Below are 144,179 nucleotides of genomic sequence, written 5' to 3'. Positions count from 1 at the left end.
TGTTTCAATCCAGGGGGTCAGTGTTGACATTGTGGAGGACTATAAATACCTTGGAGTACACATTGACAATAAACTGGACTGGGCTAAAAACACCACAGCACTTTACAGGAAGGGCCAGAGTCGTCTCTATTTTTTGAGGCGACTGAGGTCCTTCAACATCTGCCAGAAAATGCTGAGGATTTTCTATGAGTCTGTTGTGGCCAGTGCGATCCTGTATGCTGTTGCATGCTGGGGGAGCAGGCTGAGGGTCGCAGATGCCAACAGACTTAATAAACTAATCCGTAAGGCCAGCAATGTTGTGGGGATGGAGCTGGACTCCCTCAAGGTGGTGTCGGAGAGGCGGATGCTGTCCAAGATAAAGACAATGTTGGATAACACCTCCCACCCACTCCATGACATGCTGGTCAGCCACAGGAGCACGTTCAGTGAGAGACTGAGATTACCGAAAAGCACCACTGAACGACACAGGAAATCATTCCTGCCTGTGGCCATCTCCCTGTACAACGCATCCACTTAACACACTGTTTGCTGCTACAGCTACACATGTTTCTTTTCCAACTATTTATTTATGAGTGACTTATGTATGTATGTATGTATATATATGTATATATTGTACTATTCTTAGTTAGTGTATTGTCTGTCTTGTCTTAATGTTGGTTTAAAATGGAGCACTGTAACAAAAAATAATTTCCCCCAGGGATCAATAAAGTATTCTGATTCTGATTCTGATTTAATGCTGTTACACTGTAATCCTTTATTATAAGTATGGACACAGAATCAAGTGAACAACATTTTGAAATAAGTTTAATTGGAATTTTGTACTACGCAAAAAAACAACAACAACAACAACATATTAAACAAACAAACAAACAAACAAACACAGCCAGTGCCTTCATTTGTCCATCACATGTCAAACATAGCACTGACCCTTAGTCCCTGCTCATCAGCACATGCTTTCAAAAAGAGCTCCATGTCCTCTGCAAACTGAAAAACAAAGAGGAACAAGTCCCTTGCTCCAGTGTCTTCTTCCTCTGACATGTCTCTTAAGACCCTCTGCTGGTCCCCTTGATTTAAGGACACATATTTGGGCATTGTTACGTGTCCACGGAAAAGTGCCTTATTTTGGACAACCCACTGCACAGCAGGACGCAGATCTTCAACAACTGCTGGCTCCTGTGTCAGGCAAACGGGGATAAAAACATAGTTATTTCTCTGTTGCAGAACAGTTTTTTAACAGTTATTCAAATGTCACTAACCATGTAATTACACTACTGGTTAAAGTGAATACTGACCTGACCGACTTCCTGGAACTTGCGCTTTTTCAGTCTGAAAATGGGCACGTGTTGTCCTTCAAGCACAGCTTTGGCTTCCTCTCTCCAGTGTGCAAATAGCTTGCCAGAGCTTAACAGAAAATGTTGATATTGTTAAGGTGTGTAAACTTTGACACAACATAGAACAGAAGTCAAAATATAAATACCTCCTGAGATCAAAGTTCTCCATCAACAGCAAGCACCACCATTTACGCAAGTAGGGCATGTCTGACTGTAAAATATTAATATGAAACATATTTAACAACTTTCAAAAGATTCAAGACTCCATTGCTGTGAAAGTAAATAGAATACTTACTATAGTATAGTCAAATGAAGCATCCAGTGCCACGTACAGAGCAGACTATTTGGAAGAAAAAATAAAAATGTCATTTTTTTTACAAGCTTAAATTAGCTTCTGAATCTCAAGAAGAGAAGAGAAAAATTACCATCAGCATGAAGATCCCACAGTCAACTCCATAGTCTTGGCTTGGAAAACCCTGTATTACATTGAAAATAAAGGCTCGTTAATAAAATCCCTTAAAAGAAGACTAGTGTAATTCATATTATTCACCATACACTTAAACTAGCACATACCTTCAAGTCAAAGCTCTTTTTTTCTGACCACTGCCCGGGAATGATCTTCACTGCAAGATTCCTTTTTTTTTTAAAGACAGTTACATTCACAAGTTAACAGATGTCATCATGATGGGTGTGAAATGTTTATTGCTAATAGCACCAACTGTAACTACAGGCCTTAGGAACACGACCTCAAAAAAACAGCATAACAAAATGAAAAAGTACAGTCACATGCTCACAGTTGGTCAAAATAAAGCATTAACAGCTTTAAGTTAAGGTTGGCATATTTTATAAACTAATTTTTAATGGTGTTTTATGTTAAATCGTAAACACAGACGTTTGGCATGTGCTTCCAGGACAGGAGAAGGTCAGCAAAATCCCGGGGACTTTCAGCACGAAGATTAAATTTAACACTGTATACAATGCCATGTGGACATAGTATTACAGACCATCCTCCTGCAAGCAAAGATTTAAAAAGTTGTTTGTAATTGTAATTACATTTTTTAATGCTACTTCTAATAATCGCTAAGTGATGCTTACCAGAGGCACCCCATATGCTTTGAAAGACCTTATCATATGTCTGCCTGCTCTTCATCTTCTCCCTCAGTCTGGTGATGAGATCAAAGCGGGAGCCTTTGGAGTCGATGTTGCATGCTTTACACAATTTTCTTACCACTCCAACCTGACAGCAATTAGGGAAAACTGTAAATGGAACAACCCCAGAACTTTATGTCACATATTCTGAAAACTTCAAAGCAATGTTACCTTTTGTTTGGCAAGTTCATCCAACAGACGGTCTTCTGTGACACTGCTAAGCTTTGCTTCATGTGAAGAGCTTGTTCCTACTTTTTTAAACTCTGTGTTAAGCACAATGTCACTTGTTCGAGTTTCACTCCCGATCCATGGTGCCCAGTGCGTGTAACTTGGTGGAACGGAAAATGGATTCTTCACACCGCCTACAGAAAATGGCATGTTTTTAATTACAATCTAAATTACTTTAAAACACTGAATGACTTTCAAAAAGTTTTTGCCATCACTCACTTGGAAAAAACCCACGGCTTATCATTTCCAGGTGAATAGAGTTCCAAAAACCTTCAATGTCATGTTCACCATTGAAGTCTTCCGGGGCTTTGAGGTCACTCACTATAATAAATTGACTCATAAAAACATGCACATAATGTACACAATGAACTATATACACAAATGTACATTAAACTTACCTGCTAACTTGAACACCCCTTTTCTGTGTAAGTCCATAACTACCACAGGGGGGTGAAACCCACAGTTTATGCAGGAGTACATGTATTCTGCGTCAGTCAAAGCCTCAAAATGGCAATAAGCATGGAAAATGGTATCCCGAGAAGGAAACTTCACTCTTCTTAAGCCCTCCAATGAGTCAATGACCCTTGAAGCAGATACATGGTTCTGTAATATGACAATAGGGTGAAGAAGACTATGATTACACAGATATTTAAATTTGGGCACCAAAATATCATAATGACACAAACACATTTTTAAAGCAATCTTCAGATGAGTATATTTTATTTTTGTGATCCTCACCTGCAGATTTTCTCTCAAAAGAAGGCAAAGTTCAAGAGACAAAACAACATGGTTGTCAAAGTTGTGAAGCCCATCTGTCCACTCCTGGTACCTGTAGACCATGTGGCACCGAGGACACGATCTATGGTGTGTTGAAACATCTGTTAAAGACAAATCACATTAATGTCAAAACATTAGTATAGGAACAATTATAACTAATTATTTCACACTGATGTTTAATCTTATTCATTAAAACTTACTCTCAATCACTCCCATCATGCTGACAATCCTCGCTTTATTGGTAACTAGAACAGCCTCATCAAGTTTTGGGTGCTCTGGGCACACCTGGCACAACGTTTCACATGGAAAGAGCTGTTTCTGATGATCCATTTTCTGTGAGATGACATTTTCTGGAAGAGATCCAGGTATTTTTTTCTCTTTAAAAATATAGCGTATACTCCTTTCGACGGCAGCATTGTCCTCAAAGGAAGAACTCTCCTGAGTCATCTGTGATGGGGTGCCTGATGATAGTGGTACAGTTGATTTGAAGATGTCTCTCTGTGTCTGGAAGAGATGCCATTTAGCTATGTTTTTATGAGGACATGATATTCGAGGCTTTGCACAAGCACAATGCCAGGTGTTCCTCAGAGCATTGTAAGTCACAAATATTCTGCCAAGACGGCAGAAACTGTGTATTTCCGGCTCAAATACAGACAAACAGATCTGTGTTGAGGATCCACCAAAATCCACCCTCACACAAAGTGGAGCATGTGCCATCTGGGCAGCTTTCTGTCTCTTTATGCATGTAGCAGCTTTGGCCTCTCCAAAAAATTTAAGGTCCACCATTTCCATCACGATGTGCTCTTGAAGAAAAACCTCCTTTACAGTTTCTCGGCAGTAATCTAGTGAGCGATGGTGCTCACATAAACTGAAGCCTAGTCCGCTCCGCTGGGCCAGCAACTGGTATTGCTGACATTCCTCCAGCTCACATCTAATATTGTGAGACATCCCCCATGTTTTCCTCTGAACGTGAACTGGCACAGAAAACCCATGGCCAGTTCTCTGCACAGCAAATAACCCTGTAGTTTCATCTACACAAACACACTGCAGATGACTGGCCAGGCAAACATCTATTGATTGGTTGGAGTGCTTCCTCATCATGTGAGCCTTGTAGTTTTTGGTACGAAGAGCAAGGCCACAGTGAGGGCATGTCATTTTCATGGACTTTCCATCAGCTGCAGTTTTATTGAACACAGAGGGTAGAGCATATGAATGTTCTAACAAAGACTCAGAAAATGGTTCAGATCCCAAAGACAAAACCTTGGGGGGGAGACGGGGCTCCTCGAAGAGTACTGCCGGAGGAATACGGGTCTCCTCGGAGAGTTCAGCGGGAAGCAGTCCTGATAATGGTGGCTGACTTGGTATTGAAGAATGCTGACAAGACAATAAATGCCTTGCCATATCCCCACGCCGTATGATTGTAATCTTACAGACAGGGCAGTGAAAGTGTCCTATTGTCCTACAAGGCAGCCTGCACCGGCATATCATTTTATCTGTAAGAGAAAAAAACAAACAAATAAACAAACAGATGTAATTTAAATGTAGTTGTATAGAATGCAATCAATTTGTCTAACAATCAGATTGTACATGTTAACAAAAACATCCAAGCCAACCTCAATAATGAAAGTTAAATGGTATGGATCACAAAAGTTATGTCTAGGAAAGTGGTGAAAAGTAAATAAAAATATATTTTATAAAAACACTATTTTTGTTGCAGATGAATGAACTGAACTGTACAATATCAACAGCAACTTTTAAGTCAACAAAGATACTGCAGAAGTGCTTAAAAAAGTGCATATTTATAACTATAAAGTATATTTAATACAAACATACCTTTGAAAGGCAAAGCATTTTTTATATGCACACTTAGATGCTCCTCAATCTTTGCCCTGACAGTAGGGCTGAAAGTGGGGCACAGAGGGCAGTGAAAGAGTCCTCTGCAACACGTGTTGCATTCCTGCAATTCTGGCTTTAAGCCCGAATTCCAGATTGATAAGTGCATCTAAAACAGAGAGAGAAACAGATAAACACCATATATACATTTAAGTTAAGGTTTTAGCAGAAATAACAATTTACAGTTGGCATGTAATAGATTTGGGAAGAAAATCCTTGAAAAAAACCCCACAAATATTTTACAAGACACTTTAATTTGTGAGACATGTTTCTATTGACATATAACAGTCAATTGAACAGAGGCTAACTAAAATCTGGGCAATAAAAAAGCTGTACAGAATAGAATGACGAATAGAAGTATTGATAAATATATAAATCTGTTTGTGACGAAATTTACAGTGTTGACGCTAACCAAAGGTGTCACAACAAGTACACACGTTCCTTACTACAGTTTAGATACCTCTGTTTAAAAAGCACCGACTCGACTTTTTAGTCAAGTCGAAGTAAGAAGTACAGGGTCTAAAATATAATTTATGTACAAAATTTTGAAGTAATCTTGCGTCCAAAGCACGCGTGCGGGGGGCTGATTTACAAATGTACGGATTACAAAGTACAGATACGCGTGCTAAAATGTGAGAAGTAGAAGTATAAAGAAGTATACAGTAGGCACAAAAAAGTACAGGAGTAAAGTAAAGATACCAGAAAATTCTACTTAAGTACAGTATTGAAGTATTCGTTATTTCGCATCTCTGACGCCAACAATAAATCATACTCTAATGCAAAATGTGTTTTTTGCTTCTTCTCGCCCACAGAAGCCGTTAATCCAGCTCTCTTACTGAAACCAGGCCCAGGAAAAAGCATATCTGTGTGTTTCTCTGCCATGGAGCACGATGAAAAAACATTAAAATAAGGAGGAATGTTGTTGTAACGCAAAAAAAGTGGCAACATGATCATTGTAAGAAAACTAGACGATTCCTAGAATTATGAAATCACTAACGGCAAATTTATTTAAGAAAGACTTAACCAACCTTTGCGATCAACTTGCAAGACTTCCACGGTATCCATGCGTGTTTACGGCTACTGTGGAGGTCACGTGTTTCCGGTTAGTGTGGAGGTCACGTGTTTCCGGTTAGTGTGGAGCTCCACAGTGGCTGCAGCCAGACCCTTCTCCCTCCCTCCTGTGCTGAATCATAAAGCGAACGAATCACTCAGGACTCGCTCACCCCCTCCCTCCTGTCTCACAGCTTCTTCTTCTTGGTTGGCAAACAATGTTAAGGCGCATTACCGCCCCCTGGCTCACAGCTCAGTGGACATTTAGATGAGAAAATATATATTTAACACATTTAAGGAAAATACTAATAAAATAAAAATAAACAAAATAAATGTTTATTAAGCAATTTTGATAGGAAATTGCTTAATTTTAGAAATGTTTTTGCTCTATAAAATAGTTGTTTTCTTTTAGAATCATTCATCTAAGCAGTAGGATTTACATGAAAAGAGAAACAAATTAAGTTTGAGTGAAAATGTACATTTTCTGCACTCTCTGGTCAACTGACTCAGTGAATCAAATGACTCAAAAAACCCGATTCACTTTGGTGAGTGACTCATTAAAACTCGATTCAGTAAAAAGAATCAAATTTACCATCATTAGGGTGGATTACATTCTTAAACATAGTTAAGGCGCTTTCAGAAAGACATCTACTGTGATAAAGTCTACTCTCCACTGCTGTGTAATCAATTATTGTAAATGTAAATGTTATCAGGAAATGATCAGACAGGAGAGGGTTTTCAGGAAACACTGTTAAATGTTCAGTTTCTATGCCATATGTTAACACAAGATCTAGAGTGTGATTAAAGTGGTGGGTGGGTTCTTTTACATTTTGAGAGAAGCCAGTTGAGCAATTTTAGCATCTACATGGATATTAAAATCACCCACAATAATTATTTTATCTGAGCTCAGAACTAAATTAGATATAAAGTCTGAGAAATCAGACAGAAACTCTGTGTAAGGCCCAGGTGGACGATATATGATAACAAGTAAGACTGGTTTCTGAGTTTTACAGCTGGGGTGGACAAGGCTAAGCATCAGGCTTTCAAATGAATTAAAAGTCTGTCTTGGTCTTTCATTAATTAATAGGCTGGTGTGAAAAATTGCTGCCATTGTGCTTCCAGATTTCTGGTAGTTAGAATGACTCGGGGGTGTTGATTCATTTAAACTAACATAATCATTCTGCTGCAACCAGGTTTCTGTAAGGCAGAGTAAATCGATTTGTTGATCAATTATTAAGTCTCTGTACTAACAGAGACTTGGAGGAGAGAGACCTAATATTTAATAATCCACATTTCACTGTTTTACTCTTTGGTTCAGATGTGGATACTGTATTGTTCTTTCTTTGTAATTGTTTATGTTTAAGTTGTTTGTTGCTGGTTTTTAGTTTGTTTTTTGTCTTTTTGGAAGCTGACACAGTCTCTATGGTGATGGGTTTTTGCAGTGAAATTATTATAAAATTTGTGTGCGCCTAACTTTTGTGCCGGTATGTCTAACTTTTTAAAGTTAGGCGTACCGGTACGCCCATGGCAAAAAGTTAGTCTAGAGCCCTGAATGTGATGGCAGAGGCTGTATCAAGACTAATGTGATCTATTAGATGGTTTTTATATAGGTTAGAATTAAGATTATTTTTATTTTTCCAGTTAATGAGGACCATTTTCTGAAAAGTGCTTGAATTTCAGATGTGGTGCTTAAAAGTGCTTGAAAGTGTAACTGTATTTCATTCACCATAAATAACTATCTAATTGAATAGTTTTCTTATCAGATAGAGAAATAAAACGAGTCGCAAAATGTAGAGGCAAATTTCCCCGCCTGGGCTGCCTTGCGTTTCAACGTGTGACCCCGCCCCTTCCTCGGACAGTCGGGGATGAGTGCGCTAACATACCTGTAGGTTGCCGTTTTAATGAGTGTTTGATGGAAAACAACAATGGCGGAGTTTGCGCTCTCCAGTCACATGATAGGTGAGTCCTAGTAAATAATTTTCCAGTACGTGTACGTTACACATGCTATTTTTAAAAAATTATGATTATTATTTTGCTATCTGTCAAACTTGCTGGAGAAATGATTGAAATGTACTGAGTGTGATGCAGTATGGCAGCGCTATTATGGAATATGCTGTGAACTTAGCTAACATTACTTAGCAGTAATATGAGTTAATTTACTCAAGTGAAAGCTTTAAACATTAGCCTGATACATAACTAGCTAACTTAAGGCTTTCTGGTTAGCCCTCTGGGGTCAACGGACCCAGAATCTCCATTTCAACTTGGGTCGAACGTGTGGACTTCAAACTATATACCAGTTTTTAAATTGTGTTGATAGGCCACGTAAAACTGGTGTTTTTTGTGTTTAATAAAACAGTGGCGTTTCCTCCGGGAAGAAACGGTAAAAATGGCGTTTTCTAAGGAAAGCGCTGGCAGACACGCTTTGCTTGTGAGTGAAAAACAACAGTTATTGGTGAAAAAAGAAAAAACACTCCTTCCCTATTGGTGGAAAAATGTACCATGTCAACCAATCAAAAAATGATATGGCAACATGTGGCATTTGGTTGTTTGGGAAGAGGGGGAAGTTTTAGGAGTGAGCGAAAGAGAGAGAAAGACAGTTTTGATATATGAGAGATTTGTGACGTTTACCGTGTTTGGAAAAAGCCATCAAAGACAGATTACAGTGTAAACGCTGAGTGACACACCTGCTGATTTATCCCTGTGCTGTTCTCATCTGTGTTAGAGTGGACACAAACTATTTTTTGGCGTTGCATAAATAATTTGTGTGCCTTCTTATTTGATGCAGAACACCTGATTGTTCTGTAAATAGATTTAAATGGTTATATAAAAAAAGTCTGAGCCTTGGCTGCATTTTTAGGTAAATAGTACCATATAACTTTGTTGTTTACAGAACTTGTGCATATTTTTAAAAATGTACAATTTCTATTTGCATTTCAAGTTATGAAAATGATTCGTTAAACATGCTTGTGGTTTTTACAGTTAAAAATTTCACTTTCTACTTAAATATATCTAAATATTGTCTGAATTTAGATAAATTGTGCTGATACAGTTTGTCAAAATGAGAAATTAACAGATTGGCAAGATAAAGGTGAAATATAGAGGCCAAATCAAAAGTAAGGCAAGGCAAGGCAAATTTATTTGTATAGCACAATTCAACAACAAGGTGATTCAAAGTGCTTTACAGAGACATTAGAAACAAAAACAAATAAAAAGCATGATTTAAAATTGATTAAAACAAGTCAAAAACGGCCAATTATACCCTGGACCCCAGATTTTTTGAGTATTTGAAATAATGGTAATATGAGTGATCCATATGGTCACAAAGAATAGCCACTTGTTTCTGTGCTACCAAAGTTCCCCGGCTTTCATTCAAAATGTGTTTATCGTCATCTGCACATTAAACTACTTAAACATTATAAATGTCTTCAAGCTCACACTGAGGCCTGTGGGGCACTATCAGCCACACATTTATGTGTTTTTGTATATGAATATTTCATACTTTAAGGCTGCCTGTTTATTTAAGGGAGATGAACAAAATACATTGGATTTGTACATAATAATATCACAGATGATAAATTAAATAGATTTTAAGTAGATGCTTGTGCATTCTTAAAGTCTTATATGTTGAATTGAACTATGTGATCTGTTCAAAGCCTCCCAGTCAGTGCTGTTCTCCATGCCTGTCTGACTGTACATGATGTTATTAGCACAAACACTTTAAAGGTGATCATTTAGGACTTCAGCAATAATACAGACAGTAATGTAGTTAGCAATAAAACCGTTTTATTGGGAATTAACTTAAAAAACAAACAAACAACAAACAAATGCCTGTCTCCTATTTTTTGTCACACAGGAAAGAAGCATCAATTTCTGATGAGAAGACATGTATTTCTTTATTTTTTTTTGGGGGGGGGGGGGGGGGGGGGGTCAACAGGAGATGAATATCTCTAACAAGTTGATTTGTTCACATTTTCACATCTTAATTTTTAAGTGAAATGTGCATTTTGAGTTTGTACACTATGTATATAAGGTGACAGTTTCCTTTTGCAGTATTTTTGTGTGGTTTGTTTTTCTATTTCTTAACAAAAGGTGAACAAAGGTATTTAAGTTCACCTAGGATGATTTGTTTTAATTTTCACATGGTTTTACTGAGGTGATGTGAATTGAAACATGCATTCTTTTTGGGGGTCGGCAGTGGCAGCATGTGCTGGAAAAGCTTGAAAAGGGACACTGAAAGTGTTTAAAAAGTGCTTGAATTTGACCCTGAAAAAGGCGTATGAACCCTGACTTGCTCATCAGAGGTTATATGATGTTGGGGTTTTCTCAGTTTTTTGTGGGTTCTTCGCCTTAAACCATAAATCACCTTGAGGCAACTTTTGTTACATTGTACAACTTTCCTCTTTATCATTAACCCCATGTTACCATTTTACATAAAATGATCTTGTGCCTTTCCCCCCTAATGTCCCATGTTCTCTTTTCTGTCATTTCCTGTCAGCGAAAACTTGGACTTACTGCAAGCAGTGTAAAAACAACTAATGCAATATGATAATTCCAAATGTCACCTAAAAAGTGTAACATATTTCTTTCTAATAAACTTGTTTCACATACATGTGGGCTATTTCTTTAAGATTTTTGTGGCACTGATAAAGTAAATAAACTGATAAACAGCTCGCCTATTTTCCAAAGAATAACAAAGGTGCAGTCCCTCTGCTGTGAAACGTAAACAGTTAATGTGGACAGTAAATCATTCTTCATAATGGATCTGTTCTCTCACACAAAGAGCAGTAATAATGAGTCTGAGCCTGGCTTTGTGGCGTGCTCGGTGTGGTGAGGAGGAAGAGAAAAGAAATCAAGTCCTCGCCCTTAATTCATTTTACGGATGTGCCGCTGTATAGAGTGCAAAATGGACCAATACAAAATGAAGAATACACACTATTTGTTACAATTAGTGAGAAGCATGTAGCACAAAAACACAATTAACACAAATCGAAAGCTGCGTTCACTGCTGTTGTCAACGGGCTTTTCTTTGCCTACAAAGGCTAAACAAAGCATATTGATGAAAAAGAGATGGTTGTTAGATCTGACAGTCATTACGCGCATGAGTCGGAGACAGAAAGAGGCAGTGCAGGAGAAAATGAGGCAAATCGTCGGAGAAAGAAAGCAAATGGTTTATGCTCTTCATTATGATTTTCTGTTAACAGCTTCTGCTTCATTGAAGAGCGTCTGTGTGGTGACGGCCTTTTGTTTCACCAGCTGTTTTGGAGCGTAAAAACACCTTTTTACCTCACCTAAAGGGAAGTGAAAGGAGAGTGTCAGCAGCACAGAGAAATTACACAGAGTCGGATTCAAACATCGCATAAGTGGTATCACTGAAAAACACACCTGCTGTCGCCCGACACCTATATTACAAGCAGTTGCATGTACCATAAAATCTCAAGTGAAAGCTGGAATTTAAAGTTAAACTGACATGAACAATTTTAAAATGAAAGTTTACAGTATAAACATTCATATTCCCACCTGGTTAATGCACTTTCCAGACTTTAATCGAGACACAGGCTGTTCTGTTATCTTGGTCACTTTAAGTTTAAGCAAATGACAATAAACCTTTTACTTCCTCATATAGTTGCCTGCTGCTCTGTGCAGAAGTCCTATGTACGTTACACACTTCACCTACAGCAGGCCTTGTAAGCATTAATAAAATATAACCTGCAGCACAGCTTTCCAGCAGAAACAAAAGAAGAAAAACTGCATGGAAATATCCACAAAGATACACCCTGAGATGTAAATACACGTGTGTGTTAACCAGCTGTCATTTCCAAGGCACTGATGCTCCAAATGAAATCATTATCTCATGATCAAAACATCGTCTGACAAAGGAAGAAAAACACAGGTTAATAAGAGCAGCCGTGCTGTGGGATCCGCCATGCTGACATTTAAAATGAGTGATGACAGAAAGTTAGTGGGTTGTCATGTTCAAGTACAGATGTGAAGCATCTCAATGGGCCCCTTGCAAAATGTTTTTATAGCATCATTGAAAACATGGGTTTTAGAAAGTGTATTTAAGCAGTGACTCTGTCCCCAGTGTTCACAAAAAAGGCACTAATTGCACTGCTATCTCTAGCAGCTTATTTACTTGTGAATTTGTAGCACTTAAGTCTTGATGGAAATTTTATTTGATTTTATCTTACAAGAGAAGAATACTGCATTTGTGCATGATTATTTTCCTTACTGACAGTATGCACTGTATGTATGCCTGATCTGTTACAGTGAGCGTTATGAGTGACTTGCTTTTGTTTTTTTCGATTTCCTTATCCTTCATCAGAAGTTCTTCAATTGAGATATGAAAAATAGTGAGAGTGTTTTTGTTGTTTCTTTTGTTTTTAGTGAATGAAAATTTCTAAGAATGATTTGGTGATTATGAAGGTGAGTTTCTGATTTCTTCCTCCAACACAGCAAAAAAAAAACACTAGAGAAAAAGCCTCTCTGAGTCTCCAGCTGAGGGATAATCTTAATTGTTCCCCTGCCCAGGAGTGAGACTATTTCCTTCTCCTGCAGTGTTGAATTGTGGGATTGTGGAAGCTCAAGCATAAACCCTCCACAGTCCATATGCATTTTTTCCCTATAATTCAGTCACCCTTTTCTGTTATTTTCATTTTGTTGGGCATACTTGTCACTCACTTGCAGCAAACTCAATGTTTTGTTACTGAAAAAAAATCTGTATCCAAGGGTCATTAGTCAACCATAATCATTATGTTACTATCAGGCAGACTTTTTCTGTAGAATAGTCATCAAAAATGGGAATTGTGCAAGTTTTCCTTTTATATCACACAGCAGAAAACTTGAAGAATGGTGTGTGAGTTTGTGGCTTGACATTTCCCTCTTGTATCCAGCCTAGTATACGCCCCAACTGTGTCTTTGTTAATTTGAAAGTTCACACTATGATGGATAACACCAGGAACTCCATTTTTTCATTGTTGTTAGTTTTTACCTCTCTTTGTATTTACGTGTAATTCACATTTCAAATCTGCCGTGTCCGAGCCAACACAACAATCAAATGTTGTTGTGATGACTGAGATACAACAAATTCAGTTTTATCTACATAGCACCAAATCACAACAGTCACTCCAAGGCGCTTTATATTGTAAGTTAAACAAAGACCCATTTGAGCAAACACTTGGAAACAGTGGGAAAGAAAAACAGGAAGAAACCACTGGCTGAACAAGGCTCAAAGATGGCAGCCATGATCTGAATGATGGGATAAATGATTATGTGGCAGTGGTATAGAGCCCCAAATTATTAGCTGTGTGCTGTTGTACAGTATTTATGTCCAGACTTTTATTTCAGTCATTTATGTATTTGTCTGATGACTAGTCAAAGTGGTGGACCCAACACAGACACAAAACACTCACTGATAGTGGTTACAGGCTGAGCTCCTGATTGGAGGTGTTAATAGAAGGGATGTACCAATCTGATATACAATCCGATCCTGGCCCAAATTACTGGATCGGATATTGGGATGAAATAAGAAATGTAACCTGACCCATTAAATGTCAAAAAAGCGCTTCACAAAACTTGCAACATCGCATGGTCTCACACATGTTGTTGTGTTTGAGACCTGTTGGCATGTCAGCGGTGTGGAGTTACTTCAGAAAAAAAAGAGCAAGACCGCAGAGTCTGACTTATGCAATGCAAATGTTTCATGATGGCAGCAGTGTTGGGAACTTTAACACCACTAACATAATTAAACACTTGCAGAAACACTAAGGAAAGGAATACATGGAATTTATCCAGGCCTCCAATGCTGAGAACAAAAAAGGTACTGTATCAACAAGCACTTTTGGAAACCATTCAGAAGCGTGAGAAACTCCCTCCAGAAAGCAACAAAGCAAAGCTGATAACAGAGAAAATTGTTGATTTTATAGTGCTTGATGACCATACCCTTTCTGCTGTGGAAAATGCTGGTTTTCAAGGCTTAATGGAGCATTTGGTGTTGCCAAACTGCCATTTCATCTCCAAGCAAGCTATCCCAGAGATGTACAAGCAGTTGTCTAATTTCCTCTCTGAATGTTTGGAAAGTATTCCCACATTAAACTTAACAACTGATATTGGGATCTTGGACGTCTGTCCATCGTCATTTCTAAGTCTGACCACACAATTGACAGACTCAAGTTTTACTTTTACACTATAAAAAAGCAGTGTTGCAGACTAAACAGTTTCATGGTTAGCACTCAGGAGAGTCCATCTCTACAGCTATGGAGGAAATGTTGGAAAGAAAAAATTCGAAGAATTAAATCTACGTTATTTTGCAAGACAATGCCAGCAAAGGTAATGGATCAGCAAGGAGTTACAAGTTTGGGATGCTTTGAGCACACGTTGCAAGTCGTGGTGAATGAGGGACTGCTAGCACCAATGTAGTGGATGTGACGCTGTGGTAGTTGGAAGAAAAATAGTGGGTCACCCTCAACACAAGCATATTCACGTTTAGAGGACATTTGAATGGAGCTGAATATGCCACCAAGAGGAGAGTGTGTGTGTCAGAAACGGTGACGTCATTCTAGATTAGATAGACTTGTCGTTCAGTAGATACACCACCAGTGCATATTAGAAAATATGCTGCCTGTGTCATGAACCGAAGTTCCGTGCGCAAGCTGGACCCAGAAGCAGAACACACACACCAGGGTAGGAGGTAATAAAGAAAGCAAATTTATTATAACTAAAGGTGTCCCGTGAGGGTAGCCGAAAAAACAACGTATGGAACCAGAAGAAACCGAGGGACTGGGGAGGTGAACTGCGCAGGGAACGCCGAGAGCGGGGCTGTGAGAAGGGAGGTAGCCGGGCTGAGTGAACCAGAGGGGGGAGGGCTCCAAAAGGGTCGAGACGGCGAGGCTGATAGTGCTTCCGAATCTCAGGCGGACAGGTGGACAGGCAGGTGGCTCGCAAAAACGCCGAGTTGTGATCTGAGTACACAGGGTAAAACAGAGTCAGTTCCAATGGACAATTTGTCATAAGGGGTTTTTTCCCGCAGGTGTACGTTACCGCTGAGAGGCGACTACGGACTGGCGTGGAGCAGCAGGTAGGGCAGGATTAAATAGTCCACCTGGTGATCGCCTGGGATGGGATGCAGGTGTGGGGTTAGCAGCCACGCCCGTGGGCGTGGGCATCCCAACAGCACCCCGTACGCCGGGCCGCGGACCATGACAGCCTGGCTCAAAATAGTACAGCAAAGTATGTTGAGATCCATAAAATGGACATGGAATAAAGAGCAAGAATGAGGGCCCAAGTTTAATCACCCTACCTGATGATACATTTAATATTATCATTTGGCTATTCTTATAATTTCAGGGACTTCACAAGTGCAGAAACCTCAAAACAATCAAAAGCTACTTTAATGGTAGAGGTATGGAACATGGACGAGGTTTTGAGGAGAACTACTCATGAAAGAATAAAGTTACGTTGAAACCAAGCACACCATTGTTTTTCTTGTGACATTACCAATAAGTTTGATGTGTCACATGGCCCTCTTTCTATTGAAAAAACAAAAGTTGTATCCAAGATGGCCGACTTCTAAATGGCCACCATGGTCACCACCCATCTTGAGGAGTTTGCCCCCTCACATATACTAATGTGCCACAAACAGGACTTTAATATCACCAACCATTCCCATTTTATTACGGTGTATCCATATAAATGGCCCACCCTGTACATTAGATTCATCAGAGTGACATAATGTTTGGCATTCTTGGAGTCAGCAAAGAAGACTCCTCGGGTAGAATCTACAAGCCCAAGAGACTTGAAAGTGTTTTGGATAAAATCCCGAAGGAAAACACTGTAAATCCTGTGCCTCAGTGAGCCAACCATTCAGCGTTCAGACAATCCACTGCTGTACTGGAAAGTCAACCAACCTCGATTGCCCACTCTGGTTTCTACAGCAGCTAAATTTCTCTGTGCACCTACAACAAGTGTGGAGAGTGAGAGACTCTTCAGTACAGCCTCTATTGTTATTGATGAAAGGAGAAGCAGCCTGACAGCTGAGAAGGCTGAAATGCAGATCTTTCTAAAGAAAAACCTCCCTCTCATGTTAAAGTGGACACGTTACAAAAGGGTTATTAAAAGAATGAGCTTTTTTTTTCATTCGAGTTTGGGCAGCTAACGTTTTATCATAAAAAAGTGGTATCGTGCCATTCCTAGTTAATAGCATAGGGACTGGGCAGGTAGTGAGCTGAAGAGTGGACAGACGGAAATCGGCCGAAAGGGGAAGAGGAATCAAGAGGGTGTTCTCAAATAAACAGAAGCCTGAGACACATACCAGAGGAACCAGTACAAGGTTGAAATCACCAGAATGCTAAAGACAACTTAAACTAAACTGTCAAAGGCGCTTGCAAAGAAAAGCGTCTGGACTTCTTTAAGTTACTTGAAGACGTTTCACCTCCCATCCGAGAAGCTTCTTCAGTTCTGAGGTCAAATGGTGGAGAGTCCCAGATATAAACCTAGTGGGAGTAACCCCCCACAGAGGGACAAAAGGACCCCCTGATGATCCTCTAATCGCCTGAGCCAAGGTGTGAAACTGGGTGTGGGTCCCAATCAGCCAGAGTATCGGGTGCGTTCATTGTGAAACCTGGCCCCACCTTATCATGCGAATTCCTGAGATCAGATTGCCCAGGATGTGAGTGGGCGTTAAGGCGTCTGGGAAGGGATCTCAAAACTGGATTATAGATGGCAGAGAGTTGGTGTCGTAAACCACCGCCTCTGTTCAAAGATGGTCGCTCACAGTGGACATAGATGGCTTCTTTCACTCCTCTTTCAAACCATCTGTCCTCTCTGTCCAAAATGTGAACATTGGCATCCTCGAAAGAGTGTCCTTTATCCTTAAGATGCAGATGGACTGCTGAGTCTTGTCCTGTGGAGGTGGCTCTTCTGTGTTGTGCCATGCGCTTGTGAAGTGGCTGGTTGGTCTCTCCAATGTAGAGGTCTGGGCATTCCTCGCTGCACTGTACAGCATACACCACATTGTTAAGTCTGTGTTTTGGCGTTTTGTCTTTCGGGTGAACCAGTTTTTGTCTGATTTTTTCTCAATGGGCCCCTTGCAAAATGTTTTTATACCTTTCCACTTCCTCCATGTAAAGGTTGGCTACAATAGGTGACACCTATTGTAGCCAACCTTTACATGGAGGAAGTGGAAAGGAAGGCTCTTGGCTCTTTCAAAGGAAGAGTACCCAGCCACTGGTACAGATATGTGGACGACACCTGGGTCAAAATCAAGACACAAGAAGTGGAATCCTTCACTGCGCACATTAACGCTGTGGATAAAAACATCAAGTTCACCAGGGAAGACACAAAGGACGACTGTTTGCCTTTCCTGGACTGCACTGTGCACATTGAAGAGAATGGCAACCTCAACATTGAAGTTTACCGGAAGCCCACACACACGGACCAGTACCTCCTCTTTGACTCCCATCACCCTCTGGAACACAAACTTGGAGTAATTAGGACCCTACACCACCAGGCAGAACATGTTCCCTCTAAGCCTGAAGGAAAAAAGAAGGAACACACACGTGTAAAGGAAGCACTCAAAACGTGCGTCTATCCTAAATGGGCGTTCTTAAAGTCAGCAAAGAGGCACAGAAAAGAAGACCAGACACCAGCGAGGGAGGATAAGAAAGACAGACGCAACAACATTGTCATCCCCTATGTAGCCGGTGTATCGGAAAAAAAAACTCAGGAGAGTTTTCTCCAAGCATGACATCCCGGTGCATTTCAGACCAAGCAACACACTCAGACAAAAACTGGTTCACCCGAAAGACAAAACGCCAAAACACAGACTTAACAATGTGGTGTATGCTGTACAGTGCAGCGAGGAATGCCCAGACCTCTACATTGGAGAGACCAAACAGCTACTTCACAAGCGCATGGCACAACACAGAAGAGCCACCTCCACAGGACAAGACTCAGCAGTCCATCTGCATCTTAAGGATAAAGGACACTCTTTCAAGGATGCCAATGTTCACATTTTGGACAGAGAGGACAGATGGTTTGAAAGAGGAGTGAAAGAAGCCATCTATGTCCACTGTGAGCGACCATCTTTGAACAGAGGCGGTGGTTTACGACACCAACTCTCTGCCATCTACAATCCAGTTTTGAGATCCCTTCCCAGACGCCTTAACGCCCACTCACATCCTGGGCCATCTGATCTCAGGAATTCGCATGATAAGGTGGGGCCAGGTTTCACAATGAGCTCACCCGAAACCCTGGCTGATTGGGACCCACACCCAGTTTCACACCTTGGCTCAGGCGATTAGAGGATCATCAGGGGGTCCTTTTGTCCCTCTGTGGGGGGTTACTCCCACTAGGTTTATATCTGGGACTCTCCACCATTTGACCTCAGAACTGAAGAAGCTTCTCGGATGAGAGGTGAAACGTCTTCAAGTAACTTAAAGAAGTCCAGACGCTTTTCTTTGCAAGCTCCTTTGACTACGATGACCTGGATGACTGGGAACCTTCACAGACTTAAACTAAACTGGTTACCACATCACTACAATGTAATAATCTGGCAATCAATGAATGAGTCCTTTTATTCAGGCAGTGATCAATGGATGTTGCAGGTGTGCCAGCGAGAGGCCAGACTGGATAGAGAGCACTCCCTCCTGGAGGACATCACACAGCTGGAAAGACCTGTCTGTATTCACATGCTCACAAAAAATGGGTAAAAGGGGGAGAGAAAGACAAGATGAGAAAGAGGAAGAAAATAAAGAAGAAAGGAGAAGGATAGTCCTGTTAGAGGAGGATAAAAGGGGGAAATCTAGGAGCTGACAGGCACTGATTGACAGCCTGGCTCTAATGGATATCTACTCCCTTTTCAGAGCACAATCAGGTGAGGAGAGTGTGAATCATGCAGAACCCAGAGGTTCAGAGGCTACCTTCAGGTCCTGAACACAGGTACTTTCATGCAACAGAGCACAAAAGCAATGTTGGAGGGAATGAAACTTGTCCATTACAAGTCATGGTTGTACATAAGGCATTGTAAAAGGTACCTTTTAAAGTGAGCTGAATGGTTCCTAGTATTCCTGGGTTTTAGTCAGACTTCTACACAGAGATCAGTCCAGAAAAGCAATACTGCAACATCACAAATCATGCTCATGACTTCTTTTTTGGTTAGACTTCCTACTAGTATTAGATATTTAACACAAGGTATTAAAATCTAGGTCGATATGTAATCATTGATGTCACTCATGTATCTGAAATGAGTTTTAAAAATATCTGAATTGTCTGAGTCATGTCCACTTTTGAATAACTAATGTGTTCTTGTACAATCTAACAGGTCCAATTGTACACATAAGTGGGTCTGTATGGAAGACTTTTGTTGTAATGAAGAATTCCTTCTCTGCGCTCCACCTAGGCTGTCAGATGTATCCAGAGAACAGTTGCCTTTCCTCCAAGACCTCACAGTGCCCATCAATTTCTAACAGAAGAGTTTGCCCTGATGTCACAACATCGATTTTCCTTAAGATCTCTCTCTTTGATCTGAACTGCCATGTTGCTCTCAGAAACAAACACTTGAATAATACCTGCATTTTTATATTGGATTATGTTGGTTAGTATGTTACCCACTCCCTCAAGAGGTGTGCTTATTTTTGATCACCTAATTTGCACTGCTTATGTTGGATGGCTTGCATTCATACATTTATGGATTTAAAAAAAATAGCATCCCAATAGCAGTGTGCTTGTGGCCTCTGTAATATGTACATGACTGAAAAAAATGTGGACAGTTTTAACACAGACTTTCTGTATAGTACAAAGCACTATGAGCTGCTTCCAGATATGAATTTACTTTTTAGATGAATGCCTAATGTGTTTGGAAATGTGAGATTGCTTGTAATGTGTTTATATGAGTTACACTACAGTCTCCTCAGTCAAAGGAGCTTGGAAAGAAAAGCGTCTGGACTTCTTTAAGTTACTTGAAGATGTTTCACCTCTCATCCGAGAAGCTTCTTCAGTTCTAAGGTCAAATGGTGGAGAGTCCCAGATATAAACCTAGTGGGAGTAACCCCCCACAGAGGGACAAAAGGACCCCCTGATGATCCTCTAATCGCCTGAGCCAAGGTGTGAAACTGGGCATGGGTCCCAATCAGCCAGAGTTTCGGGTGAGTTCATTGTGAAACCTGGCCCCACCTTATCATGCGAATTCCTGAGGTCAGATGGCCCAGGATGTGAGTGGGCGTTAAGGCGTCTGGGAAGGGATCTCAAAACTGGATTGTAGATGGCAGAGAGTTGGTGTCGTAAACCCCCGCCTCTGTTCAAAGATGGTCGCTCACAGTGGACATAGATGGCTTCTTTCACTCCTCCTTCGAACCATCTGTCCTCTCTGTCCAAAATGTGAACATTGGCATCCTCGAAAGAGTGTCCTTTATCCTTAAGATGCAGATGGACTGCTGAGTCTTGTCCTGTGGAGGTGGCTCTTCTGTGTTGTGCCATGCGCTTGTGAAGTGGCTGTTTGGTCTCTCCAATGTAGAGGTCTGGGCATTCCTCGCTGCACTGTACAGCATACACCACATTGTTAAGTTTGTGTTTTGGTGTTTTGTCTTTCGGGTGAACCAGTTTCTGTCTGAGCGTGTTGCTTGGTCTGAAATACACTGGGATGTCATGCTTGGAGAAAACTCTCCTGAGTTTCTCTGATACACCGGCTACATAGGGGATGACAATGTTGTTGCGTCTGTCCTTCTTATCCTCCCTCGCTGGTGTCTGGTCTTCTTTTTTGTGCCTCTTTGCTGACTTTAAGAACGCCCATTTAGGATAGCCGCACGTTTTGAGTGCTTCCTTTACATGTGTGTGTTCCTTCTTTTGCCCTTCAGGCTTAGAGGGAACATGTTCTGCCCGGTGGTGTAGGGTCCTAATTACTCCAAGTTTGTGTTCCAGAGGGTGATGGGAGTCAAAGAGGAGGTACTGGTCCGTGTGTGTGGGCTTCCGGTAAACTTCAATGTTGAGTTTGCCGTTCTCTTCAATGTGCACGGCGCAGTCCAGGAAAGGCAGACAGTTGTCCTTTGTGTCTTCCCTGGTGAACTTGATGTTTTTATCCACAGCGTTAATGTGCGCAGTGAAGGATTCCACTTCTTGTGTCTTGATTTTGACCCAGGTGTCGTCCACATATCTGTACCAGTGGCTGGGTACTCTTCCTTTGAAAGAGCCAAGAGCCTTCCTTTCCACTTCCTCCATGTAAAGGTTGGCTACAATAGGTGACACGGGGGAGCCCATGGCACAGCCATGTTTTTGTCTATAAAAGCCTTCGTTGTACTTGAAATATGTAGTGGTGAGGCAGAGGTCTAACAGTGTGCAGATCTGATCGGGTGTGAAGTTGGTCCTGTCCTCCAAGGAGCTGTCTTCTTGTAGTCGTTTTCTGACAGTCTCCACCGCCTCCGTGGTGGGTATGCAAGTGAAAAGGGAGACTACATCAAAGGACACCATGGTTTCATCTAGATCCAGGGTAAGTTTCTGGACCTTGTCGGTGAAGTCGGTGGAGTTCTTGATGTGGTGTGGGGTGTTCCCCACGAGAGGCGCAAGGATGGTAGCAAGGTGTTTAGCAATGTTATAAGTGGCGGAGTTTATGCTACTGACTATGGGTCTGAGTGGGACAGCTTCCTTGTGGATCTTGGGAAGTCCATAGATGCAGGGTATGGCATCCCCTGGGTAAAGGCGGTGATATGTAAGGCGGTCAATAATTTTGTCCAAACAGTCTCCACAGTTCTCCTGCTTAATATGAAGCTTTGTGTCTTCATTTAGAGTAGACTAGAGGATGGAAACCTGCAGTAAATCTGTAATTGACTACAGATTAAATAAAGTGTAACCTTTCATACACATGCATTTCAGGCTTTAGCACTCTTGGCTCAGCATTCATTTTTTGATGAGTTGATGTCATCCATTGACCAGTTGAAATTGTGAATGCTTTGCTTTACTTGTGATTACGAGCTGAGTGTCCAAACACCAGCACAGATGGCAGCAAACTAAAATGCATCTGTTCAAATGTATCTGCACATTCCGCCAGCCAACCAAATCATGTCGTGATTGGCAGCCATCAAAAATCTTCTGGTATAATTCTGGCTGGATGTTTGACCATTTTTCTTGTCAGAGTTCCTTTAAATTGCTTTGTTTCCTGTCATTTACCCAGCTTTTCAGTGTAGTCCACATATTTTCAACATGGTTAAAATCAGGGCTTTGGGAAAGCCTTTCAAGAAGCCTAAGGTTCTCAGTCATCCAGGTCATCATAGTCCAAGTCTAACATTTCACCTCTCATCTGAGAAGCTTCTTTAGTGGTAAGAGCAATTTGTGGAGAGTCCCAGATTTTAAGTCCTATGGAAGTGTCCCCAAGAGGGTCATGGACCCCCTATTGATCTTCTACCTAATCACACAAGCCAAGGTGTGAAAGGGGGTGTGGGTCACAATCAGCCAAGGTTTCGGGTGAACCCATTGTGAAGCCTAGCCCCACCCTATCATGTGATTTCTTGAGGTCAGATGGCCCAGGATGTGAGTGAGAGTTAAGGTGTCTGTGGATGGATTTCAAAACTGGATTATAGGTGGCAGACAGTTTGTGTCATAAACCACCGCCTCTGTTCAAAGATGGTCGCTCACAGCGGACATACATTGCTTCTTTCACTCCTCTTACAAACCATCTGTCTTCTCTGTCCAAAATGTGAACATTGGCATCCTTGAAAGATTGACCTTTGTTCTTTAGGTACAGATGGACTGCTGAGTCTTGTCACATCGAGGTGGCTCTTCTGTGTTGTGCCATGCGTTTATGAAGTCCACTTCAAAAATGTCTTCAAGGAAACTTAACCCTCCTGCCATCCTTTAAAAAACTCACACCCATCACCCTAGGGACCATTCTCAGCCACGCCATAAAAAGACCATATATCCATATTTTATTCCACTTTAAATTAGCCAACCTTGTAAAACTACTTCTCCCTGAAATATTCATGTAAAGTTTTAATTATATTTTCGTTGTTTTAACCCTTCAAATCCCAGTGTTATTACATGAGCGCCCTGTGTTATAAGCCCCAAAAACCAAAAAAACGAAACTAAATATTTCCACAAAAAACCAGTTGAAGTAATATGTGATTGTCATTATAAGTAGGCCTTTAGATGGACCAAAGATTGGCACCAACATACATTTTGACCTGCCATTATTTTTTTTGCATTTTTTTTGCAATTTAAAAATTAAAACTTCAAGGCCCTGAGTCTTCATTGACATCCAAGAAAAGAAGAAAAAATAAAATCATATGATGATAATTTGGGGTTGAAAAATAGCGTTTATAATGGAAGTCAATGGGCAGAAAATGGTCCCCAGGGTGATGGGTGTGGGGATTCCTGCTGCTCAGCCATTTTAGGCTGATTTAAGGAATTCACACTGGAATATTAACATTGACAGGTAAAAACTATCCTGTGGCAAGTTTGGTTATATTCCACTGAACACAGTGGAAATGGCAGCCATTTAACACATAGCAGTGGCACAAAAAGGTCCCAAGAAGGCAGGAAGGTTAAAGAAGTTCAGATGCTTTTCTTTCCAAGGTCCTTAGACCTTTCCAGAAGCCAAATGATAGCCTGCTTTATCCATTAAACATAGTTTTGATGTGTGTTTGGGATAACCGTCCCGTTCGAAAACTGAGCTGTGTCAAGTTTCAACCGTCTAGCTGTAGATTTGAGGGTAAGTTGAATCATTTGTAGGTAGTCCTCATTATTCAATCCACTTTGTGCAGTACTACTAGCAGCAAAACAGCCCCAGAGGTTTGATCCCATGATGATTGACAGCTGGCAAAATGGCCATAAAGCTCAATCTTTGACTCATGTGACCAAAATTTTTCTCCAGAAGGCATTTAGCTTGTCCATGTAAACAGTTGGAGCAGGTCCTTCTTTGTTGGTTGGCACCTTCTCATTTCATAAAAATGTAAAACACCTCACTGTGGACAATGATGCTGGTGTTCCAGTGGTTTTCAGGCTTGAGTCCTGGTGGTTCCTGGGTTGATCCTGAATAAATCTCTCATCTGAGGGTGACAACTGAGGTCTTCTCCCCGACCTTGGCAGTGTGGTGGCGACATATCTAAATAATTTGAACTGTTTAATCTGATGATCCTGGAATCTGCAGTTGTTTAGAAATGACCCAAAAAGCTCTGACCTCAACCCTATTGAGAATGTGTGTTCTACACTTAAAAGCCCGCTCTGTGCCAGGACATTTTACAAAATATTAGCACAAATGTATGTATACTTTTGACCCCTGTGTGGATTAGAAAAGATCCAAAATAAATTCAAACTTGTGCACCCAATTCTTGTTTTTTTAAGTCATTAAACATGTATGCAATACAATCATTCCACCAAAGAAATCACCCATGATGAGTGTCTGTCTATCTATCTATCTATATATCTATATCTATATATATATATATATATATATATATATATATATATATACACACATATATGAGAGAGAGGGCTTTGGCATATTGCTGAATATGGTAATGCTAGTAAAGTGAATTGAGAGAGATGCAGGTTTAACTTGAGTGAGAGAAACACAGAGAGAGTGTGAGAGAGCAACTGAAGGAGGGACAACAGGACTTCCAGATTCAGGAATAAGAAGAGGAAAGAGAAAGCGGCACAATAAATAGAAGAGAACGCTTGAGAAAGAGAGAGAGAGACCGAGAGAGGGAGCATACCAAAATGGTATGCGGGGGAGAGACCCTGGGTAAAAAGGGAGAGAAAGGGAGAGAGCGAGAGCAGGAGATCCAAGTGAGAGAGCTGCAGAGAGAGAGGGAGGGAGAGACAGGCTGCATGTGAGAAGCAGCGTGAGCGAGTAGAAGCAGAATAGCATTCAGCTCCTGTTCACCACAGAAGACGACTCAACAACTTAATGGCACTCTCCTGGAAAGCTGAAAACACACGGAGCCTCTTCAGTCTGCTGATGGGAGAGAGAGAAGAAGTTTGCTTTCCTCCTCCTCCTTCTCTTCCTTCTGCTTCTTTTTTAGTTTTTTTTCCTTTTTGGAAAGTGACAAGATATGGAAATGTGCAGAATGAATGATCAAGGTCTGTGAAGGAAGGAGATCTGTGTTTATTCATGAAGGATTTGAAGAGTGACTGACATTTTCCACTGAGGGCTTATGCAAGTACAAGGAGGAAAAATGTAAGGAATATTTAATTCTCTGGAGGTCTGACATTGTTCTTAGTTACAGTGAACAAGGAATACTTTCTTACTATGAGTCAAGAAATGCGAGTGAAGGAAGGAGACTGGAAAGTTAGTGACACATACTCACACATGTCAGATATCATCATGTTCATCATCCATGTCTGTCGGCTGCCGACGCACTCTCACAGGTGCAGGGATGAGTTGAGACGAGAGAGCGAGGACGCTTGAAGATTTCCACACACATTAGGAAACACGCACGTACAGCATAATGACATCTGTGCAGGAGTGTCAGCTAGGATAAACAAATTCTGAACATTCACACGTAAGTCAGGGTTTGTGTAAAACTGATAACACCAGTGTGTCATTATATTGTTTAAGAATGACCATTTCAAGGCTAGAGGATTTTTTTTATTTGTTTGTGTTCTCATACTCTTTAAAGATCATACATTAAAGACTGACTGAAAAGAAACAAAGTTACTGAATAACTGCTTCAACCAGGCCATGAAATTCTGATTTGTAACATTCCCGACTTCACATGGACCTGATATTTTTAACATGAACACAGCCTTGACTTCAAACTCCAAGGAGGAGAAACCTGCAACTGCCATCGCGCCAGCTTTGAGTGGATTCTATAATCAGAAGAGATTTTTTCTTTCCTAAATCACTGAAGACATGGGACCTAAAACAACTCTGTTCTGTTTGGGATATTTTGGGCAACGGAATACTTTTGTTTCTTTGTTTTCACAGAGCCAGATGACGGACTGTTGGCACAGTGAGGTTATTAACCAAGCGAGATATCATTTTTAAGCGTTTGGCATTGTCCTGTGAGATCAAACAGCTGCTCTTCTGGTTGCGCTGAATTCAGCAGAATGCTATTTTTGTTTCCCCGTTGTGGAGATGATTTTTTGATCCTCTGACAGTCAATCCGGGGACTTTTCTTCTTTTTTTTTATTTGACATGATGGAGCAAAGAAGTGGTAAACCATATTGAATTACAGGTTAATTGCTCGAGTGATGAACGGTGTTGTATTTATAATATTCAGAGCAACGGGAATGGAAAACAAGTGAGCGATGAACAGACTTTCCTCTTTTCTCCGCCACTCTGACCCACTTTCCAGGCAGCGGTCCTGAGCATTTATCGAGCTGACACCATGAACCTGCATGGTGGCAATGTGTCAGAGTTGATCTCTAACACTGTCACAGCCGTTACCACTCTGGGGTCTAACCCCTGGCCTCCACGCGAGGAAGGTGGCCTCCAAAGCAGCAATGCCACAAACCTGGGCTGCCAGAGGAACAACGTGGTTCATAATGGCAATGACGCACAGCTGGGGAACTGGTCTCACCATAACGTGGTGGGAGTCTACGGGTCTCAGTGTCCTCCCTTGGAGCAGCTGATGCAGAAAAACTGGGCAGCCCTGCTGATTTTAGTGGTCATCGCTGTCACGGTCATGGGCAACATCCTGGTGATCTTGGCCGTCTCCCTGGAGAAGAAGCTGCAGAACGCCACAAACTATTTCTTGATGTCACTGGCAGTAGCTGACATGCTTCTCGGCATCTTGGTCATGCCGGTTTCCATGGTGACCATTCTCTATGGTAAGCATTGAGTGACACTCATAATGGGCTTCATTAAGTTGACATTTGGTGTGTTGCTGACTCGAGTCCAGCAGGCACAGTGCTTTGTTGTTGTTGATGTGGGCTTTTTTTCTCCTCAAAGAATGAATGGTTACATGACTAATGACTAAACAAACTCCACCTGCCTGCATGTGTAAAGCTTTGTTCAACTGCAAATCATTTCTGAGACATTGGTGAGAGCAGGAAGTGAAGAAATCACATTAAATCTGACGTTTTTCTTTGCATTTTGAAAAACGTATATTTGGTTTTTAGAGAACTGCTCTTGAAAATATGTCTTATGAGGCAATCCCAGTCTGTGCATGTTAGAATTCATGCATGGCTGTGGCTTGAGGACAGATGGAGAGCAGCAGTGATGGAGGTGTTTGGTGCTGTTGTTGTGAGTGAAGTGTTTACTCCAAGTGCTACTTCAGCACGACAAGAAAGGGGCACACAGAGGTGGTGCAGAGACCAAGTTACTGCAGTCCTTCAAATCACTGTTTCACAAAAATACGGTAGCATGCAAAAGTTTGGACGTCTTCAGATTTCTGTTACTGTGATGAACATAGCATGAAGTGATCTTTAAAAGGCATAAAGTTATAGATTAAAAACTTTCTTTTTTTTTTAGAAAAAAAAAGGGAGAGTGACAGTAAATACGAAGAATGTGATTCAGAAGTTTGGGGGACTCTTTAATAGAAATGACCAACTATTACCAAGTTGTGTCAGATTTACTTGTTGTGCTTGGTCACACAGTAGTCATCAGGAAAGTATTGCAGTTTTCAAATCTAACAGATCCCCATTTTCCAAGAGAATGCTATAAGAACAAAACAAAGATGTAGCTGGTCTGAGCTTGGAAAGAAAATCCTGTGTCTGGACTTCTTTAAGTTGCTTGAAGATGCATTTTGGAAACAAGTATTGTAGACTAATATAGTTAAAAGAGAACTTACTGAAAGCCATGAGAAAAATGTGGGGGAAAAACAATGCAGAATTGTTAAATATAGGGCTGATCAGTCACACTTATATATCTGTTCCAACCAGTAACACTATGAGTGAGCAAGAATGAATTTCATTAAATATCAGTGAACAGTAAAATAAATAATAAATAAAACTAAAGATTAAATTAAAATATTTTCTATAATCCATAGGTGGAAGCTGAAGGTTTTACTATGGCCCTCATAGTCACCCTGATCAAAATTTTAGAAATCTGGGGCTTTATTTCAAGACAGCTGCACATGCAAAGCCACCAAGAAATTTAAAAGAACTACAAATCTTTTGCAGGAAGGAAGAAAAGGCAAAAATCCTCCCAAACAAGAACTGAACAAATCTTAGCTGCTACAAAGCTGCAATGATTACTGAAGAGTGAGCTTCTAAGTTCCCAAAGCTTTTCTTCAGACTCCTTTACTTATTTGTTACTTTAAAACTGTTCTGGAAACAGAAAGTTGTTTTCTTTAAATCAGGTATAACATGTTAATCACTGACAGGTGCAGTAGATAACACTTATTATCTCTTCACCATGGCACCTGTTAGTGGCTGAGATAAGTGAACATCGATGGTGAGGGGTGATGTGTTAGAAGCAGGAGAAATAGGCCACATTGTGACAGTTAGATGACTGGGTCAGAGCATCTTCGTTTTCCTTTATATCATATGGAAGGCTGGGTGCATGCACATCACTTATTTGGAGGACACCTGGCACCATTATGTACTATGGGACGAAAGAAAGCAGGTGGAGGCAGTGTGAGGCTTTGGGCAATGCTCTACTGGGAAACCTTGGGTTCTTCCATCCGTGTGGATGTTATTTGACATCCACCACCATCCATTTGAGATCTCAAATCTAATTTAAGCATCTGTGGGGTGTGCTTGACAAATAATTCCGATCCTTGGAGGCCCCAACTCACGTTTTCAATGGAACAAGCAACATGGGGACCAACACAATATTAGGCAGGTGGTTATAATTTTGTGCCTGAACAATGTATATACTACCAGCAATCACATAAAGCCATAGTACTGTTAGGTCAGATTCAGTTCAATTTAATTCAGTTCAGCTTTATTAATATAGCACCAAATCACTGTGGCACAGCCAAATAAAGATGTCGAGATGTGAAATGACCAGAGTGAAACTCACAGTGGCTGCATGCCTGTTGTGTACTCCCAGCTCCTATTGTCTCATAACCCAAAATGAGGTTATTCAGAATTCAGAGACTGCCATTTAGCACAGCCTCTGGGTGTCTCTAGAAGTGCCTTTAAAGAAAAATGGAGACCACATAAAGGATGAGGGAGGGATGATTATCACAAAAAAAGAAGTCCAATGGCCCAATCAAGCTTTCATATTTGGGGTAAGTAGAGATGGCCTCTCTCTCCATTGTATGTAAGCTCTGCTGTCATTTCTGGTGTTTCATGTGCTGCTGATTAATGCCGCAGGAAGCTGAGAGTTTCCTCTACCCTCCTTCATTTTCTTTGTTGATTTGCCTCTCACTGTCCCACCATACCCAGATAACCTCTCCAAGACATACTGTCACGGTCTGGCTGGGGCAGACCGTATGTGTTGCAGAGGAGGACTCAAACGCAGACCAAAACGTAGTGTGGATAAACAAAACAAGCCGTTTATTGAGGCTAGCAATGAGGGTAAAAATAATCGGGCATCGGTGAAAACTAAACAATAACCTAAACTGGGTGAACTAATAACAAAACATGAAAAAGCTTAACCATAGTGAACTGACATGGGTACCTGGGGATGAGACATGGATGAGCAGACGACCTGACAAAGAATGGCTGAGAGCACACAGACTAAATGGACACAGGAGGATAATGAGGGAAGTGGCAACACATGGGGAACCAGCTGACACACATGAACATAACGACGTGACAATGGGAGAGTAAAACTGAACACGATGAACACAGACACACCAGACCTCTTCACAATAAGACAGGAAACAGTGAGATATAGACATGACAACCCGAACTTGACAACGTAAGACACAGACATGAAACGCATGAAGAGCAGGGGAGATTTAACATGGTTGGAAACACGAGGGGAAAATAATAACTAGAAACACTTAGGCATAATAATACAAACTTTTTTTTTTTTTTCTCTAAATGACATCAGAAACAGCAATATGCGACATTACGTGATGGCAGAGCTTCAGTTCATCCTTTGTCATTTTTTTTTTTTTTTTTTTTTTTTTTTTAATAAATAGGACAGGGGGAATGAATGAGAGAAAGAGGGGGAGAGAAAGAAAGAAAACCAAAGGGGAGAAGAGACGGTGAGAAGGGGGGGGAAGAGAGAGAAAAAAAAAAAAGAACTCCTGGGTCACCTGTATGGAGAAAAAAAAAACAAACAAACAAAAAAACAAACAAACAGAGGAGACAGCAAACAACAAAGAGCAACATAATAATAGAGAAAACAAAGCACCATCACAATAAACTAGCTAGTCATAGATATCAATATTTACTAAATAATAAACGATATTGTGCAGCACGCAAGATAGACAGCGCACAGTGTGCTTTGAGGCAGCAGCCAAGAAAGCTTTAGTCCGCGTCTGTGAATACCCATGTGTGCATACCTGTGTGGATCAGCATGCTTGCATTCCAAAGGTTTCTCCATGTAATGATCTGCTAGGGAGTGTGGGGGGGCCACAGCCCCGTCCTCCAGGGTGTGAAGCGGGTATGGAGGAGATCAAAACTCCAGACATCCAGAGGCCCCCAGAACACAAGAGACCATGGAAGACCAACAGAGGGGCAGCCGCGCCACTGTTCCAGTAAGAGCTGAGGAGAGTCCCAGATGAGGGCTCGCCCAGCAGCCGCGGAGCAGAAGTCAGGGGGAGTTGCAGTGACGCGCCCGTGAGCTCCGCCGGCCCCCAGCTGTGCCTGAGTGACCGAGCCCCAGGCCGAGAGGCCGGGGGCACCCCACCTCCAAAGGGGCCCGAGCGAGCCCCAGGCCCCAGGCCCGGACAAGCGGCCGCCAAGGAGTGAGCCGGTGTGTACCCGGACGCCCACCCCCAGACACAAAGAACCACCAACACACCGACACCTGAGGGAGTCCGCCACCGGCAGGGGAAGTGGTGGTGGGTGGAGATAGGCCTCCAAACCTTGGAGGGCCTGAGGTGTCCCCAGAGAGGTGGCGTCTGATACCCAACCTGACATATAGACACAGACATACAGGCACACACAGACACAAACATCCATTCCCACCCTCATGCTCTCATATGCACTCACTCCACACTCAACCAACGTGGAGACAGACATAAAGAGACGCTGTACACACAATCACACTCCCCAAGCGTACTCTACAAACCGGGTCTAGGTACCCTTGCCCCTGGAGGGGGGAATTGCACCCAGACCCAGGTGGTGTTACCCTTTTCCCTGCGGTGGGGAGAGGCAGACCACCCCGACTCCGCAGCAGCAGGGAGGCCCCACACCCCAGACCGCAGTCGGACGGCCAACTCCTCCTACTAGCCCTCCCGCTCCAGCAGGCCGCAGAGAATGGGGGTGGGAGAAGACTCCAAACCTCCCTCCACCCGCTCATTGTAGTGTTGATGCATATGTGTTCTAAGGTGCAATTAAAACCCAGGAGGGCATGGAGCTACCTGCCAAGGAGCAGCAGGTAAGCGCATAGTCCCTCCTGCTAGCCCTCAATGACTAAGTGTATTTAAAATTGAGAGGTGGGCAACGACGTCAGGGGTGAGGTATACACCCTGATGGTAATTTGGACTCCGTGATTGTGCCCACCCCCAAGATCCTATATGTATGTGTAATGAGAGTGTGAATAATGTGAATGTCTAAGTTGTGGGATAAAATTGAGGCAGAGGCAGCCAGAAGGGGACGGGGGGGGTAGCCTCCTCTGCACCCTGGTGACATACCCCCACTCCAAGGCCCTGCATGTGTGGGTGGTTGTGGAGGAGCGGGAAGAGGGAGGCAGCTGGAGATGGGGAGGGAAGGAAGGGAGGGGCAGGTAACCCCTCCCTGGGGCCAGCTCCCCCGCTGACCCCAGTAGGCACTCCCACCCTTCGCGACCCGCCAGGGAAGGGGGGCCCAGGCCCATCAGACCGGGGCCCAGTGCAGTAGCGCCCTCCGGCTCCACAGAGCCCTGGACAGTCCACCCAACCCCACCACAGAGAAAACTGCACCCACCCCACCATCCACACATCTTCCAGACTACATAAGACGGTAAACGCCCAGGCTGAGATCTTCCTCCACCTCTCCTGTATCTCCCCCTCCTGCAGAGAGTTCCTGAAGAGAAGAAAGCTCCTGCAAGATGTGACCATCCCCCCCACCAGTTGAAGAGCCCCCCAGGCGGCTCGACGCACTGGCGGCACCCTGCTCCAGGGCCGGGCCCCCATGCACCCACCCGCCCACAACCCCGGCAACACACCAACCAGGACCCAAGCCCCCGAGGCCCGGCCCGGGCCCCAGCCCAGAGACGGAGCGCCCCCAGAACCTCACGCCCATCCCGGACCCACCCAGGGGCAGCCAGGTTGCCAGGTCAGTAACCCACGTCCGTCAGCACAGACCCTCCCCTAGCCCCGCTGCACGCAGCCGCGAGGAAACAGTCACCTGAGAGCCAACAGAGCCCCCAACCGGACGTGACCGCTACCCCGGGTTGAGCCCCCCAAGGAAGATGCCTCCGGGGAACCCCCCGACGCCCTAAGCCTGTCCCTACCCCCTCACCAATCACAACAGTGAAGGCGGGACCAGACTATGACCCCCCACCCCCACTAGGTGATGGAGCTGATAAAAGGGGCCCAGAGCAATTGATCTAATGTGGTGGCAGAGGCTGTGTCAAGACTAATGTAATCTAATAGATAATTTCTATATTGGTTAGAATTAAGATTATTTTTATTTTTCCAGTTCATGAGGACTGTTTTCTTGGCTATGCATAGGGCAGTGAAGATCATATGGGCTATATTCTTTTCTGAAGTGACATTATCTAAGCTGCCCAGTAGACACACTAAGGGGGAAGTTGGAATGTTACATTTCAAAACTTTTGCACTGGTGGACAGAACCAAAGAGCGTGGATGTAATTGTCTGGTGTATTGCCTTGACAGTGTGAGCAGTTGTTGGAAGATGTAAAGCCCATCTTGAACATCCGATGACCTGTATAGTGCACTCTATGAAGTATTTTGTATTGTATTAATTGCAGACTGGGATTTTTAATTAATTTAAAAGTTTTTAAGCAAATCTGAGACCAGAAGTTTTGGTCTAGGTTGACTGATAAATCTGCTTCCCACTTTGCAGTAGGAAGGGATATTGATTCATCTAATTTAGAAAGTGTTCTGTATATTTTAGATAATAATTTGGGGGATTTAAGAGTAAGAAAATGTGCCGCACTTAGTGGTGTTTGTAATTCAACTTGACTGAGGTTAAATTTCTTTTTTACTATGGATTTAATTTGTTGATATTCTAAAAACCTTGTCTTGTTGATCCCATATTGTTCAACTAGTCTGTCAAATGGAATAAATTCTGTTCCCTCTAATATATGTTCTAAGTATTTAATTCCTTTACAACTCCATTCTGGGAAATTAATCATATTATTGTTTTGTAATATGTCAGGGTTATTCCAGATAGGTGTACGTTTGCATGGGATTAATGAAGACTCCGTTATTTTTAGAAACTCCCACCATGCTGTTAGAGAAAAGCTGATGTTGATACTTTTAAAGCATTCATGTCTTTTGATGTTTGAGCTAATAAATGGTAGGTCTGAAATCTCTAGATCCTTGCATAGTGCCTGTTCAACATCTAGCCAGGGCTCAACTAAGAAGGTATGTTTTAACCATTCTGAGATGAACTGAAGCCTGTTGGCTAAGAAGTATTGGTGAAAATTAGGCAGATCTAATCCTCCTCTATCCTTGGTTCTTTGTAGCGTTTTTAAGCTAATACGCGGGGGTTTATCTTTCCAAAGGAATTTGGAAATATATGAATCCAGAGATCTGAACCAATCTTGTGATGGTTTGTTAGGGATCATCAAAAATAAGTAATTTATTTTTGGCAAGATCATCATTTTTATAGTGGCGACCCTTCCCATGAGTGATATGGGTAAAGATTTCCATCTAGTCAGATCGCCTTCTACTTTCTTTAGAAGTGGGATGTGGTTTAGTTTAGTTAAGTCTGAAAGCTTAGGAGAGACATTAATACCTAAATATTTAATATTTCCGGATTGCAGTGGGGCAGAGGAAGAATTACGGAAGGAGCAGTTAATGGGGAGAACTGTAGATTTTGGCCAGTTAATTGAATAATCTGAAACTCTTGAAAACCAGTTTATTAAAGTAATTACCTCAGAGAGGTTGGTTTGTGTGTTTTGCAGAAAAAGCAACACATCATCCGCATAGAGACTGATTTTATGTTCTATGTTCTTACATGTTATGCCCTTAATTGTTGTAGCCTGTCTAAATGCTGCTGCTAGAGGTTCGATAAAAATTGCAAAAAGTGAAGGGGAGAGTGGGCATCCCTGTCTGGTGCCCCTCAGGAGACAGAAGCTGGAGGATGTCTGGTCATTTGTTCTGATACGAGCTGTTGGGGAATTGTATAATATTCTTATCCAGTTTATGAAAGAGTTTCCAAAACCAAATTTGTGTAAAGTTGCGAATAAAAATTTCCAATTAACTCTGTCAAATGCTTTTTCTGCATCTAGAGATAATATTATGGTTTCGATGTTTTTATCGTATGAGTAGTCTATTAAATTAAGTAATCTACGAGTGTTTGTTGAGGAGTGCCGACCTTTTATGAAACCAGTTTGGTCAGGATGAATTAAGAGGGGGGTCATTTTCTCTAATCTCTTTGAGAGAGCTTTGCAGATTATTTTAAGGTCTACATTTAAAAGAGAAATTGGACGATAACTTGAGGGAAATAAAGGGTCTTTGCCTGGTTTTAGCAGGAGACTAATGTTGGCAGAATTCATATTTGGTGGTAGTCTGCCCTTTTCCTCGATTTCCTGCAACATGCCGTGGAATACTGGTGCCAAAATTGTCCAGAATTCTTTGTAGAATTCTGCAGGGAAGCCGTCTGGACCTGGAGCCTTATTATTGGGCATACTTATCAGGGCTTCCTGGAGTTCACTTGGCGTCAGTGGCGAATCCAGTTCCATTGCTTGACTGTCTAGTAATTTTGGAAGAGTTACGTTGTCAAGAAACAGATCAATTTCGTTTTTAGATGGGTTTATTTGTGGTGAGTATAAAGTTTCATAGAAATCCCTAAAAATGTTGTTTATTCTTCCAGGATCATATATTGTGTTCCCCGATAAATCTTTAGCAGCACATATAGTTATTTTTTCTTTATTTATTTTTAGCTGGTTAGCTAGAAATTGACCTGATTTGTTACTGTGTTCAAAATTCTGCAAGCGAAGTCTTTGTATAAGGAATTGTGTTTTTTTATTAATAGTTTCATTTAATTCTAGTTTTGTTTTGCATATTTTGTTCAATGTTTCCTGATCTTGGTGGGACGCGTAGGCTTCTTCTAGTGATTTGATGTTTTTTTCTAATTCCTGAATATTTTTGTTTTCTTCTTTCTTTTTGCGTGATGAGAAAGAAATTATTTTACCTCTCATCACAGCTTTCCCTGCTTCCCATAGAACAGAAGCAGATATTCCGGGAGTGTCATTAAAGTCTAAATATGAAGTCCATTCCTTTTTAAAGTATTTAATAAAGTCTTCATCTTTAAGTAGTGATATATTAAATCTCCAGTTTTTACTTGGCGTAGTATTATTCTTGTGCATTAGTGTTAAAGATACAGGAGCATGATCGCTGACAGCTATAGGATGAATCTCAGTGTCTGAAATGTCACACAGCAGTGAGCTGCTGACCAAAAAATAATCCAGACGAGAGTAAGAGTGATGAACATGCGAGAAAAAAGTATATTCCTTACTGGTGGGGTGAAGAGAGCGCCATGCATCGCAAAGACCAAAGTCGTTCATATACTGTTTGATTATATTTGTGGACTGCCAATTACGCTGAGTTCCTGTTGTGTTGAGCCTATCCATTTCTTCATTTAGTCCAAGGTTGAGGTCACCGCCAAGAATGAGTGTGCAATCAAGGTGTTCAGAGAGTGCACTAAAAAAACCGTGGAAGAATGAGGGTTCATCAACATTTGGACCATATATACTAACAATACATAGTTTTTTGTTCAATATTGATAGTTTAATAATTAGAAATCTACCCTCTGGATCTATAACTGTATCGAGTACTGTAAAATTAACATTTTTATGTATTAAAATTGCTACTCCCCGTTGTCTAGAATTATAACCGGCTGCAAACACGTTAGGAAACTCAGGTGTTTTAAGTTCATTTAAACCTGTGACAGGTTTGTGAGTTTCTTGTAATAAAACAACATCTGCCTGTAGTTTTTTAAGCTGGTTAAATATTTTTAACCTCTTTCCTCTGGTGCCAGCTCCATTTACATTCCATGTGACAAACCTCAGCATGCCCTTAATTGTGCGTGTATGTCTAATGATGTATGCTGGGTGTTTCGTTTAGACAGGTGGAGAGAATATGGAAACATCCCTTGTTTGTAAATAAAAAGAGAAAAAGAAGTGTGGTGAGAGACTCCATAAGTCTGACTATGTGTGTGAATATTCACTAATATGAACAAGCGTGGCTTGCTTATGTGTCCTGCAAGTCTGTGCGTGCTGTGAGGCTGTTGTGAATGTGCTGCCGTTGAGCTGATGTGTTTGCGTGATCGTGTTGTGAAAATATGGGGAAATAGAGGGTGTTGTTTGTAGGTGAGTGGGGAAGTAGGTGACCACAGCAGTGAAAGACAAGAGAAAGAAAGAAACCACATGAACTGTGAGCGACAACAAAAAAAAAGAAACGAAACGGAAACATTCCAATTAAAGCAATAACGGAGGGTGACGGTGTTATATCTGCTATGACATCATATTGATATTACTAGCTTAAACTCATGTTAAAGGAGAGAGTGTGAATGAATAAGAAAAGAGTGTAGCGGGTTCTTATCTGGAGTGCAGTTAATATAACCACGGTGTGGTGCCGAGGTCGCGGTAAAGCTGTCCGTCCACGTAGAGCCGGTCCACGGCGATGACAGCACGGGAGCCTTTCTGGATGAAGCTACGTCGAACTGGGAACAGGACCTTGCGTCGTTCCAGGATCTCTTTGGGGAACTGGTCGTTCACGCTGAAGTCCGTTCCTTTCAGCTCTCTGCCGCGACTCTTCACCTGTTCCTTCTGTTTGAATTGACTGAATTTGGCCACAATAGGCCGTGGTCTCCCGGTCCGCGACCGCGCGCCCCCCAAGCGATGTACTCTATCGAAGTCGATGTTCTTTACGGTGTCCTCCGGCAGCTTCAGGTGGATTTTAATGAAATTTTTCACCGTTGCCTCTGCGTCCTCTCCGGCAGTTTCTGGAATACCAGAAAACACAAGATTATCTCTCATGCTACGGGCTTGTAGATCGATAACGGACTCTTTTATTTTTTTATTTTCAATGTTTAGCTGGGTCACGTTATCGGTGAGAGATTTAACCGACTCCCGTAGCGTGGCATTTTCAGCGGCAAGCGTTTCCACCTGCTGCTGGCTGAATTCCAGGGATTCTCTCAGAGATTTAAATTCCCGGTGTAAAATCTCCACCAGGGACAGCCTCGCATCGAAACTGGACAATCGCTTGTCGATTGACTCCAGGATTTCTGCGATGTCTTTGCCGGCAGGCGATGTTGTACCGGGGGAGTCTGCCTGGCGACTTCTCTTCGATGACGGCGTCTCGATTTTGGCCGGGGAAGATGCACTCTGGGCCTTATGCATTACTAAATCTTGAAAACAGCGGTCGATGTAATCTTGGAGAGCGTCTAAACTCTCCCCGTTGTCCTCCAGGGTGTTAGAGATGATAAAACAGATGTTGTTAGTTATATGACAATTGATTAGTATATTTGGTAATACTGAAGCTTGGAAAACCTTTGTTAAACTCTATGCTACCATTTGCTTTTTCTCCGCCAAAATCTCCGGCGTCTGACGTCACCTACAACATCACTTCCGTCACTTACCGTTATCAAGTTTGTAATAATACAAACTTGATAACATAAGACACGCAGCATGAAACACGAAGGGTGAGGGGAAGCTTAAATACAGGGGAAGAGAACACAAGGAGTCTAATAACCAAATGAACTTAGATAACCTAATGAACAAAATAAACTCAAACTTAAAACGCTGGGTCAAAAGACCCAGGACCATGACACATACACACATACACCCACCTTCCACCGTCCTTCACTGTTGCCCATTTCCTGCTGATCCATTCTCATCTTCCTTGAGCTTCCCCGTGTCTCTGTAAATGTCACGAGCTGCTGCTCACATAAGAAGCTTTAAGCCCTAAGTAGCAAATTCCTTTGCGTGAGAAGAAGTGCAGCAAATTAGTCAAAAGTAAGAGTGCTTCCAAAAGAACGACCTCCAGTGCCTATTACTCGCCTTCCCTGGTCTTTAATGAGAAGACAAAGGAACTCATTAGCCACACTGATGCAAAACAAACACACACAAAGCAATTATTTTCTCATGTTGTTACACCGTTGCAGTGATTGTGATTTGTTTACCGATTCACTGAGCAAACGCAGCTTTGTTTCAGGGTGAGAAGGCATAATGATGATATTACAAGTGATCTTATGAAATGTGATAGTGACCATGAGTGAGATTTTAAGAGGTTATTATTGATGTCAAAAAGAAGATTATAGGCGAAATCAAGTGGCGAGGTTATGGATGGTTATTAACGAGGTCACGGATGAGTTTGTGCTGCTGAACTTGTCAAGATTATATTTGTAATGGGGTCAGTAATGAAGCTAGGAGAGCCCACATTTTATGCATAATAATAAGTGAGATCACTGATAAAGCTGAACCAGTTGAGAGGCCCTTGGGCAAAAATTTATTGCGCAAGTGCCAAATTACCATTCCAGCCAAACCTCCTGTGCTGAGTCATAAACTTCTAACAGCTAAAACGGTGCAATTAATTAGAGAAAGTGTAGAAGTGAAAGAAGCCAGCTCAAGTTAAAAATGTGGGCTACTTAATTACTTTTGGCAAGTTAGACCTTTCATCAATTAGATGTGTTGCAGAAAACTCATCTAGCTAGCACCTGCTCCACCTGAATTTCACTCTACAATCTGAGAAGGTGCGGAGGTTTTCTATACATACACTGGGAAAGACATGAATTTCTCCTTGAATACTCTACATTTATTCTCCGAGATGTGCTAAAACTTGAGTAAGTGGAATACAAATGGAGATGGCGAACATTCACCGATAAAGTTGCAGCAAGTTACAGCTTACTACCTTTTGGCAGGTATTCAGGATCTTCCATGCAAACTATAGGTTACTGTGACAACCAGACACAAAGGGAAGGAAGTTTTTGATACAGCACTGTATACCTCGTTACAACCAATTTCTTGCTTGCAACTGCCAGCAACCATTCACAACCCCTAGCGTAGTGGTTGAGGACATTGTACTTTGCTCTAGTGGCTGGTAGTTACCAAGATATCACTGACCAGTGTCTAGGGCTGTGCAAATGTGGCTTTAGCAATCACTTCATATTGACTTCCACCAACGATTTGTAGCCAACTGGGGAATAAAGTTACCAGGGTTCACCAATTGGTCCCTAGGCCTGTGTGACAGTGGCCTAAGATGGTAAGCATGGTAAATAGTATACTGGCCAAGTCAGCTACTATGAGACAGAAAATGACAACAATTAGACACTTAAATACTTCAGAACGATGCATAATAGCAATAAAAAGTCAACATGACTACAGAGAGATACGTCAAAAGACACATAAACAAAAGTGATTACAGAGGTGTGAGCATGCCTAGGCATGCTCACACTGTCACTGTATATGTGTTGACACTCATAGCATGGTGTCTCACAGAGATGCCAGCATAGCTGTTATTTGCCTTGATTTTGGGAGAATCGGATGTACCCAACATGAAAATGCTTTGTCTTTAAAAAAGGCCTCCGGAAGCTTTGTGGAGCAAAAATACGTTTCTTCACTTTTTACACTGTTTTGAAATTGCATTCCTTGAATGAGCCTTGCTGAAGCAGTCAGGTTTCTCTTCAAATATACGGTTATATTACTCAGACAGGAAGCATGGCCATATATCTTATTAGGGAGTATGTTAAACATGCCACGTGCATATCAGCTTACCAGCCAAATGCTAATACTTTGTGGCTTTGGCTGGTGTGCCTGTCTTGTCTGGTCATGTTGGCAAGTGGCCAGGTGATGATTTAGAGATCCAGTTTTGCTCTACAAATCTATTTGGCTAAAACAAACACCCCAAGTGTCTTGGGAAATTGAGGATTAACATAACATTGTGGCTGTGTGAAAACTGTGGACACAGAGCTTGTTTCTCATCCATTTTACATAAAACCACAGGGGGCAAATACAGTTCTTACTGTGCAGTGCTGGTTTGCTTCTCCCCTCTTCCATGCCTTGTTTTTGTCACACGGTCCCTGGAGATGAGCTGTCAAAATATACTTGACAGACTGAAGTGCTCTCACACCTTATAAAACCCTCCTGACACTCCTCTTTAATGCTTTAAAGAGCTTGAATAACTTGGGTTTCACTTGACTAGAATTTGCACCCATGATAGTTGAAGATGTACAGTCATACATCACCTAAAACAGAAAAATAACTGTTGTTTCCTTTTAACAGATGTCTCCACCAAGTTTTAGAGATTTCTTTGGAGACATTCAGGGACTATGTTTACTCTCCCTTCAGAGATTGACTGTGTTTTGTAATATAACTTTATTTCAAAGTGAAGGTGAAAGTGTGGTTTGTTAGACTACATTGGAACTCTTTTGCTGTTCTTCACTACAAAAAGAAGCACTGGAAAACTTGCCATTGGAAAATGTCAATATTTCAAAGTGACCAAGTGTTAAAAGTTTAGGAAGCACAGAACTGGCAGCATCCTCGAGAGAGAAACTTGACTAATTGGCAAGCCTGAACACTAGACAAGGAACTTATATAAATAGAAGTAGTTGTCATGTTATTCTTTGGCCATTGTGTTCGAAGGCCAGTGTGCTCAGTTAGCAGCAGTAAAGTGCAATTCCTCCGAGACCTAATGTGGGTTCGTTAGAAGTCACATTACTTTCTCATTTTGACATCACTTGGAGTTGCAAAAAGAGCATAACTAGAGTTGTTTGACCACGTATACTTTAAGTAGGGACATGATTGCAGTCTGTCGTTATGTCCAGACTGAGATCTCTTGACAGCTACTGGATAGATTATAAAGATCTAAATACTAATCAGCGTCAGTTTCTAGCTGTTATTCTACAAACTGCATTAATTTCTCCAGCATGCTGCCATATACTTGAATCTTCAGAGCTTATATCCATATTTCATTATGTTTTGAGACTGTGTGTGCCAGGAATTTGAAAACATGATACGGAAAAAATGAGCAGTTACTAAGAAACACATGACGAATGAATACGAAACAACCTGATAATTAATGAATTCATATTAAGTGGTTCCTGAGCAACACAAAATTGCAGGGAACTACAGATAATGATGAGTTACCATGGCCCAAATTTTGAAATACTTTAACAATGCATCATGAGGTAGCCTTACTTCTGTAAAACAAAGACAAAAAAGTCAGTTTTGTGTGGCACAAACCACAATCCCTCATTCATTAACTAACAGTTAAATTACTTGTTGTGACTTCCCCAGAAAGAACTCAGTGGCTGTTTGCCATATTCAAATAATGAAAGACTACTTAGTAACTACCCTGTAGAGAAGGGAAACAAGGCTTTCCTGAAGAAACTAGGCTTTATGGGAAAGTTCTCAGAGGACTCACGAATTCATTCATTAAACAGCATTCAATGGCCGCTGTCATTACACAAATACCTAAATGTTGGTTTTCCATTGACATTCAATAAGGGTGTCTTCATGCATTTCCATAATCATTATTAAGTGCCACCGACATCATCTGCTGTGACATTCGTAAATAAAGGAAAAAGGACAGACGGCATCAGGAAGAAGATAGGGAAAAAGTTTCTAATACAGAAGGTGAATGGTTAGTAGGGAAATTAAATAATTACTTTTGGCTGAGTAAAACCAAAGCTTTGTCATTATCTGTAACATTGCCTCACATGTAAAGCATTATTATGAAACATGTATTTGGACTGCAGTAAATGGATTACATACTGTGGTCCTGCTGTTGTGGTCAAAACACAAGTTATACAACATCATTCAGAGGATTAGGATAGAGATATAACTGTGCAAGGCAGTTGCACATGGAGACAACATGAAGCATACCATCAGTCTGATATCATTAAGATTTGATTCGTGAACAGTTTATTGAAAGTAAAGATTATGGTTTACATCTGAAGTCATGTGTTTTTGGTGGTATGGCTCTGTTCTGGCACCTGAGCAAGCAGCAAGACCACAGATATGACATTCACTAAGTCAAATACAGCATGAACAGAGGAGCTGTGGTGAAGGTAGGTTCCAAAGTGGTTTGCAGATGTGCAGAAGAGTAGGCACCACAAATAGTGCATTCATTGAGTATCAGCTGATTCAGGTTGGCATTGAGATCAGCTGATCTCCTGGGATTGTGGCTGAGTGTCACTATATGGACTGCCAGAGGTAAGGATAGGCTTGATTTGTGAAATTATTAGTTGTATTGTATACTAAGCTAAAATCAAAATAATTATGAGCTTGCTAAGAGTTAAATTGGGCTGCAGCCCTGGATCAACCTCTCTTGCTGAACTTAAATCCATTCCTGATGGACTTTTAGAAAACTTAGTTTAACTTCTCCTGGTTCTAAATCCTGCAAAGGAGGAATTAGCCATACCATCTGGCATTCACTCTTGCCTTTGACCCAAATTCCAAAAAGAAGAGATTCAGTGTAATAAATAAAAACAGAATGCAATGATTTGCAAATCCCATTGATGCTAGTTTTATTTACTATAGAACAAAGAAAATTTATAAACAATAAAGAAAGAGGTAACATCTGGGGATTGAGGAGAGCAGCTGCCAAACTTCTGGGAGAGAAATATTGTCCTGTTCTTATCCGACAGGATTCTAGCTGCTCAGCAGTCCTGGGTCTTATTTATCTGTGAATACAATCTGCAGTTTGCTGCTGTCTTGCTGAAATGGGCAAGGCTTTTTCCTGAGGTAGGATCTATATGGGAGCACTTGTTGCTCTAAAACCTGAATAAACCTTTTATCAGATGTATAAGCTGCCAGTTCTATAGGCACTGATGATGCACTGCCATGCCATCAGAGATGCAGGCTGATAATAAGTTGGATATCCCTTCTCTTCTTTAGTCTGGAAGATGCACTCAGTGAAGTTTTCCACGTTCAATCGTCCGTCCACAGAACAGTTTTCCATTTTGCTTCAGTCCATTTTAAATGAGCTTTGGCCCAGACAGGAAAGCAGCATTTCTGGATTATGTTCCGGTATGGCTTCTTCTTCAGAACTGTAACCTGCATTTGTGGACAGCACAGTGAACTGAGCCCACGCAGGGATTTCAATGACAGAATCATACCTGTTTTTAATCAACTGCCTTCTGAGTGCCTAAAGATCACAGGCATCCAATACTGTTTCTTGGCTTTGTCAGTATTAGATGATATTATGTATATGATATTCGAAGTTTTAGGATTTTATGTTGAGCAACATTATTCTGAAACGCTACCTCTCTAAGATGCTCTTTTTTTTAATATCCAATCATGTTACTCACATGTCGCCAGTGAATGTATTATTTGCAAAATGTTACATTTTAACAATTCTTATTTTCCAGCCTTTTGTTACTGCATGTTGGTAATATTTTTTTATGAAATAGTGAAATGTCTCATTTTAGACATCCGATATGCTTTCTAGGTTCTATTGTGAATAAAATCTGGGTTTATGAGATTTTCAAATGATTGCTTTCTCTGTATTCTCTGTCTTCATTTTTAAATCACATTTCCCATATACTGTTTCCTACCTCATAATAAATCAGAATTTATGGAACAAACTGATCACCCCAGGGCAAGTACATATCATTCGTCAATCAGCCTGTGCTGACTGATATCAAAAGATGTTGTCTGTAGAAGCATGTGTGTTTAAATGATTTAGGTGTGTTTCTGTTCAGTGTGGACTAACAAAGCTGTCCACACACTCAAACAACTTCTCAAATGGAAGCAGTGTCTCTTCTTAGCATAAAAGGCCAGCCTTCTTTCCAATTCAGTTGGTTGGTAATCAGTGCTTGTTGGTGCTAAAACACTAGTCACTGGTCATTTGGTAAATAGAGACAATAGTGAAAAACAGGCTCTGTGGGAACAGAATTTTCCAGCTTCAAGTCAATGAATGCTTGCCAGGTACTCCAGTTTGCCAACTTCTGCTCCTGCTCCTGTCTCAGTCCAACCTCTGCTGTCTGGATAATTTAATATCATATAGATTTTTAAAAATTTTTTTTTACATTTTAGCTTCAAATGCTCATTTTCTCCCTCTCATCCCTCCCTCCCACTGGGCTTTTGGGCTTGTTGATGTCTTTCCTCTTGCTTTGCAGACTTTAACGCCGCTATTCATTCATCACTTGCAGTGTTTGTTTCCTGTGTTTCTGATTTAAAAAGTTTACCTCTTAGAAGGTCTCTGGTAGAAAGAAAAACAAGCACTTCTGTATCAAAGCCACTGGATTTTGCCCGCTTGTCTTGGATGGGCAGCTGTGTAGAATGAGATTTACTTAAAAGATTAGGCTGTGTTTCTCCTGTGGATTCCCCTGTGATTCTCTGCCAAACCAAGCACTGACTCCAGATCTTGTGCATGTTACATAATTCAATGACGGAAAAACTATAAAGCTAAAAAAGGGAATTCTTTTTTTATTTACTGTCTAGTTTTGGTAATAGAAGTATGTCACTAATATTTTTATTTATTTATTTTTTTGTTAATATGTATTAACCATTCCCACTCATGCTAACTATTAGGGGTGTTATTATATACTGATTCTGATACAGCTAAATATGCTGATTATGAAGGACAGGGAGGTAACAATACAAAAATAAAACCACGCTTAAGAATTGCAAGTAAACATATAAATAAATAAATAAATAAATAAATAAAAGGTTAGCTACAAAGCATGTGCAATGCAAGTGAGAATGGAGCGTGAAATTAGATTAGATTTGCTTTCATGGTAATGTGGGAAAGCTAGCAGAATGTTGAACAGGAAGCAGAGGCAAAGGCAAATCTTTGATCTTCTTTCCAATGCTCCCCTGTGTTCATGAACTTTGAGGAGCAAACTAAAGGAATGAGAGTGTGAATACAAGAAATGAGTTTCTTCTTTAGGATGTCTCGATTCACCCTTCAAGACAAGGTGAAAAGCTCATACATTAAGTTTAGAGTCAAGCTCATGCTTCTTTAGATTGGAAGGATGCGGTTGGAGACCCAGGAGTAGATCCCGAGTGGGATAAAGAGATAATATAATTCATCCAGCCTGGCATTTCCCAGGATCCCCAAGGAGGAGCTGCAAGATCTGGAACCTGGACTAGCTTTCTTTTCTGATAGCGACCCAATCTTTAGGTCTTAATTAAGTCCTGCTTTGAAGCCTCGAGCTGAGCATTGACAGAGAAATCATGGGGTACTTCACATTGAAACAGTACCAATGGTACTGTTGTGGTTCTTTTCTTTCTTTCTGACTCAAATGAATTCCAAAATGTAAAATAAGACTTGAAACGTGTGACTCAAATAATAAACTCATGAGCAAAGTGTTGTCTGCAATCCCAGTGAAATGAAGCTGGTGTCCATTTTCACAATGACTCTTATGGTCTAATGGCGCCCCCTGTGTGCCATTAGAAAGAATGCAGGTTTAAAGTACTTCAGATTCGTAGAAATCCGTAGGAATACAGTTAGAAAACAGCTAGCTTAAAAACAGGCCTAAGTAAAGAATGAGCCTTTGATGCATAATATTTTTGAAAAAAATGACATAGAACATAGAATTTTCCTTTTTTTCTCTGCTACTGTGGTTAATAACAGAAGATTAGATGTTTGGACAAGCACATTAATGAACATAATGCAGGTTTTTTTTCTTGGCTATAAACCAGTTTACAGACTTTTTAGTCCATGCAGATTTGAACCATTTGACTGGGCATTCACTCTTCTGCAATAAATTGTAGCTCCCCACATTATCCTTTGTTCCTGTGTTTAAAGAACACAAACCTTATAAAAATTCATAGTTTTCCCAGAACCTTGAACTTAACCCTGTCCAGCTCCTCTGGGATGTACTAAAACACAGACTGTGAGCCAGACCCAATTGGATGTTACATTTATTAGGTACCGGAAAGGGTGAAACTAGAATAGTGCATGTCTTTACAGCAGCATAGTGATAATATTGTGATTTGTAATGATTCCCATTCAGGGAACACTTATGGCTATTGTCTTTCTTGCCTATGTTTTCGGTCTTGACTGTGTGATATTATTTCAGCAGCCTCCATATTTTTGTTCGGTTCATTGTTTTATACTTCAGCAGAGTGAGTTCATGATTCATGCAGTAAACAGCCTTATCAAGCAACAGATGAGAATACAGCTGAAGTCATTACAGGCCGGGCTGTTTGTTCTTTCACCTCATCAGGTTTTGTACCATCTACTGAAATAACACTGAAAGAGCAGCTGGGTTCTACACCATCCCGGCCCCCACACATTCAGAATCAAATGGTCCCCAAGTGTAAAAATTGAGCACTGTTATATTCTAAAAATTCTAAATCATAATAGAGGCCTCTAAAGGATGCATTGTTTATTACGTTTATGTAATGTTCAAGTGACATAAAGAACAACATTGTAACTATGACACTTAAAATAAAATAAAAATCACATTGGTCCAGATTAATCTCTAAGGGAAGTGTTGTGTTGCCCTCATAATCCATCATTTTATGCCAACCAAAGATTACTTGATTAATTGCTTAGTTAATTCACCATCTTTGTTTTACTCACTTTTTAGGCACAAATGCCCTAAAAATATGCTTATCCCAGCCTCTCATTATAAATATTTTCTTTCGGTGCAACCAGCTCACACAACCCTGAAGAGATTTGTGTCTCCTCATGGGCTCAAACCTGGCACATGTGTAAATCACTACACTACACTGAAAGTCCAAATACAAATAAAGTTAACAGCTACAACCAACATGATCACATCAACACATTATCCATTATACATACAATTATAAAATACCCTTGCTATATAAAAAGAAATCTGCTATGCAGACGATACCCAGCTTTATTTATCCATGACGCTAGATGATGCAAATCAATTAGTTAAACTGCAAGAATGTTTTAAAGACATAAAGTCCTGGACTTCCTCTAATTTCCTGCTTCTAAATTCAGACAAAACTGAGGTTATTGCTCTCCGCCCTAAATATCTCATAAAGATGTTGTCTAGCGATAATCTAAACATGTACTGGACAAAAGAACAGAATGGAATACAGGTGTACAAGAACAATGAGCAAGCGATAGATAAAGTACAGTGGGGCAAAATAGTATTTAGTCAGCCACCGATTGTGCAAGTTCCCCCACCTAAAATGATGACAGAGGTCAGTAATTTGCACCAGAGGTACACTTCAACTGTGAGAGACAGAATGTGAAAAAAAAAATCCATGAATCCACATGGTAGGATTTGCAAAGAATTTATTCGTAAATCAGGTTGGAAAATAAGTATTTGGTCAATAACAAAAATACAACTCAATACTTTGTAACATAACCTTTGTTGGCAATAACAGAGGTCAAACGTTTACTATAGGTCTTTACCAGGTTTGCACACACAGTAGCTGGTATTTTGGCCCATTCCTCCATGCAGATCTTCTCGAGAGCAGTGATGTTTTGGGGCTGTCGCCGAGCAACACGGACTTTCAACTCCCGCCACAGATTTTCTATGGGGTTGAGGTCTGGAGACTGGCTAGGCCACTCCAGGACTTTCAAATGCTTCTTACGGAGCCACTCCTTTGTTGCCCGGGCGGTGTGTTTTGGATCATTGTCATGTTGGAAGACCCAGCCTCGTTTCATCTTCAAAGTTCTCACTGATGGAAGGAGGTTTTGGCTCAAAATCTCACGATACATGGCCCCATTCATTCTGTCCTTAACACGGATCAGTCGTCCTGTCCCCTTGGCAGAAAAACAGCCCCATAGCATGATGTTTCCACCCCCATGCTTCACAGTAGGTATGGTGTTCTTGGGATGCAACTCAGTATTCTTCTTCCTCCAAACACGACGAGTTGAGTTTATACCAAAAAGTTCTACTTTGGTTTCATCTGACCACATGACATTCTCCCAATCCTCTGCTGTATCATCCATGTGCTCTCTGGCAAACTTCAGACGGGCCTGGACATGCACTGGCTTCAGCAGCGGAACACGTCTGGCACTGCGGGATTTGATTCCCTGCCGTTGTAGTGTGTTACTGATGGTGACCTTTGTTACTTTGGTCCCAGCTCTCTGCAGGTCATTCACCAGGTCCCCCCGTGTGGTTCTGGGATCTTTGCTCACCGTTCTCATGATCATTTTGACCCCACGGGATGAGATCTTGCGTGGAGCCCCAGATCGTGGGAGATTATCAGTGGTCTTGTATGTCTTCCATTTCCTGATGATTGCTCCCACAGTTGATTTTTTTCACACCAAGCTGCTTGCCTATTGTAGATTCACTCTTCCCAGTCTGGTGCAGGTCTACAATACTTTTCCTGGTGTCCTTTGAAAGCTCTGTGGTCTTGGCCATGGCGGCGTTTGGAGTCTGACTGTTTGAGGCTGTGGACAGGTGTCTTTTATACAGATGATGAGTTCAAACAGGTGCCATTCATACAGGTAACGAGTGGGGGACAGAAAAGCTTCTTACAGAAGACGTTACAGGTCTGTGAGAGCCAGAGATTTTCCTTGTTTGAGGTGACCAAATACTTATTTTCCACCCTGATTTATGAATAAATTCTTTACAAATCCTACCATGTGAATTCATGGATTTTTTTTTCACATTCTGTCTCTCACAGTTGAAGTGTACCTCTGGTGCAAATTACTGACCTCTGTCATCATTTTAAGTGGGGGAGCTTGCACAATCGGTGGCTGACTAAATACTTTTTTGCCCCACTGTAACATGTAAGACAAGGTAACAAAAAGAATGGTTTATTAGCGTGCAGGAACATGTCTCAGTTTTACTGTGTGGCTAACTATCCACTAATCATGAGAAAGAACACAATGAAAACATTTCATAAAGCAAATCAAGAACATGGATTAAAGATTACCAGTGGTTGTTATCCCAATACCCAGTTATGTGTGTGCACTTACCAGTCTGTAAAAAGGAGCAGTTCCAATGACAATCTGCTGCCAAGTCTGGAAAGAGTTGAGTCTTTAGTGAGGCAGGTAAGAGGAAATTATTCTAGCTGCACAATTAACAACTTAATGCTAATTTGCTATATGTTATTTCTGCTGCTTGCGCAGTTACTTGTTGGACCTTGTGCCTGCTGAAGCTGCATACACAAGATACAAAACATATATTTCTTAATAAATGCTAAATAACTGCTTTAACACACCACTTGTAGCCCTTGTATTCATATTGCTACACTTTAAGACCATGCACAAACATTAGCCAAAAATTTCAGAAGAGGCATTTGAAAAATAGTAGTAGACATGCACCAGTCTTTGTGAGAAGAGGTGGTAGGTCAAAAGCAGAGCAGGCAGGAATATATGGACAGATATCTCTGAAAAGCCGTAATAATTCAGCTGCAAATCATCACACAACTACAGTACTGATAACAACAAGTAAACACAGCATTTGTGAATTTCTCTTGTCAAGTAAACTTTTCTCTTTTGGTCAGATATCTGCAGACAAGCGGACTTAGATGTATGTACCCATATGGAAAAGAAATAGTAAAAACTTATATGTGATTTACTCATGAAAGTGGCCACTTTCTCATTACTTTCATACATTGTTTTAGTAAGTATCCAAAACATACAAGTTTCATTATATAATTTTTCAAGGGATCTTATATCTGTTTTCATTCTTATATGCTTTTCATACAAGTTTCACACAAGACAGATACAAACTTTATAAGATTTATATACCGTAATTGTCGGGCTATAAGCCGCTACTTTTTGCACAAGCTTTGAACCCTGCGGCTTTTAGTCAGGTGCGGCTTTTCTATGGATTGTCCATGATTTTTGTCATATCGTAAGACGATTTGTTTTGTTTGTTCCGCTGTTGTACGGCACTACGTTGCCTGGCGGAAGGGCATGTGATCAGACACACAGTATCGGGGTTCAAGAGTGGTATGTTGGTCACGTGTCCATCCGCCAGGCAACATAGTGCTGTACAAGTAGCGCGAAAAACAAACTTCAAATTAACGCTACGCGTTCAGTGGGAGGCGTGGATGACGAGCAGCAATAAACTTGCGAAAAGCAAGTTATGCTCAACTCCACCATTGGATTCTGACAGCGTGGAAAAGTGTGAAAACATCCATGATCACCAACGGATTTCGAAGGGCTGGACTGCTGCATTATGGAGAGGAGGACACCACCACGGCCCTTCTGAGGGTGTTCGACACTGACAACGAGGATTTCTTTGGTTTTGTAAGTGACAACGAATGAAAGAAGCTGAGAGTGGATGACGTACAGTGGGGCAAAAAAGTATTTAGTCAGCCACCGATTGTGCAAGTTCCCCCACTTAAAATGATGACAGAGGTCAGTAATTTGCACCAGAGGTACACTTCAACTGTGAGAGACAGAATGTGAAAAAAAAAATCCATGAATTCACATGGTAGGATTTGTAAAGAATTTATTCATAAATTAGGGTGGAAAATAAGTATTTGGTCACCTCAAACAAGGAAAATCTCTGGCTCTCACAGACCTGTAACGTCTCCTGTAAGAAGCTTTTCTGTCCCCCACTCGTTACCTGTATGAATGGCACCTGTTTGAACTCATCATCTGTATAAAAGACACCTGTCCACAGCCTCAAACAGTCACACTCCAAACTCCGCCATGGCCAAGACCACAGAGCTTTCAAAGGACACCAGGAAAAGTATTGTAGACCTGCACCAGACTGGGAAGAGTGAATCTACAATAGGCAAGCAGCTTGGTGTGAAAAAAAATCAACTGTGGGAGCAATCATCAGAAAATGGAAGATATACAAGACCACTGATAATCTCCCTCGATCTGGGGCTCCACGCAAGATCTCATCCCGTGGGGTCAAAATGATCATGAGAACGGTGAGCAAAGATCCCAGAACCACACGGGGGGACCTGGTGAATGACCTGCAGAGAGCTGGGACCAAAGTAACAAAGGTCACCATCAGTAACACACTACAACGGCAGGGAATCAAATCCCGCAGTGCCAGACGTGTTCCGCTGCTGAAGCCAGTGCATGTCCAGGCCCGTCTGAAGTTTGCCAGAGAGCACATGGATGATACAGCAGAGGATTGGGAGAATGTCATGTGGTCAGATGAAACCAAAGTAGAACTTTTTGGTATAAACTCAACTCGTCGTGTTTGGAGGAAGACGAATACTGAGTTGCATCCCAAGAACACCATACCTACTGTGAAGCATGGGGGTGGAAACATCATGCTATGGGGCTGTTTTTCTGCCAAGGGGACAGGACGACTGATCCGTGTTAAGGACAGAATGAATGGGGCCATGTATCGTGAGATCTTGAGCCAAAACCTCCTTCCATCAGTGAGAACTTTGAAGATGAAACGAGGCTGGGTCTTCCAACATGACAATGATCCAAAACACACCGCCCGGGCAACAAAGGAGTGGCTCCGTAAGAAGCATTTGAAAGTCCTGGAGTGGCCTAGCCAGTCTCCAGACCTCAACCCCATAGAAAATCTGTGGCGGGAGTTGAAAGTCCGTGTTGCTCGGCAACAGCCCCAAAACATCACTGCTCTCGAGAAGATCTGCATGGAGGAATGGGCCAAAATACCAGCTACTGTGTGTGCAAACCTGGTAAAGACCTATAGTAAACGTTTGACCTCTGTTATTGCCAACAAAGGTTATGTTACAAAGTATTGAGTTGTATTTTTGTTATTGACCAAATGCTTATTTTCCACCCTGATTTACGAATAAATTCTTTACAAATCCTACCATGTGGATTCATGGATTTTTTTTTCACATTCTGTCTCTCACAGTTGAAGTGTACCTCTGGTGCAAATTACTGACCTCTGTCATCATTTTAGGTGGGGGAACTTGCACAATCGGTGGCTGACTAAATACTTTTTTGCCCCACTGTAGCCATCCTGAGCCTGTTCGTATCCGACACTGGAGGAGAGGACTTTGGTGGTTTTAGTGCGCAGGAAGATGGTGGTGAATGGCTGACTTTTCTTCTTGTTAAAGCCGTGTCACTGCACCTGAGCCTAAAAGGTAGTCCAAATCTATTTTCTGGTGTGCTGTAGGTTATTGTTATGTACTACATTTGTTGCTCATTTATGAAGCACAGTACATGTTTCGTAATTGTAATTACCGCTACTTGTACATATACCTAAAAAGTTATGCAAATATGTACCCATAACTTGTTTTTCAAAATATTAATAAAAGTGATGTCTCCAAACAGCCATCTCTTTCCTGACAATTCCCTTTGTGCATATTCTCTTACATATGATAAGTCAACATTGAAACACCTGCGGCTTTTGGTCAGGTGCGGCTAATGTATGTACAAAACAGGATTTTCCCCTGATTTTAGCTTGTGCGGCTAATATTCAGGTGCGCTTTGTAGTCCGGGAAATACGGTATATCTTTTCCATATGGGTAACCTTCTTTTACAAATTGCAGTCTTGTAGGTGGCGGTGCAGAAGTGAACCTTCAACATAAAGCCTTCATATAGAAAACTAATTCAAATGCCTTTTTAAAGGAATTTGTCAAAAGATATGAATGTATAGCACTACAGCATCTTCCAGCATCCCTTTATGTCAACTTCTTAAGTGCCGAGACCAAATAAAAACCACCTAAGAACAAAAGGCGGAAAAGGTTAAGCAGATCAAACATGGCTTAGGAAATTCTGTTTTATGGTGCTCTGGGGTTCTTTCCTTTTAGAGATAAGGACTTCTGACAGGCTGTGGACACAGTTTGAGCTTTAATATCCTGAGCTCACATTTTACACTGCAAAGTAGGGCGGGTGTAACAAGTCTTATACAACAGCTAAAAAGTCTTCAGACGCTGGTTTTGTGGTAGCATTGATTGATGAGGCTACGCAAAAATACTCTCTAATTCCTCTCTTGATAGAAGTGGGGATAAGGAAGGGATGTAAGCAGAATGTGACTGAAAGTCAGCTGAGATACAACGTCCCATGTGGAAAATATCCTCTGTTGCGCTCATCCATTTGTGCTCAACTGCTCGAGATGGAGGAGATTTTTCTTTTTGTGTCTCTGAGCCGTAGAGCGAAGCACAAAGCAGCCTGAACAAAAACAGAGCAGCAGGCAAGCGTTCAAATCATCCAACATCCTCCTTCTCCTGCTCGCTCGCATGACCAGATGGAACAAAGTGAAACAGATGCAAACAAAAGGGCAGACCCATTATAAGGTTCTGCTTCCCAGATGTGAAACCACAGGGCAAAAGGTAAAGATGTGAAAAACAAAAACAAAAATATGATCATGGGTGGGAGGGTAGTGAATAGGTTAACAGATAAACAGAGATACTGTATAGCGAGATGAGAGGAGAGGGGGCATGAGATGAATGCAGCCTCTGAAGTCATTTAGGGCAAATACAATGGCTGATATCTTATATAACACACTTTATTTACATAGAAAACCCGGAGGCAAAATTCTGCCAAAAAAGATGAGATAACGCTTCATTGTCTGTTAACACGAGAATCTGCCGTGGATCATATGTTCCAACAGTCACCAGAATAATGATGGTAGAACATAAAAGAAGCTCTAAAAATACTGTATAAGAACATAAGCCGAGTGAGCAGAGCAGTCTGCAAGTGCCATAAACAAAGTCACGAAGAAAGAGAGACAGAGTATGTTTAGCAAAATTAGCTCAATTTCAAATTTTATTCTACATGAAAAATAATCTCTCCACCAAGCCAAATTTCTGAGATGCATTCAAATATATAGGCTAACAAACAAAAATGATTTTATTATTAATTAAAAATGTCAAAAAAGGTTTCAGGAAAAACAAACAAAAACACTCTAAACTTGTATAAAATGTTCAAATGCAAGAATAAAATGTCCATCCATCTCTAAAAATGTTGGGACAGAAGCAGCACAGGTTGGAAAAGTGAGTGATGCTAAAAAGAGAAAGCTAAAGTAACATTTAACTAGTTAATAAAACTAGTTAAATGTAACATTTAACTAGTAAAAATTACTAGTTAGTAAAACTAGCTAGTTAAATGTTACGGTTTGCCGCAAACCGTCAGGCGTCTCAGGAGGGCAAAGCGGTGCTCTACCTGCACTGTGTACAGTGCTGGCGGAGCGCTGCTGACTTCAACTGAGAAAATGGTCGAGTAGTGGAAGGAATACTTCGAGGACTTCCTTAATCCCACTGACATGTCTACCGAGAAGGAAGCAGAGTCTGAGGATGAGGGGGATGACCCGCCAATTTCCGGGGGCGAGGTCACTGAGGCTGTTAAATAACTCCTTGGTGGCAGAGCCCCTGGTGTGGATGAGGTCCGCCCCGAGTTCCTGAAGGCTCTGGACGTTGTAGGGCTGTGCTGGTTGACACGCCTCTACAATTTTGCATGGAGATCAGGGGCAGTACCCCTGGACTGGCAGACTGGGGTGGAGGTCCCCATTTTTAAAAAGGGGGACCGGAGGGTTTGTTCCAACTACAGGGGGATCACACTCAGTCTCCCTGGGAAAGTCTATGCCAGGGCGCTGGAAAGGAGAGTTCGTCCGCTAGCCGAACCTCGAATACAGGAGGAACAATTCCCTACTTTCATCTCCGTAATATTAACCGTCTTCGTCCCTCCCTCACACCACATAGTACCGCCATACTTGTCAATGCTCTTGTCACATCTCGTCTGGATTACTGTAATTCTCTTCTCTATGGTCTACCTCATAAATCCCTCCATGAATTGCAATTGGTTAAAAATACAGCTGCTCATATTATTTCCAGAACTAGAGCCACTGAACATATAACACCTGTTCTTAAAAAGCTCCACTGGCTCCCAATTCACCTCCGTGTCAATTTCAAGATCCTGCTTCTCACTTTCAAAGCGCTTCATAACCTTGCTCCTCCATATCTATCCGATCTTCTCCATACATACTCACCCCTTCGTACACTCCACTCTTCCTCAGCTTCCCTTATGTCAGTTCCACCTGCTCGCCTGACTACCATGGGACTCAGAGCCTTTAGTTGTTCTGCCCCAAGACTTTGGAATGCACTTCCACTTGCTCTATGGACCACACACTGTCTCACCACTTTTAAATCACTACTCAAAACTCATCTATTTAGAATTGCATTTTTACCTTGCTCAGTTTTTATATTTGCTTTTATACTTTTATGACTGTTTATGTCTAAATTTTATCTACCATGTTTGCTATATATGCATTTTTCTTATGTTTTTTATGATATTGTTTACGTGTTACTGTAAGGTGACCTTGAGGGTCTGAAAGGCACCTATAAATAAAATGTATTATTACTATTATTATTAATGTGGTTTTCGTCCTGGTCGCGGAACATTGGACCAGCTCTTTATCCTCTCGAGGATACTTGAGGGTGCATGGGAGTTTGCCCAACCAGTCTACATGTGTTTTGTGGACTTGGAGAAGGCATTGGACCGTGTCCCTCGTGGTGTCCTGTGGGAGGTGCTACAGGAGTATGGGGTGTCTGGCCCATCACTACGGGCCATTTGATCCCTATACAACCGTTGCAAGTGCTTGGTTCGCATTAATAAGTCGGACTTGTTCCTGGTGGGTGATGGGCTCCGCCAGGGCTGCCCTTTGTCACCGATTCTGTTCATAATTTTTATGGACAGGATTTCTAGGCGCAGCCAAGTGGCTTTCACTTCGGTGGCCTCAGAATCTCGTCTCTGCTTTTTGTGGATGATGTGGTTCTGTTGGCTTCATCAGGTGATGGCCTCCAGCTCGCACTGGAATGGTTCGCAGCCGAGTGTGAAGCAGCGGGAATGAGGACCAGCACCTCCAAATCTGAGGCCATGGTTCTCAGCCGGAAAAGGGTGGAGTGCCCACTCCGGGTCGGGGATGAGTTCCTGCCCCAAGTCGAGGAGTTCAAGTATCTCGGGGTCTTGTTCGCGAGTGATGGGAGAAGGGAGCCGGAGATCGACAGACGGGTTGGTGCTGCACCAGTCCGTCGTGGTGAAGAGAGAGCTGAGTATAAAAGCGAAGCTCTCAATTTAATGGTCGATCTACATCCCTACCCTCACCCATGGCCACGAGCTGTGGATAGTGACGAAAGAACGAGATTGCGGATACAAGCAGCGGAAATGAGCTTCCTCCGAAGGGTGGCTGGCCTCTCCTTAAGAGATAGGGTGAGAAGTTCAGCCATCCAGGATGGGCTCTTCCACAGCGAAAGGAGCCAGCTGAGGTGGTTCGCGCATCTGACAAGGATGCCTCCTGGGTAAGGTGTTCCGGGCATGTCCCACCGGGAGGAGGCCCCGGGGCAGACCCAGGACACGCTGGAGAGATTATATCTCTTGGCTGGACTGGGAACACCTTGGTGTTCCCCCGGATAAGCTAGAGGAGGTGGCTGGGGAAAGGGAGGTCTGGGCTTCTCTGCTTAGGCTGCTGCCCCCGCGACCCGGCCCCGGATAAAGAGGAAGAAGATGGATGGATGGATAGTTAGTTTTACTGATTTACAAAAAGCATCTTAGAAAGACAGAGGTTTTTCTGCAAAAAAACCCCAACACAAAAATGCAAAAGAAAAAAAAATTAGTGGAATAACGTTAGAATAATGTTACTCAATATAACATTTTGTGAAGACTTTGAATATCTCAGATTTAGTACATTGTCAAAATCTGGAGAAATCTTTGTGCGTGGGGATAAGACTGGGAATCACTGTTGAATACATTTGATTTTTAGGCTCTCAGGTGGCACTACATTAAAAATAGACATAATTCTGTCATTGAAATCAATGCATGGGCTCAGGAATACCATAAATCACTATGAGCATAGTGCTATGCTAGCCACAAATGCAGGTTAAACCTCTATCAAATGAAGAAAACACCACATGTAAACATGATACAGAATAAGCTGTCATCTTTTAATTGCCACAGCTCATTTAAAGTGAACTGAGGCAAAGTGGAAAACTGTTCTGTGGTCAGATGAATTTAAATTTTAAAATGTTTTTAGGGAAAAAATGGACACCGCATTCTCTAAACGAAAAAGGCCATCAAGCTTGTTGTCAACGCTCAGTTCAAAACCTGCATCTCTTATTGTATGTGGGTACACCAGTGACTATGGAATTGGCAGCTTGCGCTTCTGAAAAGTCACCATCAGTGCTGAAAGGTACTGTATATACAGGTTTTAGAGCAACATGTGCTCAAATCTAGATGACACCTTTGTCAGGGAAGCCCTTGCATATTTCAGCAAGACAATGCTAAACTGCATACTGCATCTATTACAACAGTGTGGCTTCATAATAGAAGAGCCAGCCCTGATTGCAGTGCAGACTTTTTACCAACTGAAAACAATTGACATTATAAAATGAAATAAATGCCAAAGAAAAACCAGGACTACTGAGCAGTATTGTTAAAATGACAAATTTTCACATCCTAAACATTTCATACATTAGCTATGTTCTATTTAGAGATGGCACGATACCACTTTTTTATGTCCGATACCGATACCGATATCATAAATTTGGATATTTGCCGATATGAATCCGATATAGTGTTTTTTAATCAACAAAACAGTTTTTTTAAATATCTTGCTGCATTTTATATAAGTTCATACTCAAGTTTAAAACAACAACTACACTAAAGCTATTCTGTTATACCTGTATGCAAAAAAAAATATTTCATAGTTCAGCAATACTGATCAATCTAATAAACTTAAACCTACACCATCCTCCCTATTCTGGTATTTTAAAGAGTACTTAGCGTAAATATTAAGCAACCTAACTAATAGGGTTCCAACTCCCAGCAACAATAAAAATAAATAAATAAAAAATAGGGAACCACCCCTCACGCTCCACCTCATGATGCTTAATCGACGTAATCAACCTTAATTTGATGCAGTGTGAAAAAAAATGCACTGAACTCAATTATTTTTCAAGAAATATTAAATAGATTCAACATCTTTCTTCAACAGAACTGCAGACTGCACAGATGGTACCTTCCCAAAGGAAAAAGTACTATAGCTTACTAGGGTATATATATTAGACTTAATAGTCACTGTATACAGTAATTGACTTCTATTCATTTTACATCAAATTAAAACTTTGGGTGTCAGATAATTATTTATTAAAAGCTAGACATTTTAAATGAGAATAAGAAAGAAAAGTATGTCTTTGTGCCCCCTTCTCCCTGTTAATGCCCTATCGGCCCCCCTGGCTAAACTTTGCTAGATCCGCCCCTGCACAGTTACCAGCGTCAGCTACGTAGAAAAAGATCCTCGAGTAGAAAGTAATATTAAATAAATTCTAACAACAGCTTATCAAGCTTAAACGTGCTGCTGTTGTTGATCCACTGGTTTCCTCTTTCTGGTGCAAAGTGGGCCAAAAACAAACAAGAGAGATGGAGTCGTGACAGAAAAGCCGATCAGCTGATCATTGATCAGTTTCATGATTGAAGTAGCAGCAAGAAGAGGCAGGAATGCTTTACAAACATTCAGAGATGGACTTACACACTTGCTTTACTTCTCTCGGGATAACTTTGTCGGAGATGAAATGCCGGGTTGCTAGCGAAGCTCCAAATGCTATCCAGACCACCGACAGGTGGTCTGGATAGCATACTGCTCTGACGTGCTAACGTTCTGAGGCAAGTTACGGCGTGTTGCAAGTTTTGTGAGGTGCTTTTGTGATATTTAATGGATCGGATTACATTTTTTATTTTTCTCCGATATCCGATCCAGTAATTTAGGTCAGTATCGGACCGATACCGATATGTAATATCGGATCGGTCCATATCTAGTTCTATTGTGAATAAATTATGAGTTTATGAGATGTGCAAATTGGGGTTGCACTGCAGGACTGACACAGAGAGACAGACAACTATTCCCAATCACACGAGAGCCAATTTGGAATCAATCGGGCCTAAGAAACAGGTCTTTGGGAGAAACTCTGAGTACCCAGGTAGAGGCGATGCAGGCACAGAGAGAACACGCAAACTCCGCAAAGAAAGGTCCCGGCTGGCCGGTGGATTCACTGGCCAGCCACAGTGATTAGCAATGTCACATTCTTCCTGTGAGGTGACAACATTAATTACCTCAAAAAAATGCTAATTTTGTCAATATTGCAACATAAGTGAAAGTGTCTTGTGAACTGATTCCAGTGTCTATACTACCTTTTAATTTCAATGATAATCTCTATAACAACAGATATTCAAAAAAAGGCACGTCTTTTAAAGTCGTGAACCAAACCTTACATTATTGCAACTTATTGCAAAATAATCAAGAGAGAATCAAACACTCTTATTTAAGCTAGTCGATAGTTGTGGACGTTCACTTCTAAACACTTTTCTCCTGAGTCCTGAGAGCAGCATATAATTAATGTTGAGTAATTAGGGCTTATGATGACACACTGAGGCAGAATGTTGTAATTTGGACTGAGCACGTTCGTTTCTCAGGGGAGGAAAACTCACGTTTCTTTCCAAGTCCACTGAAGATGAAACTCATCAGCTGCCTTCTCACACGTGTAGCCATCTCAGTGCTGTTATGTCACATACCTGTTATAGCGTACATGTGCTCTATAACAGGTAAGTGACACAATCTATAACTCAGACACATATATGCATATGTTGACCTAAATTTCTGTCTTGTTGTTGATTCTGTCACGATCTGCGGAGGCAGACCGTGCGGTGGTGTGTGTGGTGGACCCAGGTGTGAACACACGAGAGTAGACTGGAGTAAACTTAACTGAAAGCGAGCCTTTATTGTGGCTGGTGACAAGGAGTGCAGACAAGGCAGAAACGCAGTGACAAACTAAACTATGACTAAACTGGGAAAGTAAAACTAGGAAAAACTATGAAGACACAGGAAACCATAACTATGAATACTAAGACTGGCTGTGACAACATGGAGGGTGGGAACACAGACGACGCGACACAGACTGCATGAAACACAGAGACTAAATACACATGAGGGATGATCAGGGGAAGTGGCCACACATGGGAGCACAGCTGACACACATGAACCTAACGACAGGACAGGAGAAGTGAAACTGAATACGCTGACAATGAATACAGACTTTCAAAGTAAAACGGGAAACATGGAGATTAGACATGACAAGAACTAAACATAACCACGCAGACATGACACATGAACCAGGGAGACTTAGTACAGGGGGAGATGACATAAACAACTAAGGAACAAAACTAAACTGCAATCTAGAAATTAACTAGGTGAACTAAGCTAGGTGCAAATGAATACAAAAGATACATGAAACTCAAATGCTGGGTCGCTTGACCCAGGACCATGACAGATTCTACTGAAATATGAAAACAACAGTGTTGCATCTGCCAAAGCTGCCCTCTTTATCCCTTCACCTTACTCTTCCTTTAAATAACTTCAAATTGTATTTTGAACGTATATATTGAAACTATATTTTTATACAAATATACTTTTACCAATTCTATATGTATTTTTGCACTCACTTACTGCTTTACATTGTATTGTGAAAAAGCTCAGTCTCCAACACAGACATAATTTCCTTCATTGACTTAAAAACATCTTTTCCGCTGTTATTGGTACTGAAGCTAAAGCCTCACTGTTCATTGTTAACAGTTTTTCATTAAGAAGTTAAGTATTATGTCATATGGTGCATGAGGGCTGAGTCTTCAGCTGATGTAATGTGTATTAAATAAAAGCATTCACTGCTCATATAATTTCTTTAGAAGTATTCATGCTCACATCCACTGGAAACTGTTACTGCTTTCATGATGTTGCATTAGACAATGTTGCATCTTGGAGCTTATGGATGTGTTAGCTGGTCTAAACTGTGGATGGAAAAATCCATTCAGATAACAGTAGTATTGATTCTTATTTTCTAAGATTCACTGCCTATTGAAAACCCCCCACATTTTTGTAACACCTGAATATAGGCCTTGAGAAAATTACTGCTATATTGACTGGGATCAGCTTTGCTTTAGAGCACAAAGCCTCACAATTCAAACACTGAAACCGTTTAAAATAACCAGCACCACAACAACATCAGGAATGGTCTCCTAAGAGTGTGTCCAACACAAAACTCTACTGTTTAGTCTGTTGAGGTAAATATGTGGAATGTGGGTGATCTTGACATAAAGAAAACTTTCATTGTGGCTTATGTTCACAATTAAACACAAACATGAGGAGCTACGGTATCTTCTGGACAACAGAGCAGCACAACACAAGTGTTCATAGTATATATACGGGTGGCTGATTGGGGATAAGAAATGGAAACGTGAAAGTAATCATACACGGGTGAGGACAATCAGAGAAAAATGAAGGGAGACAGGAATTAAAAACAAGAAAACAAATCACATAAGGAAAACAACTATCAAAGTAAAGTAGGGAACAAACCAAAAAGGCAGATGATTAACAGGAAGAACATGATTAGAAGGAAGACCATAGTCTGGATTTGGTAACTTAATAATTAGCTTCACAAGGTTTGAAAAATTTGTACTCCGTTGACACAGATTAATGTCTGCATCCAACTTCAGAACATCTGACCACACTGAAGCAATTTACAAGTATTTAGCTAATATCTGCAAGCATTAAATATATCCAGCATACAAACACATTTCTTAATGGCAGCAGTGCATTTGGTCATAATTTGGTTGCATAATTTTGTAGCAAAATTGCCAAATGCTAAGCAAACTAGACAGAGGCTTTTCTATAGATGTGGATGTGTTTTACTAATCTAAGTGTGATGTTAGATGAAACTTGGAGTAATGCTATTATAATGCTATTATCAGCATGTTGGGGCCTGTTTGCTGGTCACATCAATGTGGGCAGAGACCCTGAGGCATAACCAGAACATACTAGAGGGATTATATCCCATCTGGCTTCAGTGTCCTGCGCAGTGGGGGCAGGGGGCTTATCCTGATGTCATCCTGAGTTTGGCCTAGTTGGATGGATGGACTTTAAATGCCATTCTTTGTTAGAGTAAGAAAATGAAAAGAATGAAACCTGGACACTCAGGGATCTGTGTCCTGAGGTTTCACAAGCCGTCATCCACGTGTGTGGAAATGAGATCACTTCTGAAAGATTTAATCAAGTTCAGCCTCATGAAACACTGCTTTTCAATGTAGCCATGTACCATGAGTTAACCATTGAGAGTTTGAAATTTATTTTCTGTTATTATCAGTTTAATGAAACAGGATGTTTGAATGGTAATTATCCCTTTTTTGATTTACCTCTGTTTTCATGTGGTAGTGTTTAACTGTGTACATGTCCACTCTGTCTGATCTCACCATGTGCTCATTGCAAAAGCTTTTCATGTGCAAAACCGAGTCTGTCCCAGCTAATTAAATGTCTGTTTAATTCTTTACTCTTTTGCTCTGAACAGTTCGACAGAAAAGACAATTAAGATGCTGACAAAGTTCCCTGCAGCAACAGAAACACACAAATGCAGATAAACTCAGACACACACAGGAAGGTGGTCGATGAGGATTAAATAAATCGCGGTGGGGGTCCCGTTGGTTTATTTACATGCTTTATCTTGTTTGCTCGCAAGCTAGTCACTAGCTAATTAACTGTGTGTTGACAGTAATAAAGCATGGCAAGGTGTGTTGTCAGAGCCCATTCATAAACGGAGATAATTTCCAACACGAGGGAAGTATTGAATGGGCCTACCTAGCAACTCCCCAAGGGGCCTAAACGTTTAGAGCAAAATGTCTTCAAACCAGTTTCACAAAAGAAGCTCTTCAAAGAAGTCATATTTAATGTTTGCATAAAATGATGCAAAAAAAAGGAAAAGAAATCATCAAGAATGTTTCAATTTAAACTCTTCACAAAAATATGCGGCAGTAGCCCTGCTATTTGAAATCTGCTAATATTTCATCCCTTCTAGTGGAATCTTAACTAATCGTTGACGTAAAGCAGAGGTTAAGTCAAGTCAAATTTTTATTTCTACAGCACAATTCTAAACAATGTCAGGTGCTGACCAAAGTGCTGTTCAGGTTGTACATAACAGACACCAAATAATATTACATACAATGCAAATAAAATAAATAAGACTGCATGTTAAAGACAGAGAAGTCTGCTCAATTTAACCTGAGAGCAAGCACACCACTGAGACATTTAAGAACAAGTAACACAATTTTAAACTGGATCCTGAAGTGGACTGGAAGCCAGTATAAGGAGGTCAATATGGGTGCAATGAGACCATGCTGTTTCTTTCCTGTCAAAAGGCGAGCTGCTGCACTTTGAACAGTTTGCAGTCAAAAAAGTAATGACTGATCAGAGCCAACATATACAGAGCTAATCTGTTTTTCAAGAGTCACACCAAGGTTCCTTGTAACTGGATGATAGTAAGAGACCAATGACTCTGTCATGCCAATCTAACAGGCAGTGTTGGGAAGGTTACTTTTAAAATGTATTCCATTACAGATTACAGAATACATGCCCCAAAATGTATTCTGTAATGTATTCCGTTACGTTACTCAATGACAGTAACGTATTCTGAATACTTTGGATTACTTAATATATTATCATGCTTTTTACAACAACGTGAATGTACTATTGCTGTGTGATTTATTACTATTACTGAAGGTCCGCGACTCCGAACTGTAGTAAAGGGACCTCTGGCTAGCCGAAAACTAGCTTTACTTTGTTGTCTATGTCAACTTTTCTTGCGAGAGACAGAGAGAGGCGTTGAAAGGCTGCTCCAACGGAACTTATTGTTTTCGGAGGAAAACACGAACACGGTGTACAGTCGAGTCTTAACAGCTTACTTACAACTGGGCTCGTCAGGCACTCTTCTTGGCTGAAGTGGTTATTATTATATTTACATGCTTCCAGCTCCCGTTTTTCCTCGATGACAACTCGTACCTTTCCACTCCCCTTTTTCTCCCTCCTTGGGCTCACAGACCTATAACGTGTATGGCAGTCCATTCTCCCTGCAACACGGACTACACTGCCCATGATGCTACATTCTTTAGAGCTATGCTTGTAGCATTCTGCCTGTTAGCTTAGCACAACAACAACAACAACGAAAAGGCGCTCTCTCGCCCAGGAAACACACAGTCGCAGAGAGAGAGAGAGAGAGCGTCGCCCTGTAACCATGGCAACCGTAACGCTGCCGCCTGGAACAACAGAACGTAGCTGTCAAACAAAACCCAAACAGTCCTGACCCGCGACAAAATGAAAGAGGAAAGTACCGCCGTGTAATCCATTTATTTCAACACAGTAACTGTATTCTGAATACCACCTTTTAAAACGGTAACTGTAACGGAATACAGTTACTCATATTTTGTATTTTAAATACGTAACGGAGGTACATGTATTCCGTTACTCCCCAACACTGCTAACAGGCTGGGTTGCCCAATAATTTCTGTCTTACTTTTGTTCAGACTGAAGTCGTTTATATCTACAATCATGACATCTCTAAGTATGTCTCTAAGACAAGTCACCAGTACCTGAATAGAAACATGGATGCTGCTTTGTCAGGGCAAATATATCTGTAGGTCATCCAAAAAAACAACAAAAATAAGAAATGGACCCTAATGGAACTCTACAAAAAGAACAAGGAACAGGACCCAAAAGAGAACCATGAGGTACCCCACAAGAAACAGATGACAAATACTACCCTAAATGGACAGAGAAATTCCCATCTGACAAATACAACTGGAACTATTTAAAAGCTGTACCTTTAATATCTACATTCAATTCAAGCTGTGACAGAGACAAGCTCTGATCTATATTGTCAAATGTTGCAGTCAGGTCCAAGACCACGAGGACAGCAGAATTACTGGCAACAAAACTTAAAAGCAAGCCATTAAAGACTCTTAGAAGGACAGTTTCTGTGCTATGAGGTTGCCACAGATGTCAACAACGAAACAAAAAAGGCACACATGCAAACAAACAAGAAGGACCACAGGCCTTTGTCAGAGGCCATCGTCAGCTTGCGATAACTGTCTGACTTTTTCTTTCAGGTTACCTGATATCAATCACTATCGACATTTTTGGTTTACAGGTACAAATGTTAATCTCACGCTCTTTCTTTTCTCACTCTCCAACTTACACATATTACACAAGTCTATATACTGTAAATGTATGTGAATCCGTTTTTTTAGAAAGAGAACAGAAGTTACATGGCCACTGCAGCTGTGTGACTCATGGACGCAGGGATGAGGGCTGTGCGCACACATCTCATGTCGATGCCGTTACCATGGGTGATTGTAAAGCCCATCGTGTTGCTGAGTGGAAATGCAGTTGTTAGTCGTCAGACACACATAGAAAGAACAAAAATATATTTTAAAAAAATCCTTGATTATAGCCCACACAAAAGACCTGTCCATATATAACTGCAGGTTTTTGAGCAGCACATCAAAAATGACATAATCATGTGTATACCGTGATAGATACATTTCAGATGTATGTTTAACGTTATATTTCTTTAAGTAACAAGAACATGACAAATTTTTAGTAAACCTGTTTTTGTTTTCTTAAAACTGCTAGAATTTTTCAGTGTGCTTCACTTACTGACTGATTTTAAACAATATCTAAACATGGGGCCTTACAGTACTGCAGTAGTTTGGACTGTTTCACTGCAAGACGCTCCTGGATTCAAGTCCACGGTCCAGCTGTGTGGAGTTTGCTTCTTCTTGTGTCAGCATGGACATGAACTCAGATTCCTCAGTCCAAAAACGTGCATAGGGTAAATCGCCGATTCTAAATTGGCAGTAGGTGTGAATGTGAGCATGAATGGTTGTGTGTTTTTCTGTGATAGACTGGCATCTCTCCAGTCGGTATCATACTTTTTGGACTGGACTGGATAAGCACAAGAAGTTGCATGGATAGAATATGAACTTAAAATTTTACTGTAGTTGGAAACTTCAATAAAATTCATATGCCGCCAAATCACTACACGAGTTACCTCACGGCACTTTATATTGTAAGTCGACGATGTTAAAATAATACAGAAAAAACTCCAACAATCAAACAATGGAAATGGTGGTTGTGGGGCACTTTGCATATTTTGACCAGCCCAAAAAGAAAAAGTCAGCTTTAAGCTATTATATGGACCTAGAGCTTATCTTTGACAAGAGAATAAAATGCATCAATATATTTAAACTCTGTAATGATAATCTAAGCATATACATTAATTAATAACTGAAGGCTTTAAATGAATGTAGACATGTCCCTGCATGCTGCAGGTATTGTTGCTAGAAAGAGAGCGAGTACTGTTTCTGTCAACCTCAAATAAAAGTCACAGAATTTTAATGGCAAATTTGAAGATTTTTTTTAACAAAGGTAGGACTTTGGCTGTGTTTAGACAATTTTTTTTTTGTGGTGCTGGAGGGAGGGGGGAGGTAAAAAGGCAACATTTTCTATGTTCAGGCTTATTGAAAGATTGGTTTGATAATGGGCATTTAGTAGCCCACGTATGCTTTGGTTGCACTCAGAATAACGAGCATTGCTGTGGTCACTTCTGAGTCATCGAGTCCCCGGTTCTTTTGAACACCAGAGTAATAAAGATATGTTTTTGAGCATCTTTAGACTTAAGCGACTTTGAAATTGTCTTTTGGCTCGTTTGTCTACACTCAACAAAGCCAGAGGAAACTGATGTGATTAGATGAGACAGCTCCTTGACAGACAAATGACTCGGCCTTTTATCAAGGCAGTATAATGTAATCAAAGGAGCAGATTATGTGCTGTCAGAACGTCTCAGAGACTAGAACAAAGGTGTGCAAGCAAAAGGGAAAAGAAGTCCAGTTCATCCGATGATTAGTGTGTGAATTAGCCGGTGAATCAACTTCCTTTCTCTCACACACCTGATTAACAGTCACAGAGTATTGCTGAGTTTAGGATCATTTAAAATTTTGTGCATGTTGTCTTAGAGGGGAACTCTTTAGTGCGACAAGATGAAACCACACATGCATGTCGGCTCTGGTCTATATAGACTGCAAGGCCATTCATTGAGTTACTCTCCTGATCCTAATTTGAAATATTTTCACTTAATTTCACAGATTTATTGTTTTTGCCTCAGGTTTCAGTGCGTGCTACCATAAAGTTCCACTCTGCTGTTGAACGTGTACATTAAGGTCATTGTGGGTGGAAAACGTTAATCACAGAAGCTCGCAGCTCTCATTGTAGAGTTGCTACCACGTCTTTGTTGTGGCTGCACTGACAGATCACTGTTTACTGATTACAGTGATCAGAGCTGTTATTTGTGCAATTACATTAACACCGAGAGAGTGCACAGTGAACTTTGAACACGAGAAGCTTGAACTTCAAATACAGAGCAAAAGAAGGGACAAAATACTAAATTGCAAGTGTTTGACACAGGACTAATCACTGTATGTCTGCTGTATGTAGCTTCCAAACACATCCACTGGAAATTATGTTGAAAAAACACATATTCAAGGAGCTAGTTCATCAGTATAGGGACAGATCATTTGTCACTGCTCTTGTTTTGAAAACTGTAAACATGCTGTCTTTATCATAAAGCTGTGTTTCCTGAATACTCATGATTAACAGAAGGAAAGAGAAAAAACTAAATCAGATTTTCTTTTTAAATTTATTTTGTGAAACTATGCAGTGCAACGGCCTAGGAATCATGCTCCAGGTGAGGCTGCTGGATACTTTATGGTGTTTTGACAGAAATCTTTTGAACTGTACTTGGGGCAGACTGGAGCAGGAGATTGACGGATGAATTTTTACAATCTCTACGGCAGGGGTGTCAAACTTATGGCCCACTGCCCATGATACAATTATATCCAGACTATGAGATAATTTCATACATCAATAATTAATGGCCCATTGGTATGTTGGAGTCAAATCTTCAGTCCTTCCGAGAATCCATGCAGGCAGGGGTGGGACTTTATTTTGATGGGCACACTATGCGGCCAATCACATGCAAAAACAGACTGGATACCAAATTATAAAATTAGGAGCTGGCTAAAGTGATATCTGTTTTTATTTTCAGCCATTTTCCATTGTGGAGGACAAAAGGTTTCTAACTTGTCCAGGCCTTAAACCTGATGTATGTTCTCCCTAGTAAGTGCACAAAAATAAGGCTTTTATGAAAACACTAAATACTGAAATAACACTGATATAATAATAACAATTATTATTATTATTAACTTGTTTGATCTGCTGCTCACCACAAACAAGCGCAAGTACAAAATTTGGAAAAAAATTTCATTCGTTTTACAGCTTTACATACTAATAAAAACCTCCTTTATGGTCGTTCATACTACACAAAATAACTAAGCAAATGACAGAAAAGTTTCTGATTTTTACTTTCTACTATAGAAATTTCATTTTTTTTCTACTGCAGTCCTAATATAATTATTATAAATGTGTATATATATATATATATATATATTATACTTATAATTTAGTCCAAAGAGTTGTACTGACGGATTTCTTTGTCACAACAGTTTTTCATTATGCTGTACAAAAACAGTTAAATATGTAACTTCTTTACACTGACAGGAGTTTCACTGGTCTGGAACAGGGGCGGAGCGTGGGGGTGGCTTACTGGGCTTAAGCCCGGGTTGTTTTGTCAGAAGCCCGGGGTATTTTGGAGTGCAATTTTTTCATAGTTAGATGCCTGGCTGACAACTGTATAAAACAAAAAGTACACACAATATTCGAAGCACATAGTGCACACTGTGGGAATTTACGACTGTGCGTGAATCCCCCCCTGATATTGGTATGATCCAAGCTCAGGCACTAAGCGACTGAGCGAGGGGGCGGGGCAGCTGCTGCCCGTCAGTGCGCTGTTGGAGAAACGGAGCCAGCCATACTAAGGAGAGCTTAAGTTTGACCAGGTACCAAAGCAAATCATTCGTACCGTACAAATAATGTAAATATGACGGTGCATCACGAAAGATTGATATCAAACTGATCACTTGACCAATATTACGTTACTTGCTCTTCAAGTGAATCAACAAATGGCGAAATGAAAAGCCGAACAAATGCTATTTTTTTTAGAGTCTTAGCTTACGTGTGTTTATTTCATATTTTCAGTTCTTACCCTCCCCGACTAAATCGGTTTCAGTTATGTACTGAAATATAAGAATGGACATTAGAGGGTTCTTTCAAAGAAAAAACTCAGGTAAATGTTATTTTATATATTATGCTTTGTATGTTGTTCAGTATATTTGTATGCAAAACAAGAGGGATTTCAGTACACAGCAGGATATTCACATTTGTAACCAGATATTTACACTTTAGGGAGAAAACATAAAACATTTTTACTGCACAACATCAATTTAGAGTAAACTTTTGTTTTAGATAAATATTGAAATATCTTTTGAATTAGTTAAATGTCACAATAAAGAGAGAGAGATCTGTCTATTTTTATCACTTTCATCAAATTTAGGAGTACATGTACACTAAGTTTATTGTTAATTAATAAGAAAACTGCAGACGATTCCATTCTGAGCTGAAGAAGCTTCTGATAGGTTAGTAGAGTCCATGTGAGTAAACAGGTGGCACAGCTGTGGATGCATATAAGGCAAAACACAGAGCCTGTTTCTGTGACATGGGAAAATCAAGAGATGTCAACCAAAGCACCAGGAAAAGAACTGTGGAGCTCCATAAGTGTGGCTCAATTTTGAATACAATTTGGTGCCATTTGCAATTAAGAAATACAGACGATTTCTCTCTTTACTCTTAAAGTTAACAAATATGTTTTTTATATTTATCAATCTAAAAAAATAAACATTTAGTCTGATTTGATGTTACAATTAAAAAGTGTTTGTGTTTTTATCTGAAGAGTTTGTAAATATCTGTATATTTGATGATTGTCAGCACAAAGAGGGAGAGAGGAACAGAGAGGGAGATGGAGAATGAGGACAGAACAGAGATGAACAAGAGCAGGTGAGACACACATGTTAGTCAAATGGTTGTTTACCAAAAGTATCACCGTATCATAGGTACTCATGTATCTCATACCTAGTGTTTCTTTTTAGGTTTGTTATTTTTCAAATTCTATATTTATTAAGTTATGCAGGCTTGTTTGCACAACAAGGCTAAATAATTATATAAACCTTTCTCAATCTAAATATTGTACTTTGGTAAAATTAAAAAATAAATGTAGTGCAGGTCTATGATGATTTTTAGTGCTACTATCATCTAGTTCTGATTCTGGTTCTGTCTTGGTTAAGTCCCAAGTAGTCCTGATTTTGAACTGTTGTAGTCCTGTTTTAATTCTGGATCAGTTCTTGGTCTGGTTGAATTGGGGTTTAGTCCTCGTGTCTTGATACAGCCCTGATTTTGTTCTGCCTTGCTGCTTAATTAAAAAACTAGTTTAAGGTGTTCTGCACATGTGATATATATTTTTCCCTATATGAAGTCATTCTTTTTTGAACAAAACTCAAAACAGAGCCAATTAATCTTTCAGTCATTTCTACCCCCCCCCCCCCCCCAAGGGAAAAAAAAATCCCACATGCATACTATCCTTTTGGGCTAAGCCCCGGGTGTTTCAAATGTCTGGCTCCGCCTCTGGTCTGGAATGTAAAATGAGTTTGACACCCCTGCTCTACAGTGATGTTATGGTAAAGAGAGAGCTGAGCAGTAAGTAAGTTGATGCGGGTAGTGATTGATAAAATAAGTCTTGAAGAACAAAAATGAGCTTCCTGTGGTCAGCTTTAAAGATAAGATGAGTTCAGTCTTTCAGAAGGGCTTCAGTGTAGACACACAGTCATACACATTGTAAGGAGTCTCTTGAGGTAGGTTAAGCATCTGTCGAAGCTATGTCCTGCATGCATCCTAGGAGGGGTTTTTGTGTGTGTGATATATTTAACCAAGTGGAAGCGCACACAGGAGTTTAAATCTCTTGTCTGTAGGGCTGCTCAATTAATCGAATTTTAATCACGATTACGATCTGGGCTTTCAACGATTATTAAAAATGACTGAGCCGATTATTAGCCCCTCCCTCGTGCTTTACTCTCACGCTGCTCCGTGTGACAAATCGAGCGCACCTCTCTGCATTTGAACACACCTCACAACAATTAAGAGGACCCGAGGGAAGCTCGGAAAGCTAAGCAGAAGTTATTTGGAGAGGAGAGTGACTGCCGTTGGTTGAAAAGAGAGGTAAAAAAAACTTCAGTGGTGTGGAAACATTATGGGTTTGCGGAGTCAGACGTGGATCAAGTAGACATAGTGTGTAAACTTTGCTATGGTGTCATAGCTGCACCACAGAGCAACACTGCAAAGTTCACTAAACATAGATGTTTACATTTTTTATTTATTTTTTATATTGAAAACATTTGCACTGTTATCAGTATTTGCACACTATTTTATATTATTTTTTAAAGTCATTATTCAATACATTTTTATTGTTAACCCTTTAAATCCCTGTAGAACCGGAACCGTGTAAGCTAGCGCAATAATTTGTTTTGCATATGAAACCGGAGGAGTTGTACTTACATCTTATGCTATCAGCTTGTCCTCGGTCACGGTTTCCTTCCACATAAAGCTTTGCAAAAATTGCATAAAAAGCGCTTGCAGCAACAAAAACATAATATTCCAGAAACACGCTTTGCCGATCCGATCATCTGTTCATAACACTTCCCACATTGAAAAAGATGTCAACTCGAACTATCGCATGTCCGCCATTTCCTGTCCGAAACCGGAAGTGACATCATTTTCACGGAAAATGTAGTTTTTTACTTGTAGGCCTTAAAAGCCTATACTGGTGTTTTTATAAGTCATGTTTGACTTTTCTGAATAGTTTCTGGGATGCTTAGAACTCGAATTGCACTGCTGGAAATAGTTTATTTTGATGCACATGCTGTTTTCTTTGCAAATTTGCATCATAGGATTTGTTTTTCCTGCAGTATATAAAAATTGCTGTATCTCCAAAATAAAACTGTGAAGACACTCAAAATAAATTTCCTGTTGTTGTAAACTATTTTTTGCAACTTTTTTGTATTTAAAGTTTTGAGGGATAAGCCTCTTAAATTTCTCCATGTAGAAATATATGTAAAAAAAAGCAAAAACGATTTTCAATTTTTTTGTAGTTTATTGCACTTTTTTGCAATTAATGTAATTACTATGGACTTAATGCATACATATTATTAAAATATGGGCTATAACAGTTGTATTGATGTATAGCAACTTGAAATGCTCCCAAAAATGGCACTACAACATGTAAAAAAAATAATATAAGCTCTGGCGGACTTGGTTCTATGGTAGGTCTTAAAGGGTTAAATAAATATCGTCAAATAATCGAGATCTCAATTTCAGTGAAAATAATGGTGATTATCATTTTTGCCATAATCGAGCAGCCCTACTTGTCTGGCTTGGAAATGCCTCAGTATGAGTGACATTTTAATCAATTTAGTAATTTCGGGACAGTTTTGGTCCACTGAAAGGGTTGTTTTGTAACGCCATGGTGCTTCTTTTTTTCTACTTCTACTGAATGTCCAGTGTTGATGTCTGTAGGACCTCCATGTACGAGCTATTTATAATCCAAATGTGGTCGTTGTGGATGTCTTTTCAATGTCAAAAACAAGACTCATTTAAATGTTGTTGTTATACTGCTTCTATAGGCTCTGTAGTCCCGTGTTTTCAGAGGGTGGAGGGCATGTTTTCTATACAGAAACAGTTAAGTGTGAAGGAATGCAAAACATCTGCATGACGGAGCAGACTGTTGATGCTAAAACAACATTGTAGTGTTGATGCATGTGTGTTCTAAGGTGCATTTAAAACCCAGGAGGGCATGGAGCTACCTGCCAGAGAGCAGCAGGTAAGCGCATAGCCCCTCCTGCTAGCCCTCAATGTCTACGTGTATTTAAAATTGAGAGGTGGGCAACGACGCCAGGGGTGAGGTTGTACACCCTGATGGTCTTTTGGATTCCGTGTAGCGTGCCCACCCCCAAGATCCTATATGAATGTGTAATGAGAGTGTGAGTAATGTGAATGTCTAAGTTGTGGGATAAAATTGAGACACAGGCAGCCAGAAGGGGACGGGGGGGGGGGGTAGCCTCCCCTGCACCCTGGTGACACACCTTTACTCCAAGGCCCTGCATGTGTGGGTGGTTGTGGTGGAGCGGGAAGAGGGAGGCAGCTGGAGATGGGGAGGGAAGGAAGGGAGGGGCAAGTGACCCCTCCCTGGGGCCAGCTCCCCCGCTGACCCCAGTAGGCACCCCCATACTCCGCGACCCGCCAGGGAAAGGGGGCCCAGGCCCATCCAGACCTTCCGAAATATAGAAAAACAAATAAGTCAATAAAATGAGTCAACAACAACTAAAGCAGTTAAAACCAAAATGTTTGGGTCAAAGTGTGTTAAAAGCCAAACCGCAAAAATGTGTCTTCAGTAACAATTTAAAATGTTCAATTGTTTGTGCAGATCTAATATTAAGAGGAAGACTGTTCCAGAGTCTGGACCTGCCATAGAGAAGGCTTTGTCACCACGAGACTTAAGTTTAGTCCGTGGAATAGTTAAGGATAGTTTTGACATAGCTCTGACTTCCGTTTAGTGCCGGTTAGTAAACGAGCAGCTGCATTTTGGACCAACTGGAGATGATGAAGAGAGGCCTGGTCCAAACCAAAGTACAGAGAATTGCAGTAGTCGAGTCTGCGAGTAATGAACAGATGAATAACACGTTCAAAGACATTAGCTGGATGGTATGGCTTAACCTTGGCAAGCTATCTTAAATGAAAAAAGATGGATTTGACTAATACGTTCACCTGCCTACACAGTTTGAAGGAACCATCAAGATACACACTGAGGATTTAACATTTGACTTACAATCGGGAGATAAGGGGCCCGGAGGTGTCAGTGTGTTTATTAACGAAGTTCCCAAAAATGACAACTTCTGTTTTGTTTTCATTTAATTTAAAAAATATATAAAGACATCCACTATTTAACGTCAACAAGGTAGCGTAATAACAGCTGAAGTGAGTCGGTCCCTGCTATTAAAGATCTGCAAGTCATCTGCAAAACAGTGAAATGAAAGGTTGTACCGCGAGAAAATCGACCCCGGTGGCAACATATACAGTGCAAATAAAACAGCAAGGTGGTCATTACCCAGGTTTTGTTCTTCTCATTCAGCTGACTGCTCAAGAAATGCGTTACTGTTGCCTCCACCCTCCATTGGTACTTCTCTAGCTTCTCATGTTCTTTCCTCCTCATGTTGTGTCATTCTGTATTGCTACGTCTATCATTACGGGTGCCCGGCTCTGCTTGTCTACCACCACTATGTTTGGCTGGTTAGCCTTCACCATTTTGTCTTTCTGTATCTGGAAGTCCCACAGGATCTTAGCTCAGTCATTCTTGACCATCCTAGGGTCCCATTTTGACCTCAGGATTTCCAGGCCATACTCGGCACAGATGTTTCTGTATAGAATGGCGACCACTTATTTATGGCGTTCCATGTATGCCCTGCACTGCCACTGCTGTTATGTGCTGGACTGTCTCAGGGGCATCTTTACACCTGGTGTGGTAGACCCCAAACTCTATGCATCTTGTGCTCAGAGCTTGTTCCTGTGCAGCCATGATTAACCATTTCACTCTTCAAAAGTAAGTTAAAAAAAATAAAATATTTGAACTCCTAAAATCTGTACCTTATCACCAATGGAGTCAAATCTGAGAACGGGGAATGAGAACTTCCAAAATAGTTTTGGGACAGGAGTTGAGGAAATATAGTGCATGCTAAAAAGGAAAACTTTTCTCTCAATGACTTAGAGATCATGAATCCATTCAGTCCTGATTCATTTCTTAAGCTTATGCCTACTAAGTTCTGTCACAGCTTTGGTGATCAGTGTGTAGGTGCTCTTATTTGATAAAGTGAAGCAGAAAGTTTGAAAGCTTAATATGTGATGGAGATGTAGTGCTGCCTCAGTTTCTTGTGATTTTCTTCAATTACCAGGAAAGTATGGGTGTGTCTTGCTGCCTTTCTAGATTTGTTCAGTCACCTCAAACACAATTGTTCTCAGTTTGTCCTTCATCTATTAAATCATGCCACTTTCTCATGAGACCTTGTGTTTAGTATTCAGGAACTGGTTTTATCTCAAGCTGTAAGTCAGAGAGAACCCTCCCGCTGACCTCTTCAGTCTCTCCTGACTTCATATTCACACTGACCTCCTGTCTGCATGCTGAAACACAGACAGCTGGTGTGATGCATTAATGTCAGCTCCTGCAACACAATTCAGTTCCTCAGATATCAAAAGGCAGTAAAAACGAGGGAAGTAGTTCAACCATTTTACGAAGGACAGTGTTCAATATGTGTGAAGGATAAATCTCTTTAACATACAGTGGAGTACAAAAGCCTGAGACCACTTATGAACAGACTTCTCTTTTACATTCATTTCAAATTAAAAACTTAAAATATTTAATTAATTAATTACAAATGATAATGTTCCATTCAATTTTATTTATGTAGCACCAAATAAAAACAACAGGTGCCTCAGGGAGCTTTATATTATAACCCTACAATAATACAGAGAAAAGCCTACAATTAGAAAACCCCCTATGAGTAAGGACTTGGCAACAGTGGGAAGGAAAACCTTCGTTTGAGCAGGAAGAAACCTTTGACAGATCCAGGCTCAGGAGGGGCAGCACTCTGCCATGATCAGTTGGGGGTGTGGAGGAAGAATATCAGTTTAATAACATGACTGAAAAAATACGTATACATTTCAAAATATCATTATAGGTGGTTTGACCACCTTTTGCTTTACTGACATGACACTGATACCACAAGTATGAAACCTGATAAAAATATCAAGATCCCCTTGTGCATCGGTCTAATGAAAGTTATGAAATAGTCACAAAATTTTATCTGATTTGCTGTGATGAACACATATTTTTCACTTTTAAAACTTTTTTTATGTTCCGGAAATGAAATTTATGGTGTCTATCAACATTTATTTATTTATGAACTGCAACCATAACTGCCCAGAGCTGTTACCAAGATAGCTAACAAGTTACAAGACATGAAGGACTTTGATAACTTGCTTTTTTCTGTATTTTGTGTCTCTATATTTGCTGAATGTACAGCTCTTCAGCCCCTGAGGGAGCAGAAGGAGCACATCAAATACTACCCAGAACCAGGCAGAATGTAGGTTTTGATACACCCAATAAAACACCTAGCTGTCATCAGAATCCACCCACCATCCATCTTCTGCTCACAATGAGGGTTGCAGCAGGGCTGGAGCCTTTCCCAGCAGTCACAGGGCAAGAAACACTGCACACTTTAGACAGTTTGCCAGTCTGCTGCAGGGTAAAGTGAATACAGCAGTTCACACTATCCTTCTTTGATTTATGCTTGATATAAATAATGTAAATATCCCTATATAAAAATATTTTAACTTCTAACAGCTGATTAGTCTGAACAAATGTATGGGGATTTGATCCTTGGTTTAAGACAACTTATCTACAGTCAAACAGCTACCGTGGAACAAGTTCAGTATTACAGAATTAACTGAGATTTGCACCACTGCAGTTTGTTAAAGTCAACTTTGAAAAAGCTGTGCGAGATGTTCAGCCAGCACTTTCCCAAAATCAAGGGTGTTTTATTGCAGCAGCACTGCTTTGCTTTAAAGAAATTTGCATACTGGAATTCATTAGCATTCAGCTACAACACATCCCACGAGTGTCAATCGATGGTGCACTGTCACAGCTGCTGAGGTCGAGAGCAAGGAAATACATATTGTGCTTTGGGCACAAAGAGATTTTCCAGCAGCTTCACGCGAAAGAAAAGAAAATAGATAAAAAGTTGAGCTGACAAGCGAAAACGCCGGGTCACAGAAATGAAAACACCATCAACACCCATCACTGAGGAAAATGAAAGGAAAACACAATGAAGAAGTGACAAAAGCCTGACAGCCTCATCTGGATGTACTGTGGGATTCATATTGTAAAGGAGCAGCACAGCAGTGATTAGCCTGACCAGCTCTGGCTGTTTTTGATTGCCAGTGGCAACCTTTCACTTTCAACGATGACTCAAGGCACAATTTTGTTTGTTCTGGCTTTTTCTTCAATGTTATGGTCTATTTCCACACTCAGTCTGATTCTAATGCTGTAGTGACCCAAGTATGGGATGGTCCTAAATACCATTTGACCCATTTTCCAATATCTGTTTTTCACGGTGAGGAAACACTATGAACCTCTCTCTGAAAGTTCTGCAGAGGTACTATTAATTCAAGAAGTCCTTCATTTTCTAACTGAGACATAAAATGGTAAAAGCCAAGCTACTGTATATTTTCTATAATACATACACTCTCCTTGTATTCTATTATACTCTTGAACCTTAGTGAAAGGAGAGCGTGTGAAAGACGTAATGTGAAAAGGTTTAAATTAGTAACTTCCAGTGCAATCAGCACTTTCATTTTGAGAGCTTTCACATCTTGGAGTTTTGTTTATACTAGTGGGAATAATGATGCTGTCTATGGATTTAACAGAGCGTGATGAATATTTTTCAGCCAGTGATGAACACACAAAAAAAGAATACCACCACCACATTTTGCATGATATCATGATGTTTGCCTTGCTTTGTTCTCAGCTTCCCTTTTTTTTATCATACACTGAGTCACACAAAGTTTGAGCTGCTGGAACCCATAATCCTTGATTCTCACCTGCTGCACCATCTCAGGTTTGTTTATTAATGATTTTTCCCACTTTTTCTTGTTTTTTGTCTCCTTGTTTGACGATTTAGAGTTTGATAATACAGGTAGTTGTCTCCATGACTCCTGCTGCTTCCATGATTAACAATCCTCTCAGAGTCACCTGCAGATGAATATGTTGCTGATTCTAGCAGCTTATGGTATAGCTGCAGAAAAAAGTCAGCCAGCTGGAGTTTTCTATATTTTTGCATAAATATGACCTACTTGCATAACATCATGTTATTATCACAGAGCTTTTCAAAGTAGAAAAAGGAACCCAGTAATCCAAACGAAATGAAAATATTGAACCTGATCATCTTTTTAATGAGGGAAATTTTTATACATGATCTTATATATCTGATCACTTTGTTGTTATCGCCTTACGGAGCAGCAAATGCAAGCAGGGGCTCTCAGTAACTGACAGCCAGTTGTAGGTATTAGCTTGGGGAGGCTTCAGGCAATCCCTCCATCCAGAACTGGTGGTTTCCTCACATTTAAGGTTTATATTTAAGATGCTTCATTTGTCATTGTAGAAAGATACAACACAATTTCATCTGGTGACTCTATTAACCAAAAAACTTAAAAAGCTAAAGGACATAAACGAATACAAGCTATATATACAAACAACAAGAATATGTACAAACATTGTCTTGATTTTCTTTTTTGAGGTTTTAACTAGACTGTTCCAATAAATTGCCTTTATTTTGCTTTTTTTATACAGCAGCATTTTCACATTTGTATCCCTACCATGCAAACACAACTTAGAGGACTTGTGAACACGGTTCAGTGTGAAGTTAAGGCCTTTACATACCAGGGCCCTATTTCAGGAAGCCGGTTTAGAAAACTCAGAATGAAAAACGATACTCAGGGTTGAGTAACCCCGAACTGTCCAACTCGGAATATTCGGTTTCAGAAAGGCTGATAACAATTAGTTCAATCAACGCGGAGTTGCTTTAACCCCAAATTAAGCGCGCGCACGAGGATACATAAAGCCCTGATTAGTGGAGCACAGATTAAGCGAATCACCATGGAGACAGAGGGAAAGAAGGCGCGGTCAATGTATTTTACAGCGCTTCAGGCCGAAATTCTGATGGCAGTATATGCCGATAACATGCAAATTTTGCAGAAAAAAAGTAACACAGCCTCAGCTGCAAAAGAAAGGGAGCATGCATGGCAAAACATAGCCGACAGAGTCAATGCGTGAGTGTTAATTTAAACATTGATCTAGGGATTTCCACCCATTTAACACGTTATTTTATTATATTTTATTTTATTTTTTATTTTATACATTTTATTTTGTGATGTGATGTGAGCGCAGGTGCAACCCAACAGGCCCCAAATGTTCCTGGCAGCAAGTAAAAATGAAATATAAAAATATAGTCCAAACAGGTAAGGTGCAATTGTATTATGAGCCATAGTGCTTGGTCTGTTTGTCTGATGTAAATCAATTGCAGTTAGAGGCTACATTAATTTTCTTTCTGTAAGCACTTATTGAAATTATCTGAGCACATTACAAGTACATATTTGCTTACTCTGTATGCTCAAATGTGACCCGTTATGGCCACTAGAAAAAAAGCGGAGGCCCGAAAAACAGGTGGGGGTCCTCCACCACCACCACTCACAGAGCCTGGCCACTTGGCTTCCACATTTGTGATAATGTTGGCAGCATCACATATGATCTTCACAGTGCAGAGAACACAAATTAGCATCCATTACTATGATGAAATAATTTGTTAGTTTGAAATGCTACAGGGAACTATGTACCTGTACATTAATGCTGTGGAAAGACTTCCTGTTCACATAGTCTCCTTCATTTACTGAAGGAGCAATGATTGGAATGTGAGTGCCATCTGTACAGCCAATCACGCCTGGGAACTGTGAGAATAAATGTAAAATTTAAGTAGTAGTTCAAGTATCACCACATCATGAATTAAGTTTCGTTCATCCTGATACCTGCAATTTTGTGGAATCCCTCTTTGATGAATCTTGTGGGTCTATGACCGGGGAACACCACAAACGAGTACAGGAGACGTTTCAGTGCAACTGTAACATTCCTGACTGCCCGACAGACGGTAGCCTTGGAAACGTGCTCAGCGTCACCAATATTATACAGAAAGCTCCCGTTTGCAAAAAAACCGAAGTGCAATACAAATAATATGTAATGAACTGAGAGAATGTCCGCGATGTGTCACATGAGCAATATTAGGCCTGAGGATGTTATTCAAATAAATTATAGATTGTGCTGAAAAACGGTAACGTTCACACAGGAAATCATCAGGAAATGATAAAATGTCCAAACGCGCTCTAATCACTCTCCGGAGAGCTCTGCGGAGAATTTGGGCTTCAACATCTACTGGCTCTTCAAGGAAGGGACACGCCATGTCTGACACTTCCTACAGTCAGGTTTCCGACAAAGAGGCGGAGAACGTCAGGGTTAGTTGAAGTAAACCTGCTAGGGGGCAGGTTAGCTTCACGGAGTGTGTCGTCATAGTAACTCACTCAGAATTAATCTAAACTCGCTTTGTGAAACCGAAAACCCAGAGTTTTCGTTAACTCAGGGTATAGTTACTCAGAGTTTGCACTAAACCGGCTTTCTGAAACAGGGCCCAGACGCGTAAAATTGGTGTGAATGCATTTTGTGCATTAAAAATATTTCTCGACTCACCTGTTCTTAATGCAGCCGTTCACACTGCGTAATTTCACAGGATGACTTTGCAACATTTATTTTTCAGATTTAATCTTGTTTTAAAAAAAAAATTATGCAGATAAACAGATCTGACCAATCACAGGGTCATTTAGTGACGATACTATCAAAACATTGTAAACATTCATTCATTCTAGACACAATACTGATTCTAGGCGATGCCCCTTGGTCACTCACCTCTCTGAAATAATTTCTCTGCTTCCTCAGATGTCCTAACTGTCGTAATCATCACCGACATCCTGAAATCTGCATGAAAGCAGTCATGACACAACTTCAACTACTGGATCAAACCATGAAACTCTCCCTGCTGCTGCCTTCTGTTGAGAATTGGATGAACTCAGAATCTCCATTTCTTTAACTTCTTCTTAAACATCAGCACTGACTCATCATTGCTCGATGTCAACTCCATTTTCTTTTTTGTAGTACATCTGGTGTGTATGTACGTACGTTAAAAAGGAAAGGAAAAAAAAGAAACATCGTGAATTTGATGACATTCTTTCGTAACGCTTTTATTTATCACAATACCCCTGATCCTGAGTTGTTTTGAGCCCAGGCAGCTGATCTTTGTTGGCTGATCACTACTGGTGTTCAGTTTCCTTCATATGTCAAGTTAATATTTTCTAAGTCTAGTTAATATTTTTTAATCTCACATGCATTATCAGTGGGCAGGGATAGCTCAGTAGGTAGAGTGGTGGCCCCATGATCGGAAGGTCGGGGGTTCAACTCCACTGAACGGCTACCCTGAGGTACCCCTGAGCAAGGTACCGTCCCTACACACTGCTCCCCGGGCGCTGCATTGGTGGCTGCCCACTGCTTCACTGGGTGAATGGGTTAAATGCAGAGGAACTATTTCCCTATGGGGACTAACACATACACATTAACAACCACTCTTTATGTTTTTTCTGAATATTATTTTTTCAATTTTCTTTCCATGACTCGCTTCTTGGAACATACTATGAAAGTTCAGATGTAGAGCCCTCCTCCTCCTCCTCCTCCTCCTCTTCTTCTTCTTCTGGTTGCTCCGTGTAGGGACCTTCAGCTCCTCTTCATGTCTTTGTGACATAGATCCCTGTTGAATTGAAAAATCCCATATGGATAATAAATAGTAAAAATTTATAAAAGACTTGCATAAGATATGGCTACTTACTTCATACAGTGAATCATAGAAGGCTTATATGATTTACTCATGAAAGTGGCCACTTTCATATATTGTTTTAGTAAGTATCCAAAACATACAAGTTTCAAGGGCTCTTATATCTGTTTTCACTCTTGTATGCTTTTCATACAAGTTTCACACAAGACAGATACAAACTTTATAAGATTTATATATATCTGGGATACTGTTACTTCCCCCTCACCGCCTAGACCCCTCAGGGGAACGTAACAAGTGTTGTTCTTGATATTTGTACATATCCCTTTTTGTTATGTAGTATTTACCTGGGGGCTCTTCTTCTACTTTTAGGACTTGAGTGACCAGAGGTGTGGACTCGAGTCACATGACTTGGACTCGAGTCAGACTCGAGTCATTAATTTTATGACTTTAGACTTGACTTGAAAAAATGTTCTAAGACTTGTGACTTGACTTGGACTTTTACACCAATGACTTGGGACTTGAATTGGACTTGAACCGGTTTACTTGAAAAGACTTGATATTTTACCCCAAATATAAAATTTAACATGCATATTATATAGAGATTGAAAATGTGACGTCATTCACGGGTAGAACCGCAAAGGATTCTGGGAACTCGTGGCAAGCGGTACTAGCGCACGCAGGCTTTCAATTAAAATCAGTTACACAGCGATAAAAAGAAACACAAAAATGTCAAGAAGCTGTTGTATTATTAACTGCAATAGCCGGTCGCATGACAGCCACGGGAAGCCGACGGGTAAAGAGATCGGTTGTTATCGGATTACGTCGTTGAAGAGAAATTGTTCTAGCCATGTTTCCGAAGTAACAAAGACGCGACGGATGGCCTGGATTGCAGCCATTCAAAGATCAAATACAACGTCCCAGAACACTCCAGCTCACAGGTTAGTCTGCTCCAAGCATTTACACGAAGGTCAGTGTTTTTTAGTAGTTAATACGTCATTTTCATAACATAATTAGTGATATAGGTTACAAGCAAGTCTGGCGCTGAACAGAAATTGTCGCGCTATGCTCCTTTATTTATTGTGCATAAATAGTGAATTGTCCTGACACAATATTGCGTTTCGCTTCTGTTATTATGGTACATTGACAAAAACATATACTTTTATTCACAGGATAAAACAGTTTTTTTGTATCACTAATTGCCCAGTACGATTACAGCATACAGTATTATTGTCACTGCTACATTTCTGTGATGCTACCAGAAATTATTTCCACTGCTAATTAATTACCGTTGAGCTCAAAGGTCCTATTAATAAACGGTTAAGGAATGTGTATTTATGACGACAATTTGTGAGACTGGTAAACTTATGATATGTACGATGGTCTTTCGTTCTACACGGTGCATTTCAAGGTCCTGCACCCATCCGTCGGTAAACTGTACCTGGGCTTGTTGCAGTGACCTGAAGTTACTAAACTTCATGAGTGTGTGCACTCACTCCAAGAACCGTATGATTATAAATATGCATATAAATATGCTACGATGAGATAGCTGACTTCATCTAACTAGCAAATGTTGTACAGGCTACGTTGGTGATGCAGTTTTTTTTAATATGTATGATATTTTTGTCATGCGATTTTAAAGCCAGTCCTACAACCGCATCCAAGAATAACATGCAGCTTATCTCAGAACTGTCGGTGAAAATTATTCTTGGAGCTAGGTTTAATTGAGCTGCATTTTAAAGAGGTGCAATTTCACAATTTGTGTATATTTTCTAAGTTCACTATTTTGTCATGTGTTGAGAAAAACACAGATTTAAAAACTACATGGTCTAATATTTACATTTAGCATATAACTGCAACATTATTTTTTCGTTGTTTTTTTTTTAAAGACTCGAAAGGACTTGAAATTCAAAGTTTCAGACTTGTGACTTGACTCGGACTTTTACACCAGTGACTTGAGACTCGACTCTGACTTGCCTGACATTACTTGAGACTTGACTTGAGACTTGAGGATAAAGACTTGAGACTTACTTGAGACTTGCAAAACAATGACTTGGTCCCACCTCTGTGAGTGACAATCTGATACAGGAGTAAAACCAGTAATAAGTCAGTAATGAAAATAAAATTTAAGACCTCAGTGGAAAAAATAGAAATCTCAGGTGGTTCACCGTCTTTTACTACAAGTGTAGCTAATTTTGTGCTTTATTTCTATTTATACAGTTGTGAGCATTTCCATCTCTCTGCTTCTGATCCTTTCGGTCTCATGCCTCACTCACTTCATTTTTGTTCAACATTGTCTCTTCCTTTTCGTGGCTCTTGTCATCATTATGTTATTTGAGTTTTGACTCCTTTTCTGTGCCTCCATGCAAACCTCCTGCCTCTTTCTCCGCATGCTTCACTAGTGTCTCTGCTCTCTGTTGTTCAGCTGCTGGCTTTCCTCACGTTTCATCTCCTGTGCTGTCATTCTGCTCTTCAAAACTAGCACAATCAACTTATTTTATCACCACAAACATGCTTTAGATGGAGCACTGGAATAATTACTGGCTGAGGCTTTCTCTCAGCTCCGCTGGGTGCTGTGGTTCTCTGGGGGAACAATTTCATTTGCAGCTGAGCATTTTCCACCCTGATTTCTGGAATAAAAAGCAGCATCTGAATATACAGCTCTTTAGACCTCAAGGCAGCGGGAGGGCTGAGTAGAAACCCCGAATTAATGGTTTATAGTCCCAATTTGGGAATTTAACATGATTACCATTATAATTCTCTTCACATTTTCCAGGAGAGTATACATTTCAACTGTTGATGTTAAACCCCTCCAGTGCCGAAGGAAATGATACTTAACCTTTAACCATTGTGTTGATGCTTCCCTAGGTTTGGCATTAAACATTTCAGTGTTGACAGCATGTTTGTCACTAATAAACAACACATGAGAGTTCTTTTCTAGTTTGAGAAAGAATATATTGTTGGTTTTTAGACATTAAAGGCTGTTCTAGTGGAAGGACATGGTCACTTTACTTGGCATGGATGGCGAGTTGCAAATTCTTCAATGTTGCAAGACCTGTGTCTGAATTTGCCTGTGAAAATGTAACCTGTCAGGACATGAACTCAAAGCCTGTCACATTAATAGATTTTTATATATGTTCTAATTGTGATAATCAACTGTTGCATGGATCAAGAGTTCTGACAGCGGGGCAGTTCACTGCAGAAGGTCCAGGTCACAAGCCTAGACACCAATGGCAGCCATATGAACTTCCTCGTAGAGGTTTGAGTGTTTGGGTTTCTTTGTATTACTGTAGGGTCTTTACCTTACAGTATAAAAAGCCCTGAAGTGACTGTTGTTGTGATATAGAGCTATAAAAATACAATTGAAATAAACTGAATATGTCAACCACTGGTCATGAAAAATGGGTATTCCAAGACCATTTGCAACAGGTTTGGATGTCGCTAGCTGCTTTGAAGTTCTTTGCCAAAGCATCATTAAAACAGGCCTATTGACCGGTCAGTTACCACCTGCCAATCGGCAGCCAGAAAAGGTTGTCTGTGATAAGTTGAAGGGTGGTGGCAGCTGCTAACAGGAAATTGTTCACAAAGTAGTATGTAGTGCTCTGTGATTACTTTGGTTGGTCACAGGCAGTGTTGGGAAGGTTACTTTTAAAATGTATTCCATTACAGAATACATGCCCCAAAATGTATTCTGTAACGTATTCTGTTACGTTACTCAATGACAGTAACGTATTCTGAATACTTTGGATTACTTAATATATTATCATGCTTTTTACAACAACGTGAATGTACTATTGCTGTGTCATTTATAACTATTACTGAAGGTCCGCGACTCCGAACTGTAGTAAAGGGACCTCTGACTAATACGGCAGGGTCCCTGTCGGCTCGTAGCCGAAAAATAGCTTTACTTTGTTGTGTGGGTCAACTTTTCTTGCGAGAGACAGAGAGAGGTGTTGAAAGGCTGCTCCACCGGAACTTATTGTTTCGGAGGAAAACACGAACACGGTGTACAGTCGAGTCTTAATAGCTTACTTACAACTGGGCTCATCAGGCACTCTTCTTGGCTGCAGTGGTTATTATTATATTTACATGCTTCCAGCTCCCGTTTTTCCTCGACGACAACTCGTACCTTTCCACTCCCCTTTTTCTCCCTCCTCGCGCTCACAGACACATAACGTGTATGGCAGTCCATTCTCCCTGCAGCACGGACTACACTGCTCATGATGCTACATTCTTTAGAGCTATGCTTGTAGCATTCTGCCTGTTAGCTTAGCACAACAACAACAACGAAAAGGCGCTCTCTCACCCAGGAAACACACAGTCACAGAGAGAGAGAGCGTCGCCCTGTAACCATGGCAACCGTAACGCTGCCGCCTGGAACAAAAGAATGTAGCTGTCAAACAAAACCCAAACAGTCCTGACCCGCGACAAAATGAAACAGGAAAGTACCGCAGTGTAATCCATTTATTTCAACAAAGTAACTGTATTCTGAATACCACCTTTTTAAACGGTAACTGTAACGGAATACAGTTACTCATATTTTGTATTTTAAATACGTAACGGCGGTACATGTATTCCGTTACTCCCCAACACTGGTCACAGGTTCCCTGTATGGAAGACGATGACTTGTCTGCAAACACATGCAGGCTGCAGAGAAACTGGAAACAGACTGTTCACCTTCAAAGTAAAAGTTTTTCCTTTTGAAATGTTTGCAGAAGTAAGATACAACTTCCACTCCCTGCTTTCAGTTTGTGTTGCACTTTTTCAGGTTTCACTGCTGCTCAGAGAGTTAATGACAACTGTTTGCAGTCAAGTCAGCATCTTCTAAACTACAGCAGACTGTAGCAGTCAGCTAGCAACCAAAGCAATCACAAAATGGACAGGGCAGTACCGTCTTTTGTGACCAGTTTCAACAAAACAACCAGCCAACTTCAGCAACCACTGACCAATTGCTTAAGGAATGCACTTTTTTACCCTAATGATGGGAGATTGCCAGGGGGTCACCAACCTGTTAGGCCTAAAACAGAGAACCAAACTGTTAGTCGATGTACAGGGCACAGGCACACTAAGCAGATGAAACACTCTGAAAGCAGATAAAAGAGGAGCAGCAGCATTAAAAGCAGCTATTAGATTAAAAATGAAGTCCCCATTAGCTTTTCTAGCATGTGTGTGAGTGACTCAGTCTAACTTGAGTTGCAGCAGTCACAGAAAAGTGAAGCTGTCTGTTTTGCTACCTTGTCTTACATGTTACAGTGGGGCAAAAAAGTATTTAGTCAGCCACCGATTGTGCAAGTTCCCCCACTTAAAATGATGACAGAGGTCAGTAATTTGCACCAGAGGTACACTTCAACTGTGAGAGACAGAATGTGAAAAAAAAATCCATGAATTCACATGGTAGGATTTGTAAAGAATTTATTCGTAAATTAGGGTGGAAAATAAGTATTTGGTCACCTCAAACAAGGAAAATCTCTGGCTCTCACAGACCTGTAACGTCTTCTGTAAGAAGCTTTTCTGTCCCCCACTCGTTACCTGTATGAATGGCACCTGTTTGAACTCATCATCTGTATAAAAGACACCTGTCCACAGCCTCAAACAGTCAGACTCCAAACTCCGCCATGGCCAAGACCAAAGAGCTTTCGAAGGACACCAGGAAAAGTATTGTAGACCTGCACCAGACTGGGAAGAGTGAATCTACAATAGGCAAGCAGCTTGGTGTGAAAAAATCAACTGTGGGAGCAATCATCAGAAAATGGAAGACATACAAGACCACTGATAATCTCCCTCCATCTGGGGCTCCACGAAAGATCTCATCCCGTGGGGTCAAAATGATCATGAGAACGGTGAGCAAAGATCCCAGAACCACACGGGGGGACCTGGTGAATGACCTGCAGAGAGCTGGGACCAAAGTAACAAAGGTCACCATCAGTAACACACTACAACGGCAGGGAATCAAATCCCGCAGTGCCAGACGTGTTCCGCTGCTGAAGCCAGTGCATGTCCAGGCCCGTCTGAAGTTTGCCAGAGAGCACATGGATGATACAGCAGAGGATTGGGAGAATGTCATGTGGTCAGATGAAACCAAAGTAGAACTTTTTGGTATAAACTCAACTCGTCGTGTTTGGAGGAAGAAGAATACTGAGTTGCATCCCAAGAACACCATACCTACTGTGAAGCATGGGGGTGGAAACATCATGCTATGGGGCTGTTTTTCTGCCAAGGGGACAGGACGACTGATCCGTGTTAAGGACAGAATGAATGGGGCCATGTATCGTGAGATTTTGAGCCAAAACCTCCTTCCATCAGTGAGAACTTTGAAGATGAAACGAGGCTGGGTCTTCCAACATGACAATGATCCAAAACACACCGCCCGGGCAACAAAGGAGTGGCTCCGTAAGAAGCATTTGAAAGTCCTGGAGTGGCCTAGCCAGTCTCCAGACCTCAACCCCATAGAAAATCTGTGGCGGGAGTTGAAAGTCCGTGTTGCTCGGCGACAGCCCCAAAACATCACTGCTCTCGAGAAAATCTGCATGGAGGAATGGGCCAAAATACCAGCTACTGTGTGTGCAAACCTGGTAAAGACCTATAGTAAACGTTTGACCTCTGTTATTGCCAACAAAGGTTATGTTACAAAGTATTGAGTTGTATTTTTGTTATTGACCAAATACTTATTTTCCACCCTGATTTACGAATAAATTCTTTACAAATCCTACCATGTGAATTCATGGATTTTTTTTTTCACATTCTGTCTCTCACAGTTGAAGTGTACCTCTGGTGCAAATTACTGACCTCTGTCATCATTTTAAGTGGGGGAACTTGCACAATCGGTGGCTGACTAAATACTTTTTTGCCCCACTGTATTTTGTTAAGTAACGTTAATTAGATGCGATATTGATGCTACAGCCAGTTTCTGGCCACTTATGGAAAACTCTATTAGTCAAAAGGGAGATGTTCCACTATACTGAAATATGGTGGGGGAACATGGCAGTTTTCACAAACTGGTGCCCTGTCCTATATATTTTTAAAAGATTAGTCATACATTCATGAGAATTTAATCATTTGCGCATTTACAATAGCCTCAAAACTTTACTGACTGTATCTTTAACTCTTTACTAACATCATTAGGTTTAAGTCTTCAGGAAATTAATGTAGATCAGTGTGAAGTTTTCTAAAATCAAAGAGTGTGTGTGTGTGTGTGTGTGTGTGTGTGTGTGTGTGTGTGTGTGTGTGTGTGTGTGAGAGAGAGAGAGAGAGAGAGAGAGAGAACATGAGTCAGTGTGAAGAATTCATGCTGAGTGTGTTTGTACGTGATCATCTGTCTTCATCTTTCCTGCACAAACTCTCCTCCTTCCTCTCCTCCTCTTTCTTTTCAGCAGATTTCTGTATCTGTCTTTTCTCTCTGCTCTTCTTTCATCAAATCAACCTTTCTGTTTGCAACTCTGCCCTTGTGGGAGCTCATTTTCCCGCTCTCCATTTCCTGTCGCTCTTCTTCTATCAATTATTTTCATATTGCTTCGCTTTTGAAAGCACACAAACCTGGCCAAGAACAAGGTCTTGACTGAGCCTTTGCACTGTTCTTCGCTGTTTGCTCTCGTTGTTGAGATGAAATCCCACCCTCTTAATGATGACAATGTTCTGTTTCTTCTCATCTGCGATCCTTTTCGAATCAAAACCCAGACAACCTTGCACCCTGCCACTCCAAGCCTCTTCTTTGTCTTTACTTTAAAAATCTGCATCTGTTTGCAAATGTTGGCTCTGCATAGAGAAAGTCTGAAAGCGTGTTTGTCTCTTTTCTTCATCTGCACTGATCCAGTTTTATGAGTTACATCACAAATCTCTAAGCTTCAGTATCTGGCTCCATTGCGTTCTGAGTGCTTCGGATTCATTCATTTTCTAGCCAGGGTTTAGATTCAAAACTTAGTAACTGAGTTAGAAATGCATATATACTGTATAAGTAGCCACATATTGCAAGGTTAGATAAAAGTGCTGCAGTTTTTTTCATGTAATTTGCATTTGAATTCCAAAAATCTGATCTGCCTTAACAGAATGATACCTTTCAAAGGAGAATGATGTGAGGACAGCCAGATCTGTCACGAAGACTTCTGAATACAATTTAACCCCATCTATAATGGAGTCAACTCAAAAAGACCCTTACAGACACAAAACTCTAACAGCAACAGTGTCAGGATGGACTATCCATTATCTGTCCATTCTGTATACCCATTTGATCATTTAATAGGAAACTGAAGAGGTAAAGAAGAGGGGTGGAATAATAACATGTAAATAATAAATGTGCATGTAACATAATGGTAATAAAATAATGTCCCTGTCTAGTGAGATAATAGTGCTCAAAATCAGGCCCATTTGAGACCATTTGACCCAAGGACACAACTAGTACAACCAGTACTTTCTCAAGTACTAGAACTTCTGAAGACTTCATCTGCAGTGCTTAACTGTGAACTGAGGCCTTTGCTGGTGACTTTTAAGGCGGTGCGTCCTCTAAAGCAGTAAAAAAAAGTCTGGGGGAAAATGTTGACCTAAAGTGGACTTACCATGTTTTTGCCCTATTTTCTGTTATATTATTACTGTTAATTCTATTAATGTCTATAAAACATCACTGCCAGAAATGATCTTTTCTACCCTAATGCTGAACTGAACCGTGAATCAGAACATGGAAGAAAGAAAATAGCGATTCTAAATTTCACACGCAAAAAACTATTTCCATATTTATCTTTTTTTGATACCCCAGAGGCTCGAGTCCATACTAGATCATACTTGACCCAAACAAATATGATTGTAATCTCCTCAAGTAGCCAGGACCTGTGATAGTAAATGTAATGGTTCTTAAATAACGCTTTTCAAACCGACGTGAGAACTCGAGGCACTTTATACAGCATGTCACTTTCTTACAAGCACTTTTTTCCTCCTACATGTAAGTGCTTTCTATCTAACATTCTCGCTTCATCGAACACATCTGGAGCAACCAGGGAATCAACCATCAACCTTCTGATTAGTAGATGACCTGCTCTACCTGCTGAGCCCCATCCATTTGTGGTGCTGTATTGTGCAGACTTTTGTACCCTGACTACAATCTTAAAACTCAAATTGCCTTACAATATAACACACCATGGGGTCACTGCTGTGAGCTGGCGCTATATAAATAAAACTAAACTGAAATAAATAGAAATGTCTGGGGAGAAGCAAGCAAATGTCCCACATCCTGGTGCACATCAACCTGCAAGCTTCATATCTCACAGTTACAGTTACAGAGACACACATCAGTGCATCTTTAAACTTTTTCTAAAATAAAAGCATGTCTGCCAACAGTGGGATTAGTGCGTGCTATGGGGCGAGTTTCCACATAACGTCAGAATCACACTAGCAGACACAGAAGGGCATGTTTAAGTGGCAGAGGAAGCAATAAATTATTAAATATCGGCTTGATTATTTCATTTAGGACAGTGAAGGATCAAATGTTTAATAATTTATCTTCTGGTTTCCCATTTTCACTTTTAATATTCTTTCCTGGTGGATTTATTCCCATGAAGATTACACTGCTGCGAGCTATGAGTCAGACTCCATCATTTTTGTTTTGTCATTCAAGTCTAAAATTTAACAAGCTTAAAAATGCATGAGTTCAGCTTTTGTGTGTGTATGAAAAAGGCATCTGGGGGAGGGATAGCTCAGTAGGTAAAGTGGTCGCCCCATGATCGGAAGGTCGGCGGTTCGAATCCACTTAACGGCTACCCTGAGGTACCCCTGAGCAAGGTACCGTCCCTACACACTGCTCCCCGGGCGCCTGCTTAGTGGGCTGCCCACTGCTTCACAGAGTGAATGGGTCAAATGCAGAGAAAAACAAGTAATTTCCCCATGGGGATCAATAAAGTATCCATTATTATTATTATTATTATTATTATTAACCAGCAGTTGGCAGATGTTACTCGTAAAACTTCCTGTAACTCGAGCAGTGCACTTAAACAAAAACCTCATAACGAAACACACAAATAAACCCTCCAGAAACATCTGAGACCTGCAGTTAACACAGAGCTAAAAAAAAATGAAAAATAAAATCTTTCACTTATGTTTGTTGTTCTTCCTCAGGGCTCCGACCTGCTGAAGACCTCCAGCTTGACAGCTTAACTGTAGGTTATGTCACATTAAACCGTGCGCTGTGCTTAACGGTCTGAAGGATTCACGCAGCGCAGTCACCCAGATTTAACCTCCCTGAGAGACGACTGAAGTGATCCAATCTATTTACGTCTGTGTCCATCGGCAAATCAATACTTTGCGCTCGGTTCTCCTGCTGTTCAGCTCTCCAGACAAACCACATCAAAACCCCAAAGAAGATTTAAAAGCCTGACCCACTGTTCACCCTAATGGTTTCACAATGAAAACACCCCAACTCATCCCACTATACCTGCTGGCTCTCCAGCTCCACGGTCTCACCCTGTAACCACAGTAAATGTGTCACAAAAGCTTTCATCAAAGTAAAACAAAGACTTGCTGATATTTCTGTCATAAATCTCATTACACTGTGGGTTTTTTGGTGGTCACAGCAGAGAAAGGCAGGAAATATGAGGAAAGATAAGGGGCAAGGTCCCACAATTAAACTGGAGACTCACTGCCGGATGCGTTTGAACCCATGTGGTATGTGCCCTAACTCTGAGCTGGAGGATCTTTTTTGAAAGATGCAGTTCTGTACATGCAAAAGTTTCAGGCCAACACCATCTCTTTATATTTCCAAGCAGACAGACTTTCTTCTATTTTTTTTTTTTTTACGTGCTCTTAAGTGATAGATATCCAGGGTTTCTGAACCTTTGTCTTTGGACATTGGCTGCTTTTTCACTTATTTTCCATTCAGTCCTTCTACCTGACCTTTTTTTGTCTGCACGTAACAGACAGGTGAACAAGGAACCATGTTTAAATTACATCTTTAGGCACTTTGTTACAAGCAGCATGTCAAAAAAGACATCACTTGTTCCAATTTCTGTAGTCTAATCAACAAAAGATTGCCAACGATAATGAATGTTTGACATTGATAACACTGTATTTTTGCACCAACAAGCCATTCTCAAAGAACTCTTAGCTGAAAACTTGACATATCTCAGCCTAGTCTTGTGTGTCCTTAAAAATTGCGATGATTTTCCAATTTCCCATGATCCCTACAGCCCTCCCCCCTCTTTTTCAGGATTGTCACAAAGTTATTGTGCTGCAAGCCTGAAGTTACAAACAAACAGTGAATCTGAGCAGTGGACGCTGCACATTGATATGGTACTATGGTTTTTAGAGAGCCAAGTAGGCTTTCCCCAAAACACACCCTGTTTTATCCCACTTTGTGACTCCAACAGGGGATCGTAATTTACAAGATGAACAACATGTTTTATTCTATAGGAAACTGGGGATGACAAAGCCCGAAGAACACAACGGTTCTTTGGTCTTTGAACTGTGCTGTGTCACCTGAACAGGCAGAAAATCCATTGTTTTCCCACTGATTGAACCATGGTACAGAGCTGACTGGGTCTAATTGGTGTCAGGCACTGAGAAATAATGTCACAGTCTCCTGCGGTCTGACACCTCTGAAGCTGTTGAGGCTTTACAAGCTGGGGAAACAGCAACATCAAACTACTGGTGGCTCTTTGAGAAAAAGAAGGGTGAGGTGACAATGCCGGAACATGTTGGGTATAACGCGACAGCAGCAGTTTCATGAGGACAGCTCTCTGTGCATCAGCAGGAGGGGGAGCAAACAGCTGCATCTTGGTGGGTCCTAAGAGATTTTTTTTTTAACTTATCCTCTTTTTTTTTAGGTATATGTGGGGAAGTCTCTCAGAGAGGGATAATTCAATGTGGTTCCAGGTCATTGCTATCAGAAGTTATGGAGCCAGTAATAATGTGATACTTTGTAGATCCCTGAGGGGGATTGTCTTTGTGTTGCTCTGTGGGAAAGTGAGAATGGAGGATAAGCCACAGCACAACATCCTTGTTTAAACATAAGATCCAGTGTTAATGCAGGTTTTTCTTCAGTGTATGCAACCCTTTAATTCAGCTCATCTTATGGACATATATGTGCACCTGACAAGAAAAACCGCTTGGTCATCAGAAAAACTATTAATTTGAATGAAACTTGCCCTTATTACCCACTGAGTGTATTTCAGCACAGCTGCCATTTAAAGTTTCATTATCTCATTCAGAAATTAAAAAACAGTTCACTAAATGTTCAATGAATCATCAAATTAAGTTATTAGGAAACACTGTTTGCTTATTCAGCCACACAAATGCTCTGCAATACGGGAAAGATTCACCTTGTGAAAACAAGACATGATAGAGGCCTTTTTCATATCTCTGTATAGGTAATGTGTTTAAAAAAACAGAGCTCTGTCTCATCAAAATGAAAGCTGTGTATACCAGCTGTGTAGAATGACAGCAGGTCTCCACACTGACTTATTTCAAGCTGATGTTCATTACTTGGGTGCCAAGGGCCAAGTAAGGGCCTTTTAGGGACGTTTTGTCAGAGCCTCCAGCATCTGATAGGAACACAAGGTGTCCTGGGGTGACGTAACTGGTTTCCAACTCTTCCCATGTAAAAGCTTGGAATCACACTGAAACACACCCTTAAGCCAAATTTAATTTTTCAGTGTGCATGGTTAATGTTTTGAATTGGCAAAGCAAAGCAATGTGAAAAATGCAGACCTGCTAAATACAAAACAAATGACACTGGATCAATAACTGACGTACAATTTGGGAAGATGTGCTATTCTAATGGGCTGAAAAAAAGCGACAGGCTGAAATAACAGGGTGTTGAAAATAATTTGATCACCTGATCGTTCGGCCTGGAGATGAGAAAAAAAATCCAAATTCTCCAGGACCAGGACATTAGACACAAAGGGAATACATTCAGCAGAAACTGAAGTTTTTAATGAATGATAACATGAAGACGGTAGGTCTATTGAAATATATGTTTACATTAAAAGCTTACAGCTTTTCATTTAGTATCTTGTTTTCTTTACATGCCATTCATTTATTTTTATTTATATTTTTTGACTAATCCTGATTTGGAAAACTGTATATAATAACCAAAAGGAATTTGGTTTAGGAATTATTATCTGTTATTACTATAGTAAATTAAATATATCATAACAATCGCAGCATACATATGTATATATACTATATTGCCAAAAGCATTTGCTCGTCTGGCTTCACACACATATGGACTTGAGTGAGATCACATTCTTAATACACAGGTTTCAATAAGCTTCCTATGAGGTTTACCGATGTGTTTATGTAAACTTTTTAAAATTCTTCCAGAAGTGTATTTGTGAGGTCAGGTACTGATGTTGGACGAGATGCCTGGCTCGCAGTCTTCATTCTAATACATCACAAAGTTGTTCTGTTGGGTTGAAGTTCTTCCACATCAAACTCACTCATCCATGTCTTTGATGTAACATTTGGATGCCGCTGCTCAGGCATGGAAACTCATTCTATGACGCACACTATGCACTGTTCTTGAGCTAATCTGAAGGCCACGTGAAGTTTGGAGGTCTGTAACGACTGGCTATGCAGAAAATTGACAATCTCTGTGCATTATGGCCCCAAGTATCTACTGGTATGGCTCTGTTATTGTACGTGGTCTACCACTTAATGGCTGAGTTGCTTATCACTTCCACTTTGTTAGAATACCACCAACAGCTGACTGTAGAAAGGCGAGGAAATTTCATGACTGGACTATTTACACAGGTGGCATCCTATTACGACACCACACAGGAATTGACTGAGCCCCTGAGAGTGACCCATTCTTTTGTATGAATTAAATAATTTGGGTGTTTGAGGGAATACTTTTGGCAACACAGTGTAGGTCTGTAGGTGCCCCGTCACCTCCTTAAAAGGTGGGCCAGTCTGAACTGTTGCGCCTGTGCATTTGCAGAGACATTTGTTTATATCATTTCCTTAACTGTGTATGGGAAAAATTGTATAAAAAGTACAGGAGAGACAGATAAGATATATTTTTTAAAACTAGAACATATAATTGAACTGTAGGTCTAAGGTAAATAAGCAACTAACCAGCAAGTGCTATTAAGAAATATTTCACAACTTCTAACCATTCAATTGATATCCACTTAGTGTATGTTGGTTAATTAGTCAGTTAGACAGAAGATTTGTTTAGGCTTAAAGTGAGAAATGCAATGTTATTGGCCATCAGTAACCTAACACTGGGACAATAGGACAACTATTATCCAGTGGTTATTAGAATTTCATTGATCAAAATTCATGCAAAATCATTTTCATACAGTTGCCACGAGTAGGAAAATAAATAGACACTAAAACTGAATAAGACACAAGGCTGTAAAACCCCTGAGAGTTCTCCTCAAATCTAATACAGCATGAATTATACACATTCAATATTAGTACTGATAATATCAGTAACTTCAAGCATTTATGGTATTCAGAGGACAAAGTTGAAAGCTTTTGGGAAGCTGCTAACTTCTCATGTTGTCGTGTTGCCTCATTAGCTTGCTCTTTAAATCTAATTTGGAAATTGTTTTCATTTATTTAAAATCTCATCTGATAAAATGCAGAATCTGCCCACCTGAAACACAGGACAGCACAAGTGCAGGCCATAAAAGAGAGAAAAGAAAACGGTTTGTGATCAGTGCTGGAGTATAATGGGCCTGATTGAGAGATAGAGAAGGAGAGCGCAAAAGAGATTCACAAATGTAAAACAAGGTCAGAGAGACAGAAAAGGACATATAGGCAGACAGAGGACAGAAATAACTGTTCAACATGACCATCAGACAGAGACAATGACATAAGCAGCGCGATTAAAATAAAAAATCTACGGGAAAAGAGGAAAGTAGTGAAGTGATGAAGTGATGATGACGGTGAGGAGAAGGCGGTAGAAGAGAGTCTGGCGGTGACCATGGCGACATCGAGCAACGTGGATGAGTCATCTCCTTCCAAATAATAAAAGCCTGGATCAGGTTGTCTCTCACCTGTCGCATGGTGGGAACAACAGAGAATGGAGGTGATGAGGAGGAGGGTGCGTAAACACTCCACCATGATCTGGAATATGATGGTGCTCACGATGATCTGGCTCTAATCCCCTCAGCTATGGATCTATTTTTGTCAACACCCTTGGGATGAGATCCTGGGGGAGGTGGTGACAACTTGGCCACAAAAAATCTCCCAGATACTGACAGGGACTTTTTGTCTACATATTCTATATGGGCTGATGTTAAATTCACATGGATGAGCTGATTTATTCAATCAAGGGCTGGTTTCTGTATGCGTACATTCATTCCGTTTTTCATGATTATGCAAAATTAAGGTCCCAATTGTCCTTAAAGATCTGCATCAAATCCTCAGTGCCATTGTTGACATCTCTTAAAAAAGCAGACATGGTAGATGCATTTATTCTTGCTTTTCTTATGGTCTTTACAAAGAGTAGGAGGGGGCCTGGCTGCAGATGCATGGAGGATTACATTTTGTGAGGACTGAAACTCACCATAATGTCAGCAATTTAGCTGTGAAAATCAGTTTTAAGCAAGCACTTGGCAACAGTGGGAAAGAAAAACTCACATTTAACAGGAAGAAATCTCATGGTTCACAGAGGGGCAGCCATCTGCCGTGAGTGGTTGAGGTTTAGGCAGAGCAAGACAGGACAAAAGGCACACATGAGAAGAATCAGCAATGGTTAAATGCAATACTGGGGTGTAAACACAGAGTGAAAAAGAAGTGAATTAAGAGGAAACACTTATCATGGGAGGCCCCCAGGATCCTAGGGCTATGGCAACTTAACTAAGGGAGGATTCAGAGTAATTAGATTCAGCCTTATAAGCTTCGTCAAAACGGAAAGTTTCAAGCCTAATCTTAAAACTAGAGACGGTGTCGTTGTAGTTCCACAGAAGAGGGCCCTTTCACCCACATTCAGTTTATTAAAACTCCTATTGTGATAATATGGTTCTATGATGTCTTTAACATGAGAAGGAGAAGTTGAGGAGAAGGATATTGAATTCAGTTCTTCATTTAACAGGAACCAACAATGAGAAGGCATTATGGGAGAAATATGGTTGCTTGTTCTATTCTCTGTCAGCATTCTTACTGGAGTGCTCTGGATCGACAAAATCTTTTTAAACAACTTTTACAACCTGATGATAATGAAATAATCCAGGCTAGGAGTAAAAAAATGCAGTAGTTTTAGTTTTTCAGTGTAACTCTGAAAATATTTTTTCTAATTTTAGAGATATTGCACAATATCATATTGGGATATATTTTGGTCAAGAATGAGCCCAAGATTTGTCACAGTGTTACTGGAGAGCAAGTTTATGCCATCTAGAGTAAACATCTGGTTATACACTATGTTGTACGCAAGAAACCACGTTTATCCATAGCCAGCGTGTCAAATTCCTTTCAGTGTCACTTGCTTTGGTGCCTGGAATGCTATCAGCTAAAGTCACTGGAATCTTTAGCTTCGTAAATCTAAGATTGGTCTTGCCAATAACCAGAGTTTGTTTGTTTTTTTTATTTGAGAGATGTGTCTTTGAAGGTTCTCAGTCATCCAGGTCGTTGTAGTCAAAGGAGCTTGCAAAGAAAAGCGTCTGGACTTCTTTAAGTTGCTTGAAGACGTTTCACCTCTCTTCCAAGAAGCTTCTTCAGTTCTAAGGTCAAATGGTGGAGAGTCCCATTTGACCTTAGAACTGAAGAAGCTTCTCGGATGAGAGGTGAGACGTCTTCAAGCAACTTAAAGAAGTCCAGACGCTTTTCTTTGCAAGCTCCTTTGACCATTTGAGAGGTATGTTGCTCTGTGGGGAAAGGGGCTTGGTGGAGTACTGGGTGCTTGCTCATCATAGCCACACAGCTGGCCAGATTTCCCAGCTTCTGGGGTAATATACCAGGACTAGCTACCTTTGTTCCCGCAGGCTACTTGGGCCTGGCTATCTACAGGGTTGTTTAAGGGGGGTTTATGGTGTGGATTAAGTTATCCAAATAAATTAGTCTGATCTCCAAAGCAACCCAATAACATTTATTTTAAGTGCCATTAATGCTAAAAGAGGGCAAAGAGTGAATAAACATTTGACAAACTGAGCAGGAAAGTGCTGCTGCTAATGGTGCAAGAGTATTGATCTAAGCTAGCAGAAGCTAACCTAGCTAATCACTAAAGACACAAGAGTGAGTACCATTCAAAAATTGTTGAGATCTCTTCGAAAAGTGTTTATTGAATGGGACATTACCACATTTTCATCTACAGATGCCATTTATCGATTTATAGACATCTCCTGATGTATTGGGATTGGTGCAATGGAACTAGCGAGCTGCTTGGGGTGACACCCCCAAAGTGGCCAGTGATAAAGAATTATGATAACGTTTGCAATTTCAGTTTTTTAACCCTTTCAGTGACAAAGACTCAATAGTAATCTTCGCTGTTTTTTTTTTTTTTTACTTTCCGTGTCTGCCATGTAATAGAATTTCTCTCTTGGAAATGAGATTTTTAATCTCAATGAGATTTTTTACCTGGATAAATAAAGGATTAATAAAAAAATTAAAAAAAATAGGTACTGCTGAATTTGCTTTGTAAATAAAAAAATTTCTGCAGTCAAAATGTGAGGCTTTTATTTGTTTTTAGTTTTTCACTATTTCTCATTTCATTCCATTTTGATTTTATAGTTTTGATTTTCACTGCTCTGTTTCTGTGTTATGCAGTTTGAACTGCCCTGTGCAGAAACAACCTCTATAAATAAACTAACCTTGATCTATAGAACATAAAAAGCATATCTGCTTCCATTCGTGATAATATTCATAATATAATATAATTTACATCAGCAGCTGAGTAGTTTCAGGACCAATTTAGAGGGCTATATTTAGAAATGACTGCTGCAGGAGCAGCACGGCGGGTCTAAAAGCCTTCGGCCTTGTTCCATCTGTATGACTCATTCCATTTATCACTCTGCAGTGACTGTGTGATCAGCTTTTTAGAGGCTAACAACACACAAGTCCATGAAAACCACCACTACAGCACAGCTAATGTTCTTTATCACAGACACAAGTTAAATTAAATCAAATATGCAGTCTAGAACAAAAACAAATATTGTCCCTGTGTATCATTACTATTCATATTAGAAAGACCAGCTGCAAAAACCTACGAAATTAGCCACTGGTTATCATGAAGCCACCTCCCTTCATGGGAAAATTTCCTGGAGATATAAAAGGAGAAGAGAGACTTCTCTGCTTTTATGTGAACTATGAAATACATTGCTAAGTTTTGAGGGACATAGACATACTTTCAGTACATGAGGTATAGTGACTGTATTTGTCAGGTTCGACGGTGCCCCGACCGGCGACCTGTGTGTGTGTGTTTGTTCTCCCGCTCTGTTTTTGTCTCCGTTGTAGTTGTTACGCGGTTGCGTAGCAACGGGAGATGTCCGACCCGGAAGTTCCGCCACTCTGAGTGGTCCCACCTGCAACTGATTCCTCGCCAGCTGCTGCCAATCATCCACCATTGTGATAGAACTATTTAATGGTGTGGCTGAGTGACAGACAGCGCTGGAGTATTCCACCAAGCCGGGTAGTGACTCGAATTCAGCGAGTGTTAGACAAACGTTTGATAGCGGAGGGAGGCTAACCGCATCTGTTTGCCTTTTTTCCAGGCTACGAGTGAGACGGAGATACGAGAGGAGAGACGTCACTGTTCACGAAAGTCGTATGGACACACGAGGGGAGCACGGAAGGGACTTAGCACTATGGATTACTTTGGATTTGCTTCACTGTAAATAAAGACACTGTTCAATCTTAACGAGCGATCCGCGTCTGGGTTCTCTTACTCATCACCCCCGTAACAGAATACTCCAGCCACTTACATGGACCCAGCGGACGCCGCTCCGGTTCTGCGAGAACTCTCGATTCAAGGTGAGATGTTGGAACGCCATGAAAAAATGATGAAACATGTTGTTGAAGAACAAACTGTGTTACGGCAGCTGGTTGCTGAATTAAAAGGGATTTTGCTAACTCCCCCTGGGGCTGCAGCTGATGCTCCGTCGCCCGGGCCGTCTCTCAGCACAGCCGCGGCTTCTCCTCTGCCTCCTTCCCCTCCCACACTGCAGCGCGAGCACCCGCTGCCGGCCCCTGAGAAGTTTAGTGGGGATCTGGATAAGAGCCGCGGGTTCTTAACACAATGTTCGTTCATTTTTAGAGAACAGCCTCGGTCTTATTTCTCAGATGGAGCCAAGGTGGGGTTAATGGTGGAATCAATGACTGGACGCGCTTTACAATGGGCCCAGGCCGTGGTAAGCATGCAACCTGCTATCTCTTATGAAGATTTTTTGTGCAAATTTCGTTGTGTTTTTGACAAAGGCTCCAGCGCCGACAGCGCAGCACATCGCATGTTTTCCCTGAAACAAGGATGGAGGAGTGTAGCGGACTTCTCGATTGACTTCTGGATTTTGGCCGAGGAGACCGGCTGGCAAGAAAATGCACTACGAGGGGCTTTCATAAACGGCCTGAACGAAAATCTAAAACGTGAGTTGGCCTCAAGAGAACTGCCTAAGTCGCTCAGTGCTTTGGTGAATGTGTGCATTCAGTTGGATGAGCATAGGCGTGAGTTTGGACGGCGACCAGCGGGCGGCAGCAAAACCTCGGCAGGGCCCTCTCTCGAGTGGAGACGGGAGTGGGAGGAACAGCCGTTGGAGGAGGAGCAGCCCATGCAGATCGGTCGAGCCAGCTTTAGGTCTGTGGCCCGACGGAGAAGACCTCAGGGGGGTGAGTGTTTCACTTGCGGAAAGAGAGGACACTTTTCTGATAAATGCCCAGAGTCGGGAAAAGACGCTGCTCGTCAGTAGCCGTGGGCATACTGACGGGCGTTACCGCAAACATCTTGCCCCACCTCAGCTGTCCTGCCAAATTGATTTTCCAGTCCTGTATTCACCCATGTAGTGCTTTAATCGATTCGGGGGCCGAACAAAGTTTTATTGACGAAGCCCTGGCCCAGACGTTGGGCATACCTGTTGAACCCTTACCTGAGGTCCTCCAGGTGGCGGCGCTGAATGGTGCCCCCTTGGCCAGTATAACCCATCGCACTACTGATTTGACTCTTTCTCTTTCCGGAAACCATGTTGAACAAATCAGCCTGTTTCTGTTCAAGGCTCCTCACACTCCGCTAGTTTTGGGCTACCCCTGGCTCGAACGCCATAACCCGCAGATCGATTGGGAGAACAGCAGGATAACTGGGTGGAGTCCTAAGTGTCATGAACAGTGTTTACGTTCTGCTACAGTTAGCCAGACGTCCACTAGCCCATCTTCACCTGACGCTCCTCCCGATTTGACTGCAGTTCCAGCTGAATATCACGACCTAGCCCAGGTGTTCAGTAAAGAAAAGGCCCAGTCTCTTCCCCCCCATCGTCCGTACGATTGTGGGATAGACTTGCTACCCGGCGCTCCCTTGCCCACAAGCCGTCTATACAGTATTTCGAAATCAGAGCGAGAGGTAATGGAGGGCTACATCACCAACTCGCTGGCGGCCGGGATAATCCGGCAGTCCACCTCTCCTCTCGCGGCAGGTTTCTTCTTCGTTGAGAAGAAAGACAAAACGCTCCGCCCCTGCATTGACTTTTGAGGTCTTAACAAGATAACCATTAAGAACAAATACCCGCTTCCTTTACTCACCTCTGCTTTTGAACTCCTTCAGGGGGCTGCCATCTTTTCTAAACTGGACCTCCGCAGTGCTTATCATCTGGTGAGAATCCGCCAGGGGGATGAGTGGAAGACGGCGTTCAACACGCATCGTGGGCACTTTGAATATTTGGTGATGCCTTTTGGGCTCACGAATGCTCCGGCGGTCTTCCAAGCCATGATAAATGATGTTTTACGGGACTTCATTAATCATTGTGTTTTCGTTTATCTAGACGACATCCTTGTGTTTTCTCGGAACCCAGCTGACCATGTCAAGCACGTGAGAATGGTGTTGCAGCGCGTGTTGGAGAACCGGCTGTTTGTAAAGGCAGAGAAGTGTGAGTTTCACGTGCAGACAGTCTCCTTTTTGGGGTTCATCATCGAGGAGGGACGGCTGCGGGCAGATCCGGCCAAAGTGAGGGCAGTGGTGGAATGGCCTGAACCCAAGAACCGTAAGCAGCTGCAGAAGTTTCTGGGATTTGCCAACTTCTATCGACGGTTTATCCGCAATTTCAGTCAGGTCGCCCTGCCTCTCACCAACCTAACCTCTCCTAAGCAGCCATTCCAGTGGTCTCCCGGCGCTGAACGGGCTTTTGTGAGACTCAAGCACCTCTTTTCCTCAGCTCCGGTGTTGGTACAGGCAGACATCAGTCAACCTTTTTTTGTGGAGGTGGATGCTTCAGACGCAGGTGTGGGGGCAATACTATCCCAACGAGTGAATGCAAAATTACACCCATGTGCCTTTTTCTCACGTCGCTTATCTCCTGCAGAGTGCAATTACGACGTTGGAGACCGGGAGCTCCTCGCCATTAAGTTGGCGCTTGAAGAGTGGCGACATTGGCTCGAAGGCAGCGAGCATCCGGTGGTTATCTGGACAGACCACAAGAACTTGACCTACCTCCAAGCGGCCAAAAGACTGAATGCCCGGCAGGCCAGGTGGGCTCTGTTTTTCACTCGGTTTAACTTGACCATCTCTTACAGACCTGGCTCCCGCAATCTTAAAGCAGATGCTTTATCGCGCCAATTTTCCCCGGATCTCGACCCAGACGAGAAGGAGAGACCCATTCTGCCATCCTCGTGCTTCGTGGGGGCTCTGACCTGGGACATAGAGCGGGTTATTAAGGCTGCCCAGCGGTCGGAACCTGATCCGGGCACTGGGCCCGATGGGAGGATGTTTGTTCCCGCGGCGGTCCGAAGTAAGGTCCTTCACTGGGTCCATACGGCCAAGTTTGCCTGCCACCCGGGTAAAAACCGCACTATCGCCTTTCTGCAACGTTTGTTTTGGTGGCCGACTCTAGGGAAGGACGCTCGGGAGTATGTGGCCGCTTGCCCCGTTTGTGCCCGAAACAAGGTCTCCTGTTCACCCCCTGCTGGCCTCCTTCGTCCGTTGCCTGTGCCCAGCCGCCCGTGGTCTCATATTGCACTGGACTTTGTTACCGGTCTTCCCCCCTCCTCGGGTCACACAGTCATCTTGACCGTGATCGATCGCTTCTCAAAGGCTGTTCATTTCGTTGCTCTGCCGAAACTCCCTTCGGCCCTGGATACTGCCAAGATTCTCACGCAGCAGGTGTTCCGTCTCCATGGGGTTCCCCAAGATATCGTGTCCGATCGGGGTCCCCAATTCACGTCGCGAGTGTGGAAGGAGTTTTGTAAGGAACTGGGGGCCCAGGCCAGCTTGTCGTCCAGCTTCCACCCTCAAACCAACGGGCAAGCGGAACGGGCTAATCAAGAGCTCGAAGCGATGCTGCGTTGTGTGGTCTCTTCGAACCAGTCATCATGGAGCGATCAACTGGCGTGGGTCGAATATGCCCATAATGCTAGCACGTCGGCGGCTACTGGGGTTTCCCCGTTTGAGGCCTCCCTGGGGTATCAGCCCCCGCTTCTCTCTGTGTCGGAGGGGGAATTGTCGGTTCCTTCAGTCCAGCACCACCTGCGGCGCTGCCAGCGGGCATGGCGCGCCACCCGGACCGCCCTCTTGAGGACCGCTAAGCAGAACAAGAGACTTGCGGATCGCCGCCGTGCTCCGGCCCCTGCATACCAGGTCGGGCAACAGGTATGGCTGTCTGCGAAATATGTTCCTCTGAGGGTCGAGTCTAGGAAACTGGCTCCACGCTTTATCGGGCCCTTCCCCATCCTGGCCGTGTTGAATCCTGTGACTGTACGTTTGTCTCTTCCCCGTTCCATGAGAATTCACAATGTCTTTCATGTGTCCCAGGTGAGGCCTGTCCGGACCAGCCCTTTGTGCCCGCCCTCCGGGCCCCCGCCACCCGCCCGGATTATCGACGGCTCGCCGGCGTATTCCGTATCACGGATATTGGATGCCCGGCGCCGCGGTAGGGGCTTTCAGTTTTTGGTGGACTGGGAGGGGTACGGTCCGGAAGAGCGTTCTTGGGTGCCGCGGTCCGCGGTTCTCGATGCTGCCATGGTGAGAGACTTCCGCCGCAGGCACCCTGATAAGTTTGCTGGGTCGCCGGGAGGCTCCCATTAGAGGGGGGGTACTGTCAGGTTCGACGGTGCCCCGACCGGCGACCTGTGTGTGTGTGTTTGTTCTCCCGCTCTGTTTTTGTCTCCGTTGTAGTTGTTACGCAGTTGCGTAGCAACGGGAGATGTCCGACCCGGAAGTTCCGCCACTCTGAGTGGTCCCACCTGCAACTGATTCCTCGCCAGCTGCTGCCAATCATCCACCATTGTGACAGAACTATTTAATGGTGTGGCTGAGTGACAGACAGCGCTGGAGTATTCCACCAAGCCGGGTAGTGACTCGAATTCAGTGAGTGTTAGACAAACGTTTGATAGCGGAGGGAGGCTAACCGCATCTGTTTGCCTTTTTTCCAGGCTACGAGTGAGACGGAGATACGAGAGGAGAGACGTCACTGTTCACGAAAGTCGTATGGACACACGAGGGGAGCACGGAAGGGACTTAGCACTATGGATTACTTTGGATTTGCTTCACTGTAAATAAAGACACTGTTCAATCTTAACGAGCGATCCGCGTCTGGGTTCTCTTACTCATCACCCCCGTAACAGTATTTTTCCAGTTAGTCCTCATGTTTCATCTTCTGTGGTGTCATGCCTCCTGCTTTTTCTTGTTCTTGCAGTTATGCACCATGGTTCCATACTTTCCGTGTAGATGCCCGAGCCACATCAGCAGGCTCCAATCTGTGTTAAAAAGCAGAAAATCCATTTCCTCACCCATGTCTCTGAGTCCTGTATGATACAGTAGGAAACAAATTTTAATGCCTCCTTTATCCTCGGTCTGATTCTTTCAAACAGTACATAAAGCTTGCAAAGACGAGAATGCAAACATACCGTTCACTTTGAGGCTCAGCTAATTCTTCAAAGCAGCATACTGGTAAAGCATTAACATTACTTCACTTGGGACAGCAAATTAAATATATCAACAAGAAGCACAAATACCACCTTTTAAGGTATCTTGTGGGCATATTTCTTGCTAAAAAAATACCCAAGCATGAGGTCATTTTACACATATTACAATACTATATTATTCTTAAGATTCCAATGCAGCAGTTGAGGTTTAAACTACCTACATTTCTAAACTGGATTGAGCCATGAAGAAGTAAAACAGTGAGGTCATGACCAGGTTAGGCTTTGTTCCACTAGCTTAAATGCAAGCTCTTGTGGGAATTTCAATGGTCTTTGTGAAAAAGGATAAGCATTCTATTGAGTGTTACTTTGTACTGCTGCTCAGACACATTTTATAACAAAATTAAACCTGGATTCTTGTTTGATAATAATCCAAGAAAAATAGTTTAATTTCATATCATGATCTCTTCTAATGTCAGTTCTCTGAGGACCTTTCAGAGTAAATAAAATAAGATTATTATTCAGTGACAATAATTTATGTTTGGAAGTGGGACTCTGTTCTGAGACCTTCCTGGCCTGCCACTCACAAATGTGCAAAGTCAAAAGGCAGCGAGAGCAGCTGCAGATTTGTCTTATCAGTAACAATGACATGACTTTAATTAAGTGAGAAAGAACATGAATAGCATGATATGGAAGAAATGAGGGTGGAGGTGGCTTTGTGAAGGAGCATGAGCCTGCATACAGTGACAGCTCCCACTGTATGCAGGCTGAAGCAGGTTGTGAGATTTGTGAGATTTGCCAATAGGATGTTCATCTGAGTATCCGCAGAGCAATCAGCTGATGATTTTGAAAACAACTGATCTGCCAAGATTGCTGGCTAAGCTTCAGGCTACGGCCTGCCAGAAACAATGCTATGCAGAGATTTTTCAACATTTTCAGCAGCTCGCACAGTGTTTTTCTCCTCTGTGATTTTGTTAATTCCAAATTTTGTGCACCCAAACTCATTCATGGATTCACCTCATTGGTCAAGCGCTGACAGTTAAGATCAAGAGTGATTTTAAATGAAAGTTGCTTAAAAACATCAGTATTTGAAAAAGTACCATTTCTGAGTGATTTTGAAACACGTTTTTAAGTGGCATGTTCTCAATAAATGGTCTCTACTGAATTTTAATTTTAAGTCTGTGAATATCAGTCAGGTGTAAATAAAGCTTAACTTCGGGGAAAACCTGAAAAATGCAGTTTTAAATAATTGAAGAAAGATATTTATCAGTCAAGTAGCAGAAGATGTAATGTTGACACCACACAGCACTAAAATGCATCACTGTTGATACAATGCAGTGAAATTGCCTTTTGGAAGATATCATCCGGAACACTGAGACTAAAGCACCATTGTTCATCCAGGTAAAGCTATTTTCACAGATTCAACAAATATGTACTCTCTGCCCTTCTGTAGATTACGGTTGGCCCCTGCCCTCTGATCTTTGCCCCATCTGGATCTATCTGGACGTCCTGTTCTCCACAGCATCCATCATGCACCTTTGTGCCATTTCTCTGGATAGATACATTGCCATACGCAACCCAATCCACCACAGCCGCTTCAATTCTCACACCAAGGCCCGCATCAAGATCATGGCAGTGTGGACCATTTCAGTGGGTAAGTACACACATGCAGACCTAAACACCAACTATCTACGGTCTATATATCTGTCAGTAAATTGTGGGATACTGAAGTCTTCACAGGCCAAAAATGCTGCATTAGATTGAATTTGAGATGCCTTCAACACTAACAGAGAGAAAACACCAACTGGTAGCAGCATGCAGTATGTCAGTGAAGAGAGCAACAAGGATATGATGGGATGACAGTGTGGGACATTTTGAGTCTTGGCAGAAGAAGCTACGACAAGCAATGAGAATGGACAAGAAATGTTGGAAGTGCAGGTGGATCAAGAATGGATATTGCACTTCACATTGATTTAAAACAGGGAGAATACAACTTTGAAATCTAACCAAAAAATAAAATGGTTCAGAAAAGTGTTATGAATCAAATAATACCACAAAAAATCAAAGCACATTCTTCTGAAACACTGCTTGAAAAGCCTTTAATTTCCTCCAGTATTGATTATTCCCCGGTGAATAAAAAGCCTTCATGTCATAATGCTTACATTATGATTTTATGGCTCTCATTTTCAAGCAAGTCAACAAAACCCGGAGGTGTCCATAGTTTATTTTTTTAGGTTTCTTATAGAAAAACTTGTCTTGTACTGTAGGTATTAAGCATCAGACAGAGAAATGCAAAATCTGTAAAAAATGGCAGCACGGCATAAAATTCAAAACAAAAGACATGTCATGTGAAAAGATCTTGGATCACGTTTGTTTATGTGTACTTAAGACCTGAAAAGATGTTAAGCGGATCTTTAAGGTCGTGATGCTCAAATTTTCTCATTTACAGAGAGGCGACCCTTCTTACTCATGGTCCTAAGTATGTGATAGAGTTAAGACACCAGTTAACAATCCATAAGTAACTCAAAGAGCAAACCTTGTGGGACACAACAATTAGTGAAACACAGATTATTTAAAGATTGCCAATTTGTAAATTTAAGCTGCCAAACATCATCCTGGGTAATGCTAGCTTGCCAGGTACAATAAGGCCTCAGTCACACAGGCCTATGTGACCCCCTGACAGCCTCCAGTTGCTAGAGAAAAATGTGTATTCCCTGAAGAGGAGCTGCTGGGTGCTCCTGGCTCTTGCTAAGTTTAAAGAAAAGCAGAAAGCACCCAACATCCCTTTATGGTTGCTTTGGTTGCTGGCACATTGCAGTTTTCACTCTCAGTTTGCATGAAAGATGCACTTGCCAATCATTCTTTGAGCTGTAGTGAAACTTAAAAAAAAATCTGTGATGCAATAAAGAAAGAGAGACTGTTTACAAGTAAACATTTTGTCTGCAATTAACTCATTTGCAAAGGAACATCTTTTACTTTGAAGGCATATGGTTTCTGATTTACATCACACATTTCACAGTTTCAGTACAGCTCTTGGGTAGTTTGTTAGTGTTTGCAGGGAAACACAAAAACTACTGGCAACCACGGCAACCTGCTACAGACCAAATTGATTGCAAAGAGGTTGTCAATGCAACACTGTGTATTTCTTTGTAACCAGTTTCTCATTAGGGACTGACAGCAACTACTTGCATTGTAGAATTTACACTTTTCCTTTCCAACTGGTAGTTGGCCTCTTTATATGACTGGGGTCTAACCATGTATATAGCCATCTACTAGGTCATCAAGGTGTGGTCCTTACCAGTATCTACAGAGGATTCAGGCCCGGCTCCTGTCAGAGCGAGAGAGGGTTTTTGAAACCTCTGCTTTGTGCTTGATTTCAAAGGCAATTAATTGAACATTTAAGTTCACTTTGTATCTTATTCTGTTTTCATAGACTGTGGGCTAGCAGTCTTGTGTGGCTTGCCTAAAGCAGCATTCATACAAGGAGTCACTTTTATTGACTTCATTAAAGTATAGAAAAGGTGAAATGAGGATAATGTGCTTCTTGAGGCTAAGAGCCATTTCCCCCAAAGTTTCCCAGCCACACTGTCGAAACAGTAATGGGAATAAGTCAGTACACTGAGGTTTTAAAACAGTGGAACTACACCAAACCTAAATCACTCGCAGAAGCCTTGGTCTACATATTTTACATCTATTATTTCAGTTCAGGATTCTTTTACTTTATTGTTTATGCTGCTGAAATTAAAAGAAGTCTCTGTAAAAATGTAGCCATGTACATGTAAAATGTTGCCTCTCTTAATTCTAAGATGTTATGTGCAAGAGCATCATAAAAATGACCGTATATTTAGCGGGTCTTAAAACTACTTACATAAAAATGAACAGCAAAGCAAGAAGGTCTTTTTTTATTGACCAAAAATGAAGTCAAAATGCAGAAGCAATGTTTGAAAAACGAATTCCATCCTTACTACTTCCACAGGAAATAACAAGGTAAGTAGCAGCCATGTCCTGCTAATCAAATTACTGGATTAACTGATCATCAGCAAATATGAGCACATCTATAAAAATATAGTTTTCGCTGTTAAAACAATGTCAAAGAGGAAATACATCACCAACCTTAGAGAAGCAACTGTTGCTGCCCATAAGTCTAGAAAATATGTGATTTCTTTATCATGTGACTATACTATATATTAACAACACTGTCTTCACCAGATTTACATAAAAAATTAAATATTCACTCAAATATTTGCTAATTTTTCAATAATTTACTGTTGAACTCATCATGTAAACTAAACTTAGAGGACAATTTGGTGTTTGATTTGACACAAGGGTTGAGGCAGTACATCAGTGCTGTATTTTATTTGACATGTGCTCTTTGTAAATATCGGATCTCTAATAAAGGCCAGGATTCTTTTGCTATGATTTACTTGGATAAAACAGCAGAAATTAAAGTTCTCTGAGTTCATAAACAGTTAAACCGAAGTTACCTAAGAGAGAATATAGTGAAGAGGAATAAAAAGAGTACAATCCTATTCATCAAAAGCATTGCAGCCAGCTCCTCATAAGATGCAATTTTCCACAAGACGTTTATGGCTTCATATAATTTTTTGGAAAGGACGGGGAACAATCAAGTCTTGATAACTGGTTTCTGCTAGTCTGGCTGGTCTCCAGCTGTTCAGTTCAATGGACATAGATGAGCAGGAAATGTAATGATGGGACCGTAGTCAAAGACCTGCAACCATAGTGGTGGTTGGATGGGAGTGCATATTAGCTTTAATTATTTACTAAGAAAAACAAGAAACATAAAGATGAAATCAAAGATCTCAGCTTCACGTGATTGCATGTAACTGGCAGTGTGCAAAAATATCATCAGATGTTGGTGAAGTTTGCACTTTTTCTGCTTCAGTTTTTCTGTCCCTCACAGCAAAATCTCCAGTGTTAAATTAACACTGGAGTCTATAAGGGTCCACACCTCTGAGTGTTAAATACAACACTGTTGAGTGTTAAATTAACACTTTTGACAGTGTTATATGTTTAAAAGTAACCTAGTCAGTTTTGAAGATTAACAATGGCTAACACTGAGCAGTGCTGATTTTCTAACACTGGAAAATAACTCAAAATGTTAGAAATATTCCAGGGTTAGAAAATCAGCACTGCTCAGTGCCAGTCCTACTGATTGCCAATACTTTGGGGTGATCAGAACAAGAAGAACCAGAAGATCCCAAAGAGTTAGTGACGTTTTCACAGAGTTACTTACAGAAACCTTTTGCAACGTTTGCATCTCATTGACCTTGTTTACTAAATGAACTCAATTATAATAAATTCATTATGTTGGCTGCAGCCAAATTAATCCGTGAGTGAGTTTGGACCTTTAGGGAGGGTAAGAACTGCAACACCGAAACAAACCAGTGAAAAAAGTTTTCCCTGAAAGAAATTCTGATTGTGAATGTAATAATGATTAAGTCTAAAAATCAAGATTAGAAATCAGCATGGTGCTTAGTTAAAAGAAAATAATGTCCGACCTGTGTTACCCTCTTGTGCTTCTATGTTAGTTATGAAAATGGAAATTACTCACACATTATGTTCTTTAAATACAGGGACGATTTAGACAATATAATATTAATATTTCATCAACTGGAGAAACTGTCAGGTTAGCTCTGACCATTTTCTGACCTTGTAGCTGTGACAGATGCAGCAAAAATCACTGATAAGATCTTTTTTCCTCAAAATACTACTGTCAGTAAACACAACATCCACAAAGAAATGTGACATACAAACACATCAGTCCAATCTTCAACACACAGTTAAACAAAAAAAGGTAAGAGGAAAGATCTCGATGAGCTTTAATGAAGCATCTCAGCCTCAAATAAGCACAATACAAGCATCAGCGTGAAAGACATTAGATTTTCTAATGGTAGAGGTAAAGGTAAATGGCCTGCATTTGTATAGCGCTTTTCTAGTCCATAGGACCCCAAAGCGCTTCACACTACATTCAGTCATTCACCCATTCACACACACATTCACACACTGGCGATAGCAAGCTACATTGTAGCCACAGCTGCCCTGGGGCGCACTGACAGAGGCGAGGCTGCCGGACACAGGCGCCACCGGGCCCTCTGACCACCACCAGTAGGCAAACATGGGGTTAGTATCTTGCCCAAGGATATTTGGCATGCAGCCAGGATGCAGCCTGGGATCGAACCACCGACCTTCTGATTAGTGGCTGACCTGCTCTGCCACCTGAGCTACAGCCACATAAAGGGCACTGGAGGAAACCGCACTACGAATGCATTAATGGTTTTGGTTATTATCCCGCTTTTTATACAAAAAGCATGGTGTACTGCTTTTAAAGAATGACAAAAAGACCATTTTTATCTTCGTCTAATTTATTTCAGTGATCTCAGGGTCTAGTTGCATCTATACCACAGTCTGTATATAAAGAAAAAACTTTTCATCACAACAAGAACTTGAAATATATTACATATATTGCAGTCGTAGCCGGGAGATACAGATGTGTTATTAAGGTCCCACCTAATTAACAGTGTAAAAAGTGTTGTTTTTAGCACATGCTGTAACTCTGTGGAATTCCAGCTCCAAGTGTCAGGAAGAGTCAGTGAAAAAACTGCATTCTGTATAATATGTTTTAACCATTGCTTTAATGCCAGCAGCATTTATCCAGCCTCTCTTATGACGACTTTCCCCAGTGCTGTTTCTGTGAATCTTTCAAATAAAAACATAGTTACATAGTTTGAAGGATTATGAATGCTAGTTTGGTCCCAGGTCTGCAGTTTGTTACATCGCCTGGATCAGTAGAAGGGTTTCTAATCAACTTCAATCAGCAGCTTAAAAAGACTGGTGCATAGCCATTCAATAAAGGTCAGATCTAATGTAGGTGTGTTAATTAGTGCTTCGGTATCCTTGAACACTTTAACTGGCATGGTGTCTAAAAGACATTTGGCATTAAAAGACATAAAGACATTTCCTGTAGTTAACTCCTTAATAGTTAACTCCTTAACAGCCTTAATATGAATTAATCAGGTCTTTCAGATGATTTCAAAGATGCTGCTCTGGATGGTTAAACATGCAGCTTGGAGAGGCCACAAATTTGGACTCTGGAACTTCGGGGAAAAAAAGGTGAAGATATACAAAGTAAATGATAAGCACTAACTCAACAGGCACAAGCCGATGATTGTGTCATGACCTAAACCTAAACACGAAGACAAATCAGTGGAGAGACGTTAAAAGAAAAGTGCATGCAAGCCAAAGCATCATAAAAGCATCCTATGGGATTCTATGATGAAAGACGTCAGTTTCTTGATGCTGTAGTGCGGATGAACTGAAGGGTACTGATGCTTCCAGGCCCAGGTGATAAAAGCACTCCTGCTAGCTAAAGGATAAAACAAAACTGTAACTGTGATCCTAAAAGCTACTGTTGAGTGTGATTTAAAATCTGACAAACTTCCCTTTTGTAACTTTTTGCTGCCTTTTATTCAAATACATTTGATTTGACATTTGTACATTTTCAAATAAGGCTTAGGTGTCCAGATATTTGTTTCAAGGCTAGCGAAGCGATCTAAAGGGAATCTGTACACCTTTATGCTCATCTATAAAAGAACCTTCCTTGCAGTTTGATTCATTGTTGGTCAAGTAGTTGCAATCAAATTCAAGAAGTGATTTATTTCGGTGGAAGAAACTAGCCACAGTTGTTTGTATAATAGCAAATCTAAAGGTCTTAAAGGCCTCACAACATTTACAGATAAAGAAAAAATGAGAAAGGAGTTCAAAGGAGTGAACGTCCTTCCTTTGATGGCTGAGGAGGCAATAAGAGCTGTAAGACGGGAAAAGGTGGATTACAACAATTTAATATTGTTACAGTGTGTTGTTGAGAAATACACAATTCAGCGCTGAAATTATAATAAATTGACAAAGTCTGTTGCTATGACAGGACCATCATAATGAGTCAAATTAAACAGTTCAAAGAAATGATTGTGAATGAATGAATTCAATAGCAGCCTTCACATTTGATGAAGGAGGTGGGGTGGAGAAAAGAATTAAAGAAGCAAAAACAACCATAAAAAAACATTTATTTATTGGAAAACTGAAACAAGAGATAACTTCCCTCCAAATGCTTTGTCCATTAAACCAAATAACATTTTGTCCAGTCATTATATTGTCTCCAAACTTTATTGACCAAAAGCAAAGACACTGATTTATTTAGAGCTGTCAGCCTCCCCTAATGCCTCCGAACTCCCGAATGACCCTGAGTTCCGAGTTTGCATCCTGTTGGCTCCACTTCATTAACTCTGTCCTTCTGCACCGTGGCTGCTAATGACTGACTCATGCCACAGTAGCTGACTAATAATTTAGCCTTCCATCCTAGCCCAGCTCCACAGCACGAAAGCTAAGATTCACTCATCATTTACTGTATAGTCCAAATAAACTGACGCAGGTACGTAATTTCCATAAGATCCAGTTTCAGGTGGAGTTAAGTTTGACTGCTATAAGTGTGCTGTTATACATTTAATGGTAGTGATGTGCAATACCACTGATGTCCTTTTCTAATCTGATACCACACATGACTCTGCTTACAATCAGCCATTAGTGTGAGCTGATTGACTGAGCGCATGTGTGTGTTTTATTGCAATAAAAATAAAATAAATGTTCATATCTCCACTACTCAGAAATTGTAGATGCACCACCAGTTTTCACCTCGCTGCACATTAATTAAAATCAGCTGACTGAAGCTCAGTAGCTCGGTTTGAAAAGGAAAAGCTAAGTAGATGTTGACCGGTTAATTAGTGGATGGCCCACTCTTCTTCCTGTGCTGCATCTCTCCAGTAGTTATTTTGTGTATATTATTCATTTTTCTTAAGCCTACACATTGTCAGTGTAATTTAGTAGCACAATGTAACTCAGTAATAACAAATGCCAAATAATGCAAAAACACAAAACCAACCAAAGAAGAAGAAAAAAAGCCTAATTGCTAAAAAGAAATTCTGCTATTTAAAAAAAAAAAAGTAAAACAAAGAAGCAGTGTACAAATGTTGCTAAGGAGGCACACCTGATTGTCCACTAATGAAGACTTTGTCCACATATTCACATTTTTTGTTGTGTGACTGTGTGTGTGCGACATCACTGTATGAACATGCATGCAGAAAAATACCATAAAATGACAATTTAAGTGAAACATTACAGCAGAAAAAACCTAAATAAAGGACTAAATCTACTTAAAATGGACAGATATATTTACAAAACAGATACAATTTACAAAACAGATACAGTGTGAACACAAGATGCAAAAAAGACCACAGACACACAAACAACTAAAAACAAATGTAACCAAAAAACTGAGGTGTGAACTCAACAGAAACGCATAGAGAATGACTTTAAAATCACCCTGAAAAATCAGAAAGGGGTTCAAAGAAAGAGCCACTACTAACGAGAAAGAGGTTAAACTGAAAGCTAAAAGGATAATACACACAGATGTAAAGTAACCACAAAAAGACATGACTGAGAGACTCGACACGACCAGGAAAAGGGGAAAAGAATGAAAACAAATATGTGCAAAATGACCAGAGAGATCAATCAAAATGAAAGAATGAGTGACAAATCAGCCACAAAGAGATTCACAACACATCTCAGTGTCTCGTGTCTATGAGGGGAGAGTGGGAGGGCTTTTTCACATCTGTGCCCAGGAGCTTTTTTCTGATTTTGATCATTTCACCTGTCCTGCTCAGTTTCATTTCCACACTGTTTCCCGAAAGCGTCTCTTGTGCTTGGTTTCTGACAGGAGACATGTTTTCTGTCCTCCAGCCTTGAGGGGCTACATGACTCACAGACATTAAAGTTTGTTTTGGTGATGCAACCTGCACTGGTTAACGTTCGGCTGAGAACTTTTCTTCATTACTCTCGGTTATTTCACGCATGCAGGAACAGTTCTGCCCGTGATTAGTTTTAGCTGGAGAACAAACTTGTCTTTCCAAACATCCTCATTTAAACTATCACCTCACATCTCTTCAGGCCGCTGGTTATTTCCATTAGTTGTATTTCCTGGCTAAAACAGTTTACCTCTTACTTAATATCTTAACATCCACCAGTGAGCATGATGGTGGTTAGCACTGTTGCATGGGTTAAATTTACTGGTCACCCGGGGTCTTTTTGTGTGGACTTTTCTCCTTTTCCCGTGTTGGTGCCCCCCAGGTGCACTGGCTAAAGCTTTTAATTATACTTTTGTCCACATGCTAAGGTCTGCTTCGGTCCAACTAACATAAAGTTCATCATCAGACCATGAGCGCAAGAGTCCACGCCAACGTTTGAGTGCCTTCCTGTTTTTTGTGAATGCACAGACTCAAAACAAGACTTACAATATGCCATGCACCCCAGGCAGCAGACCTCAAAGTATAACAGGAATAACTACCCATTGTGTTGGTAGCACCAGAGTGTAATTTCACTAGCTGGGCCCACGTCCTCATTTTAGGTTTGACAGCGTTTTAGTAGGTAAAAGTGAATGCTTTGACATGAATTGAGCTGCGGTTTGGGGAAGGCATCGAAGGGGACTGGTGATGGTTCCTGGGCCTGGCAGATCCCCGTGTACTAAATAGAAGTGAAGAAGTTAAAGAATAGAGAACAAGGAGGGAGGGAGGGTGGGGGAACCTATTTAGATGACAACCCGAAGGAGTGTGTTTGGAGGCGTGGTCCTGCTCCTGAAATTCCAATACATTATCTCCAATAAATATAGTATATTCAAAGTTTATCTCAACAGTCCAACAGTCCAAAAGCAAGCCTGAAGGGTGTAGATGGGAGAGTTTGTGGCTCTACGTCTCTTTGTTTGCCCTGTGGTTGGAGGGCTCTCTCCTTCGCTCCTTGTTGACAAAGCAATTGAGAGTATTAATAGACACCCATCAGGTTACCTACAGGACTCTAAGAGGAATTATGCCAAAGCTGCATTTTCAGCACATGCTAATCAAGAATCATTACAGGAGCTAGAACACGTTCCTGGAAAGTCCATAGAACGTGGATGTTAACAGGTTAATGTCTCTAAATAGTTAATATAATCTGCTCCTGGGACTCTGGGAAGCATTAATCCCCTGCAGCAGAGGGAACTCTTGCTCTTTCTTGGGGCCATCCTCATGTGAGAGTTTCATCACAGTGTTTGATGGTCTTTGCAACTGCACTTTAAACTTTCAAAGTTGTTAAAAACTTTCCAGATGTGTTGGAGTTATTTCTTTTTTTTCTTATTTTGGTCTTCATTATTCTTCCACACTGTAAAATGTAAAACAAAGGGGAAAAAATATTGAAAAATTTGGCTGACTGGAAGGTTCGACATCAGTCTAAAAGCTAAAGGTATTTTTTAAAATTGCTGAGTGGTGACGTGCTGGTAAAGTGCACCGCTGCATATAATGGATAAAACCAGCAGTGTGCTCTTTAATAGCGCTCAGTTTCGATGTTCTTGGTTCCTTTTAAGAGACCGACCCAAGTCTACCTGACATTTTCGTTTTATTTTCTTCCTTCGTTACTCTCGTCTTTCTTTCAAAACATTACTACATTGCATTGACATTGCACTGACTCTTTCTTCAACATGGTTTTTCTAATTAACATTTTAAACTGCACTGACACTGGGTTAAGAACTCAACTCCCTGATCTTCAATGAACTTTTCAGTTTGTTAACTAAAACGAAGCTGCTTGCTGATGAATCGGTCAGTATGTGAAAATGTCGAGATGCAGGGAAACAATCGGCCTTTGCATTAAGTTTGCTCTAAAAGCCACAGACACGTGACTAGCAGGCAGTATGCAAGACAAAATGTGAAATGCACTAAAAATATTTCTATAAATTGTTTAAACAAGTCGGTTTAATTACACAAGTGCAGCCAGCAATCCAACATATGTGAGGAAATGTGAGGAAAGAGATCACAGCATTTAAGTATTATTTGATAAATAGAAACTGTTCCCTGCAGTATATTTGAAAGCCTCCTGTAAGTGCTTAGAACTTTTATGTGTAATACACTATGCATGCAAAAACCTCAGGGCTAAAACCTACCAACTAAGCGGAGGATCCACAGAGTCAACATCACGATGAGTTGAATAATGCGATGTCAGTGGGGCAGGCAGCCAGTCCTGCCTTCAGGCACATTGGAGCACCCCGAACACGCCTCAGTGGCACACTACTCCGCCTCGGCGCCTCCTAGGGATTGAGTTTGTCTGAGAAAGGAGGAGAGCGGAGCCCGGTGGCTTCCTTGTCAGAGTGTTGTGGTTGTTGTTAACTCACACCTGCTCAAGCTACTGCAGTGAGCTGAGGTTATAGTCTGATCTGATTGGACCTAGCATCAGGACTTACAGATTCCTGCACAGAGGAGGATAGGAGGGTGTAGATGCTCACACTGACATGCATGAATGCATGCTGATGATGTGCGAGTGTGTGAGATAGTGAGAACATCTCTAGAGTTACATAACTGAAATGTTCATGTATTTCTTTACAGATGCGTTACGCTGCACTCACAAACCACACACACACAGGCCTCAAAAGCACCCTGAAAAGGATTTTAGAATGCGGCAAATGATAAACTAAAAATTATAAACATCCTTCAAGTGTTCTCTGAAAACATCATAAGAACTTGTAGATAAATGTTGCCATTGTTATAAAAATGAGGACCTGAATTTTTAAATTTTTTAGATGTGTTATTTTGACGCAGACCTCTGCATGTGGTGAAGTCGCTGTGCTGACTTAATCCTGAGAGCAGCCATTGAATTGGGCATGAACAGTTTTTTTGAAGAGTTAATGTTAAAACTGAATCACCACATAATCGTTCCTCCTTGATGTAAAAAACCTTAATAATAAATGCATCAGTATTATGTACAGAGGAGAGAGGAGGAGACAGTGTTGGGGAGTAACGGAATACATGTAGAGCCGTTACGTATTTAAAATACAAAATATGAGTAACTGTATTCCGTTACAGTTACCGTTTAAAAAGGTGGTATTTAGAATACAGTTACTTTGTTGAAATAAATGGATTACACTGCGGTACTTTCCTGTTTCATTTTGTCGCGGGTCAGGACTGTTTGGGTTTTGTTTGACAGCTACGTTCTGTTGTTCCAGGTGGCAGCGTTACGGTTGCCATGGTTACTGGGTGACGCTCTCTCTCTGCGTGTTTCCTGGGTGAGAGAGCGGCTTTTTGTTGTTGTTGTTGTGCTAAGCTAACAGGCAGAATGCTACAAGCATAGCTCTAAAGAATGTAGCATCATGTGCAGTATAGTCCGTGCTGCAGGGAGAATGGACTGCCATACCCGTTATGTGTCTGTGAGCGCGAAAAGGGAGAAAAAGGCGAGTGGAAAAGTACGAGTTGTCATCGAGCAGAAACGGGAGCTGGAAGCATGTAAATATAATAATAACCACTGCAGCCAAGAAGAGTGCCTAACAAAATGCAATTACAAAAAGATTTGTGCAATAACAAACAATTTAGGTGCCACAGTCTGTAACATGGCTATTATAATGAAAGTGGAGATTATATCAAAGAGGAGAAATGTATAGAAAAAAGTGTTAGGTGACAAAACAGAAATGAGAAGTGAGACAGGGATGTTGGAAACAGGCCAGATGTATCTCCTTGTAACAGCAGTTGATGTGTGAGACATTCGTAAAAGTGAGACTCCATCTGCTTGTGTGGGACAAACAACTTTAAAGACTCATGAATTTCTAGCATTGCCTGTTAAGCATGAACACCACAAATATTGATTCACTGGGGTGGAAACATATTTTGACACAAACCACATTTATTACAGACCATTTCCTGAGAGGCTTGTTTTCCCTTTTCCGCTCAGTGAAGTCAGAGAGAAGACATCTGCGTCACTCAGTACTGAAGTCTTCTTTTGTTTTTGCTGCTTTACCTCCTGCTGGGGCTCTTACCTGATATTATGTGAATAAATGATCACGAGGCAGAAAGCTTCAGAGTGAGCAGAAGAGACTGCATTTCAAGTAAACAACATACAGTTAAATGCAAAACATTTACATCACTTATAAACAGTTGCTAGTGTCCAAGTGCTCGGCAACTTGGCACGAACTAATTGCATATAGATGGTTAAGATCAGGCAGAGCATCAGAATAGGGGAACGGAGGGGATTTAGGTGACTCTGATTGTGGAATTCAGAGTTACTTAAGAATGTCATAAATTGTTTCAGAAACTGTTGAGCTACTGAAAGTTTCCTGCACAATTATCCATAGGGTTTACACAGACTGGCCTAATAAAGAAAATATCCTGTGAGAGGCAGTTGTCTTGGCACAAACGCCCTATTGTTACCAGAGCTCAGAGGAGAATTTGGGCTGACAGGAAGGCAAAAGTAATTCAAATAACCACTTGTTGTTTGGAAGAGCATCTCTCAATGCACAACAGCAGAAGACCACACCGGGTCCTTCTCTTTTTATCTAAGAACAAAAAACTGAGCCTACAGTTTGCATAATTTCACCAAAACAGGACATATGCATCTTTGTTTAATCAGTGAGCTTTACTCATGTTAATTTTGTCAAATTTCAAAACCTGCTGCAAAAGAACTGGGACAAAGCAATCACTGAACTGTGGAGAACCTGAAAACCTTTCATCTGTTAAATAGAAAACAATAGAATTTTCAAATTTTCGTTTTTGTAACATTCATGAAAACATTACCCAAGAACTTAGACTTACACTAAGCTCAAATAAGTGACATTTATCTCATTCTCAGTTTGAAAGGGAAAAGCCTCAGTATACTTCCTCCATACCCTTCAACTTTTCCTTTAAGTGCAGTTTACTGTTGTCTTTGTCATATTGCAGCTTACTGTACCAATAGTAAAATTAATTTCATTAAAAAGAGATTATGATCCAGGGCGCTGCAGAAAGATCCAAAATAAACATTCACGTCTGGAGACATGAATGGCACAGTCCCGTGCATGAAGATAGAAAACAGGCCCATTCAAAGGTCAGAATTAAAATGGATTTAACAGAAGAATAACATGACTTGGATGCTGCCAGCTCTTTGTGAAAAATTGACTAATTAAAGCCAACAGCAAAGACCAGAGTCTTTGTCACCACGACATGTTTGCCAATTTTGTAGCCACTTGTCATCCTGGTGTCTTCCAGTACTGAATGTCAACATATTTACAGCAGGAAATAAGACTCTAATCCATCTAGAGCTGCTGCTGTGATGTGTACAAACCCTCATCTAACTAACAGAGTCTGCTGGCTACAACACAGAGCTGACGGCTGGCAGGAAGAAAAAAACCCTCATGTGGTTGTGGTTGCATTATTTTTCAGTCTCAAGATAATATCTATATTTGTATAGGTTTACAATCTACAGTGGGGCAAAAAAGTATTTAGTCAGCCACCGATTGTGCAAGTTCCCCCACTTAAAATGATGACAGAGGTCAGTAATTTGCACCAGAGGTACACTTCAACTGTGAGAGACAGAATGTGAAAAAAAAATCCATGAATTCACATGGTAGGATTTGTAAAGGATTTATTCGTAAATCAGGGTGGAAAATAAGTATTTGATCACCTCAAACAAGGAAAATCTCTGGCTCTCACAGACCTGTAACGTCTTCTGTAAGAAGCTTTTCTGTCCCCCACTCGTTACCTGTATGAATGGCACCTGTTTGAACTCATCATCTGTATAAAAGACACCTGTCCACAGCCTCAAACAGTCAGACTCCAAACTCCGCCATGGCCAAGACCAAAGAGCTTTCGAAGGACACCAGGAAAAGTATTGTAGACCTGCACCAGACTGGGAAGAGTGAATCTACAATAGGCAAGCAGCTTGGTGTGAAAAAAATCAACTGTGGGAGCAATCATCAGAAAATGGAAGACATACAAGACCACTGATAATCTCCCTCCATCTGGGGCTCCACGCAAGATCTCATCCCGTGGGGTCAAAATGATCATGAGAACGGTGAGCAAAGATCCCAGAACCACACGGGGGGACCTGGTGAATGACCTGCAGAGAGCTGGGACCAAAGTAACAAAGGTCACCATCAGTAACACACTACAACGGCAGGGAATCAAATCCCGCACTGCCAGACGTGTTCCGCTGCTGAAGCCAGTGCATGTCCAGGCCCGTCTGAAGTTTGCCAGAGAGCACATGGATGATACAGCAGAGGATTGGGAGAATGTCATGTGGTCAGATGAAACCAAAGTAGAACTTTTTGGTATAAACTCAACTCGTCGTGTTTGGAGGAAGAAGAATACTGAGTTGCATCCCAAGAACACCATACCTACTGTGAAGCATGGGGGTGGAAACATCATGCTATGGGGCTGTTTTTCTGCCAAGGGGACAGGACGACTGATCCGTGTTAAGGACAGAATGAATGGGGCCATGTATCGTGAGATTTTGAGCCAAAACCTCCTTCCATCAGTGAGAACTTTGAAGATGAAACGAGGCTGGGTCTTCCAACATGACAATGATCCAAAACACACCGCCCGGGCAACAAAGGAGTGGCTCCGTAAGAAGCATTTGAAAGTCCTGGAGTGGCCTAGCCAGTCTCCAGACCTCAACCCCATAGAAAATCTGTGGCGGGAGTTGAAAGTCCGTGTTGCTCGGCGACAGCCCCAAAACATCACTGCTCTCGAGAAGATCTGCATGGAGGAATGGGCCAAAATACCAGCTACTGTGTGTGCAAACCTGGTAAAGACCTATAGTAAACGTTTGACCTCTGTTATTGCCAACAAAGGTTATGTTACAAAGTACTGAGTTGTTTTTTTGTTATTGACCAAATACTTATTTTCCACCCTAATTTACGAATAAATTCTTTACAAATCCTACCATGTGGATTCATGGATTTTTTTTTTCACATTCTGTCTCTCACAGTTGAAGTGTACCTCTGGTGCAAATTACTGACCTCTGTCATCATTTTAAGTGGGGGAACTTGCACAATCGGTGGCTGGCTAAATACTTTTTTACCCCACTGTACTTTATCTACTCCTCTTTTATATGATTGAGAACCTGATCTTCTTCTTTGGCCCAGAAACAGCATTTATTGAACTAGTTGGTTCTGGGTTAACTTCAGGATCACAACTTTCTTGAAATTTCTCAAACTGAAGAAAATTTCGTAAGAAGTCCAAAATAACAAAGGAAAGAAATGTCATGTGCTTTTGATTTGAATGTGTGAGTGTATGTTCATGAGATGCCTACAGTAAAACTACACATTAAAGTACTTTTGACTCTATTGTGGATAGTGTGATCAAAATCTATTTTAACTGTGTATTTCAGACCAAAATTAAGGTCAAGTATAAAGATGGGTGAGGTCTGGCCCATGAGTACTCATGTGGTAATGACTACTGATACTACTCATGGCTTTGACTATCACCAGTGATGAATCACTGATTTCATATTCATCACTATATCCTCAGTGGCTCTGATAGAGCAGAGCACTGGATTTTCTCCATTTGAATCATCTCATAGCAGCACTTTAGCCAAAAACAGACACAAACAGCTCAAACGGACGACACATCTGCAAACCTCTATGGCAAACAAATCAAGACTCACAGATCAAAGAAACCAGCAGTAAAAAGGTTGTGTGAGTGTCTTTGAATTCAGCTCTCTGAAGGTTGATCATTTTCACAAGAGAAGAGAAACCCAATATCTTCCTTAGTAGCCCATTTGCCTCGAGGCTGAATGTGTGCTACAGTAGCCTTTCTTTCAGCTCCAGACAGAAAACTAACAAAAGTTTTTTCCATCTGTAGAACTGCAGCTCTATGGACTGCTTTGTAAACACACAAAAACAGTAGAAAATTCACCGAGTTCACTCAGATCACATTCTCTACATTCTCATGATATGAACATAGACTGCAGCTCCTGACCTGCATCTGCAGGATTGTATGCACTGCACTTAATTTGTTTTTCAATGCAAAAATTTCTACATCGTAGGATCAATAAAGTCTTATCTTATCTTATGATTCCCTACTTAGATGAACAAGCAGGTGTTTCAAAAACAGCTGCATGTTGACTGGAGTTAGAGCTTATCCTTGTAAATTTACCCAAGCATTGAGTGAAGATAAATATGCTATCATAATTCAAAATATATTATCCTACAACACAAGTTTGTGGAACATCTGGTATCAAATAATATAGATAAAACGCATGCAAGTTATTAAATGGTTGTAAATCTGCTACATTTCTTCAGCTCTTTCAGTTCTGATTGTAGTATTCCTGTAGTTTCATCTGTGGTCCTTTTGACGTCTCATCAACAATAGATACTGCCATTCAAAGTTGCCGGCTTTAACCAGAGGTTAGCCAACAGGGATTCTCCCCTTCATTCCTTGGGGCGTATCTGCTTTCCACTATAAACACACTCCTTTCACTCAACTGCAGAGTGTAACCAAGAAATGCCGCATTCTTCAAAAAACCTTTGACTTGGATTGTCAGCTATAGATGATTTTCTCTGTATTATTGTACGGTGTCTTTGCCTAATAACATAAAGCATTGAGGCCACAGTTTTGATTTGATGCTATATAAATAAAACTGAAATGAATTTCACATTCTGCAATAGCTTTCATTGTGAACCTCTACACCCATTAAAATATATTTTTTTAAAAACCCTTAAATCAAATGGATAAAACTTTACAGTTAGTTTGACCATTCAGACATTTACTCGCCTCTGTCAGTGCGCCCCAGGGTGGCTGTGGCTACAATGTAGCTTGCCATCACCAGTGTGTGAATGGGTGGATGACTGGTTGTGTAAAGCGCTTCGGGGTCCTTAGGGATTAGAAAAGTGCTATACAAATACAGGCCATTTACCATTTTACTCTGCAAATCACCAAAACTATTTCCAGTAAACAGTTCCTCATTCATAGATACAATTTAAAAGTAAATTAAATACAGAAAAATAATATTCTTGCACACAAGCCTCCTCATAGATCCCAAACCAGATGTGGAGTTTATTTCTGAGACTGGTAGAACTTCATTTTTTATTGAGCCTAAATTGTTGTTTACAATAAATGCAGTCTACTACTATGTGACTTCCATAAATATTAAGGTTTTCCTTCCTGTTATTTAGTGGTGGTTTTTAAATTGATATTACGCTCATCTATCAGTCGGTAATCGGTCAGGACTACATCAGGCATCCATCATTGTCCTGTCAGGGATGAGCCATTTTAAGCGGCTGCATCTGTTAATTCATATAATGATGTTCATATTATGTAAGCAGCTATTAATGGGAATAATTCAAGCAATGAAAAAACTGATTTTTTTTTTTTTAAATTTTGTGCTATTTTGTCTTTTCTGTATTTGCAGTCTGTTCACGCTGCTTCCTAAATCCCTCTTCTTCGTTGGTAAATTGATGATTTTTCCTTTTTTGTGTGTATTTGCACCAAACAGATATTATACAATATAACAACACGTAAGAAAGTGCCCCAAGCAAGTTTCCTGTAAGCTTCTTTGTGTCTTTCTATTTCTACAGATCTCAGTTTCCTAATCCCCAGTGACAAATTTCTTATAAAATCTTTTTATCAGTTATGTAGGCCCATATAAATTCTAATGCACATCTAAGCAAAGTTGTTTCTTGGCAGGAAAAATAGTCCCCTGTTCCTTAATCTAACAGCTCATTCCACCTCCACACCTCGCAGTTAAAGCAGGTACAGAGAACTAAAAGAAATCACTGCTTTTATCAGATGAATGCAGTACAATAAAAAGCTTATAGTCATCGTTTTTTTGCTTTCAGAGTTCTAAGCACAAACCAGCTGTTTGAAGCATTTTCCAATCAGATTTCAGGCTGCACTGATTCTCCTAAATGTCTTGATTTATACTTCCAGACTGAAGCATTCTCCATCATCTCTCTCTTCTTCTTCATCTCCTTTGTGTCTCCCTCCCCTCTGTTTTCTCCCACTTGATCGTCTTTCATCTTCTTTTCCACCTCTGATATATTATTTCCTGACCGATTTGTTTCATGTCCTCAGTGTTGAGTTTGCCATCAGGGACAAGAGAAGGAGGCCAAAAAACACAAAAAACAACAACTAGCTTTTGATTTCTGTGATTCTGTGTGATGGATGCTTGAGGGACTTATCTGAAGAACAAAATTAATCCAGGGACTTGTATCACCGTCACCTCGACAAATAACGTTTGATCGGCTGGATATGAAGCAGACAGCAATTTAAAGTTACTAATGATATTTCCTTTCTCTTTGAATCCAGCTCTGTTTTTGAGTGTTTCTTTTTCTTTGACACCTTCAGTCCGTCAGCTGCCTAACCGCTCCACAGTAATGATGAAAAATACGTCTGTGCCTAATCACCTGCTTTTTAAAAACATACAAAGCCACATATCCACAGCAGACAGCCTCTACTCACCTACAAAACGTAATTTTGTAATGAGGAGCTTGATAGCACATCGACATTTAGCCCGAATGTTATCACCATGGAGTTTAATAACGGCACAGCAGATGCCATATCATGCTTGTCTGTGAGCCTCGAGTCTAAAAGCACTCTTCAGCTCTCAATCAAACATTGTGAGCGTGTCTGAGTTTGCATTTGTCACGGAGGGACAGGCCTGCTACGTAAGAGTCTTGGGCCCAAAGTGTCAGGGCGGCTCTGGGTAAAATCCATCTTTAATGTTTCTCATTAGAAGGTTAAGCAAGCAATAAGACATGCCAGAAATGACCAAAAGTTAAAGACTCTGACAAACTCAACCTAAACTACATAAAAATTATATGAAGAGATTAAATGGCAAAGAGATCAAAATCAACCACAATAAGACATGACGAGAGTCCAAAACTCCTTTTAAGAGAACAATATCATATTTTATATAGATAGTCTTCATTCTTTTTAAACGTACTTTAAGATGTTTGTAGAGAAGTAAAAGTGAGATAATGGAAGCAAGATTTACTTACTTACTTTACTTTCATTAACCAAACTTTTATGGGAGTAGGCAATGGATAATGGGTATTAATTTGTTAATACCTGGACATGAGTAACTTTATTTGATTATATAGAATAGAATAGAATAGAATAGAATAGAATAGAATTCAACTTTATTGTCATTGCACATGCACAGGTACAGGGCAACGAAATGCAGTTTGCATCCATCCAGAAGTGCTTTAGTGATATAGGTATATTACAATATATATTAGCAATAATATAGATATGTAAATATATTACAGAAATGGGTCTATTATGGTATGTTATAATGTACACGGTATGAAGTATGTTGTGAATATTCTATAACTATAGGTATGTACAGGCTATGAACAGGATATAAATATGAAAAACTATACAGAATATGAAATAAATAACTTTACAGAATCTGAGATATACTGTTATACAGAAATGGGAACTGTGCAAGTTGTAAACAGTTGTAGGGTTAAAAATTATCATATGTACAGAATGATTATTACAGAGCTATACAGTAGTGCAGTTAAGATAAGTGAGGGTGTAGATAATTTCTACAGAGGCTATATAAAGTGCTAGTGGTTGTGAGTGGTGGTTCAGTCCATGTTATTATTGTGTGTTTGAGGGTACAGTTGTCCATTGTGGGTGTGTGTATGTTCTGTCTATGAGTTTAACGTGGGTCAGATGTCAGGAGGCAGAGTTCAGGAGTCTGACAGCTGTGGGGAAGAAGCTGTTCCGGTACCTGGTGGTCTTAGTCCGGAGGCTCCTGTAGCGCCTCCCAGAGGGCAGGAGGGTGAAGAGTCCATGTGATGGGTGACTGGGGTCTTTGATGATTTTCCCAGCCCTTTTCAGACACCGCTTCCTGTAGATGTCTTTTATGGCAGGAAGTGGTGCTCCGGCGATGCGCTGGGCAGTTTTCACGACCCTCTGCAACGCCTTCCGGTCCGAGGCAGAGCAGTTCCCGTACCAGACTGTTATACAGTTGGTCAGGATGCTCTCGATGGTGCAGCGATAGAAGTTCTCCAGGATGTCTGAGGACAGGTGGTTCTTCCTCAGAGTCCTCAAGAAGAAGAGGCGCTGGTGAGCCTTCTTGACCAGCTTGGAGCAGTTGGTCGTCCAGGTGAGATCCTCGGAGATGTGGACTCCCAGGAACTTGAAGCTGCTCACACGCTCCACAGCCGTCCCCTTAATGTGGATGGGTGGATGTGGGTCAGCATTCCTCCTGTAGTCCACGATGAGCTCCTTGGTCTTCTCGGTGTTAAGCAGCAGGTTGTTTCTGTCACACCACTCATCCAGACGATCCACCTCCTCCCTGTAGGCGGCCTCATCGTTGTCACTGATGATAATACTACACCACAGTATATTTCCAAATAACTGGTCAGCTTTTGTTTTTAGTGTTTTAGTGTTGTTTTAGTGACGTTGCAAGAATTTCAACATTACATTGTAACAAGTTCAAAAGTTCAAAACAAGGAATCAAAAGCATCATAGTAAAGTCCAGGTGGAAAGAGACAAAAAGGCTGCAAAAAGGCACAACGTCCTGTTGTATTATCATCATAATCACGCTCAGGTTATCACAACCTCTAAAGCTGCCTATTAGACTGCACACTCTTCAAAGATCTTCAAAGCTGTTCAGTCAAAAAACAAACAAACTTTAGTATCTGAAGCAGCTGTAAAAACAGATTTTTTTTTTCATTTCAGATTTTACACAAATAAAACAAACACTCATGAAATATGTACAGCTCTTTGGACTGTCACCAAATCTTTTACAGTCCTTTGTGCTTTCTAGAGGACCAACAGAGCCAGCAACAGCTCAAAGTTACTACAACTGCTTTAATACAATTCCCAGATGATGTATCTTACTGATTTTGCTGTTGTCATTGTTGTGTTTTGTAATGCAGAGCACCTTCTGAAACTGTACTACAGCATTTGCAGCTTTAAATACAATACCATCGATACTTTTAAAGTAGAAGGATGACAGTCCACCCACCCACGCTCCCTGAAGCAGGCAGCTGTATGTTCCTCTATGTTCCAGAAACACTGTTGTCATGGTGTTTCTGTTTCACGTTTCAAAATTATACATTCATGACTGTTGTCAATAAACTGATTAACTGGCTGATCATTTCTGCACCATCTTTCTCTTGAGAATAAAGCAAGACGAAGGCCGACTGGGATGGGAGTAAATATCTCTTTTATGAGGGCTGCAAAGCTTCACAGTGAAGCACCGAAACCAGTTTTCTGTCAAACCAGCCAAACTTAATGAGAATTATCCATCTTTGACCCTCCTGCTCCTAATGTGCAGCAACAATTTCAGTCTACCTTCGCTGCGCCCGTCCATCTCCAACCATCTCGCCCTCCTCCTCTCCCCGCTCTATCTCTGTCTCCTTCTGTCACTTTCCTTCTATTTGTTATGAGCCGGTAATGAGAACATGGCGTGTGGGAGATTGCTCAGTTTATCTCCTTCTACCCAGTTCCTGCTAGTATCATCCAAAACCTTTTTTAGACATTTTCTTATTACATTTATCACAACGTGTGACTGCCAAAGCCCCTGCAGACAATTAAAAAGAACAAATAACCCAAAACAATAAAGGAAGTTCACCGTTAAACGTTTTAAAGCCGATGTATATCGGGTAATAAAATGGGCAAGTATGCAAGGTGAACTGCTACTGTCAGCCACAGAGGGAGAAGGAAACACTGTCAAACCTCAGATTCAGCCCACAGGAGTAAGGTGGAGGCAAACCTGCACTTTCCTCCCACACTGTGACAGACAGAAAAATGGAAAAAATTGTTTTAGCTGCAAACTTAATGGAAAATTTGACGCCTTTATTTGGGAACAGATACGGTCCAACTGTTGTGTCCGTGCGGTGAAATAGAGCAGACTGGTGAGCTCCACTCAAAAGAAATATTTAAGCTCAAAGATCTGACTTAAAGTAATTTGATTACATTTAAATGTAATCCATGTAATTTTGTTACATAATTGCAACGTGAAATGTTAAAGTTAATGGAATCTGGTCAAATAAGTGTGTTTGATTGGTATACATTCAGTCTATATTTTACTTAACAAACAATTATTTGACTACATAAACCTTTGATTTAATATATGTGAAATATATGTACACACTGTTTGTGTGTATACAGTACTTCTGCTAAATCAGTGGTTTCAAACTGTGGGGCAGGGTCCTGGAGTGAGACAAGGAGCCACCACAGGTGTAGTTCTATGACGTGAAGTTGGATGTCATTTTCTTAAGGAAAAAAAAGCTGAGCTTTAACCTCCTAGGACCTGGCGTCCACATATGTGGACATCACATTTTTGGATGTCTGGATGAAAATACTTAATTTTTCTCTACAAGGGCCTGATATCCACTTACCAGGACATTATACTGCCACTGTTCTATCAAGATTTAAAACCAATGTCCTCATATGTGGATCTCATTTGTCTCAGAAATAAAAATTAGGTAATAAAACAAAAAATCTGGTAATTCTTTGTTTTTACATTCATCAGGTCCCAATCAACCCAAATAGCAAAGAAAAAATTAAAATGCATGCCATGAAAGAGTTCGGGTCTTAGGAGGTTAAGTAACTTGGATCTTTGTTTTATTGTTAATGAGTGATAGAAACCGTGGGCTGTGGGACGTGAACTTTTTTCAGCGTCTCTATGCCAAAAAAGTTTTGCTTGTTTACACAGATAAAGCCTGCAAATCAGTGTGCTCCGATAATAGTTTTGATTTATGACTATAAAACTTAAACTCATGTGAAAATCCATCCACTGCTGCACAAAGCCAGGTTTCCTCTCACCAGCCGACCCTAATCTCCTCTGGTACAGACACAAACACTAATATCTACATGAATCATAGAGGTTGTTATCTAATTGTAATGTTCTCCTCATGTCTCTGCTGTTGTCTTTCTCTGTAGGGATCTCAATGCCGATTCCTGTGCTGGGTCTCAGAGACCACTCCAAGGTCTTCAAAGATGGCAGCTGTCTGCTGACAGATAACAATTTCGTGCTGGTCGGCTCCTTCGTGGCCTTCTTTATCCCCCTCACCATCATGGTCGTCACCTATTTCCTGACCATCAACGCCCTGCAGAACGAAGCCACCCTCTGCTTGGACCAGCTGGTCCCACGGCCCAAATGGAGCACTACCTTCACCTTGAGCTTCTTTCCACAAACATCTTTGTCCTCCGAGAAACTCCTCAGGCGATCGATAAGCCGTGACGCCACAGGCAGAGGGAGCACCGGCAGGCTGGGTGGTGCCCGCGGGAGCATATCTGGCTCTCTCTTTGGGCGCCGCACCATGCAGTCGATCAGCAACGAGCAGAAGGCTTCAAAGGTCCTTGGGGTGGTGTTTTTTCTCTTTGTGGTTATGTGGTGCCCGTTTTTCATCACCAATGTGCTGGTGGTGGTGTGTGAACCTGACGTTTGTGACCCGGGAGTCATGGGAGGTCTGCTGAATGTTTTCGTCTGGGTAGGCTACTTGTCCTCTGCAGTCAACCCACTGGTCTACACGTTATTCAATAAGACGTACCGCGCCGCGTTTCTGCGATACGTTCGCTGCCAGTACCAGCCAGAGAAGAAACCTCTTCAGCTTATACTGGTGAACACCATCCCCCCACTGGCTTACAGCTCCACCCAGCTACCTTTGGGAGACATCGGGAAGTTAGGAAATGGAGTGGCGCATTGTAGCAGTGGAGCAAAAGAGTTCTCTTCTCCTGGGCAGGAGATGAAAAAATCCAGGCAGAACAAAAGCCAGGGAGACAAAGACGAGAGCTGTGTGTAAGAAACTGAAACAAAATCCTGGTTAAAGGCCAATCCAGTGCAAGCAATTTCAGTTTCCCCCCTCTGTGGTTACAGTGTAGGGTCTGAGATTTTAAGTGCCAAAGACAATGTGCCTCAAAGTCAGGGGTTCAGAAATACAGAGGTCACTGAAAAAGCAGAAGAAGCCTTTAAATGCTCAACATTTCCACAACAGTTTCCTCAGATTCACACAGCTTCATCAACAGATCAGGTGAACAAGGTCTGTGATTGCTCCTCAAAAATGTTGTAAACAAGCATGTGCATCACAGATCATCATCCCCATCTTCAGGCTCGCTGCTCTTTCAGAATCTTTTGTACACTGCCGCAAAAGACAAAATTACTCTTGACAAACATATCAATTAATTTTTTTTCACCAAACAATCTTTGAACGTTATCTTCCAGTCTGAGAGCCAAATCAGAGAGATGAAAAGACGGTACCGTCCGTGTGGATGATGTGAAACACAGTTGGGCACATCCCAACAAAACAGTTCTATTTTGTTACAACACTTTGGACAACAAGGGTGAAAAAGTCAGACATTGTTCACATAACTACATTTTCCATGGATGCTCAGCTGCTCTAACCTCAGCTGCCTCTTCATTTTGCCAGCTCCCTGGCATCAGTCATGTGGTGTCTACCTTCTATCATACCTTTGGGTGGATCAGTGGGGATTAGACTGGATTTCCTGCCACCTTATCAGATGATAGTGTTGGGAGGAGGAAGAACCAGGACGAGCCTAAATACACCAGAACTCCAGACACTTGCAGAGGTCAGATGAAGCTGTCAAAAGGGGATGAAAAAAAACTTCTGCTGCTTCTGTATTTTATGTTGAAAACAACAAAAGGAAGAACATGTCTGAGGCAGACATTCAGTAATTAGAGAGAATCCATAAATGAATCTATATTTGTATTTTGTGCACATTTGTGAATAAATGTATATGACTGTTGAGGTTAAATAGATTTTATATGCAAATGAGAGGATGATTACTGAAGCTGACATGGTGCAGGATGAGTACAGCAGAGTAGGAGACATTTGATTGGCAGGAAAAAGTGTATTTAAGTGCAGTTGTATCCACTGTAAAGGTCATAGTTTATATTATGTTCAAGCCAAACTATCCGTGCACACTGGCATTTTTATGATGACATTTCCAAAAAAAAAAAAAATGCTTATATACTATCTAGTGTGTTTTGTTTTTTGTTTTTTTACTGTTTTTGCTAATATGAGGAGAAGGATGTGAAAGGAGGAAAGTAGCTGGAACAGTGCATGAAGGTGAGCTTGCACCATGGATTTATTGCCAGGAAATATTTGGAGCGGCGTTTCAGACTCAGTCTCAGTGCCTGACACTTGCATGGGCTTGGTCTAAAATTGTAAAAAATCACTGTCTGCACTATGAATGCACACACCAACCTTGTCTCACCCTTAACTCATCACATAGTGATGTTTGGTCTGGACCACATGGATTCCGATTTTGACACCCTGGATATCCCTTTAATGTTGCTTTTGCAAAGTGCCACCTGGTACGGTTTACCCGGAGTCCATCAATGTATGGATCAGGCAATAATGAGCCTGAAGGTAAAAGTAATCCTGTGGTGTTTAGTCCATTTAAATCCAACTGAAAATGAAGATAAGATGGTGCACCCACTATTAGAATTAGAGTAGAAGAAGTTTCTGACCAAGCATCACTATGTAAGGAGTAAGGAATCAGTTTAAGGTGCCCTGTGGAGTTGTGTTTAAAACAAACACCAGTTATGTTCAGCAGTTCTTACCAAACCCACTCTGTTTATGAGCTTGTTTCAAAGAGGCCAGAATGACACAGTATTAGCAGAACCCAACTTTTCAGTTAGTGCAGGTCCCAATGAGCCTCAGCAGCAGTCACTGTGAGAGCTAAATAATTTCACCTACTGGTTAAAAACCTAGAATATGGGAACTCCCACTGATAGCACGACCATCAGTGTCGTATTACATAGTTATGTATTACTTTACCATGAGCCAAAATCTTTGCAGGGTACCTTTAAGTAAGTCACTGTCTTTTAATACTGCACCCAACATCCCACCAAAAGTCACTAACCAAGTGTAAGGAAAGGACAAAAGGAAAGTAAATAAATGGAATTCGCATGATAAGGTGGGGCCAGGTTTCACTATGAGCTCACCCGAAACCCTGACTGATTAGGACCCACACCCAGTTTCACACCTTGGCTCAGGCGATTAGAGGATCATCAGGGGGTCCTTTTGTCCCTCTGCGGGGGTTACTCCCACTAGGTTTAAATCTGGGACTCTCCACCATTTGACCTTAGAACTGAAGAAGCTTCTCGGATGTGAAGTGAAACGTCTTCAAGCAACTTAAAGAAGTCCAGATGCTTTTCTTTGCAAGCTCCATTGACTAAATAAATGGTGTTGCATATGTTATGCAGTTAAAACACACACCTACTCAACAATTTAAATTAGACTAGATGAAACAGATGGCATCGTCATGGCAAAGATTCAATGAATAATGAGAGCAAAAAGAATGCACCTTTTTTAACACATTGCTGTTTCAGTGGTTTTATACACTGAGAGGATGTTGAAAAAACAGCTGTTTAACAAAAATTAAGTCCTTGGAGTTGAGAAGTCATCATCAAAGTAATGAATCAGTTGCAGTTTAACATGTCAGGTGTTTTGTGGACACCTATCTATGCCTCATATGAAAAGCATTATTTTAACCCCTTTGTGGAGCAGATCTTCTGCATCAGACAGCTTCTCTGGTTCTGCTCTGCATTGTGACTAAACAGCCAGTGATTTTTAAAGTGTTAGAAAACCATCAATACCTGCTCATATGAAAACAGCATCATTATACTCAGTGGTTGAAATTTAATTTTAAAGATTACTAAATCTCTATAAAGACAGAGGATATTGAATTTTTTTAGAAGCCCCTGCACAGATGTACAATTCACTTCGTTGTAATAAAATGAAATATGGTGTTGGATGATGTTTTTCTGTGGTACAAAGCCACAGTGAAACAATAAATTTGTTATTAGGCTAAACATGCTCAGCGTTGTGGGACCTGTATGAGACATTGATGTTATCAGCATTCATAAGCAACAACTTTTTTCCTTGTAGACAAATTGTTGAGACCAATCAAATAACAGGAGATGCTGCAGAACAGGGTTAACAAGAGTGCTGGAAAGCAAAGGCAACCCGAAGCAGAGGTGGGAGTAAAAGCTGAATGTATCTGAACTTATTAAAGTTTAATATTAATAGTTCCTCCAAATATTAGCTTGGCTTTTGTAAGTGGACTGTAATAGAAAGTTACAAAATGGTATTGGCTTGTAATTTTACAAGCTAATACGTTTTGTTTGTTGGTTGGTTCATTTAAATTTTCTTCTCTAAGTCATTCCATTCTGAAGAACTGGCAATATCATACTGATGTAGAATTCTTCACATCCACCAAGAAAGTTAAAGGGAGCTCAGAGAAAGAAAAAAAGGTTAAAGATGTGATAGCTGTTGCTCTACATATCACACAGAGTGACTGTCAGGTCTGCTGTTTGAAAGAGGGAAATGATTTTTCTACTAAAGGATGTAGCTGGGTTAGTTACTGTTTGCCTCACCTGTTTTTCCAACAGCAGATGTAAGAGAACCGATAAAAGATTTAGGATCAGAGCAGCGAGGCTGCTTGTAAACAACAGTAATGAAATAAGAGAAGTATGAGCTCTGGAACTGTCAGTTTTGGGCCCCGTGGGAGAGAATAGCTAAGTGGCTAATTAAGCCAACAATAATACAGAAACAATGAATTCCTGACTAAATTCAGTTTGTTTTAAACCCAGGTCTTAATTTAAATTGTTTTGTGGATTCTATCCCAATCATTGTGAAATTATGTTTTCTTTTTATTTGCTAAGGTTAGAGTGCAAAATCAACTGTAGGTACTCAGATGTTAATTATGGTTTTAAAAAGAAAGGTTGGGTAATAATTTCAATATTTTCTTTTCTTTTCTTTTGTTTTGGTGAAAACCTGTTTTAACAAGATTTAATGTAATTTTAATTTGGAAAGACTTGGTAGTATTTTACAAAATTATGTCCCTCCTACAGTATCTCTAACTAGGTTATGTTTAGCAGGTTTTGTTGATGATTTAGGCACAAGAAACGAAGCAGAGGTGTAGTAAGACTAGAGCCACTGACTAAGTAACTTTTCTCTTTGTTCCATTTTAATTTCATGTGAAGGAATAATTTTGTATTCTGTTGTATTTCATTGTTTTATACATGCAACACGTATCGTCCATCTCTCTCTATACACAGAGTTGATGGCTAGGTGGAATATAACAGTCATTTATTTTATCAGGCCAAATAAAAAAAATGGATTTAATTTTGTGATAATAGTTATTAAAGTTTTCTCTGCGTACTTATTTGGTCAGATTGATCAGGCTGCTGTTGGACTATGTTGTGATCATTCACTTTGCAAAAATCCTCATAAAGTTTTAGGAATTTTGGACAAAAGTATCAAAAATAAAAGCCAGGATATATATAAAGAGAATTTTCCTAAAATGCCAAAGTTTTCAGAATCAACTGTCTTTGTATTTTTTGTAAGTGCAGCCATGGTGTGTAAAGGACTCTGTGGTTTGACCATATTGTTTGCCTGTTGTGTTACACATTGTGGTAGCACTCCTGGTTTTGACTTTTTTCAAATCTGGAGTCACTAAAGTAGCTGCTGTCTGTGTAATTCTGTTACTGTTGCAGTGATGTAAAGACCATCGACAAACTTATGCAGACAAACCTGGATCCAGATGTAACTCTGATTTTGAGACGTTTTTATGTTTTATAAACTAGTGTCAGTTTTGGAATTCGATGTTTGACGGTAACAATCACATTTCTTTAATATGTCAACTGTATGGATCTATTTTGTTTGTTTGCTCTTGTTTTTAATTCAAAGTAAAGAGAATAATTGGAGATAATGTCAGAGAGTCATTTTTTTTCTTTAAGACTTCAGTGGGTGAGATAAAGTGGGAACAAGTCCATCCATCTATCTGTTACCTATGCTTGACCCACCCGGGCTCAGTGGCCATTGACAGGAAGTAATACAAAAGTATTTCATATAAATACCACAGAAATAGTTAATAAAGATTATTTCTTTAAGCAGCAGGTGTCCTGAGGCCTGGTTCTGGTCTACAGCCTGGTGCCTCTGAACATTTGCTGCCTGTACTCTGAATCCAAAAACCCTCACAGCACATCTCCCCGACACAGCTCGCTGCGATATGATACAGCATCACATACCAACAGCCAAAGACGCTCCACATTTACATTCACAGAATAAACTGGGTCAGGAAAGAAATGGGGCTAAGGTAAAAAAAAATAAAAACCATGTTTACATGTGATGCTGGAACATGATTACTATAAAAACCCAGGAAAGGGAATACTCTGCAAACCTCCATGCTTCACTTCTTTTTTTAAACTAAAACTAGTATATTTGCGGGTTATTAATAATGTATGATGCATCAGCCATAAATCAGCCATTTTTCTTTCATCTCTCTTGTTTGTTTTTTATATATCTTGGATGGATCGACAGCTTGGTGAGAGAAAAACTTTAATGTCATTCAAACATTAAAAAAAACAAAAACAAAAACTTTTGGTTTTGTTTTTATGGTTCAAATTTGAAATAACTGACTTTACCAATACATGACCAAGTGAGAGGGGAGGGCCTTCTGCAGTGATGTGCATCCATACCAGCCTATTGTGGGTCTAACTGTGGGTGGTGACCGCAAGAACAAGACCAGCAGAAAAAAGCTTCCTGTTGGGGAAGGAACTCAGTTATTTGGTGGCTGTACGAGCAACAGAAATATATGAATAGCCATATTCATAATCAACAGCTGAGTAATTGATCAAAAAAATCATTTCATTGGCTGTAGCTCAGGTGGCAGAGCAGGTCAGCCACTAATCAGAAGGTCGGTGGTTCGATCCCAGGCTGCATGCCAAATATCCTTGGGCAAGATACTAACCCCATGTTTGCCTACTGGTGGTGGTCAGAGGGCCCGGTGGCGCCAGTGTCCGACAGCCTCGCCTCTGTCAGTGCGCCCCAGGTCAGCTGTGGCTACAACGTAGCTTGCCATTGCCAATGTGTGAATGTAGTGTAAAGCGCTTTGGGGTCCTTAGGGACTGAGTAAAGCACTATACAAATGCAGGCCATTTTTACCATTTCACAGGAAGTAGAACTAACTTTTTCGTTTTTTTTCCAATGTCAGTTTTTATTAGTAGCAGGGACAGCCTAGGGGGATCCGCATGAGTTAATAGCACAAAATATTGAATTTTCTCTTAATTATGGGTCTCCCATCTATCTTCAGAGGGCGACTGAACCGAAAAAAGTCAAAATTAGAAAACAGCTTCAGAAATTTCAGCTTCGTTGGAGAAGATAAATTAGATCAGTTAGAGATCTAACAAAACATAGTCAGAAATATTTCTCATTGAAGGACCTGTAACAGCTGTAACCATGGTTACCCCAATCTTACCACAAAAAAGTCAAGCTCTGGTTTTACATAAAACAATTCTCAAACTTTAGCAGTGACTTGATCCCTCTAGTTAACAGTAAACAGTATTCCCGCTGAGGCTAAGCTATCTGTCCAGGAAATCTTTTCATATTTGCTGAGTGTAAGCAGAGTCCTGCTGCTTGTGTACGGTAGCAGCCTTAGAGCGCTGCTCTTTGCTGTCCTTCTTCTGTTAACCAAGCAGCTGCGGCTATTTACAATGCTGCAGTGTGTTCAGTGTGACTCCCACAATTAAAGGCATGTAGGAAGCCACTTTTTGTGCGATGTAGGTCTTTGGGATTGTGTGGTCGCTAATAAAGCAGTATCTTCACATCATAGTTTTCCTTATTTCTCTCTGTGGTGCCACCTCGTCTCCTGTGTCCTTTAAGCCTCAATTCCTAAAACCCTTGTAAAAGAAAGAAGATTGATGACAGAGGAGGCTTGATGAGGAGTTATAATCAAGCAGATACTAGCGACTCCTGGACCTACAAGAAGAGCTAGGGCACACTGCCAATTTACAAACCAGGCCTGAGCAAAAGTCTACAAATAATCCTTCCTTAGCATTAACAGGTTTTGTTAGTAATTTAAGTTGATCATCTGTGTGATTAAACTTTTTGGTCTTCACTATTTGTGTCTGATGGCATCTCAGATCATAAAATAAAGCAACAGGCTGTAACATAACAATGACCAGACAATGCAACCGTGTCACATATTTAAATGACTTCCTAACAAAATGAAGGCTGCAAAGCAAGGATGTTTCATTTTACCAAATACCCGTCATCTGCACTGCTGGAACATCGCTTCTTCTGAATAGATCCACTTGCCTTGACTTCATTATAATATAATTCAGCACCTAATTATAATGATCACAGTGTATGGATGTGAATTGTGTGGATTTGACTGTGAAGTGCAGACCCATCTACATACCTCGCGAGTTTACTGTTGTCATGGTAACGGCCGTGTATGTACCACCCGATGCTAATGCTAACTCGGCCATGGAGGAGCTGCACAAGACAATAAGCAACCAGCAGAACTCCCATCCAAACGCAGTGCACATTATAGCTGGGGACTTCAACCATGCTGATTTAAGGTCAGTATTCCCCAGATTTGAACAGCATATTAAATGTGCAACGAGGGGGAAAAAACACATTGGATAAAGCCTACAGCAACATCCAAAAAGGCTACAGAGCAACCCCTCTACCACATCTAGGTTTGTCAGACCACATGTCCATGCTGCTGATCCCTGCATACACTCCCATTAGGAGAAGAGCCCCCCCAGTCACAAAAACTGTGAAAACCTAGCCAGAAGGTGCATCACATCAGCTGGAGCGTGTTCGAACATCAGGACCTTGAAGAGCACACAACATCAGTGCTCTCCTATATTAACTTCTGTGTCAACAGTGTCACTGTGGACAAACGTCTCCGGGTGTATTCCAACCAGAAACCCTGGATGACTAAAGAGGTCCAGGTCCTGCTGAAGCAACGTGACGCCACTTTTAGATCCGGTGATAGTATGCAGTACAGTGCAGCCAGATCTGAGTTGAAAAGAGGCATCAGAGAGGCCAAGGCAGCGTACAAGAGAAGGATCGAAGACCACTTCAGCACCAACAACTCACGACAGGTATGGTAGGGAGTTCAGCACTTAACCAACTACAAACCTTGCAATACCACGTTGACTGAGCTTGCGGAGGAGCTGAACCACTTCTTCGCACGCTTTGAGGTGAAGGGACCAGAGGCAGCAGCAGCAAAAACATCGGACAGCAGCAGCAGCCCAAGCCTCATAGTGCAGGAAAATGAGGTGAGGCGCACACTGAGGGCAGTGAACCCCAGGAAGGCCGCCGGACCAGATGGGGTAACCACAAAGGTCCTAAAAGAGTGTGCAAACCAGCTGGCTGGGGTCTTCACTAAGATCTTCAACACTTCACTGTCCCAGTCCTGCATCCCGCCGTGCCTAAAGTCAGCCACAATTGTCCCACTGCCAAAGCGTACTAACATTAGCAGCCTCAACGACTACCGACCAGTTGCTCTAACACCTGTTATAATGAAGTGCTTTGAGAAACTGGTCCGACGTCACATCATGTCCTGCTTGCCACCCACACTCGACCCGCTCCAGTTCGCATACAGAGCTAAGAGATCAACTGAAGATGCCATCGCTACAACGCTCCACACCACCATCTCTCACCTGGAAGTGCAGGGCCGTTACGCCAGGCTGCTCTTTGTTGACTTTAGCTCTGCTTTCAATACGATACTCCCGGACAGACTAATAGTTAAACTGCTGGAAATCGGACTTCCTTCTACCACCTGCCGCTGGATCAGAGACTTCCTCTCAGACCGTGTACAGAGAGTTAGAGTGGGGCCTCATCTTTCCTCAGCCCTCAGCCTCAACACCGGCTCTCCACAAGGCTGTGTACTGAGTCCCCTACTGTACACTCTGTACACACATGACTGTGTTAGTTCCCACCCAGACAACAAAGTCATCAAGTTTGCAGATGATACCACCGTGGTGGGGCTCATCTCAGGGGGAGATGAGACTGCGTACAGAGCTGAAGTTCAGAGGCTGTCAGATTGGTGTGTAGATAACAACCTGGACCTCAATACCACCAAGACAAAAGAACTGGTAGTTGACTTCAGAAGGAGGAAGTCCGAGCTGCAGCCTGTCAGCATCAACGGGGAGTGCGTGGAAAGGGTCTCCAGTTTCAAGTTTCTGGGTGTGCACATAGACACAGACCTCCAATGGAGCTCTAACACCTCTGCGGTCTTAAAGAAGGCCCAACAGCGTCTCCACTTTCTGAGAATCCTCAGAAAAATGGACCTGAAGAGGGAGCTGCTGACCGTCTTCTACCGCTGCTCCATTGAAAGTGTGCTGACATATTGCATCGGTGTGTGGTTCTCCAGCTGCACCACTGCACACAGAAAGGCACTCCAGAGGGTCATCAATATGGCCCAAAAAATCATTGGACATCCTCTTCCCTCCCTGAAGGACCTGTACAGCACTCGCTGTCTCAAGAGGGCATCCTACGGGACTGCACACACCCAGGACACCAGGTGTTTAAGCTGCTGCCGTCTGGCAGGAGGTTCAGGCTGCTGAGGTCCCGAACAAATAGACTCAAGGACAGCTTTTACAACAGGGCAATAGCCCTGATCAATGTAAATAGCTGACCTGACTGGCTACCTACCTGGACTTTTTTAGGGGGGAGGTAACAATGTTTAAAACAATAACAATAATAATATTTATATTTATAACAAGGTGCAATAATAATTAGTGTGCAATACACATACACTTATTCTTCTTTTTTTATACTAAGTTAATATACTGTGTTGTGTTGTTTGTGTTGCGTTGTGATGTGTCATATCGTGTCGTGTTGTGTTATATGTAGTGCCAACGTAGGACAGTTTTCCAATTTCATTGTACTACTGTACCATGTATGACTGTGCAATGACAATAAAGAGTTATCTCTTATCTTATGTATAGATGTCTGTATGTACCCTATTTTCTGCGTAATGAGTGGGGCAATCTAAGATAAGATAAGATAAGATAGAACTTTATTAATCCCTCGGGTGGGTTCCTCTGGGAAATTCGATTTCCAAAAAAAGCACAGCACCGACAGAAGTTACAGAGTTACAGAATATTATATATATATATACACACACACACACACACACACACACACACACACACACATATATATATATAAATACAGAGACAATATAAATGTCACGGGCTGCGACGGCAGACCGTGGAGTTGTAGAGAAAGTAGGGCCCAAACGCGAGTGAAGGACAGTGGATTTATTTATGGCGAGTGGACAGAAACGACAACTATATACAATTCAAGCACTGTGACTCCTGTGGCGATTCCTCCAAGAATCCCACACAGTGCACGTGTCCATAGCAGTGAAAAGGTGACAACTCCAAAAACCCGATTCCACTCTGTGATTTCCCCTCGTGACGACGTTCCTGACTCCCGACTCCTGGTGACACAAAAACACACACAGCTCAGCAGGCAGCCTTTAGTAGCGAAGCCGATCACAACACACTAATCTACGGAGGTACTTAACAGGTTCGACTTAGTATAATCCCGCACCGACTGGGGCTCCGCCACCTTCTTAAATAAGGCGCCCCTCATGAAGCCATCAGCTGCAGCTGGTGAGGACTAATGGGCGGCAGGTGCGGCAGTCCCCAGTGCGGGAACACTTCCGGGTCGCAGTCCCCTCAGCAACCCCAAAACATCCGGGAGCACCCAGGGAGAAAGGACAAAAAGGGAGAGAAAACCACCATAACATATGGAAAAACATATACAAGAAATACATGAGCTCTGGGTCATCAGACCCAGACCATGACAGTACCCCCCCTCTAAGGGTCGGCACCCGACGACCCAAAAAACCCCAAAAAAAACCCAAAAACAAAAGCCACAGCACAACCAACCCAGGGCGGGCGGCGGGGGTCCAGGACGGAGGGCCCCAAAACCTCTCCGTCAAAACCAGCCAACAAAAAAGAAAAAACCAAGTTCAATAGTCCAACCACTTCCCTAGTGGCAGCAACAGTTCTGGCGGCCGACCCAGTGGACAGCAAAACAGGCGAAGCCCGCTGTGGGTCAGGCAGTGGTGGAAAAATAGTTCAGGCGGCCTACCTCGGGTCCAGTGGCAGCAACAGAGCACGTCAGGTGGCCTGCCACGGATCCGGTGGTGCTGCATCTCCAGCGGGCGGCCACGGGTCCGGTGGCGGCGGCGTTGCAGCTCCGGCGGGCGGCCACGGGTCCGGTGGCGACGGCGTTGCAGCTCCGGCGGGCGGCCACGGGTCCGGTGGCGGCGGCGTTGCAGCTCCGGCGGGCGGCCACGGGTCCGGTGGCGACGGCGTTGCAGCTCCGGCGGGCGGCCACGGGTCCGGTGGCGGCGACGTTGCTGCTCCCGCCTCAGCACAACCCACGATTCCCGATGTACCGGCCGGGCTGCTGGACGTGGCGGCCGGGCTGCAGGACGTGGCGGCCCCTCCGGCACGCCGACCTCCAGCTCTGGCTCAGCGGATCCCTCCGGACCTCCGAGCTCCTCCGGTGGCAGCGCGGGCTCACCAGGCTCGCTGAGCTCCTCTGCTGGCAACGCCGGTCCCTCCGGCTCGTTGAGGTCCGCCAGCAGCGGTGCGGGCTTCTCAGTGGGTGGCTCGCTGAGCTGCTCCTTCGGCATGCCGAGCTCCTCCAGCATTAGCTCGCTGAGCTCCACAGCTGGCGGCGCAGGTCCCTCCTTCAGCGGCGGTGCAGGCTCGCCGAGCTCCGGCAGCGCGAGCTCCTCCCGCTCGCCGAGCTCCGGCAGCGCGAGCTCCTCCCGCTCGCCGAGCTCCGGCAGCGCGAGCTCCTCCCGCTCGCCGAGCTCCGGCAGCGCGAGCTCCTCCCGCTCGCCGAGCTCCGGCTCGGGCAGCGCGAGCTCCTCCCGCTCGCCGAGCTCCTCTGCAGGCTCCCTCTGCAGGCGGCGAGGGCTCCTCTCGCTCGCCGAGCCCCTCCGGCTGCATTGCAGCTATGGATGGTCGAGCCGGTGGCGTAGATGGTAATACGGCATCCGCAGGCGGTGGAGATGATGGTAAAGTAGGTGATGTGGACAGTGAAGCCGAGAGAGCTGCGCTCATAGCAGACTGATGGGACGCTGGTGGAGTGGGTCCAGCCGGTGTATCGACCTCCGACCCAATCGGCTGAGGAGAAGTCAGGGAACCTGGCGGTGGTGAGGCGCGCCGGCGGTGTGAACGTCGCTTTCCAAATAATGCCGGGGCCGGCATGTCCGACTGAGGTTCCACCAGCCGACCGGGCAGTGGTTTCGAGCTGTCGGTCCTTCGTCTGCTGACTCAACAGATGCCGCGGGGGTAAGTGGAGATGTGGTGAGGTGCAGAGAGCGTGGGAACCGTTTCCCCCGCAATGGAGGGTCCAACAAGTGAGCTGCAAGCGACGGTGGGGAAGCTACTTGCCTATGAAAAAAGAAACAGGCAGCAAGGGCTCCCAGGGAGGTCGCCACATCCTCCTCACCCGGACAGCCCAAACCAAAAAGCTCAAAGCTGGAACTTGCCCTCAGTACGGTTATAATCGAAATTAATCTCTTAATGTCCAAAAAGCTCACAGAAAAGGTGGTTGAAGACAGGAAAGTATCAAAAAATACGACCTGTATGTGTCTCTTATGTGGATCTGCCGCCTGGATAATGCTCCGACAGTAATTCCAGAGCTGGGCGAGCGATCCCTCCTGTGAGACGGTCCTTGAGTCTGCTGGGCCCATAATGGCGGGATTATTCTGTCACGGGCTGCGACGGCAGACCGTGGAGTTGTAGAGAAAATAGGGCCCAAACGCGAGACTCAAGTGAAGGACAGTGGATTTATTTATGGCGAGTGGACAGAAACGACAACTATATACAATTCAAGCACTGTGAC

General features: G+C 41.4%; 2 protein-coding genes across 2 annotated transcripts; one reads left to right on the top strand and one right to left on the bottom strand.

The window, feature by feature from the left end:
• Window positions 1–903: 903 nt before the first annotated feature.
• Window positions 904–2,007, bottom strand: LOC146615775 (uncharacterized). The gene is made up of 6 exons (XM_085374925.1): window positions 1,905–2,007; window positions 1,757–1,807; window positions 1,627–1,671; window positions 1,478–1,542; window positions 1,293–1,401; window positions 904–1,173 (listed from the first exon to the last, which is right to left on the bottom strand). The coding sequence occupies exons 2-6, from the start codon at window positions 1,763–1,765 to the stop codon at window positions 904–906; spliced, it is 498 nt and encodes a 165-aa protein (XP_085231051.1). The 5' UTR covers window positions 1,766–1,807; window positions 1,905–2,007.
• A 24,730-nt stretch (window positions 2,008–26,737) lies between these two features.
• Window positions 26,738–131,279, top strand: htr2aa (5-hydroxytryptamine (serotonin) receptor 2A, genome duplicate a). Its single transcript, XM_085374615.1, has 3 exons — window positions 26,738–27,179; window positions 107,133–107,333; window positions 130,417–131,279. Exons 1-3 carry the CDS (start codon window positions 26,738–26,740, stop codon window positions 131,277–131,279), a joined length of 1,506 nt encoding a protein of 501 aa, XP_085230741.1.
• The last annotated feature ends 12,900 nt before the right edge of the window (window positions 131,280–144,179 follow it).

The sequence above is a fragment of the Diplotaxodon limnothrissa genome, linkage group LG16 (genome assembly GCF_057381915.1).
Source record: "Diplotaxodon limnothrissa isolate DT_005_m linkage group LG16, D_limnothrissa_male_GT1.1, whole genome shotgun sequence".
Classification (NCBI taxonomy): Eukaryota; Metazoa; Chordata; class Actinopteri; order Cichliformes; family Cichlidae; genus Diplotaxodon; species Diplotaxodon limnothrissa.
The sequence above is the reverse complement of the archived record's forward strand: the minus strand, read 5'-3'. Positions and strand labels throughout refer to the sequence as shown.

Bases quoted from the DNA above. Each gene is read 5' to 3' on its own strand.
- LOC146615775 (XM_085374925.1), bottom strand. The intron at 1,402-1,477 runs GTATTTATATTT...TTTTCTGTTAAG, and splicing joins GAGAACTTTGATCTCAGGAG to CTCTGGCAAGCTATTTGCAC. The intron at 1,174-1,292 runs GTCAGTATTCAC...TGCCTGACACAG, and splicing joins AGTTCCAGGAAGTCGGTCAG to GAGCCAGCAGTTGTTGAAGA.
- htr2aa (XM_085374615.1), top strand. From the start codon at position 26,738: ATGAACCTGCATGGTGGCAATGTGTCAGAGTTGATCTCTAACACTGTC. The intron at 27,180-107,132 runs GTAAGCATTGAG...GCCCTTCTGTAG, and splicing joins CATGGTGACCATTCTCTATG to ATTACGGTTGGCCCCTGCCC. The intron at 107,334-130,416 runs GTAAGTACACAC...CTTTCTCTGTAG, and splicing joins AGTGTGGACCATTTCAGTGG to GGATCTCAATGCCGATTCCT.